This window comes from Pelophylax lessonae (genome assembly GCF_965119305.1).
Source record: "Pelophylax lessonae genome assembly, chromosome: 2".
Lineage (NCBI taxonomy): Eukaryota > Metazoa > Chordata > Amphibia > Anura > Ranidae > Pelophylax > Pelophylax lessonae.
Window position 1 is genome coordinate 666,694,834 of NC_138769.1, and position 144,179 is coordinate 666,839,012.

The 144,179-nt window shown below is 44.0% G+C and overlaps 1 protein-coding gene across 2 annotated transcripts; it reads left to right on the forward strand.

Moving 5' to 3' along the window:
• The first annotated feature begins 37,661 nt into the window (after window positions 1-37,661).
• Window positions 37,662-79,220, forward strand: MSANTD4 (Myb/SANT DNA binding domain containing 4 with coiled-coils). Of its 2 annotated transcripts, XM_082244292.1 has the most exons (4): window positions 37,666-37,955; window positions 67,761-68,345; window positions 68,594-68,695; window positions 77,807-79,220. In XM_082244292.1, exons 2-4 carry the CDS (start codon window positions 67,878-67,880, stop codon window positions 78,380-78,382), a joined length of 1,146 nt encoding a protein of 381 aa, XP_082100418.1. In that variant the 5' UTR covers window positions 37,666-37,955; window positions 67,761-67,877; the 3' UTR covers window positions 78,383-79,220. The 2 variants fall into 2 exon arrangements, with proteins under 2 accessions (XP_082100419.1, XP_082100418.1); XM_082244293.1 differs by lacking the exon at window positions 68,594-68,695 and having other exon boundaries at window positions 37,662-37,955.
• The last annotated feature ends 64,959 nt before the right edge of the window (window positions 79,221-144,179 follow it).

A 144,179-nucleotide genomic window follows, 5' to 3' on the forward strand; every position in this document is an offset into this window, starting at 1 on the left:
TGTGGTCAGTCTTTTGCTTCGACTTCACGGGGCTGTTAGATTGCGATGCCGGGGAAGACTGTGGAGGGGTCCCCATACCTCCTTTTAGTGTGCCCGAGGTACTCCCTCTCTCCTCCGAGCTTGGGGATTGTACGGGCATGGGATGTGTGGAGCGCGGCGGGCCGGCGCCATCTTGGCTGCGCGGCCTGGTGTTGTGCGGGGTGAAGAAATTCAGCATCTTACCCGGCTTTCCACGATCCTTCCTCTTCCGATGCATGACCGGAGTGTGCCCACGGGTGTCCGGATCGTAGCTGGGTATGTGTGGAGTGACCCTCTCCGTTCTAATCAGCTCCGGACTGTCTGTGTAGCGAGGAGCTGTGAGCTCACGCTGCCATTCACCTCGCTCGCCGGCTCCGCCCCCAAAATCTGTTCTTTTTTATATAAACTCAAAAGTCCAGGCTTGACTTGAATGCCCCTTGTATAAATACTCTTCCTCCAAAATATAGTATTTATAAGAGTAAAGTGGAATTTAAGGCAAAAGCAAACATTTATTATATTGGGACTTACTAATTAGAATATTCATGCATTATACATACTAGGAGGAGAACAGCTGGGGGAGTCAATGGTGGAGAAGGATCTGGGTGTTCTGGTAGATCATAAGCTTAATAACGGCATGCGATGCCACAGTTGTGGTTTCCAAAGCGAACAAAATGCTTTCTTGTATTAGGAGAGGCATTGATTGCAGAGCAGTGCTGGGACAAGGTCAGCTAGAAACTGGGGCAAACATGCCAAATTGTGCTCCCCCCCCCCCATGATGTATGAGCATTATGTGTCCACGAGCCCCTTCCCCCACAAAAAAATGAAGCACTATTCACCCAGACCAAATCCCCCAATCCTAGCACAAATCCCTACCCCAAAAAAACGGCCCCCCTCACTCCAAACCTCCCCTTTCAGCACAAATTCCCCTCCCCCAATCCCCCATTCTGGCACAAATCCAAGCCACAAATTTCCCTTCCTAGAACAAATATCCTCCAATCATCCCTACTAGCACAAATCACCCCATCCCCCCTCCAGAAAAAAAAAATAATTCCCCTCTACCACATTACTTTTATAGCACAAATCCCCACTCCTAGCACTAATCCTCTTCCCTCATTCCCCTTCCGAACACAAATCTCCCCAAATCATCACTCCTAGCACATCTCCCCAAATTTGCCCTCCTAGAACAATTCTTACCCCTGCTGCCCCACTAAGTCCCTCTTCTCAACACAAATACCCTCCCCCCAAAAAGCATTGTGGTGCCCCCCCACCTCACATGATACCCCAGTGCCCAGGGCAGCCACCCCTCCTGTCCAACCCTTGTCCCGGCCCTGCTGAAGAGAGAGATATGATTTTCCCCCTGTACAAGACATTAGTATGACTAATTATTGGGAATATTGGGGAACTGGAGAAAGTGCAGAGAAGGGCAACCAAACTGACAAGAGGCATGGAGGAGCTCAGCTATGAGAAACGATTAGAGGAACTGAATTTATTCTCTCTTGAGAAGAGGAGATTAAGGGTGGATCAACATGTATAAATACATAAGGGATCCATATAGTGATCTTGGTATTGAGTTATTCACTTTATTGTCATCACAGAGGACAAGGGGACACTCTTTACGTCCGGGAGGAAAGAGATTTAATCTCCAAATACGGAAAGGCTTCTTCACAAGAGCTAGTTCTGTCCAGCTCAGTAGATTGTTTTAAGAAAGGCCTGGATTCTTTCCTAGATAAACATAATATAACTGGGTACTAATATTTATAGGGAAAGTTGCTCCAGGGAATATCCGAATTGCCTCTTGGGGGATCAGGAAGGAATTTTTTTCCACTGCTGAAGCAAATTGGATTATACTTCATTGGGTTTTTTTTTTGCCTTCCTCTGGATCAACTGTGGTTATAGGATTGTGTATATATAGGAGTGTGTGTATGTATGTATGTATGTATGTATATATAACTTTTTTTTTTCCCTCTATTGGTTGAACTAGATGGATTTGTGTCTTTTTTCAGCCAGACTAACTATGTAATTCTTAGATGTGATGGCTGCATTCATTTTCTTTTTCTTTCAGAAATCAGCACTTTAGTACAATCTATATGTGTAAGTGTTGATATTTATTTATGCACTGGATATATATTGTGGTTGATTGATAAGAGCAGCGCTGACATCTACTACCACACATTTATTTTATTATTTTTTTTTTTTTAACAGTTTTAAAAAAAAAAATCTTATTACTTTTATTGCTGTCACAAGAAATGTAAACATCCCACTGTGACAGTATAAGGCAGTGACAGGTACTCTTTATGGAAGGGATCTGGGGTCTAAAAGATCCCAGATCCCTCCACTGCACTTCAAAGTATTCAAAACCCCGAAATCTACATTTTTGAATACTGACAGTTTTTGAAATTAGCGCCATTGGCAGCTAAGTAAACCAGAAGTGACGTTGTGACTGGGATAATGGGCGAGCGGCTACTGAGCCGCATTGGCTGTTATCCCCTGAAAGCCGACCGCCGCCTCTAAAAAATGCTACCGGGTTGATGCCTGCAGCTGCAGTCATCATCTCGGTACAACAACTGCAAGCCGACATACAGGTACGTTGTTTTGTAGGAAGTGGTAATAAATACCACCAAAAGCAATATCTAACTGTCCCTCAAAAATTATATAAAAATGTATATGATAACAGTGTTGCGTGACAGAGTAATTGTCAGTCAAATTATCACAGCACTGGAAACTAAAAAATGGCCCGGTAATGAAGATGTTTTACAGGCTGGTACCCAAGTTGTTAAAAGTAGTGACTGGTGTACTTCAGGGGTCTTCTTTGGGTAAATGTTGTATATATAAATTGGCTCATTTTCAGTTTCAAAATAGTTATATTATCATTTGTGATAATGGTTCTAATTGGATAAGGTCATAACGCTTTTTTTTTTCCATCAAGTAACTTAGGTGAGGAAGAAGAGTAATGCAAAGGGCCTTTCAGTAATATTCTAAAATCAATGTTATGTAACTTGTAGAACTACGTACACAGCACTGTGCTTTACAATGTACATGGCACTCCAAAGCAAGTGAAATGCTTTTCAAAAGAATGAGTAAAAAAAAAAAAAAGATGGCAGAGCCGAGTCACGTGTCCTGTTAAAGTTCATGTGTCTGACCTCTACTTCGATTTGGAAGTTCTCTCGGCAACGTTCAGCATACCAAACCCCGTGACACACTGAAGGCTTCACACCATGAATAGGACATACAATATAGGCCATGGTGTGGAGTAACATTGAAGAGTCCAGTGGAAAGTGATTTCTACTCTGTGCTGTAAACAACCCCTTTTCATTTTTGTTTGTCCCGGACTCCTCATCATTTAACATATATATACCCTATATTGTCAAAAGTATTGGGATGCCTGCCTTTACACACACATGCATTTTAATGTCATCCCAGTCTTAGTCTGTAGGGTTCAATATTGAGTTGGCCCACCCTTTGCATCTATAACAACTTCAACACTTCTGGGAAGGCTGTCCATAAGATTTAGGAATGTATCTATGGGAATGTTTGGCCATTCTTCCAGAAGCGCATTTATAAGGTCAGGTACTGATGTTGGATGAGAAGGTCTGGCTCCCACTCTAATTCATCCCAAAAGGTGTTCTATCAGGTTGAGGTCAGGACTCTGTGCATTCCAGTCATGTTCCTCCACCCCAAACTCGCTCATCCATGTCTTTATGGACTTTGCTTTGTGCACTGGTCCAAATCATTTGGTGGAAGGGGGATTATGGTCTGGGGTTTTTTTTTAGGGGTTGGGCCTGGCACCTTAGTTCCAGTGAAGGGAACTCTTAAGGCATCAGCATTCCAAGACATTTTGAAAAATTTCATGCTCCCAACTTTGTGGGAACAGTTTGGGGATGGCCCTTCCTGTTCCAACATGACTACCCACCAGTGCACAAAGCAAGACGAGCTGAAGGCCGCTATAAATAGAACCTGGGCTTCCATAACACCTCAGTAGTGCCACAGGCTGATCGCCTCCATGCCATGCCTCATTGATGCAGTAATTAATGCAAAAGGATCAAGTATTGAGGCTGACTCCAGATTGCACTGCCCACTATTAACTCAAAAGTTCAGGGAAGCAGCACTACTTGGGAATGTTTATTTTATTGTTCTAAATGTGTTAGATCTCTGTGAGTTCTGGGTCAGCACACCTGCTGTGGTCATTATGAGAGGTCTGCACTCTAACTGTTGGATTCTGTATATTACATAGTATAATACACAGTGAGTTAGTCCATCTAGTTCAACCAATAGAAGGGAACCCCCCCCCCCCCAAAAAAAAATAATCATACGATCCTATATGTATATACAGGCGGTCCCCGGGTTACAAACTTACAAATGACTCCTGCTTACAAACGGAAGGAGACAACAGGAAGTTTGAGGAAATCTATTCCTAGAAAGGGAAATTCACTCCTGTAAGAGTTATCATGGGAAAAAGGTGTCTCCATTGAAGCTTTATCACCAATCTTTGTTTCCACAACAACCCAAAATTTTCAAAATCCAATTGTCTTAGGGACAGAAAGTGATGTGAAATCTTCTGAGCAGGGGTACAGACAGAAAAAATGGTATGCTATCCAAAAACTTAAAAATTCTTATTTTGGCTGGAGCTACACTTAAAAAATGTACTTGTTCCAACTTACAAACAAATTAGACTCAAGAACAAACCTATAGACCCTATCTTGTTTGTGAACCGGGGACTGCCTGTACACAATCCTGTACCCACTGTCGATCCAGAGGAAGGCAAAAAAAAAAAAACATTAAAGCGTGATTGAATTTGCTCCAATTCCTTCCTGATCCCTGAAGAGGCAAACGGATATTTTCTGGATCAACTTTACCTATAAATGTGAGTACCCAGTTATATTATGTACTTTCAGGAAAGAATCCAGGCTTTTTTAAAGCAATCTACTGAGCTGGCCAGAACCAGTGCTTGAGGGAGTATATTCCACATTTTCACAGCTCTTACTGTAAAGAAACATTTTTGTATTTGGAGATGAAATCTCTTTTCCTCTAGACGTAAAGAGTGCCCCCTTGTCCTCTGTGATGGCCTTAAAGTGAACAACTCAACACCAAGTTCACTATACGGCCCACGTATATATTTTCAAATGTTGATCATATCCCCCCTTAATCTCCTCTTCTTAAGAGAGAATAAATTCAGTACCTCTAATCTTTTCTCATAGCTGAGCTCCTCCATGCCTCTTATCAGTTTGGTTGCCCTTCTCTGCACTTTCCCAGATGGATTTGACCCCCATTACAGGCAGTCAATCAGGCACCAATTAAACAGAGATCGATTTCCCTTGGGATTCCCCTCAGCAGGTCCATATAAATATACCAGCAGTCAGACAATCATTATTATTATTATCAATTAGTATATCAAAGTGGCAATTTTATTATAACATATGTAGACTAAGAGCCGGTTCACACTGCCACGACTTGTCAGGCAACTTGGTCGCCTGACAAGTAGCGCTCCATTCTGTGCAATGGAACCGTTCTAATCAGAGTGACTCAAGTCGCTCCGGCTTAGAAAAAGGTTCCTGCACTACTTCGGGGCGACATCGGAGCGGCTTGCATTGACTTCCATTAGAGAAGTCATTTGCAAGCCGCGATGAAGTCGTGCTGCACTCACGGCTTCAAAGTCGGGGCGAATTTGAGTCGCCCCAGTGTGAATCGGCTCTTACAGTTTCAATTGTCCTCATTCAGCCGGCTAGCAAAACTGGAACAATATATCATTCCAGGTTTGCTAGCTGGCTGAATGTGGACAATTGAAACTGTAAGTCTACATATTGTATAATAAAATTGCCACTTTGATACTACACCATGAGAAGCTCTTTTGTCTCTCCCATCTGCAAATGATTGTCTGACTGCTGGTATATTTACAGTGCCTTCCGAAAGTATTCGGCTCCCTTAAACTTTGCAGTCTTTTGCCACATTTCAGGCTTCAAACATAAAGATATAAAACTGTAATTTTTTGTGAAGAATCAACAACAAGTGGGACACAATCATGAAGTGGAACGAAATTTATTGGATATTTCAAACTTTTTTAACAAAGAAAAAACTGAAAAATTGGGCGTGCAAAATTAATCAGCCCCTTAACTTTCAGTGCAGCAAACTCTCTCCAGAAGTTCAGTGAGGATCTCTGAATGATCCAATGTTGACCTAAATGACTAATGATGATAAATAGAATCCACCTGTGTGTAATCAAGTCTCCGTATAAATGCACCTGCACTGTGATAGTCTCAGAGGTCCGTTTAAAGCGCAGAGAGCATCATGAAGAACAAGGAACACACCAGGCAGGTCCGAGATACTGTTGTGGAGAAGTTTAAAGCCGGATTTGGATACAAAAAGATTTCCCAAGCTTTAAACATCCCAAGGAGCACTGTGCAAGCGATAATATTGAAATGGAAGGAGTATCAGACCACTGCAAATCTACGAAGACCTGGCCGTCCCTCTAAACTTTCAGCTCATACAAGAAGAAGACTGATCAGAGATGCAGCCAAGAGGCCCATGATCACTCTGGATGAACTGCAGAGATCTACAGCTGAGGTGGGAGACTCTGTCCATAGGACAACAATCAGTCGTATACTGCACAAATCTGTCCTTTATGGAAGAGTGGCAAGAAGAAAGCCATTTCTTAAAGATATCCATAAAAAGTGTCGTTTAAAGTTTGCCACAAGCCACCTGGGAGACACACCAAACATGTGGAAGAAGGTGCTCTGGTCAGATAAAACCAAAATCAAACTTTTTGGTAACAATGCAATACGTAATTAATAATAGTGATATAATCAGCGCAAACCATAAACCAATTTAAAATAAAAAAAACAATATAAATGCACGCACAAGTAGGGTGACCACGTGTCCCGGATCGCCCGGGACAGTCCCGCATTTGGAAAGTCTGTCCCGGGTCCCGGTCACCCTCATTCCGGGACAATGCAGTGTCCCGGAATGATCTGAGCCCGTGAGCCGCCGTCCGCCGACCGCTGCTGTGCTGTGACAGATAGTCACTTCCTTATACTATGCGATCGCCGAATCAGATCGGCATCGCATAGTACTGTCCAGTGTGTGTGACTCCTCCCCTGCCTTGCTGCACGCAGTGCGCGGCCGAGTCACGTGACGACGGGGACATCAGCCGGAGCCGGGATCTCTACTGTGCGGTGCCTCAGCCTGCTGTAACTGACTGTCTGTAATCCAACGGCCGTTATTATCAGCATTTACGAGGACAAAGTGTAAGTTTAACTTTTTAATGGATGTCTGCCTATTCTTTCCTTTGTGTTCAGGGCAGCAAATATTTATTGCTTAGAAACTTAGAAAGTTGGACTTGTAAAACGTGTAGTAAGTTAGTTACTACATGGAATTAGAGGCAGGAAATGGAAATGTAAGATAAAAAAAAAAAGATATATGGAGAGAGGCTCAGGCAACATATAAGCAATGTATATGTAGATGTTAGGGCAAGTCTGGAATATTGTTTTTGGCATTATGAAAAAATAAATAAAGGTGCTTTGAACTGGACTTCTCCAGTGAAAATTTGTTTATCTAATTCATATTTTGTAAAAGTTCCTGCTCATTAAGAAAAAAAAAAAAAATTTTAAAACTGTTCTTTAATGCAACTTGTTTTGTTTTCTATTTCTTCAGAGATATCTAAGTAGCCAGTTAAAGTGTGCAGAAATACTGAAAAATGCACAGACAGATATGTTTTTGCCAGTCTCACGTATAAGTTTGACGAAATGCACTTGGGAAAGTAAGTGTCCCGGAATGGCAGTTAGGAAATGTGGTCACCCTACGCACAAGGCTGCCAACAATCAGTGCCAAACACAAAACACCAGTGACTAGATAAAGTGAATAATTCAAAATAATAAATCAGTGTGCATATAAAACTCGTAATCAGAAAGCAACCTAATGCTTATGTACATAAATCATATATCAATCCAAGTGTTGAAAAATCAGTAATAAATAAAGTCCCAATGGTGAAGAACTATAAGTGAACAATGAAATCAAATAAAGAAATCAATCTTCATCTATAATCAAAACAGTGTAAAGTGCTCCATGCTTCACTCCAGTGCTCCCGGTGGTTAGTGCAAGATTAGCAGCTCACCTTAGGGATAGACTCATAAGAGTCATACACGCTTTGGGATGTATATGGATAACAGCCTGGGATGTATATGGATAACAGCCTGGTCTCCCCCCCTCCTCTGCTCCGGCTGACACTCCACGTTGGCCAGGAACTCAGTGTGAAAAAAATGGAAGAAGGGATCTAGTGCTCTCTGCTTTTTAATGCTTTACTAAATTCAATGAGTAGAAATCCACTTACATTTTCATGCACTTAAGCAGTGCAGGCTTACAGCGTCAGACAGTCAGACTGTGTAGGGTCTGTGTACCTCCAAGGACCGGCGTACTACGAGTAGGCTCCTCCCCCGTACGCGTTACGTCAGAGACTTTGTGGAGCCTACTCGTAGTACTCCGGTCCTTGGAGGTATTCTTTAACCAAGAATTACTGCCCTCAACCTGACGTTCGCGGTGATACCTCACATGCATGCTGAAATTGCTGTTTACATATGACACCAGACCGATGCTTGCGTTCGCCTTTGCACGCAAACACAGGGGGGACAGGGGTGCATGAATTTTTTATTTTCTTTTATTATTATTTATTTTGCTTTTTTATTTTATTTTGACACCTTCCCTTTAATTTTTTTTTTTTTTCATCATTCTTATTGTTATCACAGGGAATTTACATATCCCCTATGATAGCAATAAGTAGTGACAGGTACTCTTTTTTTCTCCTCTTCCCTTAACCTCCTTAGCGGTATTCCCGAGTGTGGCTCGGGGTTAAATTTCAGAGCCAAAAGCGGCAACCCCGAGCCACACTCGGGGTACTGCCAGAAGCATCGCTGGATCCTGTAAGCAGGGTTACTTAACTTGTCACCAGGATCCAGCGATGTGTCCCGGTGGTGTCTCGCGGCGGTTCTTCCTCCCGATCCTCTCCGTGCCCCGGCTTCCGTCTCCTGCGACGTGACGTTCACAGGGGGGTGGAACCGGCGGCAAATTCAAGTGTAAAAACAAACCAAACACACTGATACAATTCAAAATAAAAAAAAAATCACATTCGTTTGCCCCCCAGTGCCCTTTCCTGCAGTTTTACTGTACTTTTTATGTATATATATATATATTGTGGGGTTGATTAGCTCGGTGGCGGGTATGGATGACCCCTTGGGGGGGTGCGTTTACACAGGGAGATAGCCGAGAAGTGGTTGCAAACAACAGTTTGGTTTATTCTTGCAATTTACTTCACACAAGTGCAAGCCTCAAAAACATCAAAATAAAAATAAAACACAAAATAAATCCTTGCCACTGTGGGCGGCTACCTTCTCACATACAGGAACCTACCTACGGAGTCTGTCTCCAACCTACTGTTGGGCAAACTTTGCTGATTCTACAGCAGACACTCAATAGTCCATGTTTTTTCTTCACACAACAAATGTCCATTGATCATGTCCCTTTTCCTCTTCACATATATATAATACATGTATACAGTTGGTTTGGGCTGCTCATTCACAAGAATTACATGCAAAATAATGGTACCGCTTTCAACACCTAAAATACGAAACAATCATACCGCCAGGGAGGTTAAAGCATCTGACCACACCAAAATTGGTGTGATAAGATGCTTTCCAAATTTCCCAATGGTGCTGTTTATATCTGGCGAAACCAAAGTCATGAAATGCTCATAGCTTCCAGTATCTTAGGCCAAAAAGGTGACTGGAGCTATTCTGGTCTCCAAGCAGATCTATGGTCAGCTGACGGAACCGCTGGCTGCAGTCGAGGGTTACCCGGTGGTACAGGAGAGCCCGGAAAAACCATAGAATGTGGCAGGAGGGAGGGAAGTCCCCTCCCACTGCTTGTAAAAGCAGTCTAGCAGCTAATTATCTGCTAGGATTGCTTTTACATGAAAGCCGACCACTGGCTGTAAAAAACAATACCAGAAAGTGTGTGGTATGCCCACCATTAGACCTCCCAGCATCCACCCACTTCTAATGATGAGCATACATGCAATGTTCTTTTTTTTCCTTCAGCCCATGGGCTGAACGAAAAAAAGAACATAGCAGATTCCTCCATTCACATCAATCGATGTGGATGAAGAAATCTCTGCCAAGAAAAGTGTTTAAAAAATATATAGCAAAGCATAGGGGAGATCCACCCTCTGTACTCACTTTTGTTGCCAGTGGTTTAGACATTAATGGCTGTGTGTTGAGTTATTTTGAGGGGACAGCAAATTTACACTATTATACAAACTGTACACTAACTACTTTACATTGTAGCAAAATGTAATTTCTTCAGTGTTGTCACATGAAAAGATATCATAAAATATTTACAAAAATATGAGGGGTGTACTCACTTTTGTGAGATACTGTATGCTCTTTTTTTTTTTAACTATAGTCACCTCCTACAGTGCTGAAATCATTGATTTACGTATATGCTAAGGGCAAACACTGTTGCTGTCAGAATAAACAAATCAGTGCTGCAGCTGATGGGTGTACCTGAAAAGCAAACAATGGTTAAAAATAAAAAAATGGTAACAATAAAACATTACAATATAATAGTATACATTGCAGTAAAACAGTAGAATGGTGGTATCTGCAAAGAAAACTATGGTTAACAACGAAAAACAGTAACAATAACAATAAAACATTAAAGTATAACAGTATATTATAAAGTACAGTAAAAGTAGAAAGAGTAGAAAAGTAGAGTAAGAACAGAAAATGCACTCAATAAAACGACAACTATTTTTGGCTTTTTTATTTATTTATTATTATTATTTATTATTATTATTATTATTATTATTATTATTTATTTATTTAATTTTTGTAACTTTTTTGTAACTTTTTTGTGACTATAAAAAACTGTTCCAGGGTAGGGCCTCTCAAAATGCAATAGCCATCTAACATCTTTTAAGACCCTGTGTGAAAGTGTGCCCTAGACTGTGTCGTGCTGTACCCTATACTAATACTCTACAAGTGTGTGGTAGCGATGGAAACAGTCCCCGATGCACAGACCAGGTTGGCTAGGACAGGAGGGACAAAAAAAGTGGGTGTCACGCCTATATCTGCATTTTATACAGACACAACATCTTCTTTTGTGTGCTCTTTGGGTAGGATACCAGGGAGGACATCCGGAAAATGCCTCTCATGCAGCCGGCTCACTGAATCTGGATTGTGAATTTGGGATACAGCACCTTCTGGATACAGAAAGGCCGTGATGATCTCTTTCTGGAATTTTAGGAAGGATGCACTTCTTCCTGGCGCTTTGTATAGCACATAAGCTTTCAGCAGAGCCAATTGAAATAAGTATACTGACACTTTTTTGTACCAGTGTCTGGCCTCACATGGAATTAAGTACGGCGCCATCATCTGGTCATTGAAGTCCACCTGTCCCATGTTAAGGTTGTATTCGTGGACACAGAGGGGCTTCTCAACAACAGCAGTCGCCATTGCAATTTGGACTGTCGTATCTGGGTGAATGGAGGACAGAACGAAAACATTCCGTGTGTCCCTCCACTTCACTTCAAGCAGATTATTACACTTCAAGCAGGCTCTCTCCCCCCGTCTAATTCGGGAATGTACAAGCCGTTGAAGGACGCCCGGCAATTAGGTCGCACGGTGCCACGTGCACCAATACCAAAATCAAAAAGGTGACCAAAAAGTGGCACGCTTGTGTAATAATTGTCCACGTATAAATGGTACCCCTTTCCAAATAAGGGTGACACCAAGTCCCAAACAATCTTGCCACTGCTCCCTATGTATTCTGGGCAGTGGGGGGGCTCCACATTGCTATCTTTTTCCTCGTTAATCCGAAAACTACATGTAAAACCTGTTGCCCTGTCACAGAGCTTATTCATCTTGACCACATATCAGGCACGCTTGCTGGGGAGAAACTGTTTGAAAGCAAGGCTGCCAGAAAATTTATTCAGGGACTCATCAACTCAGACAGCTTGTTGAGGCATATACAAGGCTGCAAACTTCTGTTTGAAGTGATTTACATGAGGCCAAATTTTGTTGAGTTGGTCATATCCAGGGTCACCCTGAGGACGACATTGTCACTGAAGTGCATGAACCGAAAGAATTGCTTGTATGTAGTCCTGGTCATGGCAGCAGAGAACATGGGCATATGATGAATTGGGTCAGTGGACCAATAGGACCCCAACTCACTCTTTTTAGTAATGCCCATGAGGAGGGATAGGCCCAAAAAGGTTTTAAATTCAGAAACAGTGATACATTTCCATGCATATTCTCCGGGGTCAAAGAGTCAAATTTGGTTTTGTGGTGATTAATTAATCGACATGTAAATTGCTTTGGTCCACAATAGATCTGTACAGATCTTCTGTGAAAAACAACTCATAAAAACCAAAGCGAGTAATATTTGGCTGTTTCCACCTAAATTCCGGGTTGGCCAGTGAATGGGGGAAGTACGGGCACTGCAGAAGTGGTGGGCTCCCAATCAGGATTTGCAAGCACATCAGGAAGGACACTATGATCTCTACGGGCCTGTCTTCAAATTCTTGGTGGCTGCGGGACACTACACCTGACTTTAGCAGGGACCACTACTCCGTAGTCAGAGCTATCTGTCAGGGTGCCACTGCTCTCTACAGGTTCAAATACTAAACCTCATTCTGACAGTGAGGCTTCCCCTTCGCTCTCATCCGTCATGCTCAGCATCATGTAGGCCTCTTCACTAGTGTACCTCTGTTTAGACATTTTGACCAATACATTTATAGGTACCTAGTGTGACTCACAGGTAAAAAAACACCTGGTTGTCAAGGACTGTTTGAACCGCTACACACATTGTGCGAGTTGCTATCTTGTAAGAGAAAGGTAGTGGCTCATTGTCTCTTCAAAGAGAGGTATGCCAGAGTGAAGGATCTCTTGAAGAGTTCTGATAGACACTCACAAGTAGGCAAGCTTTGCTCAGGCTCCAGCAATAATAACCTGCCGCCAGGAGAACATGTGTTGCCTCAGTGTTACAGAGAGGACACTGTGTGAACACCAGTCTGGTGGACTTCGCACTTCTTCATCCTAACCTGTGGGTCAGACTAGGATAGGAAAGAGTCAGTGCCCTGGTGATTGAGAGGGACTCTGCCTATTTCTAGTCACATGGTTCCCAGATGGAACAAGTACAGAAATGTTTAGTTAGTTAGATTGACAGGTTGTTCTTTTTGTCTATTACAGGAACACAACAGGACAACGAGTCAAGCATGCCCTTAGGGGGCTGAAGTCGGGAACGTTAGTGCTAGAGATTCTGCATGTGAGAGGGTCACCTCTGCAGAGAGGGCAGTCTCACTGTGAATATATAGGATGTAGAGTTACTACATGCTCACTCTCTTCCTTTACAGCAGGCATGTCCAAAGTCTGACCCGTGGGCCAATTGCGGCCTGTGGCCCGCTTAAATAGGGCCCCTCAAGTAATTTAGAAAAAACTATTGTTGTGGCCCCTGTGAATCCCCGAGCGCTGCTCAGGACCCCTGGGATCTCTGGATCCTTCAACGCCCCTGTTACTTGTGAATACACTATTGTTAACACCTACTGCCCCCTGCCAGCTTTACTGTATATCCCTTGCTCAACATGGCCTCAGACTTTGCCTGATTAGGGAGCACTAAAAAACACAAATAAATCCAGCGCTATTATGACAGGACCAGCTGGGGGTCAAGTAGCAGCTGTGTGGGAACAAAACACACCAGGAGCAATGTTCAAAAGTATCAGTCACACAAGAGTTAACCACATATAAGTGTTATAGGAACCCACCGATGATAATTAATGATGGCAGCAATAATAGTCATGAATGATGCCAACATAGTAAATAAAACATTGAAAACTTGTCAGGACAACCATTAGAGAAGCAGGCACTCCTCACGCTCCCCTTGCTCCCCTGCATTGGGTCACCGCACATGCCGCTCACCACCTGCGGCTCTATAGCGGTTCAAGCCTCGTTTTGGTCCTCCTTCCCCCAGAGTCTGACGTCACGTCCAGGTTCCCTTCCCAGTCGGCACTCATCGTGGGTGATCGGAGCGGCCACAGATGGCGATCCTCCTTGCCTCCTACACTGGGCATTGTACAAGGTGTACTGCTGTTTAATAAATACATGGAACTGATTTTGAATAAACTTTTAAATGTTCTATTTACTACGTTGGCGTCATTCATGACTATTATTGCTGCCGTCATTAATCATCATTGGTGGGTTCATATAGCGCTTATATGTGGTTAACGCTTGTGTGACTGATTAGGGAGCACGCATGCTCCAAATCGAGATGAATACATTGGAAAATCTCAGTTTAATGTCAGTGTCACGATTCGGCCACGCCCACGGCGACTAGCTAACCGAGACGTGGTAAACCGTGACTGGGGAGTATAAGGGGATAAGGCAAAATTCCTACTAAGTAATAGGATTGACTGTGATACTTTTACAGCCCGCACTGCCTTTAGCCACCACTAGAGGGAGACTCCACTCCAATCCAGCTGGCTGACCACACACAGGCAGATACAAATCTTACATACAATCTGGTGCTCTCTAAGGGTTAGGGAGCAGTCTAGCAATTATCACACAGCACTAGGATTCCTCCAGCTATCCTACAAGCTAGAACCCCTGTGTTAATCACTCTTCCCACTGTCCCTACACCCACACACCACAAACGATAGCCTGCCACCACCCAACAGTTTGTCCGCAGACTGGTCTGCTGGGACACCACACACACGCAGATCTCCGTCTGGTTTACAATCTGCATGCAATCTGTCAACACACAGTGCAATTGCATACAGATTGGCATGTAGCATAGACAAAGCAAATAGGCACTAAAATGCAACAATCTCTCTAGAGATATGAGTCCTAGCTTAGTACACAGAAGTCACTTATTAATTTTATATTTTAATATCCCGAAAGTGGGGAGTGCATAAAAAATATATACAAAGCAAAAGCAGTTACAAAAATACAAAAAAGATAAAGAGACACACAATTGGCAATTTGCTATGAAAATAAAAAGGAATAAAACAGAAATAAACTTTACCGAAGCTTATCCCGTTGGCAGCAGTATACCGGAAATCGTGCGGGAACTCACCAGTTCAGAACTGGCTTCAAGGAAGAACAATGAACCAATCTCAGGTTTCCCAATTTATTGGAATATGAATGTGGGCTGGACTTTAGCCCTTGACCAATCAACCCCAGGGGGTTGTCCCCATCTCAGCCCACAGGAAGTTTTGTGTTCTGGACTGACCAGAGTTGAATTGGCCCAGAACGGCGGTGCCCGCTAGGTCAGGGATAGGAGTTCTGACACCAGCGCATCGGTCTGATCGCGACAGTACCAAACACTGCCTGCCTGCCGCAATCAGGTGCCATATAACGGTTTTGTGCAATTCTCTAGGATTCGATACACGCTACAGACACAGACTCATATGTACTTGTAGCCCAACACGTAAGCTATAAGAAGGAATTATTTTCATCTCTCTGCCACTAATATTTTAACTTTTATGAGAGATAAAATACATTCCTTTGATCTGATGATAGCAATAAACGTTTGTAAACTGTTTGGAGCCTATGGCCGCCCCCTGCTGATTTCCGCAGCCAAGGTGACCAGCAGTCTTCTCTTGAAGCTTCCCGGAAGGTGACAGATTTTGTCCATTTGTCTGGGAGGCTTCATTGGCATGTAGGTGTCAACTCTATCTTAGAGAATGGCCCCTGTCTTTTCAGATGCTAAAACCAGATGCTAAAACCAGGACATATGTCTGTGTGACTGATACTAAATTAATTAACTCAAAATGACACTACATCTACAATTCACTATTTCTACAGATCACTTCATATTTCATATTTCACTAACTCAAAGCTACCCTATATCTGACATTTATGTTACAGTCAGTTGGTGTAAATCAGTTATAAATATATTTGGACACAACATGTATACTTGGTGCTATGTTCCTGTTCATATTTTTTTAACTTAAAAGTTAACAGACAACCTTTATTACCAATACAGTAATATGTAATGTACTTTACAATGTTCCTGACATATTTCAGCTTCCTGGATTTTTTTTTCATCTGGCCTTCAGATATGAAAGGCAGAGTGATTTAACACCTGTTTAGATTTGTCATCCATGTGATGAAATGAAAAGTATGCTGTTTGCAAAAAACTTTGCATAAAATAGTTAATTTGCATTTAATTTTAATGGCCTGAAGAATGTCAAGCAAAATGGTCGGCCTTCACGCATGTTCACTTCATCAGATCTGGCCCTCTTTGAAAAAAGTTTGGACACCCCTGCTTTATAGGCTTGTAGGGGAATCTTCATGCCTTTTAAAGGTTACCTATTTTCTATTTTATGTATACAGTATATGCACTGTTATTTGTAGAAGTTAGTCAGGATGTCTAACCTCTTCCTGCCAGACAGATTTTTGTTTGTCGGGGAGTGCATTAATATAATGCATTTTGTGAAACTTTTTTTCACATAAGTTATTGTATCTACTGGCCACATATGGGGTATGCCCCATGGCCCTGTACATATGTTATTTCCCTTTTCCCCCTTTCCAAGTTTGTGGGATACTCCATGTAAATTTTGTACAGGTATTTTTGTAGAGGTGGATGCCCAGAACCAGTGGAGGACATGGCTCAGTTTGACAGGGAAGGATGTAGCACCCTCCTAGGTGGGTGATAGAAGAGAGAGTATAATTTTTGGGTCTTTCTGCTTACCAGGGAGATTGCCAGGTAAATTTATATCGCTCTCTGCCTACCAGAGAGCAGAATCTGCTAGTGAGGTTTGCTCATGGTACTCAGGTGCAGCTCAGCTTGTCTGAAGTGCTTCACACTGGTCCAATAGAGAGGTATATTGGACAGTCAGAGGAAACCCAACCAATACTGTTTTTGTTGGTTGTTCCTTAGATATGTTAATTATATTTCTGTACACAATTGAATCTGCATAGGATAATGTAATCAGGCACTTGTTGGTTGTTCCTTCGATATGTTAATTATATTTCTGTACACAATTTAATCTGCATAGGATAATGTAATCAGGTACCTGACCTGGCGGGGTATATATTAGTTGTGAGTTTTTTCAATAAATATATACAAGCTATGCTCGGCTAGTTTTGTATGGGGACAGCTAGAATATCTGATATCTATGTTCAAGACTGAAGGAAGTGGTATTCTGATGATAGCACACAAGCGCATTGTGGGTTGGGGTTACGTTACGTTGGTGGCAGCGGTGGGATGCTTCCTGCAGTCTGGGACATCCAAACCTCCACTGAGATCCAAGGTCCAGATAGCAGAAGAGGAGAGGTACAGATACCAGCCTCCATGGAAGAGGAATTTGGAAGGAGGTTGCGAGAGATGTGGATACAGCACAGGGGGCCAGTGTCAGAGCAGGTCCTTCTGGGATGGTATGATTCTATCCATTTGGAACTCAGGAAGGAAACACTAGCCAATGAGCAGGGACACCAGGGAAAAATCCTCCCCCTCCATCCAGGAGAGGTGCTGGTCGCAGTATGGATTGCGGATGCTGTTTTTTTTTCAGCCACGGATCACCCCACAAGTGGTAGACAGCTACGTTTGGCAGGCTAGTCTGGGCAGAGATGCATTTGGAAGAGAGCTATAGAGCCCTCCGGTGGCATGTATCCCAAGCATGCCCTTGGATAGCGGATGACAGCCGCCCACCGTAAAGCTTTGGCTACAGCGGGAAGCTGTCAGGGGACCCTAAATTTGGGAGTAATCTAGAGTGATGGTTAGAGGAAATTATGGACTACAGAGAAGAGATCCTGAAAATCTTGGAAGTGTGCTGGGCACTGGAAGATATGGAGTTTCTGGCCGTTCAGGAATGGGAGCTGGAGATCGCCTACAGACGGCTGCTAGACTCTGCTCAGCACCAGGGCTGGGCTCCCCTTTTCTGAGAATATCCAGAAGTACCCACTGACAGTCCAGAAATACTGGATGATGAGTCGACAATGTGGCACAGTAACAGTGTGCGTTGCTCACCTGCAACCGCAGCTTTGGAAGCGGAGCTCTTATGACGGATGCAAGTGTTGACTCACCTTGATGAGCCTGGTTCTGTACAGGACGAGCTTGGATGGAGGAATGCGTCTGTCCAGCAACTGAATAAAGGTATGAGAGTAGAGGAAGCCAATCTCATTCCCCAGCCACGGATCACAGATTTATTTGACTTTTCATCGGAGGATGATAAATCACCCGACAAAGTGTTAGCACTGGGCCCAAGTGCCACCAGCCCCTGCCCTGGACTTTCAGCATTTCCACAGACTGGGGATTTAATAGACTTTACTGCTGAGGAACAGCAACCCAGTGAGCCTAAAGCAGAAGAGCGGGCATCCATGCATAGCGCTGCTGACCTCTGCCTGCAACAATTGGTGACCCAGGAAGATGTGTACAAGGCCACTGACTTTTCAGTTTACTTCCCTGCGGAACAGCTGGCATCAGGGCCTAACATCACTGAGCTCTGCCCAACACCAACAGCAGCTTCAGCATCCCTGGGAGAAGAGGCAGCTGGCCTTTCTGCTACACCACTGACAGGGACATGGGATTTCCTGAGGGCAGCATCTGTGGAGTTACAAGAAAATTCTACAGCAAAAGCGCTGACAACTGGACAGAGGGTCCAAGACCTCTGCCCCACACCTGCGGCAGTTCCAGTGGCCCAGGGTGAGAAGGTGGTGGTCATGTCCCAGCAGCAGATCAGGATCCAGGGGGAGAAGGGAGAGGAGGTTGTCGTCCTCCTTCCCCAACAGTCAGAGCAGAGGAAACTGCCTTCCTTCCCCAGCCAGGATCTGTGCACCTGGGTGATGGTACCAGAGAAAGGTTGTCCCAACAGCCAGATGAGGGTAAGGAAGATGGAGCAGCTGTCTCCCCTTCCCAGCAGCAGACAGTGCTCCAGAATGATGACACCAACCCAACAGAAGAGCTGGCAACAGAGCAGAGTGCTGCTAGCCTCTCCCACCAACTAACAAAGGATGGGTTTGCTGAGATGGTGGATGAGACTACAGGCTCTACTTGTATACTGAAGGGATGCTGGGCAGTTGGCCCAGATCTCCAACAGCCTGATGACTTAAGCCCCGTCACCGTCTTCTTGTAACGCTCCTGCGTTTTTAATGTAAGCTGGATTTGCAGCTGCAGAATCTCCACTCAGTAGTCATGTAGAGATGTGTTGGAATACCAGATCCAACTCTCCAGACTCATCACTGTGGGCCTGTCTGCTTCAGCATACAGATATACACACACTCAATAAGATGTTCCTGGAGTGATAGGATGTATATGATAGTATGGAGGTGATGTGCTGAAGGGACAGGTGTGAGCAGTGACAGTAATGGTAAGCACTTGATAGTAATGTTCAGGAGAGTAGTAGATGGTAATAGGTAGAATGCAGATAGGTTAGTAATCATGTATGGTAACAGGTGGTAAGGACAGCAGATGACATAGACAGGATAGACTAACCCAGTGCAAGGATAGATGGTAGTAGACTCAAGAGCTATCAATCTATGTAACAGTGCAGATGGTAGAATTAGTATGCATAGATAGTAACAGTCCTTAATGTGCAGAAGATGATAGTGTAAGTTAGTTATGGAGGATTCCCCTGTGGGGTACTTATCACTAGTAAGGTTTAGTAAGTAGAGGGGTCCAGTAGTAAGGGAGTGATCCGGTAGCGAGATACAGGATCAGTTGCGAGGTTCCGGTCTGTTCCAGGTAAAGGCAAATAGCTGGAGGTTGCGACAGCAAGACAAGGCTTGTAAGCCTTGTCTTGGTATAAGGTGTTCAGATTGGGGAGATTCTGTGCCTAAACGATCGTGGAGTGGTCTGCATTTGGTGTGATCGGTGGATATTCAAAGGCTCTATTACAATGATTTCTGGTGAGTGAGCAATACCTAGGGGGGTCACGTGGTGTGGTGGAAGTTATCCTTTGATCTTCATCCGTGGATTCACTCTCCTGAGGACTTTTTTGACTCATTCACATATGTGGACTCTTAAACAGGGTCTTTAGCGCTGCTTATGTGTTGAACCTTTCTTATTCACTGACTTCTGAGAGAATTAACACATGTTTTTTTGATTAAGGCTTGTAAGCATGTAGACACACATTGAACGAACAACGTGAGAGAGAACGCTGGCGATTGAAATAGCCGCTCAGCGGTGCTCAGCGATGACGTCATCCGTCTTAAAGGTGTATGCGTTCCACCTAACTAGAAAGGTGGGACGCAATGTTTTGAAAGGAAAATTGTAAATAAGGGTACCAAAGGTACCAGAATCTTACAGTACCCCCCCCTTAAGGCCGGCTCCGGAAGGCCTATAGCACTGGTTTCTCCGGGTATTTCAAGTGAAACCTTCGTATAAGCCTAGGTGCGTGAACATCAGAGGTATCCAACCAGGTGTCGTCTTGGGGTCCATAGTTCTTCCATCTTATGAGATATTGGAGTCTTCCTCTGTGGATACGAGAATCCAAAATTTCCTTAATCTCATATTCTTCTCCGCCTTCAACTTGTACTGGAGGTGGAGGCAAGATGGTAGGCCTTATTCCTTGGTTAGGAACATGTGGCTTCAGTAGCGACACATGAAAGATGGGATGTATTTTGAGATCTGCCGGTAAGGTGAGTTGCACTGCAGCTTTTCCAATGAGTTTCTTAATTGGGAAGGGTCCCAGAAATAAAGGTCCAAGCTTTTTGCTAGGGATCTTTAATCTTAAATTTTTTGTCGATAGCCAAAGGAGGTCCCCAATAGCATATTGCGGAGAAGGTCTTCTACGAAGGTCGTAGTACATTTTTTGTTGACTATGAGCGTGTGTGATGGTGGTATTAAGTAAACCCAGAGAGTCTTTTATTTGGGTAGGATAATCCAAGGCTACTGGGTTACTTGATGGTAGAATGCGTGGTGGAAGAAGTGTGGGATGAAACCCATAGTTCAAGTAGAACGGACTTTGCTTAGTAGTACTGTGGGTTGCGTTGTTATAAGCAAATTCCGCCAGAGGGAGGAGGTCCACCCAATCATCCTGTAGGTATGATGTGTAGCAACGCAGATATTGTTCTATACACTGGTTGACTCTTTCAGTCTGTCCGTTGGTCTGAGGGTGGTAGGGAGAAGTGAGCTTTCGCTCAATCCGTAGTATTTGACATAGAGCTTGCCAAAATTTGGAGATGAACTGTGAACCACGGTCGGATAAAAGAGTCTTTGGAATTCCATGTAACTTAAACACATGTTTCATTAGTAGTTCCGCTGTTTGTTTAGATGAAGGTAGTCTGCGAATAGCAATGAAATGTGCCATCTTTGTCAGATGGTCCACTGACACTAGAATGGTATTAAATCCTTTGGAAGGTGGTAGTTCTACTATAAAGTCTAAGGACACAACTTCTCATGGGACCTGGGGTATTGGTAGACTGCAGAGTAGACCAGATGGTTTTGTAGTGTCAATTTTGGACCTTGCACAGATGTCACATGAAGAAACAAATTTTTGTACAGACGTCTTCATATCAGGCCACCAAAACTGCCTGGTAAGCAAATTAAGGGTTTTCGTCATACCCATATGTCCTGCCATGGGCACATCATGTGATAATTCCAAGATCTTGGTGCGCATAGTAGGGGGTATGTAGAGTTTGTCCTGGTAATAGAGGAAGCCTTCTGCATCAGTACTTAGTTGTGGTGGAGGTGAATCCAATCTTATACTGTGCAAAATCTCTTCCTTCAGGGAACGAAAAACACCAATAATACGTTCATAGGGTATTATAGGGATAGAAGGGATTTCGGCGCAGTTATCTTCGGTTAATCGTGATAGCGCATCCGCTTTTTTATTTTTGTCTGCAGGCGTGTAGGTCACTAGGAAGTTGAATCTTAGGAAGAATATTGACCATCGTACCTGCCGGTGGGAAAGAGTTTTGTTAGTCTGGAGGTATTGAAGGTTTTTATGATCTGTATATATGAGTATTGGTAATTGGGTACCTTCAAGTAGATGTCGCCAATTCTCCAGTGCCAGTTTTATGGCAAGCAACTCCTTTTCACCCACTGGGTAATTCACCTCTAAGCTGCTTAGTGATTTTGAGAAGAAAGCAACTGGGTGGAGTGGTGAAGTATTTGTTGGTCGTTGGGAGAGAACTGCTCCTACTGCCATATTTGACGCATCTACCTCCAGAATATATTGGAGGGATGGGTCTGGATGGCGTAGTATGGGAGCAGAAGTAAAGCTTGATTTTAACAAGCGGAAAGCTCCATTTGCTTCTTCTGACCATTTGAATGGTTTCTTTATACTTGTAAGTTGTGTGAGAGGTCTCACAATAGCAGAGAAGTTCTTGATGAACTTCCTATAGAAGTTTGAAAATCCAAGGAATCGCTGTAATGCCTTACGAGTTGTTGGTATAGGCCAATCCAGAATACAGGATATCTTGCTCATATCCATCTTGATTCCGGTTTTGGATATGATGTATCCTAAGAATAATATTTCTTCTTTATGGAATAGGCATTTTTTTAATTTCACGTATAGATTGTGTGCGAGTAATCTGGATAACACAAGTCTTACATGTTTTATATGTTCAGACAGAGATCGAGAATAGATAAGTATATCGTCCAGATATACCACAACACAGACATCAAGTAAGTCTCTAAAGATGTCGTTTATGAACCTTTGAAAAGCTGCGGGAGCATTACACATCCCGAATGGCATCACAAGATATTCGAATAATCTGTATCTGGTTCTGAATGCTGTTTTCCACTCATCTCCGTCACGGATTCGGATTAGGTTGTATGCCCCTTTTAGGTCCAATTTAGAGAAGTAAGTAGCCCCACGCACTTGTTCAATGAGTTCAGGGATGAGCGGTAAAGAATAGCGATCCTTTATTGTAATGGTATTTAATTGCCTATAATCGATAATAGGCCTAAGACTTAAATCCTTATTGCGGACAAAGAAAAGTCCTGCAGCTGTGGAAGAAGTAGAGGGTCTGATGAACCCTTTTGTCAAATTCTCATCCAAGTATTCCTTGAGATGAGAGAGTTCATCCTGTGAAAGAGGATAAACATGACCGAAAGGCAATTTGCTGTTAGGGAGTAGATCGATAGTGCAATCATAATCCCTATGGGGAGGCAACACTTGAGCATTTTTCTCAAGGAATACTTCGGACAGATCCTGATAGCATAGTGGTGCAATCTCGTCTGACACCACAGACAGGATCTTTCCATAAGATGGGAGGTTACACGTAATCTCACAATAGTGAGAAGGGAAAGTTAAAGTCCGTCTTTTCCAATCTATGATTGGTTGATGTGTGTGTAACCAGGGGAGTCCCAAAATAATGGGAAAATGGGGTGAAGATAGTATATCAAAGGAGGTGGTCTCCATATGAGACTCGTTAGCAGTGACAAGGAGTGCTTGTGTCTGATTGGTGATTGGACCAGAAGATAGCGGGATACCGTTAATGAAACTAACAGAAACAGGTTTAGGTTTTGAAATAATAGGTATTTTATTTAAAGTAACAAAATGTGTATCGATATAGTTCCCACAAGATCCTGTGTCGATCATAGCCTTGGTAGTAATCCTAGTCTGGTCCCACTGTAATGTTAAATGAACAAAGAGATAAGGTTTAGAAAAGGAAGTCGTTAATCCCCCTAGCAAGACATGTGAACACTCACCCTCTTTTTTGCGGACAAGGGGACAGACGCTTATCGAATGATCCGGGGATGCGCAGTACATGCAGAGATTACTGGATCTTCTCCTGGCTCGTTCAGTAGTTGATAAAGGTGGGCGTATGGTTCCTACCTCCATAGGAGTAGGGACAATGGCCGAAATCCGAGAAGGACTAGACAATGGCATTCCCATTTTCTCAGCCTTTCTTTCTCGCAGTCGCCTGTCAATGTTGATACTGAGTTGTATTAAGGCATCCAAAGTGCCAGGTAAATCCGCTCGGGCGAGCTCGTCTTTAACGGCTTCTGACAACCCGAGTCTGAACTGAGTTCGCAGAGATGTCTCATTCCACCCTGAATCAAGGGTCCATCTTTTGAACTCTGCTACAAAGTCTTCTACAGGTCTCCTTCCTTGTTTTAAAGCCCTCAATTGAATATCAGCAGTACTCTGCCTATTGGGGTCATCATATAAACTAGCGAGTTCCGCTAGGAATAAAGGATAGGAGTTGAGAAGCTGATCATTTCTCTCAAAGAGAGAGTCTGCCCAGGCCCGTGGATCACCCGTTAAGTATGAAATGACGGTACAGACTTTAATTTGATCAGTAGGGTAAGTACGAGGTTTTAGCAAAAAAAGCAATTGACATGCGTTTTTGAATTCACTAAATTTTTTCCGATCACCTGTAAACACTAGAGGAGGGTTTATTTTGGGTTCAGGGGGCTGAGCAGCAGTAAGCTGGGAAAGACGGGTTACCTGCTGTCTCAGAGTCTGATTGTCTTCTTTTACTTCAGTAAGAGCAAGTATTAATGCATTTACTTGTTGTGTTAATTGTGTCACTTGAGTGGGTAATTCTGCTGAATCCATTTTTTTATGGTTCGTTCAATCTGTAACGCTCCTGCGTTTTTAATGTAAGCTGGATTTGCAGCTGCAGAATCTCCACTCAGTAGTCATGTAGAGATGTGTTGGAATACCAGATCCAACTCTCCAGACTCATCACTGTGGGCCTGTCTGCTTCAGCATACAGATATACACACACTCAATAAGATGTTCCTGGAGTGATAGGATGTATATGATAGTATGGAGGTGATGTGCTGAAGGGACAGGTGTGAGCAGTGACAGTAATGGTAAGCACTTGATAGTAATGTTCAGGAGAGTAGTAGATGGTAATAGGTAGAATGCAGATAGGTTAGTAATCATGTATGGTAACAGGTGGTAAGGACAGCAGATGACATAGACAGGATAGACTAACCCAGTGCAAGGATAGATGGTAGTAGACTCAAGAGCTAGCAATCTATGTAACAGTGCAGATGGTAGAATTAGTATGCATAGATAGTAACAGTCCTTAATGTGCAGAAGATGATAGTGTAAGTTAGTTATGGAGGATTCCCCTGTGGGGTACTTATCACTAGTAAGGTTTAGTAAGTAGAGGGGTCCAGTAGTAAGGGAGTGATCCGGTAGCGAGATACGGGATCAGTTGCGAGGTTCCGGTCTGTTCCAGGTAAAGGCAAATAGCTGGGGGTTACGACAGCAAGACAAGGCTTGTAAGCATGTAGACACACATTGAACGAACAACGTGAGAGAGAACGCTGGCGATTGAAATAGCCGCTCAGCGGCGCTCAGCGGCGCTCAGCGATGACGTCATCCGTCTTAAAGGTGTATGCGTTCCACCTAACTAGAAAGGTGGGACGCAATGTTTTGAAAGGAAAATGGTAAATAAGGGTACCAAAGGTACCAGAATCTTACACTTCTCTCCAGCGGCTGAAAGGATTCCTGGGAGAAGGGTACAGTCCATGCTTCTCCTCCACAGTGGGTATGTTCTATGAGAGAGGCAGAGGTTGGCTGGGTGAGTAATACTCTGTTTGGGACAAGTTGTTTGGGGTACTGTGTGGGTACGGGCTTTGGGGGACTGGAACTACAGACTAACTTCGAAGTCAACCCGTGTGGGGTCTCCTCCTGTGTTAGTCTCCTTCCGAAAGGGGAGAGATTTGATGGGAGTCACTTTGGTTGGGGGGCCCGTGGAACCCAGCTTACCTTAGAGAGGATGAGAAATCCCTTTCTCAGCTCCCTAGGCCACTCTTATGTGTAAGTCAACCTGTGTCTATTAGGGGCACAGGGTGACCAAGAAAATGGTGGACAGCTACTTAATGGACACTGAGAATATGGTTTGCATTACTTCAAATGGGACAGTAATATTTATCCACAATATCTCTCAAGAAATACAGTATATGAAGACTGTTCCTGGTTTGTTTGATTCTGAACATGTTCATTGAAAGAGCTGGTCACATTGGCTTCTGTTCCATGTTCTTCAATGTAGGGGACGGACAGTCTGTTACTGGTGGTCTTCTGATATTGTCTGTGTATTAAGGTGTGATGTGTTTACACTTATAATAATGTGTATTGTACTTCATGAGCTCAATGACGGCAAGTCTGCTAGTTAATTCACTCACATTAATTAAATCACTGCCATCTATTAGTTGCTAGTGGGAAAGTAGAATACTGTTTGCGTTGGTTGTTCCTAAGATATGTTAAATATATTTCTGTACACAATTTCATCTGCATAAGATAATGTAATCAGGCACCTGACTTGGTTGGGTATATATTTGGTGTGAGTTTGTTCAATAAATGTTCAAGATCTTATACAAGCTATTCTCTGCTAGTTTTGTATGGGGACAGTTAGAATATCTGATGCCGAAGTTCAAGACTGAAGGAAGCGGTATTCTGACAGAAGCATCTGTGGAGTTACAAGAAACTTCTACAGCAAAAGCGCTGACAACTGGACAGAGGGTCCAAGACTAGAGTTGAGCGGACACCTAGATGTCCGTGTTCGGTGGGTTCGGCCGAACTTGAAAAAAAAGTCTGGGTCCGTGACCCGTACTTTTTCCGAACTTGACCCGGACACCGAACCCCATTGAAGTCAATGGGGACCCGAACTTTCAGGCACTAAAATGGCTCTAAAAATACAATGGAAAGGGCTAGAGTGCTGCAAATGGCAGCAAAATGTAGTTAAGAGCATGGCAAGTGCTCTGCAAACAAATGTGGATAGGGAAATTACTTAAAACAACAAAAAAAACAGAAAAATAAAAAAATTTCCTTATCTGTGAAGGACGAGGCCCATATGGAGTAGGAGGGAGGTTGAGGTGGCGGTGGATGTGGCGGTGTAGGTGGAAGCGGCGGTGGAGGGGGACGAGGTAGCCAACACTGCTTTTTTTTAGTCATTTTAAATTAGGGTACACCCCAAAAGAGTGAGAAAGATCAAAAATATAACAATGGCTGGGTAAGGCTGGTATCCATCTCTATTCTGCACAAGGTACGGACAAGTCCTGTGGGATCCATGCCTGGTTCATTTTAATGAATGTGAGCTTGTCCACATTGTCTCTGGACAGGCGGCTGCGCTTGTCTGTGATAACGCCCCCAGCTGTGCTAAATACACGTTCAGATAATACACTGGCTGCAGGGCATGCCAGCACCTCCAAGGCGTAAAGGGCAAGCTCAGGCCATGTGCCCAATTTGGAGACCCAGAAGTTGAAGGGGGCAGACCGTCATTCACTACATGTAGGCGTGTGCACACATACTGCTCCACTATGTTAGTGAAATGCTGCCTCCTGCTAAGACGTTCCATATGAGCTGCTGGTGCTGCTGTTTGTTGTGGCGTGCTGACAAAGCTTTTCCACATTTCGGCCATGCTAACCCTGCCTTCTGAGGTGCTGGCGGTGCCCTGGTTGCGTTAGCGACCTCTTCCTCCTCCTCCTCTGCCTTGGCCTTGTGCTTCCACTGTGGCCCCGCTGTCAGGTGGGAATGCCAGCAGCATCGCGTCTACCAGCGTGCGCTGGTACTCGCGCATCTTGCGATCACGCTCCAGTGAGTGAATTAAGGACGGTACGTTGTCCTTGTAACGGGGATCCAGCAGCGTGGCCACCCAGTAATCAGCACAAGTTAGAATGTGGGCAACTCGGTGGTCGTTGTGGAGACACTGCAGCATGTAATCGCTCATGTGTGCCAGGCTACCCAGAGGCAACGAAAGGCTGTCCTCTGTGGGAGGTGTATCGTCTGTGTCCTCTGTATCTCCCCAGCCACGCACCAGTGATGGCCATGAGCTGGCCTGGGTGCCACCCTGCTGTGAACATGGTTCCATCTACTCCTCCTCCAGAACTGTGCCCCTGCTGGACAATTGTGTACCTGGCGTTTGTGGGTGCAGGAACCCACCCTCGGAGCCACTTGTGAATGACTAATCTGAAAGCCTTGGAAATTATCCCTCTTCCTCCTCCTCCTCCTGTGCCACATCCTCTTCCATCATCGCCCAAATCGTTTTTTGAAGGAGGCATAGAAGTGGGATAGTTAAGCTGACAACGGCGTCATCGGCACTGGCCATGTTGGTGGAGTACTCAAAACAGCGCAACAAGGCACACAGGTCTCGCATGGAGGTCCAGTTATTGGTTGTGAAGTGGTGCTGTTCCGCAGAACGACTCACGCGTGCATGCTGCAGCTGAAACTCCACTATGGCCTGCTGCTACTCGCACAGTCTTTCCAGCATGTGCAAGGTGGAGTTCCACCTTGTGGGCACGTCACATATGAGGCGGTGAGCGGGAAGGCCGAAGTTACGCTGCAGCGCTGACAGGCGAGCAGCAGCAGGGTGAGAACGCCGAAAGTGCGCACAGACGGCCCGCACTTTCTGCAGCAGCTCTGACATATCGGGGTAATTTTTAAGGAACCTCTGCACCACCAAATTCAGCACATGCACCAGGCAAGGGATGTGCGTCAAACCGGCTAGGCCCAGAGCTGCTATGAGATTTTGCCCGTTATCGCACACCACCAGGCCGGGCTTGAGCCTCGCTGGCAGCAACCACTCATCGGTCTGCTGTTTCATGCTCCTCCACAACTCCTGCGCGGTGTGTGGTTTTTCCCCCAAACAGGCAAGTTTTAAAACTGCCTGCTGTCGTTTACCCCTGGCTGTGCTGAAGTTGGTGGTGAAGGTGTTATGCTGACCGGATGAGGATGCGGTAGAGGATGAGGAAGCGGAGTAGGAGGAGTTAGGAACAGGAGGCAAACTGAAGCGCCCTGCAATCCTCGGTGGTGGAAGGACATGCGCCAAATTGCTATCCTCCTCAGGCCCATCCACCACTGCATTTACCCAGTGTGCCGTTAGAAAGATATAACGCCCCTGACCGTGCTTACTGGTCCACGTATCGGTAGTTAGGTGGACCTTGCCACAGATGGCGTTGCGCAGTGCACACCTGATTTTTTCCCCCACTTGGTTGTGCAGGGAAGGGATGGCTTGCCTGGAAAAATAGTGGCGGCTGGGCACGACGTACTGTGGGGCAGCCACCGACATAAGGCTTTTAAAACTGTGCGTCTCCACCAGACGGAATGACAGCATTTCAAAGGCCAAGAATTTTGAAATGCTGGCATTCAGGGCCAGGGATCGCGGGTGGGTAGGGGGGTACTTCCTCTTCCTCTGAAGTGTTTGGGAGATGGAAAGCTGAACGCTTCCACGGGACATTGTGGAGATGGTTGGTGACCCAGGTGGAGGTGTTGCTGACAGATCCTCTGTTTGCGGGGTGGCAGGTGCCGGTATCACTACAGAGGTGGATGAAGAGGCAGAGACTGCAGCAGAAGAGGATGCAGGAGGAGCCAGAGACCTTTCTTGGTTTTGAAGGTGTCTACTCCACTGCAGCTCATGCTTTGCACTTAGATGCCTGATCATGCAGGTTGTGCTCAGGGTGAGAAGGTTTATGCCTCGCTTCAGGCTCTGATTGCACACCGCGCAAACCACTCGTGTCCTGTCATCAGCACATTGTCTGAAGAACGTCCACACTAGAGAACTCCTTTGACCTGGCTTTGGTGCGCTCGGTCCCTTGCTGCGTTGGGCAGTAGCAGGCGTAGTGTCTAGGGCACGGCCGCTCCGCTTCTGCACCCTGCTCCCTCTTCTGCTGTGCTGGAGGCTCTGTGCGACCACCGCCTCTTCCTCCAAACTACTCAGGTCACCTGCATGACCTTCATTCCATGTGGGGTTGAGGACCTCATCGTCCTCCACATCATCTTCCACCCCTGCCCTCCTTGTCGGTCTCCACAATTCTGAGTGCCGCAGCAGTTGGCACCTGCGTTTCGTCATCATCGGAGACGTGCTGCGATGGTCCTTCCATGTACTCATCTTGAGAAATAAGTGGTTGGGCATCGCTGCACTCAATCTCTTCCACTTCTGGGGCAGGGCTAGGTGGATGGCCTTGGGAAACTCTGCTGACAGAGTAATCAAAAAGAAGAAGAGACTGCTGCATGACTTGGGGCTCAGACTGCTTGCCTGATTTGCAAGGGGGTGAGGTGAAAGACGGTTGGACATCGGCTGCAGGTGCCAACTCTGACCTTTCTGCAGTAGACTGGGTGGGAGACAATGTGAAGGAACTGGAGGCACTGTCAGCAACCCAATCTACTATCGCCTGTACTTGTTCTTGCCTCAACACTTGTAGAGGCGCATGATGCCCTACCAAATACTGCTGCAGGTTCTGTCGCCTACTCACACTTGAGGAAGGTGTTTCACTTGTGCGTGTAGCTGGCACAGATCGACCACGTCCTCTCCTTGCAACAGGAGCTCTACCAGCAGCACCACGACCCAGGCCATGGCCCCTATTTGACGTTCTCCTCATATTTCTGTAATTTATGATCTTGCCCTAGAAAGGTGTTTATTGAATAGCTAAACAAAACAACAACAGTATCCCACGGGTGTATCTCACAGTCAAATATGCAAAGTATGCCGCAATTTAATTTTTTTTACCCCAAAAGGGTGTTTATTAAATAGTGGAATAGAAAAACAGTATAGAAATACAACGGGTGTATCTCACAGTCAAATATGCAAAGTATGCCGCAATTTAATTTTTTTACCCCAAAAGGTTGTTTATTAAATAGCAGAATAGAAAAACAGTATAGAAATACAACGGGTGTATCTCACAGTCAAATATGCAAAGTATGCCGCAATTTAATTTTTTTTACCCCAAAAGGGTGTTTATTAAATAGCGGAATAGAAAAACAGTATAGAAATACAACGGGTGTATCTCACAGTCAAATATGCAAAGTATGCCGCAATTTAATTTTTTTCACCCCAAAAGGGTGTATATTGAATAGCGGAATAGAAAAAAGTATATAAAACGGTGTATCTCAAACGTACAAACACAGACTAGGCCCCAATTACAATTTTTTTGTACCCTAAAGGGAGGATGAGGAAGAGGAGTAGGAGGAGTTCGGAACAGGAGGCAAACTGAAACGCCCTGCAATCCTCGGCGGTGGAAGGAGATGCGCCAAACAAATTTAAAAGGTGTATCTCACACGTACCGATACAGACTATGCCGCAATTTAATTTTTTTCACCCCAAAAGTGTGTATATTGAATAGCGGAATAGAAAAAAGTATATAAAACGGTGTACCTCACACGTACAAACACAGACTAGGCCCCGATTACAATTTTTTGTACCCTAAAGGGAGGATGAGGATAAGGAAGAGGAGTAGGAGGAGTTTGGAACAGGAGGCAAACTGAAGCGCCCTGCAATCCTCGGCGGTGGAAGGAGATGCGCCAAACAAATTTAAAAGGTGTATCTCACACGTACCGATACAGACTATGCCGCAATTTAATTTTTTTCACCCCAAAAGTGTGTATATTGAATAGCGGGATAGAAAAAAGTATATAAAACGGTGTACCTCACACGTAAAACACAGACTCCCCTTTAAATTTGTAATTTTTAAATAGCAGATTATTAGAACAGCACTGTGTGTAAAGGCTGTATGTCACAGTAACGTATGAATGAAAAAATGAATAATTATTTTTCACTTTAATTGGTGATTTTTCAATCAATAGCAGATGTGAACACAGCAGTGTATTATGTTTTATGTCACGGTCAGCAGCAGGCTATGAAGGGAAAAAAAAAAAATTCCCCTTTAAATTTGTAATTTTTAAATAGCAGATTAGAACAGCACTGTGTAGTAAAATTTAGCTGAACGCTGCACACAACAGACTGATAAAAATATTTTTTTTTTCTCTCTCCTCCTCCTCAGTGGGCTCAAGTGAGGGCAAAAAGATCATTCACTGCACCACCCCCCACACAGCAAAATCGATGTAGATCGCTAACGGACGATTGTTCTGTCCTGTGTCTCCTAATCTCTCCCTGCCTACTCTCTCCAGCCTGTCCCTAAAATGCTTTTCTATCTTTCCCTGCCTACACTCCGACCTGTCCCTACATTCTTTTCAGCCACAATGTTTTTTTTCCCTGTCTGTCCCTAATCAGCAGCAGCCAGCACCGTTGTGTGTGCTCTCTCCCTACACTAGAACAGACTGACGCACACCACGCTCTGTCTCTAGCTTATAAAGACCTGGGTCACATGCTTCAGCTGGCCAATCACAGCCATGCCATTAGTAGGCATGGCTGTGATGGCTTCTATGGCACACCAGTTAAACGCTTGTTGATTGGCTGTTGAAACCGCGCCATTAAAAGCCCGCCATTACATACAAAACAGGAAATAAAATTACCGAACACGGATTTTAAACCCGAATATACAGTAAAGTTTTCGGGTCCGGGTAACAAAAATCCAATTATCCGGTACGGAACCGAATAATACAGTCAGTGTTCGCTCAACACTATCCAAGACCTCTGCCCCACACCTGCGGCAGTCTCAGGTGGCCCAGGTTGAGAAGGTGGTGGTCACTTCCTAGCAGCAGATCAGGATCCAGGAGGAGAAGGGAGAGGAGGTTGTCGTCCTCCTTCCCCAACAGTCAGTCAGAGCAGAGGAAACTCCAAACAAAAACAAGGTGGATAAACCACCTATCTCCTGCGCTCAGAAAAGCTGACTCCTTGACTGCTCTGTCCACGGGACTTTCAAAATGGCGTCTTGGATGGCTAGGATCCTGCTGCCTAAAAGGACTGGGGCAGTCCAACAATACTGCAAACAAGAAACACAAAGAAAGGTGCATCGACCTAGCGCATTATCCTCAATATGGGCTTTATTGTTAAAACATAAAAATGGCTACTCACAAGCAAAGGTATAAATCAATCACATCGGACTCAAAATCTTGAGTATCGAGAGTAGTCCATACGAATGTCCCTTGTCCTATTAGGATGAGCTCTGAGGAAGAAGCGTATGCCTTGAAACGCGTCAGCCGTCATCCTAATAGGACAAGGGACATTCGTATGGACTACTCTCGATACTCAAGATTTTGAGTCCGATGTGATTGATTTATACCTTTGCTTGTGAGTAGCCATTTTTATGTTTTAACAATAAAGCCCATATTGAGGATAATGCGCTATGTAGAGCAGAGGAAACTGCCTTCCTTCCCCAGCCAGGATCTGTGCACCTGGGTGATGGTACCAGAGAAAGGTTGTCCCAACAGCCAGAAGGAAGATGGAGCAGCTGACTCTCCTTCCCAGCAGCAGACGGTGCTCCAGAATGATGACACCAACCCAACAGAAGAGCTGTCAACAGAGCAGAGTGCTGCTAGCCTCTCCCACCAACTAACAAAGGATGGGTTTGCTGAGATGCTGGATGGGACTATAGGCTCTACTTGTATACCACAGGGATTCTGGGCAGTTGGCCCAGATCTCCAACAGCCTGACGACGTAAGCCCCGTCACCGTCTTCTCTCCAGCGGCTTAAAGGATTCCTGGGAGGGTACAGTCCACACTTCTCCCCCACAGTGGGTATGTTCTACGAGAGAGGCAGAGGTTGGCTGGGTGAGTAATAATCTGTTTGGGACAATTTGTTTGGGGTACTGTGTGGGTACGGGCTTTGGGGGACTGGAACTACAGACTAACTCCTCCTGTGTTAGTCTCCTTCCGAAAGGGGAGAGATTTGACTGGAGTCACTTTGGTTGGGGGGCGCGTTGAACCCAGCTTACCTTAAAGAGGTTGAGAAATCCCTTTCTCAGCTCCCTAGGCCACTCTTATGTGTAAGTCAACCTGTGTCTATTAGGGGCACAGGGTGACCAAGAAAATGGTGGGCAGCTACTTAATGGACACTGAGAATTTGGTTTGGATTACTTCAAATGGGACAGTAATATTTATCCACAATATCTCTCAAGAAATATATGAAGACTGTTCCTGGTTTGTTTGATTCTGAACATGTTCATTGAAAGAGCTGGTCACGTTGGCTTCTGTTCCATGTTCTTCAATGTAGGGGACGGACAGTCTGTTACTGGTGGTCTCCTGCTATTGTCTGTGTATCAAGGTGTGAGGTGTTTACACTTATAATAATGTGTATTGTACTTCATGAGCTCAATGACGGCAAGTCTGCTAGTTAATTCACTCACATTAATTAAATCACTGTCATCTATTAGTTGCTAATGGGAAAGTAGAATACTGTTTGCGTTGGTTGTTCCTTAGATATGTTAAATATATTTCTGTACACAATTTCATCTGCATAAGATAATGAAATCAGGCACCTGACTTGGTGGGGTATATATTCGGTGTGAGTTTGTTCAATAAATGTTCCAGATCTTATACAAGCTATTCTCTGCTAGTTTTGTATGGGGACAGCTAGAATATCTGATACCTAAGTTCAAGACTGAAGGAAGCGGTATTCTGACAGAAGCACAAAAGCATATTGTGGGTCGCGGTTCTGTTACACCCCTCATGAAGGAGGACCCTGGTCCTGTGTGACATGGAAAGTGTACAATGAGGTAGTATTATCCCCCCTCATGAAGGGGGACCCTGGTTCGGTGTAATGTGGAGGGTGCACAATGAGGTAGTATTATCCCCCCTCATGAAGGAGGACCCTGGTCCTGTGTGATGTGGAGGGTGTACAATGAGGTAGTAGTATCCCCCCTCATGAAGGAGGACCCTGGTCCTGTGTAATATGGAGGGTGTACAGTGAGGTAGTATTATTCCCCTCATGAAGAAGGACCCTGGTTCTGTGTGATGTGGAGGGTGTACAATCAGGTATTATTATTCCCCCATCACAAAGGATGACCCTGGTCCTGTGTGATGTGGAGGGTGTACATGGAGGTAATATTATTCCCCCTCATGAGGGTGGACCCTGGTCCTGTGTGACGTGGAGGGTGTACAATGAAGTAGTTTTATCCCCCCTCATGAAGGAGGACCCTGGTCCGGTGTAGTGTGGAGGGTGTACAATGAGGTATTATTATCCCCCCTCATGAAGGAGGACCCTGGTTCTGTGTGATGCGGAGGCTGTACAGTGAGGTAGTATTATTCCCCTCATGAAGAAGGACCCTGGTTCTGTGTGATGTGGAGGGTGTACAATGAGGTAGTATTATCCCCCCTCATGAAGGAGGACCCTGGTCTGGTGTGGTGTAAAGTGTGCACAATGAGGTAGTATTATCCCCCCTCATGAAGGAGTAGCCTGGTCCTGTGTGATGTGGAGGGTGTACAATGAGGTAGTATTATCCCCCCTCATGAAGGAGTAGCCTGGTCCTGTGTGATGTGGAGGGTGTACAATGAGGTAGTATTATTCCCCTCATGAAGGAGGACCCTGGTCCTGTGTGACGTGGAGGGTGTACAATGAGGTAGTATTATTCCCCTCATGAAGGAGGACCCTGGTTCTGTGTGACGTGGAGGGTGTACAATGAGGTAGTATTATTCCCCTCATGAAGGAGGACCCTGGTCCTGTGTAATGTGGAGGGTGTACAGTGAGGTAGTATTATTCCCCTCATGAAGGAGGACCCTGGTTCTGTGTGACGTGGAGGGTGTACAATGAGGTAGTATTATTCCCCTCATGAAGGAGGACCCTGGTCCTGTGTAATGTGGAGGGTGTACAGTGAGGTAGTATTATTCCCCTCATGAAGGAGGACCCTGGTTCTGTGTGATGTGGAGGGTGTACAATGAGGTAGTATTATTCCCCTCATGAAGGAGGACCCTGGTCCTGTGTAATGTGGAGGGTGTACAGTGAGGTAGTATTATTCCCCTCATGAAGGAGGACCCTGGTTCTGTGTGACGTGGAGGGTGTACAATGAGGTAGTATTATTCCCCTCATGAAGGAGGACCCTGGTCCTGTGTAATGTGGAGGGTGTACAGTGAGGTAGTATTATTCCCCTCATGAAGGAGGACCCTGGTTCTGTGTGACGTGGAGGGTGTACAATGAGGTAGTATTATTCCCCCCTCATGAAGGAGGACCCTGGTCCTGTGTGATGTGGAGGGTGTATATGGAGGTAATATTATTCTCCCTCATGAAGGAGGACCCTGGTCCTGTGTGACGTGGAGGGTGTACAATGAGGTAGTATTATTATTCCCCCATCACAAAGGAGGACCCTGGTCCTGTGTGATGTGGAGGGTGTACATGGAGGTATTATTATTGCCCCTCATGAGGGAGGACCCTGGTCCTGTGTGACATGGAGGGTGTACAATGAAGTAGTATTATCCCCCCTCATGAAGGAGGACCCTGGTCTGGTGTGGTGTGGATGGTGTACAATGAAGTAGTATTATCCCCGCTCATGAAGGAGGACCCTGGTCCTGTGTAATGTGGAGGGTGAACAGTGAGGTAGTATTATTCCCCTCATGAAGAAGGACCCTGGTCTTGTGTGGTGTGGAGGGTATACAATGAGGTAGTATTATCCTCTCTCATGAAGGAGGACCCTGGTCTGGTGTGTTCTAAAGGGTGCACAATTAGGTAGTATTATCCCCCCTCATGGAGGAGGACCCTGGTCCTGTGTTATGTGGAGGGTTTAAAGTGAGGTAGTATTATTCCCCCTCATGAAGGAGGACCCTGGTCCAGTGTGGTGTGAAGGGTGTACAATGAGGTAGTAGGGCTCCATGCTGTGCACTGTGTAGGAATGGAGTGTGTACTGGGCAGGCTGGCACAGATGGTGAATACAATGAGGTAGTAGAGGTGTGGAAGGTGTACAATGAGGTAGTAGGGCTCCCTGCTGCGCACTGTGTAGGAGTGAGGTGTGTACTGGGCAGGCTGGCACAGAGGGTGTATAATGAGGTAGTAGAGGTGTGGAAGGTGTACAATGTGGAGGGTTGCACTGTGTAGGAATGGAGTGTGTACTGGGCAGGCTGGCACAGCGGGTGTACAATGAGGTAGTAGAGGTGTGGAATGAATTAGTAGGGCTCCATGCTGTGCACTGTGTAGGAATGGAGTGTGTACCGGGCAGGCTGGCACAGAGGGGTGTACAATGAGGTAGGAGGTCTCCATGCTGTGCACTGTGTAGGAGTGAGGTGTGTACTGGGCAGGCTGGCACAGAGGGTGTACAATGAGGTAGTGGAGGAATGGAAGGTGTACAATGAGGTAGTAGGGCTCCATGCTGTGCACTGTGTAGGAGTGAGGTGTGTACTGGGCAGGCTGGCACAGAGGGTGTACAATGAGGTAGTAGAGGAATGGAAGGTATACAATGAGGTAGTAGGGCTCCATGCGGTGCACTGGGCAGGCTGGCACAGAGGGTGTACAATGAGGTAGTAGGGCTTCATGCTGTGCACTGTGTAGGTGTGAGGTGTGTACTGGGCAGGCTGGCACAGAGGGTGTACAATGAGGTAGTAGAGATGTGGAAGGTGTACAATGAGGTAGTAGGGCTCCATGCTGTGCACTGTGTAGAAGTGAGGTGTGTACTGGGCAGGCTGGCACAGAGGGTGTATACATACAATGAGGTAGTAGAGGTGTGGAAGGTGTACAATGAGGTAGTAGGGCTTCATGCTGTGCACTGTGTAGGTGTGAGGTGTGTACTGGGCAGGCTGGCACAGAGGGTGTACAATGAGGTAGTAGAGGTGTGGAAGGTGTACAATGAGGTAGTAGGGCTCCATGCTGTGCACTGTGTGGGAGTGAGGTGTGTACTGGGCAGGCTGGCACAGAGGGTGTATACAATGAGGTAGTAGGGGAATGGAAGGTATACAATGAGGTAGTAGGGCTCCATTCTGTGCACTGTGTGGGAGTGAGGTGTGTACTGGGCAGGCTGGCACAGAGGGAGTACAATGAGGTAGTAGGGCTCCATGCTGTGCACTGTGTGGGAGTGAGGTGTGTACTGGGCAGGCTGGCACAGAGTAGCAGTATTCCTGTCAGAGCCATCATCATCCTGAGTGCACACATTGCCGCCTCCTTTGTGTCTCCTCTACACACAGGCTGCTTCTCCTGTCTCCCTCCTTGTAGTAGAGGTCTGCCCTTCCTCCTCCTCCTTCTCCTGTATGTCAGTGCAGCCAGTCTCCCTCCCTCCCTCTCCCCAGTGCTGTTGCTGCAGCCTCCTCCTTCTTGTGTCTGCCAGCTCCGGTGCCTAGCTAGCAGTGTGCCCCCCCTTGCCTCTGTGCCATTCTCTGGGGTTGGGCATCCCTGGATGCCCGAGGGACTGTCTGTACTCAGCACACTGCGGTCTCCAGGGGGGCCGTGCAGCCACTGCAGCAGGTAAGAGCCTCTCTCCTCTACTGCACGCTGCAAGCTGCAGGGAGCTCCTCTGCCCGGGCTCCTCTCACACAGCCCGGCCTGGCTCTCCCTCAGCTCCATACCGCCATCTTGCCTGCCCTGCAAAGTGATCATGTCTGGGCTACAAGTGCGTGTAGGGAGGGCTGAGCACAGCACAACATGCTACACTGCACACTGCATGGACCTTCCATCTCATTCTCCCATACACCTACTACCTTTACACACTGGGGCAGACATATGTACACTATTGCTTTACACTCTGCAGCCTCTATTATTGCCTTTTATTATTTGCACCTGGATGTAGTGCCCATAAGGCAGAGAGCAGTAACCCATAGCAACACATAGTAAGCCCTAGTTGCCTATAATAATCCATTGCTGCACATATTAACTCATAGGGACAATTAGTAACCCATAGCAACACACTGTAACCCAGCAGAACATGCACAACTATACCTGACATAGCTGTACTACACCCTCATGTAGAAGGCAATCATCAGAGGGCTACACACTGCTTTACATTGCATGCACAACTCAGTCTGCACCCTGTAGCCTTACATTGCATTGTCCCATGTATGTTGCTTTACACAATGGTGCAGATTACATGCAGTCTGCAGGTTGTATCGGCTCCTCACTGGATTTATTGGCCATAAAGCAAAGAGCATTGCAGCACATAGTAAGCTGTAGTAACACTTAGTAACCCATTGCTACACATATTAACCCATAGCAACACTTAGTAACCCATTGCTACACATATTAACCCATAGCAACACTTAGTAACCCATTACTACACATATTAACCCATAGCAACACTTAGTAACCCATTACTACACATATTAACCCATAGCAACACTTAGTAACCCATTACTACACATATTAACCCATAGCAACACTTAGTAACCCATTGCTACACCTATTAACCCATAGCAACACTTTAAAACGTAACCCATTGCTACACATAATAACCCATAGCAACACTTAGTAACCCATAACAACACACACTGTAACCCAGCAAAACATACATAGCTATGTCTGACATAGCTGTGCTACACCCGCATGTACAGGGCAAACATTAGAGGATTGAACACTGCTTTATATTGTATGCACAACTCAGTCAGCACCCTGTAGCTTTACATTGCATTTTCTCATTCATGTTGCTTTACACAATGTTGCAGATCACATGCAGGTTGTATTGGCTCTTGGCTGGATGTATTGCCCATAAAGCAAAGAGCAGTAGCCCATAGCAACACATAGTAACCTGTAGCAAATGAATTACCTTTAGCAAAACTTAGTAACCCATAGCAACATACAGAACCCAGCAGAACATGCACAGATGTGCAGAACATGCCTCACTACATCCCTATGTAGAAGGCTTTTAGAGGGCTGCACACTGAGTTACATTTTTGCATGCACAGTTCAGTTTGCGCCCTGTAGTTTTACATTGCATAAACCCACACATATTGCTTTACACAATGTCGCAGATCCCATGCAATGATTTGTAGTCTGTAGGTTGCATTGGCTCCTGATTGTGCATTTTACAATTTGCCCATTGCCCATAAAGCAAAGAGCAGTAACCCATAGCAACACTTGGGGGATATTTACTAAAACTGGAGCGTGCAAAATCTGGTGCAGTTCTGCATAGAAACCAATCAGCTTCCAGATTTTTTTTTGTCAAGGCTTAATTGAGCAAGCTGAAGTTAGAAGCTGATTGACTACCATGCACAGCTGCATCAGATTCTGAGTGCTCCAGTTTTAGTAAATCTCACCCTTACTGCCGGTTCACACTGTTCCGACTTGGTCGCCTGACAAGTAGCGGAGCATGCTGTGCAATGGGAACCGTTCTAATAGGAGCGACTCAAGTCGATCCGACTTAGAAAAAGGTTCCTGCACCTTTTTTTTGCAAAGTCGGAGCGACTTGCATTGACTTCCATTATGTGAAGTCGTGGTGCACGGGCGACTGCATTAGTCGCCCGAAGTCGTGTCGGATAAGTGTGAACCAACTCTTAGTAACCCATAGCAACAGATGGTAGCCCATAACAAAGCTTAGTAAACCATAGCAACACATGGTAGCCCACAGCAACACATAGTAACACATAGCAATACATAGTAGTCCATAGTAACACCTAGTAACCCATAGCAACACATGGTAGCCCACAGCAACACACAGTAACCCAAAGGTATACATAGTACCCCATAGCAATACATAGTAGTCCTTAGTAACCCATAGAAACACAGAGCAACACACAGGTGCCCATAGCAGCACTGAAGGCCCGTACACACGATCAGAAAATCGGACGGAAAATACCGCTTTCAAAGCGATCGTACGATAATCTGGTGGTTAGTACACAGCTTTCAAGAGCCGGTCAGGACAGTTCATCCGATAATTTTAGAAGGGACAAACATGAAAAATTTTCTCGTTAAATACGAGATTGTACGATTTACGTTTAATCAGTACCATCTTCGTCCCTACAATACAATAGAATACATGACATCTCTTCTGAATTTTTATTCTGTCGTATGAGAATTTTGGTAACGTTAGTAAACTCTTCATTTTCTAATTGGAGACTAGCATGCATAAAAAACCGGATGGTCATTCGTCTGATAATCTCATCGTATGTACCAGGCCATTCGTCTGATAATCTCATCGTATGTACCAGGCCATTCGTCTGATAATCTCATCGTGTGTACCAGGCCATTCGTCTGATAATCTCATCGTGTGTACCAGGCATTAGTAACCCATAGACAACATCTCCACCATTGCTGTGAACCCATATCAGGTGTCATCTGATTGCTGTGAGCTATTGCATTGCCCCTTGGACTATTAAAAAAAGAATGTTTTTCTATTTATACAAATGTCTATATTTAGATTTCGTCTTGTAAATTGAGTAAGATGTATGCAATCATTTTTCCAAGCAGTATTTATAAGAACTGCGTAGTAGTTTAGCTGTCATTTTGCCCAAGCCGGTTCATTTCCAAGCAGAGCGTGTTCTTCATCCAGATTAGACAATTCTACACAATACAGATTTTTACTACTCCTCCTAACAACATGCCGGTGACATATAGGTGGTCAGCAGGTGGATATTCTCATCACATGTATAGTTTTCTTTACGCAGTGTTGCAGATCACATATGACTGCAGTGCCTTCAGATACAGGCGTTGCTCACTGCTTTCATTTAATAATATTTAATAATAACACCAAGAAAAACTATGTCCAACTATCAGGTGTAACCTTCCAACAGTAAGGGAAGTTAGGGAAGTTCTAGCAATGGGAGCTGATTTCTGATTTAGTGCCTTAGGTCATTGCATCTAACACATTGCTCTGTGCTGTGCTAAAAATGGTTATTTACACCACAGACATGTCTGATGCGTCAGGATGACAGGAACATCTATGCATCGAGGTTTATAGTCTGAATAGAATTAGTTTTTTTAGATGCTAGCCTTCATTAATCATTTTGTATAATTAAATGTGTGTTTACAAGTACGTTACACTGTATACAACGCTGCTTGTTGGGCATGCAGGGCTAGTGCTGGATCTCTAAGAGGCAGTAATGTGACACAGTGCGGCTATTTTACTATCCCTAATGAATGAGGACCTTTGTCATGTCTGATGCCGATCCAGAGGGTCATTACCATTATTTTGCATGTAATTCTTGTGAATGAGCAGCCCAAACCAACTGTATACATTTATTATATATGTGCAGTGCATACTAGCACATTATGGCTTAAACCTGCTAAGGGAATCCTTTTTTTTTCCCATGTAAACTTTACTGGCGATTTAATGCGGAACTAAAGTCCTGATACGTATCTTTCTTTTAATGGTCCGGCTTCCCTCGTCAGCATAGCATATTTTACCTGGCTTCCTCCGGTTGCCGGGCTGTGGTCATCTTCTTTGGTGGGATGATATCACTCCTGCGCATGTATAGAATGGGATTGGTGCAGCGCTAACACAATTGAATCCACAGTCCATACAAATGTTCAAATGGATCAAATACAAAAGTGCAGTAAACAAAAGTTCATCAGAGAGTGCTCCAATAAAGAAGGGAAACTGTCCACCACTTCAAACTTGGAAAAAGCCCCGAGTGCAGGAACCGCCACCAAGATAATAAATGGCCTCTTACCAAATTGCAATGACCCCCATTACAAGGATCAAAGACAGCCTGTGTGATCAAATCAGTGCCCAGATCGACATGTATCGATTCCCAGTGTTCCCTCAGCAGCTCCGACCGGAACAAGTGAACATAAGGAAAAGAGGGACAACTCCAATAGTGAAGTACGTTCACAGGTTTATTCAGTAAAAGCAGAGTGGCAACTCACGTTTGCATGAAGAAATCACAGCATGTCTCGGAGCTATACTCTCAGAACCTTTGTTTCCAACCAATAAAATGGCCGCCGTGTCTCCTTGCTGGCCTCAGCACGACGAACCGCAGGCTCCTCCTCCAATGGAGGATCGATACATACATGTCGATCTGGGCACTGATTTGATCACACAGGCTGTCTTTGATCCTTGTAATGGGGGTCATTGCAATTTGGTAAGAGGCCATTTATTATCTTGGTGGCGGTTCCTGCACTCGGGGCTTTTTCCAAGTTTGAAGTGGTGGACAGTTTCCCTTCTTTATTGGAGCACTCTCTGATGAACTTTTGTTTACTGCACTTTTGTATTTGATCCATTTGAACATTTGTATGGACTGTGGATTCAATTGTGTTAGCGCTGCACCAATCCCATTCTATATTGCTATTTAGATCTGGTATTTCTGATTCTAGATCAGGTGCTGGCTGCTTTCATTTGGTCTGTTGACTTTTTATTCATGTATGTTTTTATCTTTACATTTTAGCGCAGCAATATCCCCATTTTTATACTCCTGCGCATGTGCAGGAGTTCAGTTATCCCGACACGCAGGCGCTATGCCAGAATGTAAATTGATCTGTGCATGCACAGCTCACGGTACATCCCAAAGAAGACTGTGAGCAGGCAGGTAGGTTGATTTTATTGCAAAAGAGACATTGGGGTGGATTTTCTAGCTGCAAATAGGCTGTGCATTTGCAGTTGCTCCAGAGCTTAGTAAATTAAGTGAAGCTTCACTTTTCAAAAAGTTGCATGCAAAGAAAATAAAAAATGGATGATGGAAGTCCGCAGAGCTTCCCCTCATTTACCAAACTGGAGAAATCACATTAACCACTTTACCACCGGAGGATTTTGCTGTCTTATGTCTGGGCCACTTTTTGCGATTCGGCACTGTGCGACTTTAACTGACAATTGCGCGGTCGTCCGACGCTGTACCCAAACGAAATTTACGTCCTTTTTTCCCACAAACAGAGCTTTCTTTTGGTGGTATTTGATCACCTGTGCTATAAACAAAAAAAGAGCGTAAATTTTGAAAAAATAACAATATTTTTCACATTTTTTTATATGAAATTCCCCCCCAAAAAAATGTAAAAATCTAAATTTTTTTACATTTTTGGCCAATTTGTTTTCTGCTACCTATGTTTGGTAAAAAAAATCACAATAAGCGTATTTTGATTGGTTTGCGCAAAAGTTATTGCGTTTACTAACAAAGGGAAAGATTTCTGTCATTTTTGGTGTTTTTTTTTTAACGAGTAATGGCGGCGATCTGCGTTTTTTTTTTTTTTTGCGGGACTGCGACATTGCGGCGGACAGATCGGACCCTTGACTGACATTTTTGACACTTTTGGGGGTACCAGTGACATTACTACAGTAATCGGTGCTATAAATATGCACTGTTACTGTAAAATTACACTGGCAGGGAAGGGGTTAATTTTATTGGAGAGGGAGGGGTTAATGTATGTCTGGTGCTTACTAACGTGTGTGGGGGGAGGGGACTATGTGACACAAGGACAGATCGCATGTTCAGCTATGCTGAACCCTGCAATCTGTCACTGTCTGTCACTTAGGAGATCCGCCCGCTTTGTTTACACTAGCGGGCTGATCTCCAGACTCGATTCCCCGACGATCGGGGAAGAGCAGCGGCGATCGCCGATGCTCCTCCCCTGGCCCGACTCCCGTTGTGACTGAAAACAGCGGGAGCGAGCCTCCGGCGGCGCGCGAGCGCCGCCCACAAGGGGAGGAGTCCAGCGACGTAGGTCTACGTCGCTGGACGGATTCGAGCCACTTTGCCGCAGTACAGTCCCAGTGACTGGTCGGCAAGTGGTTAAATTGCACTTCCAAAGTGCAGTTGTCTATTTGCCTTTAGTAAATTAACCCCATTGCATGTCCCTTCCGCAATAAAAATCTGCCTGTCTCAGTCTTTAAAATTGACACTTTAGCTTCACTTTAAGACTGTTAAAGTGGATTTCTGCTTTGTGCAAAACAGTTGCACTTATTAGGGTTGATTTACTAAAGGCACGTAGGCTGTTCACTTTGCAAGGGAATATTCCCTTTGTTTAGTAAATTGAGTGAAATTTCACTTTGCAAAGAATTCCCAATAGCTTGGGTATTTTTGTTTGCACATGATTGGATGATAGCCGTCAGCAGAATTTCGCCTCATTCACCAGCCTAAGGGAAAATGCCCTCTCAAGCCTTTTCGCATTTAGTAAATTCAGTCAGGAAAAAATAGACTGTGTGGTACCCCGTAGCAAATCAGAATAAAACTTCCACTGATCTGTCTACAGTGAACCAAAATCTGATTCCCGCTCTGGGTTTTATTTCCAAAACTCAACTTTGATAATTCTATGGCAGAATGGAAAATTCCCAGCTGCCAAGTCACTAGGAAAAAAAAGCCCCCTGGCAATCAGGATTTTTTGTAGAGGTGCAGCTAATGAATGGGTAGATGGGGGCACAGCAGCAGTAGAGAGGGTAAGGGAATGCGCAACTTGGCCTCACTGGACAAGCAATGTCTCTTCTTGCTGGTGACTACATTTCTACAGGATCTGTATGCAGTGATAGAGCATCTTGCATTAGTGATAATGGAAAAAAGATTACAGTAATTCTGCCAAGTGGTGAAGTGTCAACTGGCGACGCTTATCTGACACTTGCCTAAAGTTGAGCTTACCAGTCAAAAGCAGACACTGAGCTCATCAGTAATCTAGGGGGCTTGATTTACAAATGTTAGCTTCCAGCTCTGAAATTAGAGCTTTGCCATGCAATCCTCCTCCCACATCCATCTTCAATAGAGCAATATAGAGGCTAGCATGGCAAAGGCCATGTGCCAGAATTCAGCTGATTTCTAATCTAACATATGCGTATTAGGCACTTTGTGGTTCAGCACTTGCAGGAACTATGGAACAAACAAATATACGCAACGCTACCTTTCAGTAGGGATGTAACGATATCGAAGATATCGCGATATCGTATCGTCGTGGTCGTCTCGATATCGTCGTGGTCGTGTCTCGATATCGTCGTGGTTGGGTTACAATATTAAAAGGACAGGTGTCCGTCAAAAAGCAAGAGGAATAAACACAGTCCCGCGGAACAAATCATTGTTAACTACATAGACCAGAGTTTAAGGATTTTTTTTACTGTTTTTTTTTTTTCTTGCAATGTAGATATTTTGAGCTTTCTGATGAAAAACGTGAACATAAGCTAAATGATAGGTCAGTGTTTTTTTTTTAAAGGCTTTTTGACTGACTATTTTATTTAAGTTTAAGTTATGTTCCTAAATACCAGTTTTAAAAGGCTGCCTTTATTTGCCTTGCACATTTAAATCTGACTTAACTTGATCTTTGTTTGCACTTAAAGGGAATTGCCTATTGTTTGTTTACAATTGTTCTAGCTGCTTCTTAACTTGAACATTGCACAGAAGAATCAGTTATGCAACCAAATATTACTATACAGAATATTGATGTTCCTGACTACAACTTGCACTTTAAAAGCACTATGTGATCAGTGTTTTATGTTGTCATGGATCCATAAATACAACAATAAATTGCCTGTTGACTGGCAAAAGCAGAATAAATGTCGGTATTTTTTCGCTATTATTATCACAAACACTATCATGAGCTATTTAACAATACCATGAGCTTTTCCACAATATCGCAATAAATATCGTACCGTGAGGTCAATATCGAAATTGTATCGTACCGTGAGATTTTGATATCGTTACATCCCTACCTTTCAGTCTCTGCTTTTACAAGTTAGCTACAATTTAAAGCTTTAGGACAGGGGTGTCAAACTCTACAGTATCTCACAAAAGTTAGTACACCCCTCACATTTTTGTAAATATTTTATTATATCTTTTCATGTGACAACACTGAAGAAATTACATTTTGTTACAATGTAAAGTAGTGAGTGTACAGCTTGTATAACAGTGTAACTTTGCTGTCCCCTCAAAATAACTCAACACACAGCCATTCATGTCTAAACCACTGGCAACAAAAGTGAGTACACCCCTAAGTGAAAATGTCCATATTGGGTCCAATTTGCCATTTTCCCTCCCCGGTGTCATGTGACTCGTTAGTGTTACAAAGTCTCAGGTGTGAATGGGGAGCAGGTGTGTTAAATTTGGTGTTATCCCTCTCACTCTCTCATACTGGCCACTGGAAGTTCAACATGGCACCTCATGGCAAAGAACTCTCTGAAGATCTGGAAAAAAGAATTGTTGCTCTACATAAAGATGGCCTAGGCCAGTGATGGCGAACCTTGGCACTCCAGATGTTTTAGAACTACATTTCCCATGATGCTCAACTACACTTTAAAGTGCATGAGCATCATGGGAAATGTAGTTCCAAAACATCTGGGGTGCCAAAGTTCGCCATCACTGGCCTAGGCTATAAGAAGATTACCAAGACCCTGAAATTGAGCTGCAGCATGGTGGCCAAGACCATACAGCAGCCTAACAGGACAGGTTCCACTCAGAACAGGCTTCGCCATGGTCCAACAAAGAAGTTGAGTGCACATGCTCAGCGTCATATCCAGATGTTGTCTTTGGGAAATACTGTAGACATATGAGTGCTGCCAGCATTGCTGCAGAAGTTGAAGGGGTGGGGGGGGGGGGGGGTCAGCCTGTCAGTGCTCAGGCCATATGCCGCACACTACATCAAATTGGTCTGCATGGCTGTCATCTCAGAAGGAAGCCTCTTCTAAAGATGACGCACAAGAAAGCCTGCAAACAGCTTGCTGAAGACAAGCAGACTAAGGACATGGATTACTGGAACCATGTCCTGTGGTCTCATGACCAAGATAAACTTATTTGGTTCAGATGGTGTCAAGTGTGTGTGGCGGCAACCAGGTAAGGAGTACAAAGACAAGTTTGTCTTGCCTACAGTCAAGCATGGGGTGGGAGTGTCATGGTCTGGGGCTGCATGAGTGCTGCCAGCACTGGGGAGCTACAGTTCATTGAGGGAACCATGAATGCCAACATGTACTTAGACATACTGAAGCAGAGCATGATCCCCTCCCTTCAGAGACTGGGCCGCAGGGCAGTATTCCAACATGATAACGACCCCAAACACACCTCCAAGAAGCTGAGGGTAAAGGTGATGGACTGGCTAAGCATATCCCCAGACCTAAACCCTATTGAGCATCTGTGGGGGATCCTTAAACGGAAGGTGGAGGAGCGCAAGGTCTCTAACATCTCACAGCTCCAGTATGGCATCATGGAGGAGTGAAAGAGGACTCCAGTGGCAACCTGTGAAGCTCTGTTGAACTCCATGCCTAGGAGGGTTAAGGCAGTGCTGGATACTAATGGTGGTCACACAAAATATTGACACTTTGGGCCCAATTTGGACATTTCCACTTAGGGGTGTACCCACTTTTGTTGCCAGTGGTTAGACATTAATGGCTGTGTGTTGAGATATTTTGAGGGGACAGCAAATTTACACTGTTATTCAAGCTGTACACTCACTACTTTACATTGTAGCAAAGTGTCATTTCTTCAGTGTTGTCACATGAAAAGATATAATAAAATATTTACAAAAATGTGAAGGGTGTACTCACTTTTGTGAGATACTGTATTTCATTGTTGGCCGCATCAGCAGTATGGTTGCCCTGAAAGGGCCAGTTGTATCTGGAGTGCGCTGCGTGCAGAGTGCAGAGATCAGGAGTATATTACGTACAGAGTGCAGAATTCAGGGGTGTCTAGAGTGTAGTTCAGGTATATGCTATGTACAGATTGCAGGGTTTAGGGGTGCGCTACATACAAAGTGCAGGGTTCAGGAGTGCTTTACGTACAGAGTGCAAAGTCCAGGAGTAAGCTAAGTACAGAGTGCAGGGTTTAGGGTTGCGCTGTTATAGAGTGCAGGGTTTAGGGGTGCGCTATGCATAGTGTGCAACCCCAACTCCAATCCTCCCCCTCCAAAGCTTCCTTGCATCTGTACAGTCTCTTACCTGGTCCAGCTCTAGTACCTCCTGGTGTAGGCATCACCTTGCAGGGAAATATTTCTCTCTCTCTGGAGATCCTTCCCCGCCTTGCCCTGCCATAAGTGCGTGCAGGGATCTGTTACATACGGGAAGCCGATGAGAGCAAAGCTGTCCTTTGTAAAAACAGAAGACTTTTGTTTAAAAGAGACAGTGGGGAGAGGGAGTGGAGGGCGAGAGCCGTAAGTTGAGGTATGAAGTTCTGCCATGTTCTGGCTGCAAAATTGGGTGCAAGGGCCACATGACAAGATCTGGCGGGCCTTATGTTTGACTTATGTGCTTTAGGATAACAGCAGGGCTACCTTAACCACTTCAGGACCAGACCTATTTCTGGGACTTGTTGTTTGCAAGTTAAAATCAGTATTTCTCTTTCGTTCACTGACATACACAGTTCCATGTCTTCTAGACCCTTATGCTGCTCTCCTCAGAAGTAGGACAAGGCGGAAACTATTTTGGCTACGCCCCTGAGGCAGTCCCAGAGGGTATACCATCACTTCTTGCTATAGGACTTCAATTTTTTCTGCCTAGTCAGGAGGAGGGACCTGGCTCCCTGCAGTGATCTGCGGTCTTGGCATTTTTTCCTTTTTGAATTGAATTGTTTTCTTTCTCTTTGTTATTTTCTGTTCCTGTGTGAACTACAATCAACCTGTTCCTGTGTGAACTACAACCAACAGGTGGACTGGGCGATGCACTGGATATCCTAGATCCTTATGGTCTTCACAGTCTGGCCTGTGAGCGCGAACCAACTATTATCTCTGCGCTAGGTTCGCTAGGTTGGCTGCGACATAGCCCCACTGGACGGGGGCTGGCTGGCGAGTGAAACACCTCGTGAGGTTGCATAGCCCTGGTCATGCCAAGGTGTGGTGAGTAGTGTTCCCCCTCTTCTCTCTGGGAATTGCTGGGGTGGTCACGTTCCCTCCCTGGGGATGGTAGCCCCCCCCATGTCCTTCCTCCCCTCACGTTTTCCCCCCTCTCCCTAGCAGGGTTTCCCCCGCATTGGTCGTCCTCACCTGTCCACCGTCCCTTCCCCTAGTCCCCTTTGGGGTGCTCGCTGTTCTTTTGGGGTAGGGGGGCTAAATTTGTGTTGGGCCGGAGTGCGGTGGTGGTCCCCTTTTAGGGGTGCCTGCATTCTTTGCACTGCAGGGGGGTTCCTGGGGGGCTCCTCCCTGGTGGACTATTACTTCCCTGGGGTCCAGTGGCATCTCAGGGTCCGTGTGGCGCCGCCATTTTGCCGTGCATGGTTTTCTCTAACTTCGGCCATGTTTGTGTAGTGTGGCGGCCATGTTTTGGGTTTCCCTGTGTAATAGATAAAGCCGGCCATGTTCTTGTAGTTTGGTGTGGTGACGTGCAGCGGGGGCGTCAATGTCTGCGATTCCTCTTCCTCTTTGATCGCAGTGTAGCAGGCTGTTTGGCGCTCTCCGGCTCTGGGGTGGTGAGTCTCCATGGGTATATGATCCTTCCTATGCTATATACAGCGCCGCAGTTGCACTGCTACTTGTGGTGCTCCAAAGGTGTGCAGGTTTTTTTTTTTTTTAAAACAAACAACATATTTTGCTTTTGTGCACAGTGTGGCTCCAATTTAACTGTGGAACCCCTAGACTAGCGGCCATGATGGTAGCCCTGCAGTCACTTGTGTCAAAGGTTGATATGGCCTAGCGAGAAGCGCCCCCCGCCTTCACCTTTATCCTCTGCCTCCTCAGAGTTTGAGGGGGATTTGGCCACCATGAACGCGAGTCAGCCCACTGGGTCTGCGTGCTCTAACAGTGAGGATAAAACCTCCTCCTCTGCAGCCGCACATGAAAAATGGTGGAGGCATTGACTGTGTAAGTGTGGGAAACTTTAAAGTTGGAGGACTCATGCTGAGTCGGCGACGCAGGTGCAGTTTGGCACCCTCAGATCTTCCAAGGTGACTAAGGCATTCCCCTTTCCTGTCTATTTTGACGAGATTGTTGCTAGTCAGTGGGGTTCCCTGAAACACATTATTGAAATACCTAAGTGTTTCGCTAGGAGACATCCCTTTGAGGAGTCTGTCCTGAAGAAACTGATGGTTCCACCATCGGTGGACTCTCAGGTTTCCAGGCTGAATAAGGCCACACTTTTACCAGTTGAGGATTCTCCATCCTTTAAGGATCCTGTGGACAAGAGAGCTGAGGCTCTGGTCCATTACCTTTTCACCATGGCAGGTTCAATGTTGAGGCCGGTGTTTGCTATCACCTTGGTATCTCAGACCGTAACGAAATGGGCAAAAATGTTACGCCAGGATCTGGAAGAAGGGCAACACCCTCCTGAGCTGGCAGATCAGTTGATCCAGGGGCTACAGTTTAGACTTTTCCTCCAATACAACTTCTGTCGAGGCTGCGACGCAGAATCGAGGTAGAAGGGATTCCAGTCATTCTGGTGGCACCAGACTGGCCTCGCCGGTTTTGGTAAGCAGGCCTAGTAAGGCTGGTAGCAGACGTCCCTTAGAAACTTCCTCTCGGGGAAGATCTTCCTTCCTGCTTTACAGTCGCTGGCTTTAATGGCTTGGCTATTGAAAGCCAGGTGCTGAAGGACAGAGGGCTGTTGGAGTCTGTGATTTCTACTCCGTTAAAAGCTAGGAAATCTACTTTGTGAAAGGTTTATCATCGAGTTTGGAAGACGTACATTACTTGGTGTAAGTCTCGGGGGGCGTTTTTCCCCATTCCTTCTCTGTGTCTCGCCTGTTGGAGTTTCTACAACTAGGTGTACTGTAGATCAACGTTTGGCTCTGGTCACCATCAAGGGCCAGATTTCGGCTTTGACCATATTTTTCCAAAGGCCGTTGGTGGCGAAGTCCTTTGTTCACACTTTTTTGCATGGAGTTCGCCATCTGGCTCCTCCAGTGCGATCCTTGGTACCTCCATGGGATCTCAGTTTGTTACTGTCGGTACTTCAAAAGCCTCCTTTTGAAAACATGTGTAAACTTTCTTTGCTCACTGTCACAGAAGGTGGCCTTTTTGGTTGCTATAACTTCTGCGCCTAGGGTGTCGGAGTTGGCTACGCTGTCCTGTCGATCACCTTACCTAGTGATTCACAGGGACAAAGTGGTGCTACGACCCTGTCAGGCATTCTTTCCTAAGGTTGTCTAGGGGTTTTATTTGAATGAAGATATTGTGTTGCCGTCCTTATGTCCTAAACTGAAACATCCTAAAGAAATTGCACTACATTCCTTGGATGTGGTCAGGGCTATTCGGGTGTACCTGGCGGTGACTGAGTCAATTCGGAAATCTGATTATTTGTTTGTTCTTACGGATAGATCTCGTAAGGGGCAGGCTGCATCTGCTGCGACCATTTCCAGATGGATCAAGCAGAGGGTGGTGCAGGCCTATTCCATTAAGGGTCAGGTTCACTCTTTCCCTGTCAAGGCGCATTCTACGAGGGCGCTTAGTGCCTCCTGGGCCTTCTGTCATCAGGTGTCAGTGGCTCAGATGTGCAAGGCTGCTACGTGGTGGTGGATATACTTGCATCTTCGAATGCTGCTTTTGGTCGCAAAGTTTTGCAGGCTTCGATTGCAGAGGCTCCCGCCTCTTGAGGGTGTATTTTGTTTTTTGGTGGTGAACTCCAGTTGTTCCTGGTTGAGCTCCTGTTTTTACCTGTTTGGCTATGTTTAGCCTTTTGAGGGAATATATATGTATTGCTGTGTATTTTCCCACCCCTCATGTTTATACTGCTTTGGGACATCGCAAGGGTCTAGAAGACATGGAGCTGTGTCCGTCAGTGAATGAAAGAGAAAACTGGATTTTTGTCTTACCGTAAAATCCTTTTCTCTGAGGTTCACTGATGGACACAGCACCCGCCCCTCTGTTGGGATGAGTTATGTATTCTGGCACTGCTTGTTACAAACTGAAGTCCTTTAGCAGGAAGTGATGGTATACCCCCTTGGACTGCCTCAGGGGCATAGCCAAAATTGTTTCCACCTAGTCCTACTCCTGAAGAGAGAGCAGCAAGGGTCTAGAAGACATAGAGCTGTGTCCGTCAGTGAACCTCAGAGAAAAGGATTTTACGGAAAGACAAAAATAAATTTTTTTGCTAGAAAATTACCTAGAACCCCCAAACATTATACATTTTTTTTTTTTAGCAGAGACCCTACAGAATAAAATGGAGATCATTGCAATACTTTATGTCACACCGTATTTGCACAGCGGTCCTACAAACAAATTTTTTGGAGAAAAAATACACTTTTTTGAATTAAAAAATAAAAAAAACAGAAAAGTTAGCCCAATTTTTTTTATAATGTGAAAGATAATGTTATGCGGAGTAAAGAGATACCCAATGTGTCATGCTTAAAAATTGTGCATGCTCTTGGAATGGCGACAAACATTGCTACTTAAAAATCTCCATAGGCGACGCTTTAAAAATTTCTACAGGTTACCAGTTTAGAGTTACAGATGAGGTCTAGGGCTAGAATTATTGCTCTTGCTCTAACGGTCGCGGCTTTACCTCACATGTGTGGTTTGAACACTGTTTACATATGTGGGCGCAACTTGCATATGCTTTCGCTTCTGCACGTGAACTCGGAGTGATGGGGTGCTTTAAATTTTTTTTTTCTTTTTACACTGTCCCTTTAAAAAAAAAAATGTTTTTGATCCTTTTTATTCCTGAAACAAGGAATGTAAACATTGTATTAAAAATAAGCAGGACAGGTCCTCTTTAATGTGAGATCTGGGATCAAAAAGACCTCAGATCTCACATCTCCCCTAAAAGCAAAAACAAAAGAAAAAAAATATTTTTTTTTCCAGCAAGAAAACAAATGGGCCCTTTAAGGCCGTTGGGCAGAAGCGACATATGACGGCGGTCTGGTCCTTCAAGGCCAAAGAGTCAAGTGGGGGCCCTCTTGTCCTCAGTCAACTTCATGCACAGCACCTCAGAGGAACGGATTGTTTCCCCTGCTACCGACGGCTCCAGTTAGTGGGGAAAACGGACGGGGGGGGGGGTCACCTCTCCTACCACCCAGAAAAGTGATCCCGCGGCAAATCCGCCACTGGGACTACATTTATGTGAAAGAGGACCGCCGGCCAAGTAAGAAAATACCAGGGTTATGGCAGCTATCTGCTGCCATAACACCAGTATTTATTGTCAAAGTACCGACGTAAAACTGCTGCGATTCGTCCGAAAGTGGTTAAAGCGGATGTAAAGGCAGAAGGTTTTTTATCCTAATGGATTCTATGAATGGACACATGGAGCTGCAGCCTCGGCACGGGTGCCCCCATAGCAAGCTGCTTTCTGTGGGGGCACTCAATAGGAGGAAGGAGACAGGAGCACCAAAGATGGACCCGAGAAGAGGGGGATCTGACTGACAAGAATCGACTTGTAGGCAGGTGCAGGCGTTCCTCCAACCTGTAGGGGGCACTGTGCCACAGTTACTGGTGGAGAGGAGTTTGTTATAGGAATTGACCACTTATGGAATCCACCAGTATTTTCTAGGAAGACAGCCGTCCGGACACTAAATCTCTTGAGATCTCAATTGGCCATCTTGACGAGAGACCTGATAAGTAGGGTGTTCTGCGTTACTTAAGTTTTCCTGAAACGAGTGGTAGGAAGGAGAGTAGCACAAAGAAAGGTTTCTGATGAGCAGGGTCAGAATAGGGGCAATTCCTGCAGTGAATACAGTACCGCCTTGGTACATCACAAACCAACACCCCCTCCAGCAAAAGCCATCTTATAGTATTACAAACCAGAGCCTGATAACAATGTGCGAACAGAATTATTGGATTGCCTTAGATCAGTGCTTACCAAACTGTATTTGCTTATTACTATTAACCTGTATAGATTAATAAAAGATAATTTAGAACAGATTGGTACCTTGGCTGAGGTCCCATCTACACATGGCATAGTCAGAAAAGCTGTCCTCTTCACAGGGCCAGGGCCATGTTACTACCCTGGTACCCTTGGGAGTTACTTTGGCATCAAGCCCCAAATGCAATGGGACAAATAGTCCATTGGCTGTAGGGACTAGAGAGTATGGCTACATACTTTTGTCCTGAAAACCTTTGGCCACATTAGTTGTCTACTTCCCATTGATATGCTGATCAGCACTTGATTTGGTGAAATCATCTTTTGTCTACAAGTTATTATTGAAAAACCCAACAGATTTTGTAGACTTCAACAGCATTTTTTTTTTATAGTCAAGCTTTAAAGAATGGTAGATGACCCCCACTTGTTGTCACTGATTAGTTGTGAGTTGGTTATATGCCTTAAAGGAGATGTATAGCCAAAGCTTGTTTGGCTGTACATCTCCCATGGATCACAGGAGTGCTGATCGTTCTGCACTCCTGTGACCCGTTTTGACGTCACAGATGTTGGTCCAGGCACTGCGTCATTACGACCACAAAGTAGGGATCCGCCAGGTGCCTGGACCGACACCTAGCCTCTGAGAGCATGAGACCACTCCCTGTTCCGTTACAGCCCAGTGCTCCAATGAGCGAGGAAGGGGCAGAGAGCTGCTGACTGACAGTCAGCAGCTCCCTACTCGGGGAGCTGTCAGAACCGAGTGATCAGCGGTGTTTGATCGCTCGGTTCTCAGTTTAGAGGCACCAGGGGACAGATGCAGCATCAGACCGACCTAGGTAGAGCATATAATGCAATAACCCCATCCTTCTCTTTCAAGCCATGGGGAGTTAAAGGCCAAGGAACTGCCAGTGATCTGAAAACAAGTAATGAGGGCTAAAAGATAGACAGGTGGTAGCTTACAGTACTTAAAGGGACTTCTTTATGGCAGTCTGAAATCCAGCTACTACGTGTGAAGAACAACCTTTAGAAAGTCCAAAAAAAATTCTTTTACCTTCTCTGAATGAGCCAAATCCTTATTTGTGTCTCACGCACTCCTCAGTTTATTTAATCTTCAGATCGAAGTTTCTCAAGCTGGGTGGTGCCATCACCTAGTCACCCATGGATTGAATTTCAGCAGGAGACAGGCATAATTTATTTAAGGCCAGCTTAAAGGACTTACTGTGCTGTAGTAGCGGATTCTATAGGAGTCACTTTACCGCTTTTACTTTCATGTGAATATTTTTGGTTATAACATCTCATTAAAGCTGAACTCCAGGCAAGTGGCAGACAGGAAACCGTGTACCTGCCAAAGGATGGGAAATTACTGTCTTTTGTCACAGTCACCTCACCGAGTTCCTTGGTCTCTACTACAGCAGTAGCACACCTTTGTCAAAAACACAGCCCAGCCTGCTGATTGGACCTTGAAGGAACAGCAGTACATATAAATTTTAGCAAACTCTGATTATGTCTGGCCCTACCCTTCTACCAGTTTGAGTGCTGATTACAGAATACAGTACTTATATGCAACTGATTTCAGGTGCTTAGACTAGTTGCATTTGAAATAAATATATTAGGCCAAATAAAATCACATGACATTGCAGCCTTGTGCCGACAGTGGCACCGTCCCAAATCAATGCAACGCCAACTGTGCGGTGCTTCACCAATTTCCAAAAGTAGTTCCTACACTACTTTTGGCAACTTCGGCAGCTACTTCAATAGACATCTGTGCATGAATCTGCATAGATGTCTTTCAAGTCACCCCCAAAGTCGGACTGAAATGCGGCTTTGAAATCATGCGCGTTCAGATGAAGTTGCACGATTTCAAAGCTGCGTTCAATGTTATTGCGGGCTAAAGCTTGTTTACACTTGCGATGCCCTCTAAAGAGCCTTCTGCAGTAGATTACTCTTCAGAGAGTGTTTGACAGGCAGTGAGGAGGCATTGTGTTGCCTTCGCTTTGTCTGTTTTAACACCCCCCAAAACCCCATACCGCAATTACTTCGCAGCCCCATTTAGTTTAGGTCGCATTTGCCCCCCCCCCCCAACCGCAAGTGTAAATGAGGCCTTAATGAACACATACCTGCATTATTTTTTTCTGTTATGTGTTCAACTTTAAAGAGTAACTCCACTTTTGTTGAGAAAAATAACAGTCCTCCCAGGGTCATCAATCTACAGTGCAAGGATTTTAACCATTTGCCGCCTGCCCACAGTAGGTTTACTGCGGATGGGCGGAACACAATCCCATGACCGCTGAGTCCAGTGGACACAGTGGTTCATGGCGGCTGGGGTATAATGTTATATTTATGATTGGTCATTATGATTACAATCTAAAGAGTCGTGAATGGTTTCTATTCATGACTGCTTCCTTTCTGTTGTGAAGCTGTGATTTGCCCACAGCTATCACATGGTACCCGACACCAAGTTCCATGTGATTAGCTGTAGCCAATCATAGCATGTCAACAAGAAACCAAGCTGTCATGAATGGAAAGACATTCATGACAGTTAACTATTGTCACTATTGTTACACTGAACTACTCTGATGAAAGTTAAAAAAAAAAGAGAAAAAATGTTAAAAAAAAAAGAAGAAATTGTTTGAAAAATTGATGAAAAAATTATTTATTTATTTTTACATACTGTCACCAGTCAGTATCCCTGATCACTGCCACGCCAGCCATATGATGAAAGTATGTAAAAAACAAAAATGTGAGAAAAAAAAACAAATTTGATTTAATCTTTTCATTTTCCAAAAAAATTGTGACAAAAAAATACAACTTCAAAAAACATGCCATACCTCTTGCTATAAATACTTTGGACTGTCTACTTTCCAAAAAGGGGTCATTTGCTGGGTATTTGTACTGTCCTGGCATTTTAAGGGCCTCAAGAAATTAGATTGGCTGACAGTATCAATTTGTAAATATATGCAATAGTTTGTAGGCTCTCTCACTTTTATACAAACTAAATAATATCCCTTGGTTTGGGTTCTTTTTTCAAAGAAATGTAAAACATTTTGGCCTAAATTTATGAATAAAGGTTATTTATTTACAAGATTTTAAAAAAGAAAAATGTTTTTTTTTTCTGTATAATTCCTTTGCATTGCGAAAAAAATAAAAAAACTCAGTGATGATTAAATACCACCTAAAAAAAAAACCTCTAGTTGTATGAAAAAAATTATATAAATGTCATATGGGTACAGTGTTACATGACCGCGCAGATGCCAGTTAAAGTAGCGCCATGCTTAATAGCAAAAAATGCTCTGGTCATGAAGGGGGTAAATCCTTCTGGAGGTCCAGTGCTGAACAAACTGTGTTACAGATTCGTATCTGTTATCTTCTCAGGAAAATTAGCTGTGTAATGCTAAGTTCACATATGTGCGGGTGTGTGTGTGTAAATCGCACGCGGTCCCACAGCCACACACAAAACACTCTGCTTTTAAGAAAACACAGGCGACAGTTTCTGTGCGGCTGCCTTTTGAAAAAAGTGCGGAGACCTTTTTCCTGCAGGAAACACAGGTACACGGCATGCCAAAACGCATAGTTGTGAGCCTAGCCTTAGATCTTTTCAGGACACTTTCATGATTCTGCTGAGAAAAGTTGCAGTGTCAGCATTCCTTTAGTGGTAATTTACCCTTAAGGAGTATCTTAACAAAAATTACATTTTTTTTGCAGTGAATGCCTTACTCTAGGTTCACACCTATGCATTTTTTTAATTAGTTTTGCAGAAACGCACTACAGTCCATTTAACATGGTTTTCTGTGGTACACGTTGACATCTATGCGTTTTTTAGCCAGTGGGTTTTTGTAAAGGGTCAGGGACTTTTTTCCCGCAGCAGATACATTTTGCATGTAATATACAAATGTTGCAGATACATTTTGTGTAAAAAATACAATGTTACATTTTTTACATGTGTTTTGCATTTTTTTTCTCCATAACAAACTGTAAATAGCTGGTTGTTAGGAGCGGGGTGGGACCCCAGTCCCCTCAAAATTCAACCAGACCCTCATCCGAGCATGCAGGTCAGGAAGGGTGAGGGTCAAGGGGGCGAGCAAGCACCCCCCCCCACTTCCTGAACCATACTAGGCCATATGCCTTTAACATGGGGCACCTAATCCCCATGTTGATGGGGACAAGGGCCTCTCCCCCACAACCCTGGTTGGTGGTTGTGGGGGTCTGCGTGCGAGAGGCTTACTGGAACCTGAAAGCCCCCTTAAACAAGGGGGCCCCCCAGATCTGGCCCTCCCTGTGAATGAATAGGGGTACCCCTACTCATTCACAAAAAAAGTGTAGTGAAAAAAATCACAGTAGAGAGTTTTTGACAAGTACTTTATTTAAAAAATAAAAATATATGTCCCTTGATGTAGAACTATCATCAATCATGATGCCCGCCACCACCGCCAACCTGAAAAAAGAAAAAAAAACCTCTGACTCCAACGAAGGCTCTTTTCTACAGAAGCGAATTCAAATCATTCTGAAAATTTGGAATTTGTTAGAAAATAAAGAAATCAAACAAAACTAAACACATTTTTCGGTACTGCACATATCTAACGACTTTTAGAGCACAAACAAAACAATCACATTGGTCAAGGGTTAAGTCTCAGGGTAAAGTCGCATTGGAAATTGCACGATTTTTAAGTCTCACAAGTGTGAATGAAGCCTCAAGGAGTAGCTCACCAAAAATTAAATTTTTGTTGCAGAGAATGCCCAAAACCTGACTTGTATCTTAGTGCAGAGTTTTTCCAAAAAGTAGGAAATAACAATTCTGGGGAAGGTCTGTACACCATCTGTGTACAAAACACCTCCAGGTAGCCATAATGCATTGTATTTTACAGACAATCACGGAAGCTGCAGATTGAAATGGAAAGGTAATTTTTAATAAAAAATAAATTATAATATGGCTTCTGTAGCAAAGGTTTATGCTGTGTTATATAATATTTTTTTATTGCCTATAATTTTTCTATGAAAGTGGAATTACCCTTTAAAGACGAGAAAATGTAGTTCTTGCAAAGTTCTTTATTTCAGTCATTATATCTGTAAAAGTTGATATATATGTCATGGTTTACCTAACTATTCCTATAAAATATAAATATAAAATATTTGAAGTTGTAAACTATTTTTTATTAGCTATAAAAATTCAAGATAGTAAAGAAGAACTATAGACGACTATCAAAATACCTATAAATAAGCTGTTTTGCCAGGTAAAGGATCTGCAATTGTGCCAAGCAAATCTTGTGATCCACACACCAGTGCCATTCAGTAAGGTCACTTTGTTACTTCTTGGTTTAGCATTACTGTTTCCTATGGCAGTTTTACTGCTTCTTGGATCAGCTCCCTGCTCACCGGATTGAGTTGAGAGTGAAGGCTGGAGTCAGAGTGGTGACATAGGCAGCAGATTCATGAAGCAATAAGCCTAATTAACACTATGGGGTTAATTTACTGAAGGAAAATAGACTGTGCACTTTTGCAAGTTCAGCTGAACTCTGCAAATGCAGGTTCTCCAGAGCTTAGTAAATAGAGGCAAGCTTTGCTGACATCATTCATGAACGATAGACAGACGCAGCTCCATCTCTTCAGAAACTATAGGGTTATGCTTCTCCAAGGCAGGCAGGAAAAAAGCTTAACCAAACTGTCCCTGCAGGCATAACCCCACACACTCTGCTATCAGCATCAGTTTGTTTCTACCTAGTTTTAGGAATAGGACCTAGCTCTCTGCTGGGACTTCAGTCTTAGCTTTTAACAGGGAAATTTGTGTTAGTTGTTAGTTGGTATTTTTTATTTTTTTGTTAGTTCTTGATGGACCAAGATCCAGAGGATCTACAAGCAACAGCCGGCTGTGGTTTAGCTCTGGATAATCGAGATCCTTAAGGTCTCCCAGCCTGGCCAGCGAGTGTGAGCAGGTTATAGTCCAGAACTAGGCCTCACCACGACTGTGTCCCAACAGATGGGGACGAGCCTGCGAGTAGACCATCTCACTGGGACGTGACGACCTGGATTGCCCTGAGTCGCAGCTTCCCCCTGGCTGACAGCACCTCCATCCCGAGTGGGAGGTGTTCTGGTTTGGTGTGGCACCCACCTAGTATCGTGCTATGGTGAGTAGTTTGTCCCCCCAAAACCTCTGATGGTCTCAGGGGGGACGTGGGCCCCCCCTAGAATAGTCAGACCCAAGGGGCTCCCTCCACTCCGCTGGCCTCTCGGAGGACTGGACCTGTATTCCCCTCAGCACTCCTTTACCCCTAGCGGTTTACCTTGGGGGGCTGTAATATTGTGGCCATTGTGGCGCTTCTGTGGTGGGGGTGGCTTGTCCTGTAGAGGTCCTTGTTTGGGGCCCTTCCCATGCCTACTGTTCTGGGACCCGCAAATCCCGTAAATCAGGCAAGGTGTTCTCTTGTCCAGAATTGTTTCATAATATTGTGGATGAACAGTGGCGGCGCATTAAGCATATGCTAGTGGTGCCTTACCCCTTTGCGGAGGCAGTGTCCACTAGGTGGACTGTACCGTCGAAGGTGGATCACCGTGTTTCCAAGTTAAATAAAGCGACTCTGGTACCGGTGGAAGAGTCACTGACTTTTGAGGACCCAGTGGATAGACGGGTGGAGTCCTTGTCCCGCCATCTCCATGTGATAACGGGGTCCATTTTAAAAACTACCTTTGTGAACATTCTGGTGGCACAGGCAGCTACTGAATGGGTGAAGTTACTTAAAAGTAACTTCGAAGCTGAACGGATCTTCACTGCGGTGCTGGAACTACTGAACCAGTTGGCTCAAGCTTTGTTGTTCATGTGTGATACGTCCCTGGATTCAGCTCCATTTGTGGCCAGGGCTTCGGCAGTGGGGAATTGCTATTAGGCGCATTGTGTGGCTAAAAAGCTGGTCTGCTGACCAGGCCTCCAAAAAGGCCTTGACTGATCTTCCCTTCACAGGGGAGAGGCTGTTTGTATCCTCTCTGGATGAGTTGATCAAAAGTATCACAGGGGGTAAGAGTACTCTCCTCCCTAATCCTCTAAGGGTAAGGTGCTGCGTTCTAGGCTGGAGCCTTCTTTTGTTGCTCATAAGCGGCTTTTTCATACCTCCGGGTCGCAAGACAAAGGAAAGCCATTCATGTCTGGGAGTTCCAAAAAGCCTTGGTCAGGTAAATCAAAGACTGGCCAGTCCAGATCTGCAGACAAATCTTCGTCATCTTGCATGAATGGGGTGCCCTCACCCACTTTTGGGGTTGGGGGAAGTCTTCGCTTCTTTCTAGAACCTTGGATTTCCTTGATTCAGGACAAATGGGTTCAAGAACTGATCCGATCAGGGTACAAGATCGAATTCCGGTCTCATCCATTGCACAGGGTCTTCCCGTCCAATCTGCGCCTATCTCCAGGATCTACGGAAGGCAGTACAAGATCTGTTGTCGCAAGGGGTGATTGTGCCAGTTCCCTCTGAGGAACGCTTTCAAGGTTTTTATTCAAACCCAGAGGTTTCGTATGGAATCCATTCACACGGTGGTGGCGTCACTACACCAGGGAGACTTCTCGGCCTCCATAGATATCAAGGACGCATATCTACACATCCCTATCTACGCTGGACACAGGACACAGGTTTCTTTGTTTTGCCATAGCAGAAGAGCATTATCAATTTGTGGCATTACCCTTTGGTCTAGCCTCCGCTCCCAGAGTATTTACCAAAGTACTGTCCCCGGTGTTGGCATTGTTGCGACAACAGGGGATTGCGATACTGGGGTATCTGGACGATCTCCTGTTGAGAGCAGACTCACATTCAGCCCTGATGAGTGACCTCTGATGATCATTGGCAGCTCCCTACAGAATAAAGTGACCAAAAAATATAGCGGCGCAAGCATAAATAGGTAAAATCAAACCTGCTGAACACCTTGGTACAATAAACAACACCAAAGTGGAAACAATAGAGAATATGGTGCAGCGCTAGATATGCAATAAGGATCAACAATAAATAAATTAAAATTGAATACAATCCATAGAACTATTAAAAAAATCCATGGAAATGGGATAAAATATGCACAGAAAGTCCCAATATGTAAGAGTTGATAAGTTCATTCATGTAAAAACAGCCCAGAGAAAGTGCACGGTGCAATGTCCTAATCCAAAGAGTGCTCACACACTGTGAAAATCCTCCACCGGTATTGCTAGCCTCTCACCTGAAAGCTGCATTACAAACAGCGTAGGTTGTAACCACGGTTGTAACCACACACTGGCATCTGAAGACATGCACTCGGACCAGGTACAGCCACCAAGACTCCACTAAGCAATGGATGGATTCCTTATCCTCTCGATACTCAGCAGTATATGATCCACCATATAAAGTAAAAAGAAAGCAGCACCATAGCGTAATAAAGTCTCAAAACTTTATTTATAACAGGTAAAAAGCCTCTTACTTGATGTCAGCAGACCAGGAGCATAAAACAATCGGTAATCTTTCTGGATAATGAGTGCAGGTGATTGCAGCACGGCTGGAAGCGAGCACGGCTCCGTCCTCCGACTGGACTGCGGGTGACGTCACAAACTCCTCCTTCCCTCCGTGCTGCAATCACCTGCACTCATTATCCAGAAAGATTACCGATTGTTTTATGCTCCTGGTCTGCTGACATCAAGTAAGAGGCTTTTTACCTGTTATAAATAATGTTTTGAGACTTTATTACGCTATGGTGCTGCCTTCTTTTTACTTTATATGGTGGATCATATACTGCTGAGTATCGAGAGGATAAGGAATCCATCCATTGCTTAGTGAACTCTTGGTGGCTGTACCTGGTCCGAGTGCATGTCTTCAGATGCCAGTGTGTGGTTGCAACCTATGCTGTTTGTATTGCAGCTTTCAGGTGAGAGGCTAGCAATACCGGTGGAGGATTTTCACAGTGTTTGAGCACTCTTTGGATTAGGACATTGCACCGTGCACTTTCTCTGGGCTGTTTTTACATGAATGAACTTATCAACTCTTACATATTGTGACTTTCTGTGCATATTTTATCCCATTTCCATGGATTTTTTTAATAGTTCTATGGATTGTATTCAATTTTAATTTATTTATTGTTGATCCTTATTGCATATCTAGCGCTGCACCATATTCTCTATAGCTCCCTACAGAAGTTCGGATGGAACATCAATTTAAAAAAATCAGCCCTGATACCTTCCTTGAGACTAGATTATCTAAGCCTGACTCTGGATTCAGCTTTGGCGAGGGTCTTTCTTCCCCCAGACAAGCTGCAGAAGTTGCAGAGGGCGATCTGGATGTTGTTAACAATCTGTTCTCACTGCAGACTTGCATGCGGGCCTTGGGTCTGATGGTATCAACCTTCAAGGTGGTTCCGTTTGCTCAGTTCCATACCAGACCATTGCAAAGAGAGATTCTTGTCAAAAGGAACAAGGATCCGAAGTCCTTGGACACTTTGATCCCGTTGAGTCACAACACAAGATCTGCTCTGTTATCTCCAGCGCAGTTCCAGGGCAAGTCCTTCCTCCCGTTGTTTTGGACGGTGGTGACCACGGACGCCAGCCTGTCGGGCTGGGGCAGGGTACTGGGGAAGTTCTGTGCCCAGGGAACCTGGACAGTGGAAGAGTCCAAACTGCTGATAAATGTTTTTGAGCTCAGAGAAATAAAGCTTTGTCTGAGCCACTGGATGACTTGTCTGCAAGATTGTCCGGTTCGGATTCAATTGGACAATGCCAAGGCTGTGGCTTACATCAATCACCAGGGGGGCACCAAGAGTGTCTTGGTGGCCAGGGAGGTGGCTGAGATTTTGGCCTGGGCAGAAAAGTTTGTTAGAGCCCTCTGTGCTGAGCACATCCCAGGTGTAGACAACTGGCAAGGGGAATGGTCCCTACATCCGGAGGTGTTTCATCACCTGTGTGTCCGGTGGGGGGGACTCCCAAGGTCGATCTGTTTGCTTCTCGTCTCAATAAGAAGGTGCAGAGGTTCGTAGCCAGGTCTCGAGATCCTCTAGCCGATGCCACAGATGCACTGGTGGCTTCTTGGGGTTAGTATCGGCTGATCTATGCATTCCCTCTGCTGAAACTCCTGCTTAGACTTCTCCACAGGATAGAGGTGGAACACATTCTGGTCATTCTGGTGGCTCCAGATTGGCCTCGCTGGTCTTGGTACGCGCACCTGGTAAGGTTGGTCGCCGACGCTCCTTGGAGACTTCCTCTCAGACGAAGTCTCTGCTGTCATAAGGGCTGATCTTCCATCCTGCTTTACAGTCGCTGGCTTTAACGGCATGGCTCTTGGAAGCCAGGTTTTGAGAGATAGAGGTCTTTCTGATTCTGTGATTCCTACGCTTTTGAAGGCTAGGAAGTTGACTTCCAGGAAGATCTATCATTGTACGTGGATATCGTACATTTCATGGAGTCGCTTGTTTTCGATCGCTAGGGTTTTGGACTTCCTGCAGAAAGGGGTTGAACAGCCGTTGGCTTTGGGCACTTTCAAAGGCCAAGTGTCGGCTTTGGCTATATATTTCCAACGCCCGTTAGCTATGCATGCCTTGATTCGGACCTTCATAAAGGAGTGCGCCATATGGCACCTCCGAGACGGTCCGTGCTACCGTCGTGGGATCTCCATTTGGTGTTGTCTGTTCTGCAAAAGCCTCCCTATGAGAACATTTTGGAGATTTCCCAGAAGGTTGCCTTTTTTGTGGCTATCACTTCTGCTCGCAGAGTGTCTGAATTGGCGGCGTTATCATGCCGCTCGCCTTATCTGGTGGTCCACAGAGATAAAGTGGTACTGTGACCTAATCAGTAATTTCTTCCTAAAGTGGTTTCTGATTTCCATTTGAATGAAGACATTGTGCTGCCTTCACTCCCTCCTAAGCCCAAGCATCCTAAGGACATTGCCTTGCATTTTTTGGATGTGGTTCGGGCCATTAGAGTTTACCTGTCGGTTACTGAATCTTTCAGGAAATCGGACTCTCTCTTTGTCCTTACTGAAGGACCTCGTAAAGGATTGGCTACGTCTGCTGCGACCATATCCAGAGGGATCAGGCAGACGGTAGTTCAGGCTTATTAACTGAAGGGTCGGGTTCCTCCTTTCCCTGTGAAGGTGCATTCTACTAGGGTGCCGAGTGCCTCTTAGGCTTTTCGCCATCAGGCATCAGTGCTGCAAGTGTGCAGGGTGCAACTTGGTCATCTCTGCATACTTTCAGTAAATTCTACAAAGTTGATGTGTTGGCATCGTCAGATGCTTCCTTTGGCAGCAAGGTTTTGCAGGCTACTGTTTGAAGAGAATCTTTTTTTTATTTGAGGGTGTATGTTTTTTCTGGGTGAGCTCCTGTTTTTCCTTGTTGAGCTCCATATTACCTGGTCGGCTAAGTTTAGCCTTAAGGGAATTATGGCTTCTTTGCGTTGTCTTCCCACCCCTCATGAATATACTGCTTTGGGACACCCCTATAGTCTCTGAAGAGATGGAGCTGCGTCTGTCGATGAACGATAGAGAAAACTGGATTTTTGTAAGAACTTAAAATCCTTTTCTCTGAAGTTCAAGACAAACGCAGCACCCGCCGCTCTACTTCTGAGTGAATGGGGTTTTTTTTTTGTATTCTAAACACTGCTTGCTACTAATCTGATGCTGATAGCAGAGTGTGTGAGGTTATGCATGCAGGGACAGCCCCATGGGCATGGTTAAGCTTTTTTCCTGCCTAGTGCCTATTCCTGATTGGAGGAGCATAACCCTATAGTCTCTAAAGAGATGGAGCTGTGTCTGTCGATGAACTTCAGAGAAAAGGATTTTACGGTAAGTTCTTACAAAAATCCATTTTTTTTATTTTTATTTTTATTTTTTCCTTGCATGTGATTGGGTATTTGTAAAGTCTTTGTAAAGTGAAGCTTTAGCTCATTTACAAAGCTCTGGTGCAACTGCAAAAGTGCACAGTATTTTTTCCTTTACTAAATCAACCCCAAAGTTGACCTCCAAAAGATTTACCTCCCTTCATGACCAGGCCATCTTTTGCAATACGGCACTGCGTTACTTTAACTGACAGATGTGTGGCCATGCAACACTTTACCAAAATAAAATGTATGTCTTTTTTTTCCCACAAATAGATCTTTCGTTTGGTGGTATTTGATTACCTCTGCAGTATTTATTTTTTGCACTATAAACAATAAAAGACTGATAATTTAGAAAAAATATATATATATTTTTACTTTCTGCTATAAAACATATCCAATAAAAAAATAAAAAAAAAATCACATTTCTTCAAATTTAAGCCATTATGTATTCTGCTTCATATTTTTGGTAAAAAAAAATCCAATAAGTGTATATTGATTGGTTTGTGCAAAAGTTATAGCGTCTACAAACTATGGTATATATACTTGAATTAATTATTTTTTACTTATTTTTTTTCATACCAGTAATGGTGGTGATCAGCGACTTATAGCGGGACTGCGATATTGCTGCAGATAATCAGGCACTAACTCACACTTTTGACACTTTGTGGGAACAGTGATCAGTGCTAAAAATATAAAAATATGCACTGTCACTGTACTAATGACACTGGGAAGGGGTTAAACATCTAGGGTGATCAAAGGGTTAAATGTGTGTCTAGGAAGTGTTTATGTGTACTGTGTTAGGTGCTTTTACTAAGGAAAGTGATGGATTTTTTCTCTGCTTTGCAGGGAAACAAAATCAATCACTTCCCCCCATGTCAGAATGAAGCTCTGCCTGTGTTTACACAGGCAGAGCTTTGTTCTATGTCTCTGTCTGACAATCTGTGGGTGCTGGCAGACATCCAGTGCTCGGAACCCGCAGATCGGCTTATGCTGTGAGTAAGTACAGCAGATGCAGCCGGCCGGTGGTGCACGCACGCCCCCTAGGCAAAAGTGCAGAATCACGTATATATACGTGATTCTGCGCAGAGGGCTGCCCTGTAGTAGAATATCTGCTCTGGAATTAGTTAATGTAGCTATGCAATGTGCAAAATGTCTGTAAATCACAACATTACAAACGAACTTTGAACAGATTACAAAACTTTAGCATATACAAAGGTAAACCCATATGTTTTCAACTGTATTTTGTTGTTGAGTTCCACTGTAAAGAAGACTCATACATAACATTATATCCTTTTAAACAGTGTGTTATAGAGGCAAACGTGTAAATTCTTTGGTTATTGTAATGGCCCTAAATTTGTAATGTTGATGAAATGCAAGCATCTAGAGGTCAGGGTTTTCTAGAGTGCTTATAGAGTCACAAAACCAGTGGCATTGCTTTGTCCAAATAGCTTGTAGAGGTTTGGTGCTTCACCTTACCTCTAAAGCCTGCCTCGTGGTTTCTCATTATATTATCATTACGGGAAGGAGAGAGAAGTTAAGGCCAAGTAACCCCTTTCTAGATGAGAGTTAAAGAGTTGATGATCTACATTTGAGACTTCTGGGGTGCTCTAGATCTTTGCATGCTTGAACTTCATCGATATTGGCTGCCACAGGTTTATTTTAAATGATATCCCTGCTTAGAAAATGAAGCTTTTAAAGGTCTCTTCAGCAGGCTATTCTCTTGTTGCTACCACTTTTTAACTTTCCAAAACCATGTGTCATCTTTATTGACTTCAGGGGGAAATCCCTCAACACAGACAGAAGTCAACAATTTGTGGCACCTCTAAATACACTGCCTGCTTTAGGTAACTGGCCATAATAACTTGCATGATGTATAATTAAATAAAGGCCTGTGAACTTCTTTTCAGCAAAATGTTCCTCTCTCTATCCTTAGAATTCTCCTAGAGAGGCAAATACATAATCATTAAACCTGGCAAAATTCAGCAGGAAGAAGCAGTTGCCACAGATTTTTCCATCTAGGACTCCTGATATTCCTACTGATGAGAAAAAAATGACGCTACAGCCTTCTATGATGAAGCAACTTAAAAGAAAGAGGAAAAGTAACTTTAGCGTGCAGGAAACGCAGACCTTACTAACGGAGATCAAAAAAAGGAGGGAGGTCATATTCTCAAAACAGTTGAACACCACCATCAATGAGATGAAGCGCAAGGCCTGGGAAGAAATTGCTGAATGTGTAAATGCACTGGGTGAGGGGGAGCAAAGAACTGGAACGGAGGTCAAAAGAAGATATCTAGATTGGAGATCCCTCATAAAAAGAAAGACCCTAAATTCAGAAGTGAAACTTGGAGGCTCTGGAATGCACCTTCCGTTATCCGACCTAGATTCCATCATTGATGATACCGATGACAAACCAAGTGTGTTAACCAATGATTCCAGTTTGGATTGGAAAAATGTCCAAGATGCAAGCGATTCAACGGCTGAAATCAAGGTCGAAGAGGAAGAACATCAAAATTTTGAAGTAAGAATATCTACTTTCAGTTTTTTTCTTCTGTCTCTATACCTTTTATATCTTTCCTAATTTCTTTGTGTTGTGTCTACCACTAACTCTGATAGACCCCTTTTTGCTAACAGCCAGATCTTTGTGTAACGTAATTATCCCTGATTGACCTGGAATCACCAGTGAAATATCCAAGCTGTAGTCCTAACACTTCTGTAGACCTTCTGTGTACGACCGGAAAACTACATTGACCTCTTCTGGCATTACAGGGTACTAGCTGGAAAAAGAGAATATCACATCCTTGCTTGGGAATCCAGTTCAACTCTCGTCAAAATAGAATTGTGTATAATCAGACGCCTAGTGATGAGCAGGTATGTGACCCTTAATGTTAGAGAGATCAATGAGCTCTGCTGCAACTTAGCTAAGCACGTTCGGCCGAGGCCAAGGTGCATTTTTATTAACTTTTGGTTTGTAAGTACTACAACTGTTATCCATTTGTCTGTCAAGAAGTATACAATAGCTTGAGGTTGCATGGTAATTTAGATCCTTAGCATCAACGACCAGCACTACCTCAGAGCTTTATACAAACATATATATTATATTGTGCAGAGTTTGTATTTTCCTAGTGTCTCTCGCAAAAAATATAGCTAGGATCAAATATAGTCTAAACTTTTATGGATGATTTTCTCTCCTTCCTTATTCTTAATGGTTTACAATTATATGAAAACCGGTCATTGATCTTTATGCAGTAACAGAATGTGGGCCTGCTCCTGGTAGCAAAAAATTTTCAAGCAAAAGACAGCATAAAAGTAAATTCTATTCTGTCATTCTTGCCTTGAGTTCCTTCTTCAGCAGTGGCCATGGCTACAGAGGGTCTCTTATTGCTTACACACAAATGGTCTCTCTGTACCTCCATCAGTATTAGACTTTTGCAACATAACAGCCAAAAGAGAATTAGGGAAAAAAAAAAACAGCTGTGCGCAAAAGAAAGATTTATTATTTCCGTCTTTATTAAAACATTGGGGTTGATTTACTAAAACAGAAGAGTGCAAAATGTGGTGCAGTTGTACATGGTAGTCAGTCAGCTTCTAACTTCAGCTTGTTCAATTATGCTTTGACATAAAATTATGAAAGCTGATTGGTTTCTTTGCAGAGCTGCACCAGATTTTGCACTTTCCGGTTTTAGAAAAATCAACCCCATTGTGTTATTAATTTCTGAATTGTTTTTACTGACAAAACAGGAACATCACTTTTCTTTTCAGGTAAATCAATAGGTGTTTTTAATGTGGAGAATAATTTTCTCCTCCTCCACTATTCTATGGTATAAATATGGTAATGTTTTGAGCTTTGCATACCAACCTAATAGTCTATTTCACGGATCATACAAAATTACCCTGGATTGCTACTGTGAATTTGTCAAGTAATTTGTCAGTAATTCTATACAAGGACAACATATCCTTGTTTTTGGTGCACAGACTTTATGAACATTCCTCTCATGGAGGTGAGTGTAGAAATATGTATTGTGGCACTTAAAGCAAAACTGCTCAGACTTTAAGTGGTAGAATTAACAGTGCTCTGTTGTTTTACACAGTGCTATCAGCCTAACACTGTGAAGATGCTTGTAGGAGGGAGGGCATCGGGTTGAGACCAAAGAAGGAAAGGTGACTTAAGCTCGCCATAGATGGACTGAAATTAGTCTAGTTCAGCACAAACCGGACAAATTTTGATCAGTCTTTAATCATTTCCAAACAACAGATCATTAGATCGACTTCTGTTAAACAGGACTGTTGGAATACTTTTCTCGATCAGTGGTTGCAGCTGCAAAACAGTATATTCAGGCAGTAGAGGAGTCCTGCTGTCACAATACAAAGGCATAGCAGGGGAAGGATTCCTCCATCCACCTCGCATGTGTGGATGGGGGAATTTGTTTGTTTGGGCTGATCGAAAAATCAAGGCATTGATGGCCAGCCTAAGGGTCCTTTCACACGAACGATCCGATCAGATCCGCCTGTCCGTTTTATAGGCGAATCTGATCGGATCCTCCATGCATCCCTATGGGGCAGCAGATGTCAGCGGAGACATGTCCGCTGACACCCGCTTCCATCCGCTTCCATCCGCATCCGATCCTGTCTGTGAAATCTGGATGGATGGAAACCCTATTTTCCAATCTGTCCAGGGGATCGGATCAGATGGGATCGGATGAGAAGGGACAGGGGGTCCACTCTCATCCGATCTCCCCATAGAGAGCAGCGGGGCTCTGACACCTCCCTCTCCGCACACAGAGCAGAGAGGAAGCTGTCACCTGCCTGCTCAGCGGGGATCAGTGTATCGATCTCCCGCTAAGCAGCATGGAGTCCGCCTATGGAGGCGGACCGTGTAAAGAGGAGCCTAAAGCTTAGTACACAATAGTAGTTTTTTTTTTTTTTTTTTTTTTTTTAGTTCAACCCAGCAGGCTCTAACGAAAAAAAAAAAGACAGCTCAGGAGGAGCCGCTGTACTAACTACCAAACGTTTGTACAGCGATTTCCCCTTCTGTTCTACTGTGTTCTGACAGGGGTACAGCCCCCCGCCAGAACACTCTGGTCAGCGGTGATCAGGAGCAGATTGACAGACCCTGTTTGGTCATGACCCTTTGACAGATGCCGGCGGAATAGCCGGTTTCTGTTGGACCGACTGGAATACACACAGGCCGAATGTCGGACGGTTTCTGTTGAAAATTCTGCCTGACATTTTTCCCGTGTGTACTAGGCTTTAGGCTGATGTGGCACATTATCCGTCTTTGACTACAATATGTCAACAACAGAATTCTTAGCAATTACAGGGAAAATTGAAGGAAACCTATACTGAGAAAGTATGGAGGTTGCATCTCTTCCTGAAAATGCCAGTTGGCTGGACTTGGGCTCTATTATCCTTTAGAGCCCAACCCTGCACCCCCCCCCCCCCCCCAGTCTAGTGGTCTTGTGCAGTGGACTGTTACTGACGTCATCACGCCCATAGATCTGCTTTGGATGTGAGGATATTAGGAACACGCCACCGCTGGATCGTGGGGGAGCGCCGTTTGCGGGAGGAGCAGAGGATTAGATGAGTATACAGCTTTTTCCTCTCCCCGAGACAAAACAAACAGTTGACCCGTGCAGTGCGGACACAGCCTCACCACATGGAAAAACCCAGAGTTGGGCTTTAAGGCTAGGTTCACATCTATGCGGTTGCGGTCAATGTGGGGAACCCCGCTGACAGCTGATGACTCATTGGTTGTTAAAGGAGTTGTAAAGGCAGGAAGGTTTTTTATCTTAATGCATTCAGGGATGTTCATGAGTCCCTCAGCCATCCGGGACTCTCCCTTCTGATTGGCTGAGACACAGCCACAGTGCCATTGGCTCCCGTGGCTGTCAATCAAAGTCAGTGAGCCAATCAGGAGAGAGAGGTGGGAGGGCCGAATGGCAGCTCTGTATCTGAATAGACACAAGGAGCTGCAGCTAAGCTCAGGTTCCCCCAAAGCAAGCTGCTGGCTGTAGGGGCACTCAGCAGGAGGCAGGGGCCACGAGCAGGGAAGAGGGACCTGAGAAGAGGAGAATTTGGGCCACACGGTGCAAAACCAACTGCACAGAGAAGGTAAGTATAACATGTTTGTTATTTTTGTTTTTTTTTTTAAACAAGACTTTACAATCACTTTAGGGACGCGGCAGCCGCCTACTCCTTAACAACCAGCTGCTCACAGTCTGTTAAGGAGAAAAAAAAGATGCAAAAAGCATGTAAAAACACATCAGAAACGCAACACTTGCATTTTTGGTGCGTGTCCATTGAAGTCTATCACATGCAAAACACAATCTGCTGTGGGGAAAAAAAGTCCCTGACCCTTTCCAAAAACTCAGCGTCTGAAAAACGCATATAGAATTTGAACAAGTCCCATAGGAAACCAATGTAAAATGGACTGTAGTGCAGCTCTGCAAAATCCGTAGGCATGATAGCCTAAGACATTGTTCCAGAATAGGTTTGCAGATCGTGAGTTCTGGCTTTACTCCGTATGCAGTTTGCTGATCTGCAAACCCATTCTGGGTCTGTGACCTGAATTTATTGAAGTCAGAAATAGCCAAGTAACTATTTTTTTCAGAATTATTCTATCAGCAGAAGCCTTTGTATTGTGTGGAGTTGATATGTTTTCAGCACCTAAAGAAACACAGTAGAGAAATAACATTCCTCCGTTAATGGATCTATGTAGGGTTACCTGCATTTTCTGCTGAAATAATGACAGCTGTCTTCAGGGCTTCAGTTGATCTATAAGCTATGTCCTAGAGGTGCAGTTCACCATATACATGTTGGTGCTTGTTTCTATAGGAATGATAGACCCAGCTCAGCTCTATAGAGGAATGGAACTATTATTGATGCGCAGTATCAGAAAAAGGCACATATTGCACCTCATCATTTGTCAAAATTAGCCTTATAGGCTTGTATTGGCCCCATATACAAGAACAAAAGTGATGAAGATCCGATGTGGATTGCCAGAGATGTAAATACCAGGGTTGTTTGGTCATTGGATCTCCTTACATATTCAGTTTTCCAATTTAAACAGTGTAAATTATTTTAATTTACTTTTGACTTTTAATAATGCATGTTAGGTATCTAATAGGGAAAATATATGGTAATTTGTTATGTATGATGTTTAGTTTAACAAGAGTCCAACTGTACTCCTGAACTCCTGACTACTTTCAACAGGCATTGAACAATGTACTCCTTAGTGGTACCACAACTGGCTTTAAGTCTCCATTTACGTGTAAGGTTGGTGGAATGTGTAGAACAGAGCAGCTTTGGGATATGGAGGAGGAGCCATCAAAGCAGGTGAAGTTAATGAAGTAAAAGTTCCCAGTATAGACCGAAGCTGACAGAGGCAGGCATACATAATTCCAAATCTCTGGAAAAATGCCAATCTGGTTAACCTCTAGCATGCTGAGATAATGAGTGTGAGGCTTCAGGGTAACGGAAAACTGGTTGCTAGCAGTATAAATGAGTTGGATCCTCTCTGGATTTGCGATTGGAGACAAACCAGAAGCTGTGGGTTCTAAAGATGAGACGAGGGACAGATACTAGAGTACAAGCCGAGTTGTAAACAGAAAACCACACATAAAGTAAAAAAGTGCAATGTGGCTGGATATTATTGAAAGACCTTTGTCAATCGCTATGTGTTCTGCACTTAATTCATACCCTACTGATTAACGTCAGGTGTGCAGCTCTAGCATAACTCCAACACAGTGCTAAATGTCATCTAGTAAATAGCAAGGAAAATAATCTAGATACAGCAAGTTGTTACAGATTACATAAACTGTGGATTAACCACCTCAATACTGCTGTAAAAAAAAACAATGGAGGAGCAGACTAATGTTTTTGGAGCGCTATTTGTAAATGGCGCTGCGAAGAACACACAGGTGGCCAGTGCCAGTGTTTACATTTAAGATCCCTCCTCTTCCTCTTCTGCCACTCGTTGCTTTCCTGTGGTTTCTTAATGTACGTAACATTGCTCCTACTGACCACCAACAAAAGAGTGTGTACACTGAGCAGCAAGGGGGTACATAGAGCATACTGACCTCCAGTGTTTTGGAGGAAAAACATCACTGACCACCAACAGTTATGGGCACTCACCACTGATCATCAAACATTTAGGCCTCTTTCACACAACCATTCTGCTCAGGTCCACTTATCATTTTTTCAGGTAGACCTGATTGGACAGTCTATTCACCCCTTTAGACGAGCGGGTGTACATGAACTTGTGTCTGTTTACACCCGCCTAAACGAGAGGGGATCCATCTCCTTCTATCTAGGTGGATCAGATCGGAGGGCAGTCGGGAGTAAACGGACAGCAGATTCAGTTTACACCTGGCTGCCCATAGAGCAGAGCGGGCCCTTTCTGTGAGTGGACACTGACCTATCATCCGCCTGCAAGCTCTTGTCCTGACCCCTGAACATATCTGCTTCACTATATATGCTGTCCTACCTAAACTAGAAACACATTTTCTAGCATTTTTGGGCCTCAAGAAATGTGATAAGCTGTCAAAACATCAGGCTTTTTATCCAAAAATATTATTTTCCTTTTTTTTTACAACTGTGATCTGTGAATTTGTATTCTTTAACATAGTTGTTTATATTTTTATAATTATATTTATATATTTAATTCCTTCTTTAAATGTTAATAAAACAAATACAATAATTTTATATACATTTTATAATCAGAATATATACTAAAATATGAATGCTATTCTTGAGAGCTACTGTTATTCACAGGAAAATGCCCACAGAAATGGAACCTAAATGTGTTCCACAGTGGTGTAAACTGGTTCCACTTGTGAACATGTTTTTTTAAATGATATAATCCTGATTGTACACAAAAGGTTTAATAGTATTATTCTGGGATTTCCAGGTCACAAATATTTTTGGTATATTTTTTTTCATGAAGTAAAAATATATTTTTTTACACCTATTATTTGTGTAACTGGTTGCTTAGTCGAAGAAAACTGTAGAGCCTCTTTAAAATATTCCCTAACTTTACATCCTAACTGAAATCCTATGAGCTTCTGACTTTGACAACTTTTGGCTCTGCTGCACCAAAATATCAGGAGAGGGGTGGAAGCAGCAGTCAGCTTGTATGAAAGAGAAACTTTTTCTTTTTGGGGATAAAATTTACATTTAATGACCGGTTCAAACTGTAGCAATGCCAGACATTGCATGTGATTGGCACCACACTGCTGTGCAAATCAAATGCGATGTCTGTGCGATGCAAATTCAGCCATACAGTTTGTATGACTGAATTTACATCACATTCGGACAAAACTCGTGCAAGATCCTTTTTTTGGTCCGTATTAGAATCAGATCGCATAGATGTTCACACCCATGCAATCCGATTTCTGTCCAAATTGACAGTTCGCACTGCGATATGCGACCTGATCTGGGGGTGTCATTAACTTTGTATTGACACTCCCAGCGGTTCGCATATGGCAGTGTGAACTGCCTGCAAGTTGGGTGCAATGCGGGAACCCGTAGTGGATTCAGAGGGTTCCCCCATCGCACCAATGTGAACCGAGCCTAAATCACAACTTGCTGAAATTAATCTTTAAGCCAGTTTTCAAGTGAGTAAGTGAGAGTGAGAAAGTAAAAAAAGCCTTTGGATGACACCAAGAAGAGATTATAAATGGTAGCCTCCATACTTCTTCAGTACAGGTGTTTTCTATTACAAATGTGATGAAAGGTGTTTATTTTTTAATGAAAACATGCCATGCATTCATTTTTTTATACCACAGTGTGCTAATGACACTTTAAAAAGAAACATTTCCTTTTTCTATACAATGCCTTATGGGCTGTACACACAATCTGAAAATCTTACAAAAAATACAGCTTTCGAAGCGATCATGCGATAATCTGATCGTTAGTACAGAGTTTGAGAGATATTATCCGATCGGACAATCACAAAAAATTTTCTTGTATGATTTTCGTTTAGTCAGTACAGTTGTTGTCCAAAAAAAAAAAACACATTACATCACTTCTGAATTTTTATTTTGTCGTACAAGAATTTTCGTCACTTTAGTAAACTCTTCAGTTTCAATCTGAGATTAGCATGCAGAAAAAAAAATGGACGATCATGTGTCTGATAATTTCATTGTGTGTGTATGGGCCATTATTTTAGACCTAGTGCCATCATCACTGGGACTCTGTGCTTACAGGCAGCAAGTGGGAGGGGCTGTCAGGTTGCTATACATAGTTTTCTGAATACACCACACCCTTGGCCCTAATGCAAACAGTGGACTGACTCTTGGGAGGAGTTATGCAAATATCAAAATGGCTTGATAGGTTGATGTTGGCCTAAAAGAGTGGGCATTCCCCCGCATGCTGCATTTGCTTGTAGGCTGCCCTGGTTAATGCCCACATGTAATGCTAAGCTTTCATGATTGAAAGAAGTGAAATCCAATAAATGAAGAGGGCAGGCAAGGGACAGTAAAGCTGGCCAATATACTAGTATATTTACGAACCAACATACAAACATTCATATTATCATTACATTACATTACATTCATTACATGCGATGAATGTTTTTCGAAAGTGCTTCAAAATGTAGTTTCCCTCCAGGCTCCCCCCCAAAAAATTGCAAATACTTTAGCTGCTGACTTTATACATAAGGACACTTGCCTGTCCAGGGATCAAGCTATGTCCTCACCTGAACAGATTCTTCAAGCAGCTTTGGATGCAGGCCTCAGCATAGCAAGTAAGGGCAACAAGCTTCACAGCTGGTTTCCTACTATGCATGCCGAGTTGCGCTGCGCCTTGTAAATGGTCCCGTAGTCTTCTGGGACATGTGATGTGTCCCAGGAGACTTCGGGAAAGTAGGGGGGCCTGTCACAACCAGATACCCGCTCCTCCCCAAAAGTGGCAGCTGAGAGGTGGAGAGTGCAAACAAACGGAACTTCTCCTTTTGGGTGTAGCTCTGCTTTAACATTTGTTTTGGAATTAATGTAATTTTCAGAATGAAAACCACATTCACTTTTAGAAATTCATCCAAGAAAAATTTGCCATCCTGCTTTTTCGAATTCTGTCATCACTGCAGTTGAAAACAAATGTTCATTTGACCCCACTATGGATTCGAAAATCGAACAAACATTCCTGAAACAAGAGTCTTCTAACCAAATTCTTCTAGTTTCCTACTATGCATGCTGAGCCGAGCTGCGCCTTGTGAATGGTCCAGTAGTATTCTGGGACCTGTGATGTGTCCCAGAAAACTGCAGTAGGAAGGGGGGGAGGGTGTGTGTGTCAAAAACAGGGACCCGCTCCTCCCCAATAGTGTCAGCAGAGGGGTGGAGGGTGCAAACAAGCGGAACTTCTCCTTTTGGGTGTAGCTCCGCTTTGACATTTGTATTAGAATTAATGTAATTTTCAGAATGAAAACCACATTCACTTTTAGAAACTCATCCAAGAAAAACTTGTCATCCTACTCTTTCAAATTTTCTCATCCCTGCAGTCAAAAACAAATGTCCATTTGATCCCACTATGGATTAGAAAATCTAACAAAACTTCCTGAAACAAGAGTTTTCTAACCAAATTCTTCTAGTGTATGGCCAGCTTAAGTGTGGGAAAGAAATGGTAAGATGATGCTAAACATCCTCCAGCCAGGAAATGAGGTGGGCTATATCTAACTTGCTGAGGCTTCTAATACACACTTGGAGAAGCTCACAATGTGCAGTGAATTCTGAGTAAGCAGTTTCAGTATAGGAGAAGACCCTGTACAACTGTGCAAGACTGAAGGTAAGGCTGGAGTTCAGCTTTAACTATAACATTACATCCATATGAAAATTGCAGACCAGGCACACAAATAATAAAGGATAAGGATATTTTTCAACACATTTTATGTTGATACTGGAGGCCTATCATAGTGAAACTTGGATACTATGTTTTTTATTACATTTTGCACTTTTCTGTATAAATTATTTTTCTGTGTTTTACATACAGTTTGAGATGGAAGAGGATGAAATGTTATCTGCGGTCTTACCTGACTCTAGAGAAGAGAATGATCTTCCTGAGGAATTTCCTAGAATTGAGGAGTTTGGCACACTGAGTTCTATAGCCAGAATCCCATACAAGGATTCCCACCTCCTCATAACACTAGAGAAGCAAAAGCTAGAGCTGGAAAGACAACGATTAAGCATCGAAGCTGAAAGGCTCCAAGTGGAAAAAGAAAGACTTCAAATTGAAAGAGAGCGTTTGAGACACTTAGACATGGAGCATGAGAGACTACAGGTTGAAAAAGAGCGTCTGCAAATTGAAAGAGAAAAGCTGAGGCTCCAAGTCATGCACGCTGAAAAAGCCAACATGGAGAATGATTTTGCTTCAGCAGAAAAAACTGTTTTGCAGCCCTTGGACTTAGAAGCAGAAAAATTAAAACTGGAAAGGGAGCACCTGCAGCTAGAGAAGGAGAGGCTTCAGCTCTTAAAATTTGAATCTGAGAAGCTTCATATAGAGAAGGAACGTCTGCAGGTCGAGAAGGAGCGCCTACGAATTCAAAGAGAAGGGGGGCACCTACAATAAGAGAGTACTGTAGTACTGTGTCATGGAGTTACATTAGTTTTCTAGTGACTTTGTTTAGCATTGTCTTTGTTTGCTTAGTCTGTAGACTTTGATCTTTGTTTGTCAACCAAGAAAGCCTTATGCAGGTACGTTCCTTTTGTGTTGTTGACAGATATAGTTTACTGTGTAGCCAAACAGTGAACACGGAACACCGTAGTGTGTAGCGTTCAGCCAAATGGTGTTCCTAAATTCTATGATGTGCCTGCATATATGTGTTAAACTGCGTGCACAACTAGACTGTTTTGTTTCCCACACTGCTCTTCTAATTATACTACCAGCTAGAACCACATGTTAAAGACCAGGTCCGCCCAAAATTATGTTTCAGTTTTCTGTAAACAATGATACATTGAATTTCTCTAATACGTTTTTTTGTCCCTCAGATAGCCCCCATCAGAAAATTGTGAAAATGTGGCTCATAACAGGCCAATGGCAGGTAACGTAACTCTAAGCGGGAGATCTTGACAATAGAGCATTAAGAATCCAGTGAATTCGGGATATATAATACTGGTGCCACAAAGACAGAAGTTGGGTGGTTTGTCATCTCAATGAGGGCTGAAAGGAGCCCGAAGAAAAGACACTTCTAGTGTTCAGTTTAGTTATAGAGTTTCTTCCTAGACCAGCACCTAAAACAAAAAAGAAAATATTCTCATTCACTATAGTGTATACTACCAAGTATTCAACAGATCATGGAGTTTTATACAGCAGGCCAAATGTGCCCTCTTTGGGCTTGGGTGGCCATTTTGAGAGAACACTAATTGGATGCTGGATCTCTCACAAAGTGGTGTTAATAGTATTGAAAAAATCCAGGAGAACCAAATAAGAGAGAGACTGTGAGCTAATTCCATGAGATAATGCACATTCGCACTTTCACCCACATCTTCCCATAAAAATAAGATCTCCAGAGAATTTCCAGGTTGACAGCGGACATTAGCAAATTGTTGGCAAATTGGTGCTATGTAAAGGGACAATGAATAATAAGTAAAAATATAGCTGTACTGATATGGTTCTATTGACAAAAGTCTAGTCATTAAAATGTCTCTGTAACTTGAATCAAAGAAGTTGCTGACCGTTATAAAGAGCAGGCGCCTAAAGGTACACATATCTGTAACAGTTTTTTTAAGCTTCCTGATGTGCCAGAATGCTGGGCTGTTTTCATAAAGGAAAAGCTCTGATTTACAATGAGTTTGGATGGATGGAGAGGGCTTAAAGCTATTGCAGATGTATGCAGGCACCTCTGGTTTACACTTTATCCCTTTCAGCAGCTTTGACGGAGTCAGTTTAAGGTATACCAGGACCATAGGAAGGCATAATTGCCAATAAAATATTTGAATATTTTCAGAAATGCATTAAATGCAGATGGTTATTTTTGATAACAGCAAGCCTACTGTACAATTTTAAGTTTTTACAATTCTTTCTCATTATTAGAATGTATGCTAAAGACATGTATTTGTGTGTTATAAAATATTTTCATATCAGGTTAACTTGTTTTAAAGTACACCTTTTTTATGATTGGTATTAACCTTTTGGAACAGGCCACAAAGGTTAGTTTTAAATATGAACTTTATCATATATTAGTTTCCTGTGCAGACTGTTTAAAGGAGACCTTAAGTGCTTTCCTGTAAGGCATGTAGAGAGAGGTTGCAGGACCATGGATGGAGGCTGGATCCCCCCTCCAAAGCCAGGGATCCAACCTGACTGGAAAAGAAAGAACATTATACTATTCTGTTGAAATATTCCTGAAATTCTTGAAAAGTAGAATTTTTGCTGTAATTTAAAGATAAACCAAAAAATGCTTTGTCATCAAGAAAAAAAAATTGCAGTATATATTTATTTTGGCATAATAAATTAAACAATAGCACTTCTTGGGGTCATGGATACATAACACATTGCACCCCATTATTTATTTTGCCTTTAATAACATGGTGCAGTAGGGTCGAGCAGCTCCTAATATACTATCACAAATCAGCTTCTAACAGTTTAGCTGTCAAAGTCTAGTCCAGCACAAAGCTTCTGGCTGTCCTAGAAATAGAATCTAAGAACAGAGTCTTCTCCACAGACCTCAACAAGTGGATTTGTGTTTTTCTGCTACTACAGTTGTGCTCATAAGTTTACATACCCTGGCAGAATTTAGGATTTCTTGGCCATTTTTCAGAGAATATAAATGAAAACACAAAAACTTTTCTTTCACTCATGGTTAGTGTTTGGCTGAAGCCATTTATTATCAATCAACTGTGTTTACTCTTTTTAAATCATAATGACAACAGAAGCTACCCAAATGACCCTGATCAAAAGTTTACATACCCTAGTGATTTTGCACACAAGTTGGCACAAAGGGGTTTGAACGGCTATTCAAGGTAACCATCCTCACCTGTGATCGGTTTGCTTGTAATTAGTGTGTGTGTGTATAAAAGGTCAATGAGTTTCTGGGCTCCTGACAGACCCTTGCATCTTTCATCCAGCGCTGCACTGACGTTTCTGGATTCTGAGTCATGGGGAAAGCAAAAGAATTGTCAAAGGATCTGCGGGAAAAAGTAGTTGAACTGTATAAAACAGGAAAGGGATATAAAAACATATCCAACGAATTGAGAATGCCAATCAGCAGTGTTCAAACTCTAATCAAGTAGTGGAAAATGAGGGGTTCTGTTGAAAGCAAACCACGTCAGGTGAACCAACTAAAATTTCAGCCACAACTGCCAGGAAAATTCTTCGGGATACAAAGAAAAACCCACAAATATCTTCAAGTGAAATACAGGACTCTGAAAACGTGCTGTGGCTGTTTCAAGTTGCACAAGAAGGAGGCACTTGAAGAAAGATGGGCTGCATGGTCGAGTCACCAGAAGAAAGCCATTACTACGCAAATGCCACAAAGTGTCCCGCTTACAATACGCCGAACAGCACAGAGACAAGCCTCAAACCTTCTGGTTTGTGTTATCATTCATATTCTCTGAAAAATGGCCAAGAAATCATAAATTCTGCCAGAGTATGTAAACTTATGAGCACAACTGTATATCTAATAATGAGAGGACAAGCTACAACTTTGTAACTCTGAGGAACCACTGAACTCTGAAACAAATATTATTTTACTGTATCTTCCCTCTTCAATCCTTGTTTGCTACTTTTTGGTGGTTCCTAGCACCATCCATTGATGCAGCAGGACGCAAAAACTAACCTTTTTCAGGCAACCATTCCTAAGTGAACAGCATTCATCCTAACCGGGCGTGAGGATTTATCCAACTAAAATTGGTAATGCTCCCAGTGCTACTAGGAGGTGCAAGAGGTGTTGGCATATACTATAGGGCAGTGATAGTGAACCTTGGCACCCCAGATGTTTTGGAACTACATTTCCCATGATGCTCTACTACACTGCAGAGTGCATGAGCATCATGAGAAATATTCCAAAACATCTGGGGTGCCAAGGTTTGCCAATCACTGCTATAGGGGGTTGAAATTAGTTACAAACAAGATACCCAGACTCAAGCTAAACCAGAGAAAGCAGAGTTAGTATTACACCTCATACATACTAGTATAACACTAGTATAACAGTAAGCCAGTGTGTGTTCATAATACCTGCCAAATGCACAGAAGTGCCATAACCTTAACAGTGTTGGGAACTTAATGAACAGTTGACAAATACTTTGTAAAGATCTTTAAACTCATTGGTAGTATAGTGAACAAAGCCTGCATTGTTATTGTCATTGTTCTTGCAAACCTTGTTCTATTTTTTCAAAGTGGATCTAAAGTGTATAAAAAAGTATGCATTTCTTTAATTAGTCACCCAGCCAACTATAGAAAAAGTGCTTCCAATTAAATTTTGCCCAAAACGTACTTTTCTACAGCAAAGGAGTTTGATCACATGGGGTAACACCGGGGCTTGGAGGGACTATCTTAAGCCAGGCAAAGGACTTGGGGATTATGTTGTGTCCGTGTAGACGGAACCGCTCGGCTAGTAACTCTTTACCTCGCAAAACTGGGGTTTCAGCCCTACAGGAAGATGAATCCAGTTGAAGCACAGGGATCACAACCAACATGGTGATGTGGTTTGTGTAAATGTAAGTGTCTACATCACCCTATGTTGTAATACTTTTTGAACAATGTTACCCGTAGATTTCAAGCCTGTTTTAGAGCCTCCCCAAACTGAATTAAAGGAGAAACTTTAAAATAGGAGCCCTTTCAACCAATATCTTCTGATAACTGGAAGCGTGTTTCAAGGTTTTGCCCTCCAATTACTATGTTAAACTGATAAAAGCTGATTTCTGATTGCTAGCAGCAAAGCAATGCTTTTTTTGACTGTTATAAAAGCCCTGTATGTGTGGGAACAGGTTAATCTGGTACTGGATTTTCTTATAGAAAAGTTGTATAGTGACAGGTACCGGTAGCTGTTGGCTTCCATATTTTAAGTTATGTTTTAGTCTGGTGTAAAGTATTTTAATATTAATGCTAGACTATTGGGACATCTAGATAGATAAGCATTTGCAACAGTGAATAGCTTAACTGTCTAAACCATGAAATCTGTGTGTCATTTGTTGCTAAATGGATACATATTTTCGCCAAAACATGCCACCATAATAGGTGTTTTGCATTCTGTAATAATAAGCTGTTATGGGTGCAGTATTCCATGTAGTAAGTAATAAGATATTTATATTTGTTATCTAGAGCACTAAACCTTTGTGGTTTTGTAGTTACTACACCTTTTCAAGCTGTGAATTTATCCTCATCTGTAGATTACCACGCAGAAAGATAGATACAAGTTTACTAACATGGAATGTTCAGTAACAATGTGCACCTTTCTGTTTAGATATAAAAAATACATATATATTTAAAAAATATATACAACATGCCTGGACAATGTTGTTTGTGATTTTTGAGAAAGATGTACAATAAATGAATAATCCTAATGGTCTCTTTATGCATTTTTCCTTTGCTGACGTGTACTTTTCTGCACAGGTAGTTGCTAAAGCTAATCCTGATGCTAATGCATCACACTTGGGTGTCATGAAAAATGTAGTTACTGACCACTTCCCAAAATGCTGGTTGCCTAGCTGTGTCTGGCATCAATGCTTTTCAGTCGCAGATCTGAAACAGACATACAACAATTGGTAGCCTTAAATGTATTGGACTTCCTTCAGTCTTGTAATAAGATTAAGAAATTGACAGACAAATCTGAAACTCGTTTTTAGAAGGAAACTGGATTTTTGACTTACTGTAAAATCCTTTTCTTTTAGGCTCATTGACGGACGCAGTCCTCTGATGAATATCAGTAGGGATAATACCGCCCCCTACAGGAGTAGGACACTAGGCAGAAAGAATTTCTGGCTACGCCTATGGGCAGTCCCTGGGGGTATACCCTCTCTCTTCCTGCATAGGATGTCAGTTTTGTATCAAAGCAGTGTCAGAGAAAAGCACACCAACCCACTCAAAAAATAGAGGGGCAGATACTGTGTCTGTCAATGAATCTAAGAGAAAAGGATTTTACGGTAAGTCAAAAATCCAGTTTTCTCTATCATTCATTGACGGACGCAGTCCTCTGAAGCACATCAGTAGGGACGTCCCAAAGCAGTACCCAAATGAGGGGTGGGAACAGCAGAACAAAGAAAAAAACAGTCGCCATGGCCAACCAGGCAACACTGTACTCATCAGAACAACCAGATGTGGTCCACCTAAAAATAAACAGAAAAACACCCTCAAGGAAAAGCAAGGGGCCCTCTAAACCGCAGTCTGCAAAACCTTGTGGCCAAAGGAGGCATCTGCAGATGCCATCACATCCACCTTATAAAATTTGGTAAAAGCGTGAACAGACGACCAGGTCGCCGCCTTGCACACCTGAAGCACAGATGCCAGATGGCGAAAAGCCCAGGATCTACTAAGCACCTGAGTAGAATGCGCCTTGACAGGGAAAGGTGGAATCTGACCCTTAATTGAATAAGCCTGCACCACTGTCTGTCTGATCCATCTGGAAATAGTCGCAGCAGACGCAGGCATCCCTTTCTTTGCGTGTCAGACTTGCGAAAAGACTCAGTAGACGCCAAATACATCCTGATCGCCCGAACAACATCCAGGGTATGCAGAGCAAATTCCTTAGGATGTTTAGGCTTAGAGCACAAAGAAAGTAACACAATGTCCTCATTCAAGTTAAAACTGGAAACTTCCTTCTGCAGGCAAGATGGATCCGGCCGAAGTACAACCTTGTCCTTGTGAACCACCAGATAGGGAGAACGACAGGACAGCGCCGCCAGTTCCAACACCCTGCGCGCAGAAGTGATAGCCACCAAGAAAGCCACTTTCTGAGACAAGGTAAGCAGGGGAACCTCCTGAATATTCTCAAAGGGAGGCCTCTGGAGAACCAACAGCACCAAATGAAGGTCCCATGGTGGTAGCAGAGGTCGCACTGGAGGTACCAAGTGTCGCACCCCCCTGGATAAAGCTACGCACCAGGGAAAGGGCGGCCAATGGCCTCTGGAAGAAAATAGCCAAGGCTGAGACCTGACCCTGGATAGTACTCAAGGCCAACTTTTGATCAACTCCCCGTTGAAGTAAAGCCAAGATCCGAGCTACCGAATCGGAGCGAGGGTGGGTCCCAAGGGTCTCACACCACGCAACGTACGACTTTCACGTACGATGATAAATCTTCCTGGAAGTCACCTTCCTCGCTTTTAGCAAAGTGGGAAGCACTGAAGCAGACAAATCCCTGTCCTTCAGCACCTGGCTTTCAACAGCCAAGCCGTCAAAGCCAACGACTGTAAAGCAGGATGGAAGATTGGCCCCTGAGACAGTAGATCCTTCCTGAGAGGAAGTCTCCACGGGACATCTGCGACTAGCCTGACCAGGTCGGCATACCAGGCGCAGTGAGGCCAGTCCGGAGCCACAAGAATTACCGGAATCTCTTCCGCCTCTATCCTGCGAAGAAGTCTTGGCAGCAACTTGAGAGGAGGAAAGGCATACATCAGCCAGTACTGGCCCCAGGGGGCCACCAACGCATCCGCGGCATCTGCCAGAGGGTCCCGAGAGCGGGCCACAAACCTCTGCACCTTCCTGTTGATGCGAGACGCCAAAAGATCCAGGTCCAGAGTGCCCCAGCAAAGGCACAACTACTGAAACACCACCGGATGCAGGGACCACTCCCCTGCGTCTAAGGCCTGATGGTTGAGGTGATCCGCCTGCCAATTTTCCACTCCCGGAATGTGGAGAGAGCTGGAACATGGCGCTCCGCCCAACGTAAAATGCCTGCCACTACCAGGGCTGCAAGGACACTCTTGGGTGCCCCCTTGGTGATTGACATAGGCCACAGCTGTGGCATTGTCCTATTGGATACGCACTGGACAACCCTCCAGACGGTCGGTCCAGTGCGAAAGGCAAAGCCGAATCGTTCTAAGCTCCAGGACATTGATTGGAAATCTAGATTCCTCCAGGGACCAGACTCCCCACCCGGACAGACTTGCATCCGTGGTGACAAATGTTCAGTATATAGGGAGAAAGGACTTCCCTGACTGAAGCATCAGGGACCGAAGCCACCAGGCCAGGGACTCCTGTGGCTTAACCGAAACCCAGAATCCAGAGAATTCGGGTGTTTGTTCCACTTGAGAAGAATTTCCCTTTGAAGAACCCTCGGGTGAAACTGAGCAAATGGGACCGCCTCGAAGGAGGACACCATCAGTCCCAGTACTCTCATACAGGTCCGAAGGGACAGCCGGTCATTGGACATCAACATTTGAACCGCTGACTGGAGCTTCTGGAGTTTTTACTGAGGAAGAAACACCCTGGCTGAGGACGAGTCCAAAGTCAGGCCCAGATAGACCAGTCTCATGGAAGGAGTCAGAGACAACTTCTGAAGATTCACGATCCAACAAACTCCTCCAGAATTCTCATGGTGACCTCTAAGTTTTCCGTCAGTAACGCTGGGGACTCACTACGGGACTCAGCACGGAGAATCAGATTGCCCGGTAAACCCAGGACTGATATTCCCCGCTGCCGTAACAGCGCCAGGACCGGGGCCAACACCTTTGTGAAGACCCGAGGAGTGGGGGCGAGACCAAAGGGTAACGCTACAAACTGATAGTGATCCTCTTCCATGGCAAAACAGAGGAAACGTTGGTGAGCGGTACAGATTGGAATGTGAAGGTAGGCATCCTTGATGTCTATGGAAGCCAGGAAGTCCACCTGATGTAGGGAGGCCACCACTGTGCGAATAGTTTCAATCTTTAACTTTTGAGCACGCACAAACACATTCAGTGCCTTTAGGTCCAGGAACGGACACACCTTGCCCTCCTTCTTGGGAACTTTAAACAGGTTGGAATAAAACCCGTGAAAACGTTCCGCATACGGAACAGACACTATCACTCCTTGCTGTAGCAAGTCCTGCACTGCTTCATAGAGCACTCGCAAGCGATCCGGGGATAGGATGACATTGGAAGGGAAAAACCTGACCGGAGGAACAGATCGAAAACCCGATCTTGTAACCGGACCGCACAACCTCCCGGACCCATTTGTCTGGGATCCGGGCCAACCACAAGTCCGAGAACCAGCAAAGGCGTCCCCCACCCCAGTCACCGGTAAGTGCGCACCTTCAGGCCGAGGAGGCCTTGTCCACAGGCCTGGCGGAACCGGACTGTTTCCCAGACCAGGGACGCTTGGAACCACCCGAGGGAGCCTTGAAGGGCTTTGCCTTATCGGCTGCCCCGAGGAACGAAAATACTTTCTGTGAGCCAAAAAAGACGGACCCCACCTACCCTTGGAAGCCTGCGGGAGAAAGGTACTCTTACCCACTGTAACACCTTTAATAATGTCGTCCAGGGTAGCCCAAAACAGACGGTCTGCCTGAAAGGCGAGTTCCATCAAGGCCTTCTTAAAAGCCTGATCCGCAGACCAACACTTTAGCCAGGGTATATGCCTCATAACCACCGCCGAAAACGGCAGGCGACCCAATAGGGAATCAGTGTCCAGCGCGGCATCGCAAGCAAATTGCAACCCCTGCACCATCTGGTCCAACAGTTCCAGAAAGGCAGGAGGGACAGGCTTGCCCTCCACACCACGGTGTAGCAGCTTCGCCCATTCAGTCACCGTTTGGGTGACAAAGGCCACAGCAAAAGCAGGCCTCAGTGCAGTCCCTACATGTTGCGTGCCACAGCCTCCACCCTTCTATCCTCTGGGTCCTTAAAGGACGGGGAATCCTCTACCGGAATATTGATAGCCTTGTTAAGCCTGGAGACCGGGGGATCCACCTTAGGTGGCACCGACCACTTCTTCACCAGAGACTCCTCAAAGGGGTAGCGTCTAGTAAACCGCCGAGACACCCCAGGAGAATGTTTTAGCCGATCCCATTCTCTGGTGAGCAGGCCAGCAAAATAAGTAGGGAAAGGAAAACACTTTTCCACCCTTGAAGGCTTATGGGTGCCGAAGGCAACCTGCGCCCCAGGAGCAATGACAGCCGCATCCTCTGAAAGAACCAGTACGTCCACCAGCGACTTATCCTGCGCAGCAGTAGAGGTAGAGAGCTCATCCTCACTATCAATGCATGGCGCGGGGTACCAGACCCGCCGGGGTACCCACGTCTGCGGTGGCTGGGTCAGACTCAGAGTCTGAGACATCAGAGGAGGCAGGGGTAGGTGGGGGTAGTTTCTGCACACCCCGTCCTCTAAAGGCCACCTCCACCCAGGACACAAATGCTTCCAGAACCGCTGAAATCGCATCGGTGGACAGTTGAGATCCGGAGGGCCCTGCGGCCTCTGTGAGGGGGTCAGGTGGGGAAAGGAATGTCCCCACAGCGTTACAGTGCCCCCCGGAGGTCAGGCACGCGCTTAAGACCCCCACAGAGAGAGAGAGAGAATAAGCCCCCAGCGACTCAGTGTCCTTAGAATGCAGCAAACTGATCAGGGAGGTCTGCACGTGTCAGCGGCGGCTCAGGAAAAGGAAGTGAGCCAGGAAACTGCCCGGGATGAATAGAGGGGCTCCTCCCACCAAAAATTGCCTTCAGGTACACCCAACGGCCCTCCCAGAAAGAAATCCACCGCAAAATGGCCGAAAATGGGTGGACCAAGATGGCCGCCATCATAGGAACAGACAAGACTACAACAAAATGGCGGCCCTGCACGGCAATAGGACCCTACAGAAAGACCCCCCGCCAGCCCTCCTACACCATCCATCCAGACCGAGGCCCCCCCGCACCTTTGACCGAGCACAGCGAACGGTGCAGCCCCCAGCCCCCCATGCGGCCTGCACACTATGTCCCAGCCTCAGGTAGGCCCAAACCATGCCCCACGTGGGAGGGGGGAGGAGGGGGGTCACAGGACAGAGGGAAACCCAGGAGTATGAGGGTCCGACCATCTCAGGGAAGGGGCCCGTGTCCAACCCAAATTCCGCCGGGGGGGGGGGGGGGGGGGGGCGTTTATTCACTATACCGGGAACACAGGCGGGCGCCATCTCCTGACAGGACCCCACGCCACCAGAGTGGGGGGCTGTCGGCCAAATAGGAACGCTGCGACAAAAGCCTAGACCCTGTTGTGTGTGTCCTGGTGAGACTTTTAACTCGCATGGCCAGTCCCCGTCCAGTGGGACTATGTTGCGGCCGACCCAGCGCGGGGCAAAGGCCTGCACACGCTCGCTGGACAGACTGGGGTGACCACTGGATATAGGGATCCAGCCCGTCTTCCAGCCCAGCATAATTGCTTGAAGATCTCACAGGAAAAAACGTTCCGGAGAAAAAAAAGCCTAGCTAAAAAAAAAAATTACTTCAATGCCAGGACCAAAGATCCCAGCAAGGAACTAGGTCCTTACTCCTGACTAGGCAGATTAAAACTGACATCCTATGCAGGAAGAGAGAGGTTATACCTCCAGTAGCTGCCCATACGCGTAGCCAGAAATTCTTTCTGCCTTGTGTCCTACTCCTGTAGGGGGCGGTATTATCCCTACTGATATGCATCAAATGACTGCGCCCATCAATGAACGATAGAGAAAGTATATTTTTACACTGCAAGTGCCTTAAAGTTAAACCAAAGGCTTACGATATTGCACAGAAAGGTCACTTTCCTCCTCTTCTGGCAGTCCCCTGCCAGCCCTGTCAGCTTCTTCTTTCTCCGGGTGCCTCCTGTAGCAAGCAGGTTGCTAAGGAGGCCATCTGTGCATGTGTGCTCCCTATCCAGGACACAAACACAGCACAACTAAACCACACCGTTTCTATTGTGAAAGCAGGAAGTGAGGGGAACAGTGCTGGAGTCAGAGACACCACTGACAAAGAGTGAGGTAAATGTTTAGCGATAGGGGTAGTAGAATAGAGATGTCCCGAACTGTACGCCGGCGGACAGTTCCCGGCGAACATCGCTTGTTCGCGTCCGCCGCTGCGGGCGAACATATGCGATGTTCGGTCCGCCCCCTATACTTCATCATTGAGGAAAACTTTGACCCTGTACCTCACAGTCAGCAGACACATTCCAGCCAATCAGCATACCCTCCCTCCCACACCCTCCCACCTCCTATAAAAAAAGCAAGGGCAGCATCCATCTTAGATCATTCTGAAGCAGTGTTAGTGAGAGCAGGGAGAGTGCTAGGACCACCCTCAAAGCACAACAAATAACTCCGCAAGACTCCAATTTATTCCTAGTTTCCTTAGGTAATGGATCTTTTCCCCTCTGAAGAATAGTTTTTCTCTTTCATTCATTGACAGACACAGCTCCAAATCTTCTTTGACATTTGGGTTATGCTGCTTCCAAGGAGTAGGACAATAGGCGGAAAAGAGTTCAAAGAGTTTGACCACGCCCATGGGGAAGTCCCAGGGGGTATACTCCTACTTCCTGCTCTAGCTCTCCAGTTTTTTTCTGCCTAGTCAAGAGTAAGGACCTAGTTCCTTGCTTGGATCTCTGGTCCTGGCATTTTTTTCCTTTTTAAACAGATTTTTTTTCTTATTTTATTATTTTCTGTTCCTGTGAGAACTACAATCAATTCAGTTTCTGTGAGAACTACAATCAACTGCTGGACTGGGCGACGGACTGGATATCCTAGATTCTTACGGTCTTCCCAGTCCGGCCAGTGCGTGTGCAGGGGACTGGCCAGCGAGTTAAACACCTTGCAAGGACGCATAGCCCTTGTCACAACCTGAGTTGCAGCGTACCTCTGGCCCGCAGCACCCCCCCATTCCAAGATGGGGAGGTGGTCTGCCCGGAGTGGTGCCCACCCAGTTCCATGATGTGGTAAGTAGTGTCCCCCCTCTCCCTGTGTGGTCCCTCGCGGTGGACGTGGGCCCTTCCCTTCCATTCCTCCCAGCCCCTCTAACAGTCACGGTGTTTTTGACAAACTAGATGAGGATATCCTAGCCCCCTTAACAACAAACTGATCAAATTTATGGCCATAACCAGGGATGCTCTACCCTTAGGTAAAGATTTATGCTAGTTTATGCCTTCCCTCTGATGACAATCCTCTATCTACTTCTGTGCAAGATAGACGAAAGCGAAATTGTTCTGGTTATTTTTATCGCACGGAATTGACCCAGAAGAACATGGAACATAGTCATACACAGACTTCTGGTGGACAGGCCTTGGCCTCTTCCAAACAGACAGGACTTACTGACCCAAGGCCCCCTATTCAATCCTGCTTCCCAGTCAATAGCTTTATTAGCATGGCTGTTGAAAACCAAGTCATGAAGGATATGGGTATTTCTGACTTTGTTACTCTCGCCTTACTCAGAGCAAGAAAATCCATCTCCTGCAGGATTTACCATTGCATATGGAAGGCCTACTTTGCCTGGTGTGAGGACAGGGAGTCCAAGGTAATACACTATGATTCATATTTTGGCCTTTCTTAAGTCTGGTCTTGACCAGCGTCTGGTCCTAAGTACCCCTAAAGGACAGGTTTATGCCTTATTAACCTAATTCTAGAAACCTCAGTGCCTAATCAAGATTTTTCTTCAGGGAGTTGCTCAAATAAATCCCCCAATCCAAGCCCCTGTGTCACTTCGGGATCTTAATCTGGTGCTCTCTGTTCTTTAGTGATCCCTCTTTGAACTGATTAGAGGCTTTTCATTGGAAAACTTGTAAGGTTGCCTTCCTGGTGGTCATTAAAACTCTTAAGCATGCCTCGAAGTTGGCAGCTCTTTCTTTTAAAGAGCATCTTGTTTTACATAAGGATAAGGTGGTTGAGACCGACATCTTCCTACCTAAAGTGGTCTCTTCATTTCAACTCAATGAGGACATTATTCTTCCTTTCCTTAGTCCTGCCCCAAAACATGACAAGTCAATTCCCCTTTGTTCTGCCAACAAATCGGGCAACTTATCTCCAGGGCTTGCACCATTAGAGACAGAGTTCCTCCTTTCCAAATCAGAGCCCATTTTACTAGGGCTCTTGGTGTCTCTGAGGCTTCTGAGGCTTTTAAGCATTAAAAAGGTTGTAAACCTCCAAAAAAAAATAAAATAAAAACCTGAAAACAAAGGCATAATGAGCTAATATGCATCGCATACTAGCTCATTATGAAAAATGTACCTTAGAACGAAGCCCCCGCAGCAGCGCCCGCACATCTCTGACACGCCGACATGCTAACCCATCTTCCTTTTGGGTTTGCATCCTCCAGCCATTTGATTGGCCGGAGCCACGATGCGCACGGGAGCCACTGTTCACAGGACAGGGCTCTGAAGGAACGGCACGGGCAGCCGTTCCTTCAGAGCGCATGCACCAGTAATGTCACTGGCTGCATGCAAAGTAAATACCTCCTAAATGGTGCATATTTAGGAGATATTTACAATACCTAAAGGTAAGCCTTATCATAGGCATACCTATAAGTTCAAGTTACAGAGGAAGCTTTGCTTCCTCTTTAAGCATCTACTAGTAGATGGATGTTCAGGCCTCGGCTAATGCAAACTTCAGCTATAGGGGCTTCAAGTTGTTAACTGAGTGTTTTGTTTCAGGTTTTGTTGGCATCTTTGTTTGCTATATTGTTGTTGCTCACACCACAGTTTATTGCTTGGGTATGTCCCATGGTCTGTATGATTAGGATAAAAGGAATTTTGACTTGCTAGTAAATTCCTTATCCTGGGGTAAAGTACATAATGCAGGACTCTCCCCTCTGTGTCTTGATCATTGAATATTGCATGTTAAAAAAACTGGACCCTTATGGAGTAGCCAGGTTATAGGAATAATCTTTAGGGGTGGCCCTAGCAAGTTAATTGCTAGTGTCCAGTCACTTGAAGGTAGCCTACATAAAACTCATGGTCTATGAATACAAGTCCTGTGTCCTATACTACTGTTTTCCAGGATAAGGAATTTACATGTACAGTAAGTCAAAATCCCATATGACAAATCTGTATTTTGTGAATTTAGATCATGAAAATTAACACACAATGGCAATTTTATATGTTTGTTAAGGGCATATCACCTTTATTTGTCAGCCTGTCAAATATGTTGACAACGTCAACATTTTCCATTTATTACATAAAATACAGTGGAAAGTGACACAGCAGCAGATGGACTGGCGGACGGTTGTTAGATAGGGTGAAGTTGTTACCAACAAAATGGAAAATTGTCTATCAAATACTTACCGTCACTTTCCTTTCCTAAATGGATTTCATGGCAGCATACGTTTGGGTTTAGCCCCACCTCCACTCCAACCCTATAGGACTCCACTCCCACAAATCTTTGCTCCCATTCAGCATCCGTGTTCTGTAGCCTCCTCAGGAACTGGGAGGGGACCCCTGCTGTCATAGAGTCCATCAGGAAAGGAAAATGACGGTAAGTATTTGATAGACAATTTTCAGTTTTCCTGACAGACCCTGTGGCAGCATACATTTAGGAAATAACTCGCCGTACACACCCGGGTGGGCAGATGCTGAACAATTTAGTTTAGTGCTTCTCTTACTGCCCTGCCCAGGGGGAGAATAAGGCCGAAATGGAAATCCAGACAGGGATCTTCTGCCTCCGAATCGCTGTCTGAACGAAAGACTGAAGTATGGCTTGTGAGGATTCCAGGGTGTCCTGTCCCTGAGCATTCCCAGTGGTAGAGCCTGGAGGGTCTGAGACTGGACTTTAAACATGGCTAACTCCGAGTTCACTTAGGGAATCCTTAAGGACTTGTCTCACCATGGATTGCAGCTGTCGGTCCGTACTCCCTCTCTCACCTGCCGCCTTAGCATAACAGCGGTCAAGGAGGGATTTTCCGTCTGGGACCCGTTGATAAAAGAAAATAATTCAGTAAAAAGGATCAAGAAGTTTTTTCACCTAGGACACCAGCAAAAAACGGTGTGACTGTTATATGTGGGGTTACAGTGGATGGGCCGTCAAGTTTTTATTTTTGCGTGCCAGTGTCCACTTCCTGAGGGTAGCTGCATATAACCCACACATCTATGATTTACTATTTCCGTATGTCCCACAATAAATAATCCTTATGAAGCATTAGACAACTTGCTACAATTAAGGAAAAAATCATCCATTGACTTCCGCTTCAGGCTCCTACTATGAACGAGAACCTGTCGAACAACCACTTATCCTCTGGTGATATTGAAATCTTCTCATCTTCAGGGGACATAAGTTCTATTACATCCATTTTTTGACACTGATGCTTCTCACAGCTGAGAAAGAACAAACAATTGTCCGGCTCAATAACTGTTACAACAAACATTTCTAAGTCTCAGAGAGCTACAATTCAGTGTGCAGTACATATTAGGGGAAAGCCATAGCCTCGTCTGGTGGACATAAGCAGCAAAAGAAAAATAATGCAGGTGGGTTTCAAGGCCCTCCAGATGATGTAATGGTGCAGGATCACTAGATCAAAAGTGATACGGTACAGGCTAATTATAAAGAAAGCCATACACGGAGAAAAGAAAATGTCCCCCGATTCCTCACCTTCCACTCTAAACTCCTCCTATGTTCCTAGACTCTATTCAAATACTTATTGGCACAAAGTCTTGTGGTGGGTGTACCTTTCCTGTCTCTAACACCACCCAGGATATCTAGCTGAAAAATGCACGTTGTCCAAAACTGTTTACCAGAGTTTGTCTCTTCTATGGATTTTTGCAGAGGGGCTGAAACAAAGAAGGAAATATATGAAGGAACAGCAACATTTTCAGCATATAGGCAGCTTCACGCACAGCTAACCTGTGATTTTCATATTTGTTAGCCATGCTTTCCTATAGACTTCTATGAGGTCTTGCATTGCAGTATTATAGATTGCATCAAAACTCCTGCATGCTACCTCTTTGGTGTGCTTTCTGAAACTGAACCAAAACTGTGGGACATCATAGAAGTCTATGGCAAACCACTACTAATCCACGTGAAAACCTGCAGGTTAGCTGCTCTTTGCCCAAAGGGCAGCAGGACCGCAACGGGGCAGTGTGAAGCCGCCCTGTTTTAAAACCCTAACATTTAACTAGCTGCTTATTTCAAATTTTCCACGGTTACTTTTCAAACTCAACAATTTAAAAAAATATAGTGATAATGCTTCTTTAAATGTTATATTTTTAACCACTTCTGGACTGGAAGGATTTGCCCCATAAATGACCAGGCCACATTTTGCGAGTCGGCACTGCGTTAGGTTAACGGACAATTGCGCGGTCGTGTGACACTGTACCTTAACAAAATTGATGTCCTTTTTTCCCCACAAATAGAGCTTTCTTTTGGTGGTATCTGATCACCTGTGCGATTTTTATTTTTTGTGCTATAAACAAAAAAAGAGTGACAATTCTGAAAAAAAAAAAAACTATATTTTCACATTCTGCTATATAACATTCCCAAAAAAATGTTTAAAAATCTAATTTTTTTTAACAATTTAGGCCAATTTGTTTTCTGCTACATATTTTTGGCAAAAAAAAAAAAAAATCGCAATAAGCGTATTTTGATTGGTTTGCGCAAAAGTCTACTAACTACGGGAAAGATTTATGTATTTTTCTTTTAATTCTTTTTATAGAAAACAAAGCCTGTGGGGCATACCCCGGCTTAAATAGACACAATCACTAACCACTAACACTACCACTACAAAACAAGTTGGAGGTCATAACCTCCCAAAAGCATACTGCTCAGTGCCCAACAATCGGATAATGAAAATAAGAAAGCATACATAATATACTGTCAGGAGACCACCTTTCCTCCCCCCTCGGTTTCCCGCTGCACAATCCCACCAAGCCCAACAACCTAGATCATTGCCAGGAGAATTTCAAACCCAGGCTCCATTCATCACCGCCATGCATATACAAGAGGGCTGTCTACCATGCAGACACCTGCACTCTCTTGGTGTTCCAGCTACAGAGTTTTGGTCGTCTGCCGTTAGGGCAGACGCTACCCATACCTGCCAGACCTTTTCATATTTTTTGAGGCTACCCCTGGAAATGTATGTCACCTTGTACAATGGCACCACAGTGTTAACTAGTCCCTTCCAGAAACTAAGCGTTGGGGGAAGGTCTGACCTCCACTTCAGGACTATCGCTTTCCTCGCATAGAACAATAGGATACAAATAAGGGCAGTCGCCAACTGGTCTACCAGTCCAAGGAGACAAATTCCCACTGTTAAAGGGATCGAAATAGAGGTCAAGCTCGAGATGAACCCAGACACCTCCTGGCAGTAAGAGGCGATCAAAGGGCACTCCCAAAAAATGTGGGAGAAACCCTCTGAGTCGCAAGTGCATCTCCAGCAGGAAGCCGAGACGCTAGGATAAATACCATGCAGCCGCTGTGGAGTATAATAAATCCTATGCAATATCAAATTGAATCTAGACGTCCCTGGTCGCTATAAGTGGCTTGAACGGGAGGTCCCACATATCCTCCCAGTCCACACCATCCAGCCCCTCCTCCTCCGCACACCACACCGCCCGCAGCCCATCCAGACCAACGTGGATAGAGGGCAGCAAAGCCTTATAAATCGTGGATAAAGGTTTGTTCAAGTAAGCGTCCCACAGGAGAGACTCAAGGTCATTATGCTCCAGGCCAGTTATGGGAGTGACGAACTGTGCACATTAGGCATTGCGGAGTTGGAGGAATCTGAAAAAGAAGGAGTTGGGGAGCTGAAACTTTGCCTTAAGGTTGTCAAATGTTGTCAGGGTACTGCCATCACTGATGTCTGCCAAGTTCCTAATGACCTTATTAGCCCACAAGGCTGGATCTGGAACAGACAGGAACTCCGCCAAGTGTGGGTTGAACCATAGTGGGCTATACGGAGACTAGCGAGTTTGTCTCAGATGAGATGCAACTATCGTGAGAGTCCACACCCTCACTACCGCCTGCATAGCCGTGGTTAAGGGGGGATATGATGCCTTCAGACCCCTATATAGAGTGTTACGAAGTGTTTCGTAGGAGCCCGCATGAGCTGCCTCCAGGACCACAGAGGAGTTGGTAACATAAGAAAAAAGCCAGTTATGGGCATGTTGTCCTAGCATAGCCGCTATATAATACAAGTAAAAAGCCAGCCCCCCCTGTGGTCTGCAGAGAATTTTCTTACCAAATCTGGCAGGACGTGAGGACCATAGGAAAGTTGTGACAAGGGAGTCCAATTGGGTAAAGTAAGATTTTGGGTTCCAAACCGGGGAATGCCTCAGAATAAAAAGTAGGACCGGGAGAATTTTCATTTTCAGTAAGTTAATTTTCCCAATAAGTGATAATGGGAGATGTGACCATGCCTTCAAGCGTTGACTACACCACTGCACTTTAGGTTGTAGATTGAGTTTGATGAAATCTTTGGTATCGAAGGAGATATAAATACCGAGGTTCTTAATAGTATGGGCTAGCTTTAGCAGGGAAGAGGCGTCCCAGAGGGCGGCAGCCCCCACATCTATAGGTAATACTAGGGACTTGTCCCAGTTCATGTGCAATCCTGAGAGGGTCGCAAACTGAGCCATGATCCGCAGCGAGTCAGCTAGGGAAGGACCGGGGTCCCCCAAGAAAAGGATCAGATTGTCTGCATAAAGCGCCAATTTTTCAACAGTGAGGCCAACACAGATCCCTTCACCCCCGGCACCCTCCGTATTGCCTCTGCCAAGGGTTCCATAGCAAGCGCAAACAGGGCCGGGGACAACGGGCAGCCCTGCCTCGTCCCCTTTTTAATTGCGAAAGGAGGCGAGAGCCGTCCATTCAATCGAATACTAGGGTTCCGATATAATAAGCCAATCCATCCACGAAACACAGGACCGAACCCAAAAATCCCCAGTACCTTCATCAAATAGCTCCATCGCACAGTGTTGAAGGCCTTTTCAATGTCAAAAGACACCAAAAGCCTGGAAGCACTGTCGGGCGGTGGGAGCTGAAGATGTTTAAGGACTCTCCGGATATACACATCCGTCAATTAACCTGGCATAAACCCCGTCTGGTCCGTATGTTTAAACAACAATGGCAGCACCCCCATCAACCTAGTAGCTAGAACTTTGGTAAATATCTTGAGAAAATAATTCAATAATGATATGGGTCTGTACGAGGAGCAGCTTATTAAATCTTTGCCCGGTTTAGGCAAAAGAACTATGTGTGCCTGGTACATGCTGTCAGGGAGCCGGTCGGCCTCTAAGCACTGAGAGAATAGTTGCTGTAGCCTAGGAACCAACAATTCTGGGTAGGTTTTGTACCAATCCCCAGGCAAGCCGTCCGGCCCCAGGCATTTATTACAGGGGAAGGCGTGGATAGCAGCAGTGATCTTCTGAAGTTGTAAGGGCTGTTCCAACGCCTCACGAGCCGCCTCTGAAAGGACAGGAAGGCCCAACTCCCCCAAATCATCCAGACGGCAATTCCCCAGATCTTGGGACTGTTCATCATACAGCATACTGTAAAAGGAGTGAAAAGCATTTATTATTCCCACCAGGTTTGACCTCGGGGATCACCATCAGGTTCATTGGTTCCGCCACCAAATTTACCAGGAGTTTCCCATTCTTATCCCCGGACTCAAACACCTAGCCCGGAACTGTGTGTGGTCAAGATGCACTAGGGAGGTATAGTGGAGCCTCAATTCCCTTCTGATACTTGCCAGTGCAGAATAAGTAACCTCACTCTGATCCGAGGCGAAAGCCGCCGCAGCCTCCGTCTCGTCATGCCCCAGCTGAGCCACACGGGAGGCTGCCTCCAACCGGACTGCCTTAATGGAAGAGATACACTCACCCCTGAGGAAGGCCTTACAGGCCTCCCATACCGTATCAGCGGGGGCTGACTGCTCCCATTCATTATGGCATTGAAGTCCCTGCATATATATAGCAGGGCCACAGAACGCAGCAGGAGAGCATACAGAGTACCTGTGGGAGCGTCCGGGCACAGTCCACAGCAGTCCCCGGGAGGGAGAGGCGATCCATAGAAGACTGAGAGAAGGAGGAGGCTTGAGCAGATGCAAAAACACAGAAAACAGCATGAACCTTACATACCAAACACTAAACTCCCTACTGGCTAGCATTACCCAAACAACTAGCTAGACAGTCTATACCCAAAACTTTTGAAAAATGTGTCAACTGGACTGCAGAGTTTTGGGAATATCCCAAGGCTTGTCCGTACCAGTGCAGTGGACTAGTAGTTCAATGCATCCATATGAGTAGACAAGAAAGAGAGCCTTTGAAGGATGGACAGAATGAAACCACAGGGCGATGATAAACAAAATAAAGTATATTGTATTCTGATTGAAGATTGATCAATACAGGGGTCACAGTTGTGGTTCAGACAGGGAAGTGCAAAGGTATGTGGTGCTTACAATGAGTAATACAGTAACCCATGTGATGTGATGATGAACACAATAAAAATGATAATGGTGAAAATAATGTTCACCATTGCATTATATTGTTTGCCACACCTACTGGGTTACTTTCACCATTATCATTTGTATTGTGTTCATCACATCACGTGGGTTACTGTATTACTCATTGTAAGCACCACATACCTCTGCACTTCCCTGTCTGAACCACAACTGTAACCTGTATTGATCAATCTTCAATCAGAATAAAATACACTTTATTTTGCTTATCATTGCCCTGTGGTTTCATTCTGTTCATCCCTAAAAGGCTCTCTTTCTTGTCTACTTGTCTGTCCCAGTACACTTTGTATGCATATGGTTTCAGAGCCAAGGGAAGGACCGCCAAATTTATGGTGATCCCAGTGGCACTATGCAAAATTCTTAAGTTAGACCAACCCCCGTTTTCTTTTTTTCTCAGTGCATCTATATGAGCCTGCACTTTCCAACAGGCCCTAGGAAAGGCCGTGGGGGGGAAGCAAGGAGAGCAGCATCAAGGCAACTGTTGCTGGCAGCAAACATTAGACAGACCTATGAACAGGAGCAAGGAGGGAGTGTCAGTGCAGAGTAAGGATCCAGGCATCCGCATCTTCAGGTGAGTAAAAAAACTTCACAGAGCCCTTGTGTTGCACCTTGAGGTGGCTGGGATAAAGCATGGAATATATGATTTCACGTTCCCTGAGTCTGCGTCGGACATCTGTGAAAGTTTTCTTCTTCTTTTGCAGCTCAGCAGAGAAGTCAGGGTAGAGATGCACCAGTGTGTTGTCATATGGGAGGGTAGGGTGCTTGCGGGCCTCACTAAGGATACGGTCCCGGTCCCTGTCCCTGTAGTTTAGGAAACGCACCAAAAAGGGCCTGGGACAGGCCCCTGGCATCCGCAGCCCGTGGGGACCCTATGAGCCCTCTCCACCACATAAGTCGGGGAGACATCAGTAATGTTGAGCAGAGTCTTAAAGAAGGCCTCAGCGAACTCCGCAGGTCGATCCCCTTCAGCACCCTCAGGAAGGCCCAGCACTCTAACATTATTCCTTCTCTGGCGATTTTCTGCATCGTCCGCCTTAGCCACAAGAATTTGCACAGTCAATGACCATAGAGACCTGCGATCCTATATAGAAGGATCACAGGGGCTCTATGATCATTCCAGGGAGAAGAATGGTCGGCTGTTTTTACAGCAGCTGCCCGTCCTTCTCTCTCAGCAGCATCGGCTTCCCCGCTGATGAGCAGGAGCGTGCCGCCGGCAGTGCGCGCTCGCCCCCTAGCTCCCTGCTTGCGACTGATTTATACCTATGGCAGTTCGTACAGGAGCGGCTGCCTACAACAGTATAACTGCGGCGGGCGGTCGTAAGGTGGTTAAAGCATATTTAAGCCCTTACCAGTGTACCATCCCTTGGCAGTGAAGGTATTTCAGGCTACAGAGGATCTCAGTAGTAAAGAATCCAATGGAGAACAAATATTTATGTATTACATCACACAACATCACAGAGTTTAAAGCTAAAGATTAACAAGTGACTTGCTGCTAAATACTGAGAGTGTGTGTTGTTGCACCTAATGCCCTTAGTAGTGTCAGTGCCCAAGCTCTTCCAGCCCATTACATACTTACCACTTGTTTAGGGATAGTTAGTTTTTTCCTAACTAGACGCTCCCCATTTCTTCCATATTCCCTTAGTTGTTTACTGAGACAAGGCTCAGGAAAGTCTGTCTTCTAACTCTTCAAAAGACTGAAAACCATCCCCTGTGCTGCAATTGTCTTAAAGCAATAGTAAACCCCTAAAAAAAACCCAAAAAAAAAAAACACTCCCTTGCATGCGCACGATACGCCGAACCTTTAACCACTTTACCACCGGAGGATTTTGCTGTCTTACGTCTTGGCCACTTTTTGCGATTCGGCACTGTGCGAATTTAACTGACAATTGCGCGGTCGTGCGACGCCATACCCAAACAAAATTTACGTCCTTTTTTTCCCACAAACAGAGCTTTCTTTTGGTGGTATTTAATCACCTGTGCAATTTTTACTTTTTGCGCTATAAACAAAAAAAGAGCGTTTATTTTGAAAAAATAACAATATTTTTAACATTTTTTTATATGAAATTCCCCCCCAAAAAATGTAAAAATCTAATTTTTTTTAAATTTTTGGCCAATTTGTGTTCTGCTACCTATGTTTAGGAAAGGGGGAAAGGTCGGGACTTTAAATGAGGTTACAAATTATTGTATCTCCATCCCTAATATCAATTTGAACAAGAGGGGATTTGGTGGGACTTTAAATGAGGCGTGTGGTTAGAGATGCGGAGAAGCGTGAAGAAGAGCGCCATGACACCCCCCACTTTCGTGTGGTTAGAGATGACCATCAAAATTGTATGTAAAAAAGAGAGTATGTGTGCATACACGTCCAAGCAAAGAACATGAAAGGGTATACATGTAATCTGATTTATTTTGTATGCACAATGGTAACATAATAAATGCAATAATGACATACAATGGATCACAGTAGACATAGCATATCACAAACAGTTACATATCATAATAGGTATAAATTGGATTCTAAAACATTCCGTAACAAAGTAGTGGATACTCCATAGTAATTGCATCATGTATGCTCGACGCGTTTCGTGTATGTATAACACTTCCTCAGGAGCTGGTGCAATGGATTAACTATAAGGGGGAGAATATAATGGAAATCACAATGTGTCTAATAGTATGGACACCCAATTGAAAATATGTAGTTTTGTGTGGAAATGCTTACAATGGAGTAAGAGCTGTAGCCTCAGGGAATTTGCCATGGAAGGAACTCCATATCGTCTGCCCCGGGAGCTGAGGGAGCAGTACCAGGCACGCACGGGGGCGAACACAAACATTGCAGTAAAAGAATCTGGGTAGTAAAAGGAATGACAAACGTCTCAATAAGTCATCTCATAAGGTATCAATAGTAAAATTGGATATATATATATTGCACTGAAATGTGCATTACATTACACAAAGTAATGGAGTGATGAGAATAAAGAATATTGAGAAGATGGATAAACTCCTAGAACCAGAGATAGAGGACATGGTGAAAAGATCAATATAGGATACCCCATAGAAAAAATTGTGAGGATGGTACGAGTATCAGTGGTTGTAAGGAACCAAGTGAAAGTGAATAAGTGAAGACCGTAGAGTGAGTGTGGGGAGTGGTCAATATGACCCAAGATGGAAAACTAAACCAAAGTGAATGGGTAGTAAAATAAGTCAGAGTGATTGTAGTAATAATATAGGGGAACAAGTAGTTAGACAAGAGATGAGAAGCGTGAAAAAGTGGGAATATGAGTAGAGTGGCTGAATTCTCAAAGTATATTGCCCAGTATCCATAGTGCCTTGAGAGTAATGAACAAAAAGCTAGACCGAAGAAAATGGGTGATGAAGTAAACAAGTGTGGAATAAAGACAACATAAGAAACCAATCACAGAGTATAGTTACCAAATGTGAGTAATGCCTTGAAATAATGATCAGAGGATGTAGTGTTCAGCCCAAGCCGTACACCGGGACAGCTCCCAGCGTCACGCAGCCACTCCAAAGGAGAAGCACCGGCGGCCGCCGGTCGCAGCCCAGCGGGAGCCGGCGCCTCGTGGAGGGACATAGGTGGTAAATCAGCGTGTCGGTCAGACCGCCAACAGCGCGGCGTCTTAACCAACACGGAAGGGGCGTGGCGCCGATGCGCCGTGGCCAGACACGCCCCCACCCCCGCATCACTAGGATAGAGGAGGAGGGGGAGGGGAGCCAGGGCGCATCGCAGCTCCCGGGGCAAACAAACAAGGAGAGACCGCAAACAATGGCAAATACCAAAGGAGGGGGATTATGCTATGTGGAAAGTGGACATTGTCAAGTAAATAAAAGTATATAAACTAATATGGGTCATATAGATAATACAGTGAATGCTGGCCACTAAAAATTAGGTGCCAGTGCCCTGATTGTGACAAGTCGTTTGTACTAGTACAGGGTGAGTAGTAACCGACCCCAAAGATCCACAGGGCCGGCCCCTGAAAGTAACACAACGTTTGCACAATAACAGGGTATGGTCAGACACGTCACACGCCTCCATCCCTAATCGTGATGAGGAAAGGGGGAAAGGTCGGGACTTTAAATGAGGTTACAAATTATTGTATCTCCATCCCTAATATCAATTTGAACAAGAGGGGATTTGGTGGGACTTTAAATGAGGCGTGTGGTTAGAGATGACCATCAAAATTGTATGTAAAAAAGAGAGTATGTGTGCATACACGTCCAAGCAAAGAACATGAAAGGGTATACATGTAATCTGATTTATTTTGTATGCACAATGGTAACATAATAAATGCAATAATGACATACAATGGATCACAGTAGACATAGCATATCACAAACAGTTACATATCATAATAGGTATAAATTGGATTCTAAAACATTCCGTAACAAAGTAGTGGATACTCCATAGTAATTGCATCATGTATGCTCGACGCGTTTCGTGTATGTATAACACTTCCTCAGGAGCTACCTGAGCTACCTATGTTTGGTAAAAAAAAAAATCACAATAAGTGTTGATTGGTTTGCTCAAAAGTTATTGTGTTTACTAACTAAGGGAAAGATTTCTGTCATTTTTGGTGTTTTTTTTTAACGAGTAATGGCGGCGATCTGCGTTTTTTTTTGCGGGACTGCGACATTGCGGCGGACAGATCGGACCCTTGACTGACATTTTTGACACTTTTGGGGGTACCAGTGACATTACTGCAGTAATCAGTGCTATATACTGTATATGCACTGTTACTGTAAAAATGACACTGGCAGGGAAGGGGTTAATTTTATTGGAGAGGGAGGGGTTAATGTATGCCTAGTGCTTACTAACGTGTGTGGGGGGGAGGTGACTGAGTGAGTCATGGACAGATCGCATGTTCAGCTATGCTGTCCCTGCCTGTCACTTAGGAGATCCGCCCGCTCTGTTTACACAAGCGGGCGGATCTCCACACTCGATTCCCCGACGATCGGGGAAGAGCAGCGGCGATCGCCGCCGCTCCTCCCCTGGCCCGACTCCCGCTGTGACTGAAAACAGCGGGAGCGCGCCTCCGGGGGCGCGCGAGTGCCGCCTACAGAGGGAGTGTCATGGTCTTACCTTCTTGCTGTTCTCCTTCGTTTGACATGTGCTGGCGGCCATCTTGGTTTCTGGGTTTCTTGTAGCCTCCCACCCTGCGGCTCCTCCTTCCCACTGGGAGGAGCTGGATGCCTAGCTCATATATATAGGAGGTCTGTGGCTTCAGTTCCTTGCTTGGTCCTCCTGTGTTCACATGCTTCTAAGACTGCTGCTGCTTCTGGTCCCTGATCCTGGCTTCGTCTGACTACCCTGCTGGTTCCTGATCCTGGCTTCGTCTGACTACCCTGCTGGTTCCTGATCCTGGCTTCGTCTGACTACCCTGCTGGTTCCTGATCCTGGCTTCGTCTGACTACCCTGCTGGTTCCTGATCCCGGCTTCGTCTGACTACCCTCCTGGTTCCTGACCTCTGGCTTCGCAAGGACTCTGCCTCGGCTTCGCCTTCCGTTTGGACTTTTGCTTTACAGCTTGTTTTTCAATAAAGCCTTCTTATTTTCACTTATCTGTTGTTGTACGTCTGGTTCATGGTTCCGTGACAGGGAGGAGTCCAGCGACGTAGGTGTTCGTCGCTGGACGATAATGAGCCACATTGCTGCAGTAGCAGCAATGTGAGCAGACGTCAAGTGGTTAAAGCGCATGTCAGCGGCTGCATGCAGGGTGAATATCTCCTAAGCCGTGAAGGCTTATATAGGCTTACCTGTAGGTAAAGATCAACAAGCGGGATATACAACCGCTCTAAGTAAAATTTGATTCAATTTCTGTGTCTTACTGAAGAGCTAAACTCACATTTCTGTTCTTCAAATTAGATCCAATTCAATTTGGGGTCTGAGCTGGTCCTCGTTAGGCCTATAGCACTCATAAAGCAGTCCATGGGTGATTCCTTTTTTTGTTCAAATTCACACACTTGCTTTGGATGGGGAAATCCTCCCAATGTGCCTTTGTTTTCTGGCATTGGAGAGACTTCCCTCCCTTTAGTACACACTGTTCAGTACTGCTGGCATTAGCCAATAAAGCTTATTCAGTGGAAAAAAATCAGACGAGGTGGATCAGTAGATCAACTTCTGTACAATTACCCTGCCCATACATGGATCAAATTCGTCTGGTCCTTGCTGAACCAGCCAAATTTCGATCAATGTATGACCAGCTTTACTCTTCTACCTTTTGCTATGTTACCATCACAAGGTGATAGTTTATTAAGGCCGGCTGTTGATGTATGCACTTAATCAGATAACATCAATTTACTATTTACTGCTTATCAGCGCAGGGGAAAAACTGATTATACAGGAATTACACAGAAAAAATATGTTTGTTTATGGCAAACATTATTTTGGCTGTTAAGGGCTTATTAACACCAGGATTAGCATAACCATCATTAATCTGTTTACTGAACAACATCATTTGTCATGTTATTTGCTTTCCTGAATGGAACATTCTAATAATTTGCATCAAATTAAATGAATACTGTGATAATTAAGCTGTCAGAGATGGGTGATTTTTTTTTTTTTTTTGTAAATTGGTTTGTGTTGGGTAAATGGTTGTAGCAATTAACCAAGCAGAGGAACTAGCCTTTTCAAAGGAATTCTCAAACACACTGCTGCTTACACAAATTTACCTCCCGTTTTGTTGCAAGAGTAATTTAAAGGTTCTGTCCATCTAAAATTATTTTAATTTTTTTCGCACAAAACACCAAAGTGAACCAAAAAAATTGTATCCAAACAAGCACAAAAAAGATAAATACCCCAAATAACGTGAGTGGGGATAAAAGGGTGTAAAAACCCACAAATGGTGAAATGTGCCAAATGGTGTTATAAATGATAGTCAGAAATGCAAGTCTGGGTGTTTATTACAAATTAAATTTAAACAGTGCTATAAACAGATATCGTGAGTGTAATAAACCCACTACCATGCATTGGGTGAAAAGAACTTGGTGATAGGTAAATAAAACGTGCCACACAAAGTGTGATGATAAACTGAAAAAAACTTTGATGTGTAAAATCCGTAGTGGCCACTAGGTGGCGTTTTTTGGGAATACAACCTATATGATGATGAGGGGTTCCCCTTCGAAAAATGATGCAATCAATAGCCGCTGGCGGGAGGCTCTTAAGATGATCGAGATCAGAGTACAGTGTGCGCCGGGATGCTTCCGCGTTCCACGGCCGACAACCGGAAGTGACGTATGACGTCGGAGACTCCGCCCTACGCGTTTCGTCACAATGACGTCAACTGGAGCGGAGAATTGTAGATGCGTTTCACATGGGCTCAGCGTGCTTGTTCACTATTATTATCCAGGGCACAAGACTCCTGACAGGGGCAAGGCACACTTACAGTATGTAAACCTAGTCAAAAGGCCAAACAGACCCAGTCCTCATGGTCATCCAAATTTGAGCAACGAGTACTAGGGGAGAGGCTCTGCCAAAGGGAGGCCCCTAAGGTACAGAAGGAATGGGCCAATATCCCCCTCTAGACTTCATGGTAGGCCCAAAGATCCACAGCCTACAATCCAAGTGGAAAAAGACACATACTTATGCATAAATAAGTAACACCTAAAATGAATATTGGTGAACAGAAAGTCCCAAAGGAGTCTGTGTCCCTTAGCCAAATCAGGAAGTGAGAGTAAATCCCGCCAAAGTGAGGGAATCCCCGGTTGCCACCAGAACTAGTGTCTCCATTGGAATATTTCACCTCTATTACTGTTCTAGAGACAACCCAAATTTTTGGATTTTCTTTACATTTAATGATAACAGTGAACAGGGCAAATAGAGAGGGTGAATCTCCCTAACAGGGGTACAGACAATTATAAAATCTGAAAGACTTTCTAATCCCTTTTCACTCTATCCAAAACTAAAAAAAATCTTTGTCTATAGTTATACTATAAAGCTCAACTGACTAAGAGCCGGTTCACATTAGCGCTCCTTTGCGGTCCATTGACCGCTACAGGACCCGTTCTAATAGGAGCGGCACAAGTCGCTACGACTTAGAAAAAGGGTCCTGTACTATTTTGGGGCGACCTCGGAGCGACTTGCATAGACTTCCATTATGTGAAGTCCCTGCAAGTCGCTCCGAAGTCGTGATGCAATGTAATGCACAAGTCACCCCCGAAGTAGTAAGGAGTCGTGTCGCCTCAGTGTGAACCAACTCTTACTCAGCTAAATACATTTCAGGTGCATCAAAACAAAACATTTGGAAGTCCTTCCAGGTTGTTTTCGTAAGAATGTAGCCACGCATCAGAAGAAAAGTCTGTCCCCTGACATAATGTAACAGAGAAAGACCCTTGCCCCCTCTGTCCATCCATATCCAGGTGGGTAATGTCCTACATCATGAAGCTCTAAAAATAATTATAATGCTTTAAATTACATTCACCCCTGATGCTATCATTCAAAAATTATTATTATTTTGCTGTACAGTTTAGCTTCCCGTAGCTTTCTTACACTATTATCACCTTAGTTGCATGGTCAGAGTTGGGAAACTCTACTTTCATGTGGACAACCTCTTCTGTGGGCATTCTGTAGGGTGGCTTTCAGCCCTGATTCACACGAGGTGGAAGGCGTGATGTCACCATCCCACCTCTCCACCTCGTCCAATCAGAGAATACATTCTATAAATGGTGCCCGTTCTGAGTGGAGTAGCAGTGTCTAATACAGTAATTTCCAGCTGGCATTGGCCAGGTATGGTATACTGTATTCATTGGTCCAAGCTGGACTAATTTAACTATGTATAATATAGTCATACGTGGAATTTTCATTTAACCACTTACCGATCGGCCGCCGTCGATTTACGCCGGTCCTTTGACGCTAAATACCGGGGTTATGGCAGCAGATAGCTGCCATAACCCCAGTATTTTTTTTAAAGGTGAGCGATTGGCTGATAAGGGCGGTTTCGCCGCGGGATCACCCTTACCGTGTGGCGGAAGAGGTGCCCCCCCCCCCGCGTCCCTGTCCTTTTCCCCGCTTACCGGACCCGCCGGCAGTGGGGAAAACGATCCGGTCCCGGATCCTCTTAGACAGGAAGTCTCTATGGTCTTGGAGGACCGGAGCGACGTCAAACATCGTTGCCTAGATCTGAGGACTTTTTGACCCCTGATCTCACAATAAAAAGGTCCTGTCATGGCTATTTCTATTACAGAGAATGTTTACATTCCTTGTAATAGGAATAAAAATGATCACATTTTTTTTTTTTAAAACTGCGTAAAAATAAAAAATAATAAATAAAATAGAAAAAAATAAATGAAAGCGCCCTGTCCCTGTTAGCTCGCGCACAGAAGCGAACACATACGGAAGCCCCACCCACACATGTAAACAGTGTTCAAACCACACATGTGAGGTATCCCCGCGATCGTTAGAGCGAGAGCAATAATTTAAAGCCCTAGATCTCCTCTGTAACTCTAAGCTGGTAACCTGTAAACATTTTTATAGTATCACCTATTGGATTTTTAAGCACCAAAGTTTGTCGCCATTCCACGAGTGTGCGCAATTTTGAAGCATGACATGTTGGGTATCTATTTACTCAGCGTAACATTATCTTTCACATTATGGAAAAAAGTTCAGCTTAATTTACTGTTTTCTTATTTTTTTATTAAAATAGTGATTTTTTTTCCAAAAAAATTGCGTTTGGAAGACCGCTGCGCAAATACGGTGTGATAAAAAATATTGCAATGATCTCCATTTTATTCTCTAGGGTAAAATATATAATGTTTGGGGGTTCTAAGTAGTTTTCTAGCAAAAAAACCTGATTTTAGCTTGTAAACACCAAGTGTCAAAAATAGGCTTGGTCTTAAAGTGGTTAAGAATGGCGTTGCTTGTGAGCTGACATGATTGACAAAATAGCTAACATGACATGAAAAACAGGCAGATACTTATCCATCATGCCATACCATTGGGGAGGCGTGTGATTGGCCTCTTTTATTTTCTGCAGCAGGACAATAACCCCAAACATACAGCCAATGTCATTAAAGCGGAGTTCCACCCAAAAGTGGAACTTCAGTTTTAGGTAGTAATAACCCCCTGACATGCCACATTTGGCATGTCATTTTTTTGGGGGTGGAGCGGGCACCTAGTTTTGACAGGTACCCGCTCCCACTTCCGCTCGGAGCACCGCGGGGCCCTGAATGGAAGTTCTCCTCTCCCCCTCCCTCCCTGCAATGTTCTGGGACATGTCAGAGGTCCCAGAAGATTGCCTGCCAATCAAGATGCGCAGCGCAACTCACGCATGCGCAGTGCGTACCCGGCTGTGAAGCCACAAACTATCACACCAGGGCGCCGGCGCCGCCGAGACCAATATTTATTTGCAACCGATTCCGTTTATTGTCTATAATTGTGCACATTCATTTTTGTATGGATTTTGCTGAATGAATTCACTATATTTATTTGTGCAGATCAATATTTGTGCACATATTAGTTATTTTTGTATCATTTATGTTGAGTGATCTCACATTTAATTTGTTATCGCAGCTTTAAATTATATATTTTTGCACCAGTGTTATCTCACTTTAAGTTGCTGCTTACTATAAAAAAAATGAGGTTGAGCTACCGACCGGGTGCCATCATCAAAATTGACTCACAAGAAAAAAGGTAATGTCAGTTGGTGAACCAACTAGACATAACAAAAAGAACTGGACTTTCGGAGGCACATCATAAGATAGATACATGCAACTCGGATTCTTAAAAAAGAATACTTTTTAAACAATGTTAAAATCGGTAAGAGGTGAAAACCTCAACACTAAACAAAATTCAATACATTGAAAAATAAATAAAAGAAAGGCCACAAGTCATATCAATACACAATTGTACACTTGTATTATAAATTGGAGAATTTATCAGATTACAGGGCAAAGATTTGTACTTGACTTGAAGAGTAAATTTGATTAGAGGTCGACGCGTTTCGCGGTAAGCTTCGTCAGGACCATTATTAAACAGGACAATTCTTCTCTGATATGCGTATGGCAACAGGGGACAGGTAAGAAGTAGGATGCCTTAGATGGACATTGTGAACTCATAGAGTGAACCCAGGCTTCCTTGTGATGCAGGATTGGGGACAGGAATATGGTATTTCCAAGATTCAGCCGCAATGGCTGGTAATCGGATAGTATTGGTAAATACCAAATTAGTTCCCTAATAATCACTATTTAGGAATATACCCCAGGATATATGGTGTTGTGAATCTGGTGAGATCAAGATGCATTACTTCAGGGTAGGTATACTCAAATAGGTAGGACCACCATAACCCTGCAGGCCCCCAGACACAAAAGGAGGGAGGCACAACACTAATAAACAGCAGTAATGATGTTATTAAGTGGGGTGGCTGATAGAAGGTGGTGACATACAGAAGAATAGTCTCCTACTCAAGGGCCCATAGTCTGTCTCTAACCCAGACGAAGGCATCCAAAATCTTCTCCCCAGCTGTTTAGTGTACCTGTCCCTTCTTGTGTCGCCTCCCTGAGGTTGTTATGTCTAGTTGGTTCACCAACTGACATTTCCTTTTTCCTTGCTGCTTACTATATTTAACCCATTAGCGCAGTTATATACTGTTACATTTACATATTTCTCTCACTTTGGAAGCTAATTCTGTATACTGTATGCATAGTCACACTTCTTTCTCCTTCTCCAGTTTCTTCCTTTATGCTTTAAACAAAAGTTAATTCCTATCTTTTCCCTTTGTCCATTTATAAACCATGTTTAGCCGTCTATCCTTGTAGCCTCTACTCTGAAACCTATTCCTTAAACCCTTGGCCTCCAATTCAAAATCAGCCAAGTCCAAACAGTTTCCCTGTGCCCTAAGGTATTGACCTGTTGGAATACTTTGGACCAAAGGTTGTGGGTGAAAGCTATCCGCTTGTAGCAGACTATTAGTGGCCGTGGATTTCCTATATAGTTTAGTCTTGATTATATGTTGATTTGTGATCTCCACAACCAATTCCGGGAAGGCCAACCTCTCACCATGCCATTCACTGGTGAATTTGAGGTTGTAAGGGTTCACTGTCAACTTTTTCATGAAATTTTCAATCTCTTCAGGGGTTCCTGTCCAAAATATCAAAATGTCATCAATGTACCTGTATCCAGGAAAAAATCCTGGACTGGCACACCGACGACACTCCACCAGAGAAGAGCCACATTTCCCATTTCCCCGAATACAATATGGCAGGGCACACTTGGTACCCATGGCAGTGCCCTACGCCTGGCGATAATATTTTCCACTGAATTAGAACTTATTGTAAGTAAAAATTCCAACATTTAAATATGAAAGTATTATGTTTCCCCTTCTTAATAGCCCTACTGCTTAAGGTTCTTTTAATAACTTGTAAACCCTTCTCATGTGGAATCGAGGAAAATAACACCTCAATATCCAATGTTAATAAGATAGTACACTCCAAAAGAGTCAAACCCTCCAACATGGCTAGTAGGTGTAAAGTGTCTCCCACATATGAGAACTGGTTGGTTACAAAGGGTTGTAAGACTTTATCAATGTATTCACTGACTTTTTCAGTCAATGAACCATTGCCTGAAATTATAGGGCATCTCGGTGGATCCACCAAGGACTCGTGGACCTTCAGGAGTGAATAAAACACAGGCACTCTGGGGGACTCAATTTTCAAAAATTCAACTGTTTCCTTAACGATAGTACTATTCTCCAGTACTTCATTCAAAACGCAAAAAAGCATTCTTTGTTCTTTTTCCATATTTATAGGGGGAATAGGTGTATAGGTGTATATCACTCCATATTGTTTACTATCTTTTTCACGTTTATATATTTCTCCCTCTCCATCAGTACTATATTACCCCCTTGTCGGCAGTTTTAATGACCAAACTTGAGTTTAATCTCAATTCACAGAGAGCTGTTTTTTCACTGTTATTAAGGTTATCATGAATAATACAATTTCTTTTTAGGTGTCTGATCTCCCCAGTCACAGCTTTGACAAACAGGGAGATCGCCGGTACTGTTGCCAGGGGGGGGGGGGAGTCAGTGATCTTTTGTATAAAGCTGTCTCCTTTAAAGGAACCTGTTTATTTTCCCTTATTGGAAATTCCTCCTATTCCTCATTCGCTTCCATAGCCAATCCCAGCATTGAATTTGCAAAATCCTCATCTGATTCCTCATCAGAATCAGTGTGACCTTCTTCCCATAAGTCCGTAAGGTCTCTCAAAGTGTGATATTCCTTCCTTGTAAGGTCTGTCCAATCACCCAAAGTCCCCAACGGATGTCCATCAGATTTTTTGTGGTGTATAGTGTGCAAAATCAACTTCCGTGCAAATAAGTATATATCCTTAATTACATCAAAGATAACTCCCGTGTGGGTTTGGCAAAAGGACAGACACTTCTCTAGAAGGGCCAGTTGAGGTTCTGTTAGTTCAATGCCAGAAAGGTTAATTATTTTGATTGTTTTCCCCTCTTCCTTGCTGTACACAAACTTGTCCAGGCTGTATTTCTTGGGAATAGGGGTCAAGAGTCCCTGTTGGGTGTATGTTCCCAACATATTGGGGACCTTCTTGCTTGTTATTGGTCCTAGACCTATATCGCCGCCTCCTTCTGTGCCTCCTGGGGGTGGACCCCCATTTCTTGAGGGGGCAGACCTTTTTTCATTGACCCTCTGTTCATTTCTAGCATCTGAAATGGAAGGAGAATGAGAATTCATCCTCTAACTCATAATTTTTCCTTTTATAGGTACCTCTGCGTTTTATGATGGTTCCGTCCTCTACCTCTACCTCTAGATGTATTTGATGCTCTTCTATATGTACCAATGGATTCCGTTTCTAACTGACTGCTCTCCACATAGCTCTGATATCCTCTCCCATCAGGTCTGAACTGTCCCCTATTTTGGACAACCCCCTTTTGTATGCCTGATTCGAGGCATATGGCATCCAATCCCTTTCCATTTTTTATTCTTTCCATCTGATTAATCTCTGTTTAGTTTCTCAATCGCCTGACATATTTCTTTCTCTTTAGATATCACCTGGGGTTTCTGTCTATGTGGGTCTAGAGAGTCCAGAGCTACTTGTAAATCCTGATAAATTTGTGTCATTTGTTTCTCATAGTAGTCCATCAAAAAGGACCACCATATTCCAGATACATTGCTGTAAATTGTCCTCCCACCTTTTTTAAAATCAGGATCCACTTCCCTAATCTTCGGGAATATTTGGACTCTCAACCCTTTTGGATATATCTGTTCATTCAAATATTTAAAAAAAAAAATCTATATTCCACCATATCCTTGATTATTTCCCATATTTTTCTTTTAATTTATATAAGGAATGTAACTGTTCCCTATCTTGTATAACATTGTTTGTAACCGTAGCATCTTCCAACTGTATTTTACTGACCATTTACTCCCAAAACCGTGGACTCAACCCAAAAAAAAAAAAATTCCTTTCCCTTTTCTTTCTTTCTTTTTTTTTCCCTTCCCCCCCCACCTTTCCTTCTCTCCCATTCCTTCCTTCTATTTAATGTATTTTCCTGAAGGGCTCCCTCCCCTTTCTATCTCACTCTCCAATCCTATTGCTTATGTATATACAGTATCTCACAAAAGTGAGTACACCCCTCACATTTTTGTAAATATTTTATTATATCTTTTCATGTGAGAACACTGAAGAAATTACACTTTGCTATAATGTAAAGTAGTGAGTGTGCAGCTTTAACTCCCATTAACAGCCATTAATGTCTAAACTGTTGACAACAAAAGTGAGTACATCCCTAAGTGGAAATGTCCAAATTGGGCCTAAAGTGTGAATATTTTGTGTGGCCACCATTATTTTCCAGCACTGCCTTAACCCTCTTGGGTATGGAGTTCACCAGAGCTTCACAGGTTGCCACTGGAGTCCTCTTCCACTCCTTCATGACGACATGACAAAACTGGTGGAGGTTAGAGACATTGTGCTCCGCCTTCCGTTTGAGGAGGCCCCACAGATGCTTAATAGGGTTTAGGTCTAGAGACATGCTTGGCCAGTCCATCACCTTTACCCTTTGCTTCTTTAGCATGGCGGTGGTAGTCTTGGAGGTGTGTTTGAGGTCATTATCATGTTGGAATACTGCCCTGCGGCCCAGTTTCCTAAGGGAGGGGATCATACTTTGCTTGAGTATTTCACAGTACCTGCTGGCATTCATGGTTCTCTCAATGAACTGTAGTTACCCAAAGCCGGCAGCAGTCATGCAGCCCCAGACCATGACACTCTCTCCACTATGCTTGACTGTAGGCAAGACACACTTGTCTTTGTACTCCTCACCTAGTTGCCGCCAAATATGCTTGACACCATCTGAGCCAAATACGTTTATCTTGGTCTCATCAGAACACAGGACATGGTTCCAGTAATCCATGTTCTTAGTCTGCTTGTCTTCAGAAAACTGTTTGCAACTTTGCAAGCTTTCTTGTGCATCATCTTTAGAAGAGGCTTCCTTCTGGGACAACAGCCATGCAGGCCAATTTGATGCAGTGTGTGGTGTATGGTCTTAGCACTGGCAGGCTGACCCCCCACCCCTTCAACCTCACTCAACTCCTTTGGTCAACCTTGGCGAGGCCTGTTCTGAGTGGAACCTGTCCTGTTAAACCGCTGTATAGTCTTGGCCACCATGCTGAAGTTTCAGGGTCTTGACAATCTTCTTATAGCCTAGGCCATCTTTATGTAGAGCAACAATTCTTTTTTTCAGATCCTCAGAGAGTTCTTTGCCACAAGATGCCTTGTTGAACTTCTAGTAACCAGTATGAGAGACTTAGAGCGATAATACCAAATTTACCACACCTGCTCCGCATTTACACCTGAGACTTTGTAACACTAATGAGTCAGATGACACTGTGGAGGGAAAATTGTTAATTTGGCCCAATTTGGACATTTAAATTTAGGGGTGTACTCACTTTTGTTGCCAGCGGTTTAAACATTAATGGCTGTGTGTTGAGTTATTTTGAGGGGACAGCAAATTTACACTGTTATACAAGCTGTACACTCACTACTTTACATTATAGCAAAGTGTCATTTCTTCAGTGCTGTCACATGAAAATATATATTTTTGTGAGATACTGTAAATATATATTTTGATTATCAGTCAATCTAGGCTACTTTCTAAGAAGTACCGAGGACACCAAGGCAATATATTTTCCCATTAACACAACACAAAAACACCAGCACAGTCTAGAGTTCTACAAGGTACAGAACAAACTTCCCACAGACTGTAGGAAAGGAACTTTTTCACTATTTTTAAAGCACAACATATATGGACAAGCTTTAATGAATGCAAACTCCTCCTTCCCTTTTTTATTTAAATATATAAAGATTTCAATTGATCCGTGTGCATCATTAGTTTAACTAACCATAAGTGTGCAGGAAAATAGATGGTAAATAATGTGCGATCACTTCCATTGGCATGTAAAAACCACCATCCTTAATTGAAATAGAATAAAATCCACATAAGCATGAAAAACAAGACACATAAAAAACATGTTCTAGCTACTCTGCTCCCTGTTGGACCCGCCTCATGTGTGCACATACATCTATAATAATATATCTAGCATTCTATACTACTATTTTCTAAACATGTGATAGACAGGTAAATCTCTAATGGCCATTTATGTTGGTGAAAGTTCATCCCTTGGACGCCATGGCTCCCAAAATTCCCCTTTAGTCATATACTTTAGGGGTTTGTTGTTGGTGTTTTTTATGTTGGCTCCTTTAAAGCTGTATCCAGAGATTTATCATCTCCACAGACGTGCTGGTTGAGGATCTATTGATGCCTCTTAAGGATTAAATGTAGAAACAAAGAGCCGTGGTTCTGTCCCTTTAAATCCAAGATCAGTGAGATTGGAATATAATTTACCTACACTTGTGGTCCAGAGGAGGTATTTGGAAACAGATGTATGCTATTTGAACAATATAGAATAAGATCTTCGCCTCCCTCGCACACAGTCTGTATCAGATTCCAATAATATACGCATGAACGCACCACATTCAAAGGATATATTTCACTTATAACATCTTCCAAAGGTAAATATGTAGCGTAATATGCATTTGGGTTTTATAGTATATCAATGTCTCCGATCACACAATAGTTCTCCTTATAAAGAGCATGTTTACTATGTAACACATGCCAAGGTGCAGTCTTTTTGCCAACACTAAGACTTTCACAAATTCAGCAGAACTTCCATGAAATCAAAATATCACTCAAAGTCCTCTCTGGCAGCCATTCCTCCAAATGTGCTTCCACTCATGAGGCATGTCTTTGGTGCGCCACAGGTATAGTGCCATTCAGGGGAGCAGGTAGCAGGAAAATGCCCAAAGCCTGACCAGTTTCACTGGGCTTCCCAAGTGATGTTCAAATACGACCAAAATAATTTTTGTGGAAAAAAAATGATAAAAATTTCAGTTGGGTACAGTGTAGCATGACCGCACAATTGTCATTCAAAGTGTGACAGCGCTGAAAGCTGAAAATTGGTCTGGGCAGGAAGGGGGTGAAAGTGCCCTGTATTGAAGTGGTTAAAGGATCACCTTCTACATGTTATTGGTCGGAGAGCACTCGCTATCACAATTTAATCGGAATTCTTTGAATGGGAGAACTACAACTACCATCTTCCATTGCACCTGACAGCTTGTAGTTCTTAATGAACTACCAGGGCGCTGATGAGTGCTCTAGGTAGTTCAATGATTCTTCCTGTCAGCGTACGAGGTACAGGCAGACAGCTACACAGACAGTATGCAGGAGCCTGAGATTGCACCCGTGATCTGCTGATCGTGGGGGCAATGCTTTACAGGCTAAAAAAAAGTAATAAATGTACTTTTTATTTTCCTTCAAAAATATGTCCATTTATTTATTTATTTTTTTTAAAAAGTAAAAATCCTCCCTTGTAGTGGGGCTGCCACCACACTGCAAAGATGAAATGCTCATTTTAGTTTGGGGCAGGGGTGTCAAACCCAATTTGTTTACATCAGCATTATGGTTGCCCTGAAAGGGCCGGTTGTATCTGTAAGACAAAGTATGCAGGGTTCAGGAGTGTGCTATGTACAGAGAGCAGAGTTCAGAAGTGTGCAGTGTACAGAGGGTAGAGTTCAGGAGTACACTATGTACAGAGTGCAGGGTTAAGGGGTGCGCTAGGTACAGAGTGTAGAGTTCAGAAGTACACTACGTACAGAGTGCAGGGTTAAGGGGGTGCGCTATGTACAGAGTGCAGAGTTCAGGATTGTGCAGTGTACAGAGTGCAGGGTTAAGGGGGTGGGCTATGTACAGAGTGCAGGGTTCAGGAGTGAGCTTTGTACAGAGTACAGAGTTCAGGAGTGCGCTAAGTACATAGTGCAGAGTTCAGGAGTGTGCAGTGTACAGAGTGTAGAGTCCATGAGTACACTACGTACAGAGTGCAGGGTTAAGGGGTGCGCTACGTACAGAGTGTAGAGTTCAGGAGTGTGCTTTGTACAGAGCTCAGGAGTGCACTAAATACAGAGGGCAGAGTTACGTCTCTTTGACAGGTTGTCCACAACTCACTTCCACCCCTCCTCCTCGGCTCTGACCTCTGTGCCACTCTTTCCCATCCCCCACCTTTGCACACATCTCCCTCCACAGCCCTCATCTCTCTCCCATCCTGAAAAGTTTCCTCACATCTCACCTACCCGGCCTAGCTCTAGTACCTCCTGGCAGTGTTGGCAGCTTTGCCTCTCTTTTTCACTTGCAGGGAGATTTTAGATCAGCATCTGTCCCTGCCACGAGTTTGTCAAGGCAGGCAAGGATCTCTGAAAGCTGCGAGCCACCAAGAGGAAAGCTGTCCTTGTAAACACAGAAGGGTTTTTTGCTTACAAGTGACAGTGGTAAATGGGGAGTGGAGGGCTAGTCAGAGGTGGCGGAATGGAGTTTTGCCACGTTTCGGCTGAAAAAAAAGACCCTGGGTGCAAAGGCTACATGAAATGGGGCCAGGTTCAGGCCGTGAGCCTTGTGTTTGACACATGTGGTTTAGGGGATAGGAAAAACAGTTTTACTGATCATCTGCTTCCCTGGCAGAGGGAGCTCCCCTGTGCTCCCACGGTGGACTGGCCCTTGGCATCATCACATCCAATGCAGGGCCCTGCATCAAAGTTGATGACCTCAGGGTTATCTGACTTCCACAGCATAGGGGACTGGTCTTGCTGCGCAGTGAAGCCTGCGGGAATGGAGGATCAGGTAAACAATACTGCTTTTCCAAGTCCTCTAGATCAGTGGTCCTCAACCCTGGCCTACAGGGCCCACTAACAGGCCAGATTTTAGGTATTACCTTGGGGAGATGCAGACTAGAGTACTGCAATCACTGAGCAGCAAATTATATCACCTGGGATGTATTTCAGCAGTGGCGGCTGGTGCTCAAAATTTTTGGGGGGGCGCAAAAAGAAAAATGTAATAGGTATTGCTTCGCGTCAAAAAACGCAGTAAAAAATTGCGTGACTTTGAAGTCATGGTACAGGCATGGCACAGGTGATGGTATAGGCATGGCATAGGTGATGGTACAGGCATGGCACAGGTGATGGTACAGGCATGGCACAGGTGATGGTACAGGCATGGCACAGGTGATGGTATAGGCATGGCACAGATATGGTATAGGCATGTCACAGGTCATGGTACAGGAGATGGTATATGCCCCCTTTCAATGCAGTGACCAGCGTACATGCCCCCTTTCAATGCAGAGACCAGTGTACATGCCCCCTTCAGCGTGCGTGCCCCCTTCAATGCAATGAACATTGTGCTGTGCCCCCTTCAATGCAATAAACACTGTGCTATGCCCCCTTCAATGCAATAAACACTGTGCTGTGCCCCCACAATGCAGAGTTCAGCGTGCATGCCCCCTTCAATGCAACTGTGCTGTGCCCCCTTCAATGCAATGAACAATGTGCTGTGCCCCCTTCAATGCAATAAACACTGTGCTGTGCCCCCTTCAATGCAATAAACACTGTGCTATGCCCCCTTCAATGCAATGAACACTGTGCTGTGCCCCAACAATGCAGAGTTCAGCGTGCATGCCCCCTTCAATGCAACACTGTGCTGTGCCCCCTTCAATGCAATAAACACTGTGCTGTGCCCCCTTCAATGCAATAAACACTGTGCTGTGCCCCCTTCAATGCAATAAACACTGTGCCCCCTTCAATGCAATGAACTCTGTGCTGTGCCCCAACAATGCAGAGTTCAGCGTGCATGCCCCCTTCAATGCAACTGTGCTGTGCCCCCTTCAATGCAATGAACACTGTGCTGTGCCCCCACAATGGAGAGTTCAGCGTGCATGCCCCCTTTAATGCAACTGTGCTGTGCCCCCTTCAATGCAATAAACACTGTGCAGAGTTCAGCGTGCGTGCCCCCTTCAATGCAACTGTTCCATGCCCCCATCAATGCAGAGTTCAGCGTGCGAGCCCCTTTCAATGCAGAGCGCCACAGCATTGTCCCCAATCACTGCAGAGCGCCACAGCATTGTCCCCAATGATTGCAGAGCGCCACAGCATTGTCCCCCAATGATTGCAGAGCGCCAGCATTGTCCCCCAATGATTGCAGAGCGCCACAGCTTTGTCCCCCAATGATTGCAGAGTGTCACAGCATTGTCCCCCAATGATTGCAGAGCGCCACAGCATTGTCCCCCAATGATTGCAGAGCGCCACAGCATTGTCCCCCAATGATTGCAGAGCGCCACAGCATTGTCCCCCAATGATTGCAGAGCGCCACAGCATTGTCCCCAATGATTGCAGAGTGCGCCACAGCATTGTCCCCCAATGATTGCAGAGCGCCACAGCATTGTCCCCCAATGATTGCAGAGCGCCACAGCATTGTCCCCCAATGATTGCAGAGCGCCACAGTGTTGTCCCCCAATGATTGCAGAGCGCCACAGCATTGTCCCCCAATGATTGCAGAGCGCCACAGCTTTGTCCCCCAATGATTGCAGAGCGCCACAGCTTTGTCCCCCAATGATTGCAGAGTGCCACAGCTTTGTCCCCCAATGATTGCAGAGCGCCACAGCATTGTCCCCCAATGATTGCAGAGCGCCAGCATTGTCCCCCAATGATTGCAGAGTGCCCACAGCATTGTACCCCAATGATTGCAGAGTGCCAGCATTGTACCCCAATGATTGCAGAGCGCCAGCATTGTCCCCCAATGATTGCAGAGCGCCACAGCTTTGTCCCCCAATGATTGCAGAGCGCCACAGCATTGTCCCCCAATGATTGCAGAGCGCCAGCATTGTCCCCCAATGATTGCAGAGCGCCAGCATTGTCCCCCAATGATTGCAGAGTGCCCACAGCATTGTCCCCCAATGATTGCAGAGCGCCAGCATTGTCCCCCAATGATTGCAGAGTGCCAGCATTGTCCCCCAATGATTGCAGAGTGCCAGCATTGTCCCCCAATGATTGCAGAGTGTCAGCGTGCGTGCTCCGTTCAAACTTACCTGGCGGCGGCGCGGCTCAGCTTCTTCCTCCTCTTCTGCGGCGGGTCCTTCTCCCTCGTCGTCTCGGCGGCGGGAACCGGCGGGCGGCCTCTCCTCTTCTCTGAGCGGCGGTGTCGGTGAGTGACTGACGCACGCACCGGCACCGCCCCCATTGCGACGTCAGCGATATCCTGGATGATGATTGGTCCAGGCTGTAGACTGGACCAATCACAGCCAGGATATCAGAAAGTGGGGGTGTCCAACCGCAAAGACTTGCGCCCAGGATACCCCCCTACCCCCCCAGAAGGCAGCCAATCGGCGCCTCTTCTGGGACATAACCCCACCCCCCACCCCCCAGCCACCAGTTCCTTGGGTTCAGGCCGGCGAACCCAATTTTTTTTTTTGAACAACTTTATTTGTTTGTTTTGTTTTTTTTTTTCTTTTTTCTTTTTTTTTTAGGGGTAGGGGGGCGGCGCCCTGGCGCCCCCTATGCACGGGCCGCCACTGTATTTCAGTTATCTTGAAAATCTGGCCTGTTAGTGGGCCCTGTAGGCCAGGGTTGAGGACCACTGCTCTAGATGTAAGCAAGTACTGTATTTAACACATGCTGTGCAGGGGCAACCCAACTGCAAAGGAGGATTTTAACTTATCCAGAGTTCAGCTTTAAAGGCATCCTGTGATAAGCTAAAGGCTAATTTTACATAGTTAACATAAAGTTATTCAGTGTGTCAGTATGAATTATTTTGTTTTCTGAGATAGATAAATAGTTTCCCCAACACAGCAACAATGCTGCATTTCAGGACACATAGCTTAAGTAGCTTTCCCACAGCTTTCCTCTCCCTCAGTGCTGCAAAATGTTAATTTATGTGTGTGCTATCAGCAGGCTTCGAGATTCATGAGTAATCCAATTGGCCTAATTGGTCAAGTCAATTTTTTAAATTATAGTTGTGCGTCACAGCGAGTATGAATTGGCACATGCATAGAGCATCAATTTAGTGGAATACAAATAAATACAAAGGAAAGAAGCATTTTTCATCTAGCATGTTCTTTTTTTTTTTCATTCATCTAAATCCTCTTTTAAAATCAAGATTACATTTAACAAACAGCAGTGCGGTCATTTTTATTCCACATATCATAATGAAATACATTTTGTCCTTCTTGAAGGACCCGTCATATCCACTTGATGGCAGTATCGCTACACTGTATATCAGTTATTACACGCTACATGTCCCATCCACAAAATTACATTTTACTTCAAATCTGGCTTAATCGTTTTAATCCACTGCCCATTTGTCCACGGCAGAACTTTAACTTTTTGCACCATTGTACCCATTTTGTTTGTTATTGCCCATGGGAGCGAAATGACCTTATTTTCCCTTTAAAGACAATAAACATTTATTTTTTTTCTGGGGGCTTTGTGCGTATTACTGTAAAAGTCATAAAATCTTTGAACTTTTTTTTTTTTTTTTTGAACTCTATCTCCTTATTGTCTACAGGGATGCTATATTTATTAGCACTTGACAAGTCATTTTAATGTTTGTAAAGGCATGCAAAAACTACAGTAGATGTGAAGGATTTTATTAATAATTGACCTTCAGATGCCCTATGAGATAATAAAAATGCAGTGTTCTAATGTAACTATGATTATTATAAAATGATAATTATACCTAGTGTGTGTTTTGTACAAAAGTACTTTCTTTTTTATTTTTGCTTTTAAGCTATGCTGATATTGATATAAAAATATATAAGGCTCAATTTGCAAATCTAACATGTTAGGATAAGGATTCATTTATTTTATTTTTTTAAATTGAAAGGGTTTCTCAGCCCAATAAAGTTTGAAAATTACAGCCACATGGTTAAAGTGAAAGTCTTTTCTTTTTGTTTTCAAGTGATTCTTCAGTCTCTAGAAAGAAAAAAAAAATAATAAAAGCAGCTAAAAATACCGTAGCTGCTGAGTTTTAATATAAAGACACTTACCTGTCCAGAGATCCATGGCATCCTTACCCGAGCTGGTTCTTTGCCTGTTTTCGGGTCCCCATGCCAGCATGTCTAGTGTCTAGCCGGAATCACATTGCGCACATGATGTGAGTCACTTTGCGCTATGTAAATGGTCCCGCAGCCTCTTGGGACCTGTGACATGGTTGTGGGCGGGGAAGGGGGGTAGGGGGAACAACTTCTGGTGGAATCACCTTGCCAAAACTAGGTACCCCCCCCCCCAAAAAAAACAAAACAAAATAAGCCTCCAATATTGTTAGAGAAGTAGGGAGATTCTTAAAAGCGGAACTTCCCATATAGTTGGAAATGTGATATAAAGCACTATTAGACCCAAAAACAAAAATGTAGTATATTGCAGCTTATTTATCTTTAAAGCGGAACTAAAGACCCCAATAGCAAAATTGCAAAAAATAAACCTACATGCTTGCTTGCAGTCTTCTTTAGAACGCGCACTTTGCTCAGTTTGAATTTCAGGACAGATCCTGTGTGTGGGGACATGAACATCCCATCATCCAGAAGAAGCCAGATAGAAGATGCTGGCCCCAGCGAGGTACCTTGGACCATTGAAGGAGAGGTAAGTATTGTGGAATTAAAGTGTTACTCACAACAGTAAAATCAGTCTGTATATGCAGTTAAGCATGCTTATTATACTCACAGTGGAACATAATGGGTTAATCCTAAGGCTGTTTGATCCTATATTATATAATCCTCCCCTTCTTTTACTGTCCCCAATCCATCTGCTGACAAGAACAGAACTCAGGAGGCACTCTGCCCATGCTCAGTTTGGTGTATATTGCTAGAGAGGTATATTTTGGGGAGGGTGCATGTGATCAGCACAGGGCCAATCAGCACTATCCAGACAGAAAGTCAGAGGTTATGCAGCCCCATAGGAAAGTCAGAGGAGAATGAAAACTCCTCCTACAAGCTTTAACCAGTGCTTGGCCAAATATGAATATAACTCACAAGACTGCTATATACTGCTGATGAGAAAAGGTATTTAGCAGTTTATATTTACTAAAATAATTGCATTTCCATGTTCTGTGGGAGATATAGTGAATGCAGGTTCCTGGGTTTAGTAACACTTTACGTTCCACTTTAAATGCGGTGATTGCATTCATTTTCTGTTTTAAGGCTTCCTTTAGCAGACAGAAATGACACATAGTGCTCTGGATTGAGACAAGTACACACTAGAGGGATGTTCTTTGTTCACATTTCATGTCTGAGGTTTACAAACACCTTAGGACCACCATCAGTTTCTGAAAACTTAACATGTATTGAAACTGGCCAAGGTTGATAAGTTGAGGCTCCCTTGAGTTCTATTAATATACAGTCAACCCTCTTTGTTTTCTATGTCTCACATTGAATACCGTGGCAATATATCAAGCGATGCTGCTCTCCTCGAGCGGGAAAACTCCAAAAACACTACAAAAAAGAAAAGAAGGAGGATGCAAACGCCTAGTGCATTACCTTTAGCACCATAATCGATTTATTAAAAAGCCAAAAACATACTCACAAACACGAGAAGATAAACATGCCCATCAAATCATATATTCAGCAAAGAGGATAACCTGATGTCTGTACTTGAAAAGATGACGCGTTTCGAGAGACAAGCCCCCTTCCTCAGAGCTCTTTGCTGGAGATATGATTTGAAAGACTTGTTCATCTTCTTATGTTTGTGAGTATGTTTTTGGCTTTTTTATAAATCGATTATGGTGCTAAAGGTAATGCAGCAGGCTGTTGCCACCATGGTCACATTAAAACTGGCATAGACTGGATTAAACTATTTTTCTGAGGTCATCATCAATCCCCCGCCAAAGTTATTTGGTGCATTGGATGTTATAGCTACCATGTATGGCCATCTGCTTGTGGTAAGCCCTCTGGCCACTAGTATGGTATGGTATTGTTTCTTGTACCCCACAGTTGTTCTTCTGTGAATAGATAATTTGCTATTTTGGGTTAATTTTCTCGCTCGGAAGTTTCTAACATCTTACATGTTTATTAGATAGCAATAGTAGCTAACTGAATGCTTTAACCTTTTCTCTGCAGTTACAGTTTAATGACCACAAGGGTTAACAATCCCAATCATTGAAGGAAAATCTCTGGAATAATTACATTAAGAAGAGAGGAAAACTGGAGTCAGGTATTGTAGTCAGTTTTTCCATTCATGTATGTAAACCCTAAAATCGAACTTCTCCTATCTGGTCTGTTAAATATACCATTGAAACTATTTTGTTATATTTATTCAATTAGTGCAAAAAATAAAATTATATAAATAGTACTGCGCTCCTTTGTGAGGTCAGGCACTGATGTGGGCAAGAAGCCCTGGCTCGCAGTCTCCACTCTAATTCATCCCAAAGGTGTTCTATCGGGTTGAGATCAGGACTCTGTGTAGGCCAGTCAAGTTCCTCCACCCCAAACTCGCTCATCCATGTCTTTGTGGACCTTGCTTTATGCACTGGTCCAAATCATTTGGTGGAGGGGGATTATGGTGTGGGGTTGTTTTTCCAGGGTTGGGCTTGGCCCCTTAGTTCCAGTGAAGAGAACTCATCAATTTCATGCTTCTCAACTTTGTGGGAACAGTTTTGGGATGGCCCCTTCCTGTTCCAACTTGACTGTGCACCAGTGCACAAAGCAAGGTCCATAAAGACATGGATGAGTGGGTTTGGGGTGGAGTAACTTGACTGGCCTGCACAGTTCTGACCTCAACCTGATAGAACATCTTTGGGATGAACTAGAGCGGATACTGTGAGCCATGCCTTCTTGTCCACATCAGTGCCTGACTTCACAAATGTGCTTCTGGAAGAATGGTCAAACATTCCCATAGACACACTCCTAAACCTTGTGGACAGCCTTCCCAGAAGAGTTGAAGCTGGGATAGCTACAAAGGGTGGGCCAACTCAATATTGAACCCTATGGACTAAGTGTATTATCAAATAGAACAGATTTAAAATCGACAGAATTAGATATTTTCAGATGCTAGTCCAGCCTGTCAAGGGAAAGGGCATGTGCTGATTGGACAATAGCAACTGGCGTCATGTGCATCCAAATTATTGAATGGAATAAAATTTGGATCAATTTGTTATCTGAATCTGAATTATCAAACAAATTTGACAATTGATTTTATTTCCCCATGGGCCCAAACTACTATTGCATGATGTAACATCATCCAAATGAAAAAAACTAAGGAAGGTGTAAAATCATAAATAAAATGTTATCTTAATGCATTCTATGCATTAGCCTTCTGTGTGTAGCAGCCTCCCCAGCAGTCCCTAATACTTACCTGAACCACAGCTGTTTACTGTGGGGGCCCTCGACTGAAGGGAGAGGCTAGGAGCAGCAAAGAGGGACCCGAGAACAGGAGGATCCGGGCTGCCCTGTGCAAAACCAACTGCACAGAAGAGGTAAGTATAACATGAGACTTTACAATCACGTTAATGCATTTGTTCATTTCGATATAGATTTTTTTTCGGATTTGTTGTCATTCGTTACGAATCTCCCAAAATGAAATTTCCATCCGAAAAATGAATTAAAACCAAAGGAAACGCACAAAGTGTGAAACATGGTAATATGACTGTAACGATGTGGGTCTGTGTGTCTGCATCTGAGTCTGGACAGCTAGCAGTTACTGAAGGGCCAATTCAAAGTTATCAGGAAGTTTTATAGCAAACTGTCAGTTCACCTGTTATCAGAGAAGATAAAGCATTGTGAGTGTTTAATGTGGCAGCACAAAATCTGTACTTTAGACAAGCTAAGTTAGAGTCTAGACCTCAGTCTCATTAAAATGCTGTGCCATGATCTGAAGACATCCCAAAAATAAATATGAACGCAGACAACTTGGTTCACAGGAATGGGTCAAGATTCTTCAAAACTGCTGCATAGGTCTGATTAGAAACTACAGAAAGCATTTGGTTGCAGCCATTATAATAATGTACAGTAGGTACTATGGTTCTCATACTTTTTTGGCAACGACCTTGAGAGTTCAATAAGCATATGGCAATGTGGTCATTTTTTGTGAAATAATGCTGTCTTTATTGCTAATTAGTTAAGGCTCCATTCACACCTGAGCGTATCATTTTCAGGCATTTCTTTGGGCTTTTTTCCTGCGTTTTTTGGGCTTTTTTTCAGGCATTTTTTTTGCAGGTGTTTGGAGGCAGGCATTGAAATCTAACAAAAACACTTATAATCGGCCAAAAAAGAAGCTCATGTACTTTTTTGAGCTTCAGGCGTTTTGCCTCAGGGGCCAAAGGCTCAGATGTGAACAGGGGCCCTTGAAATGAATAGGATTTTGCTTGTTGGGCATTTTAAAACTTCAGAGATGAGTCTCAAAACTCCGAACAAAATCCAAGAAACTCTTAGTTTCAGAAACTTTTCCTTGCAATTAGATGGAAATAGAATAGTGGTGGTCATCTTACAAGTTATAGAGGGCCTCATTTGGTGTCCTTGGCATGACCATGGGACAGCAGATAATAAGACTGTCACAGATTGGGTAGACCTTTCAGGAGACAGTCAAACACTATGAATATGCTGCAGGAGTGATTGGAAACCGGGAACATGTTACTTCTGCTAAAGACTGCTTCTATTACAACCTCTTAAAAAAAAATATATTAGCATTCCAACTCTGAGTACTAAGTGCTGGGGTCCAAGGGGCACACAACAAGTACCAAAGGGCCACAGGTTTGAAACAGGGTTTTAGAAATTGAGGGTCTACCTGAATAAATGGTGTGATTCATAGGCGATCATGCAATAAACTCTCTGCCCTCACCATTAACAACTATGATGTTCTGAGAAGGAAGAGTGACCTTAAAGTGGTTCTAAAGGCTCAAGGTTTTTTACCTTCATGCATTCTATACATTTTATGCATGAAGGTAAAAAAAACCTCCTCTGTGCAGCAGCCCCCCCCCCCCCACCCAATACTTACCTGAGCCCCATTCTGATATGCATGAGGGCCTCGGCTCTCCGGGGACTCTCCCTCCCCATTGGCTGAGACAGCAACGGCTCCCTGAGGTCAATCATAGCCAGTGAGCCAATGAGGAGAGAGAAGGGGTGGGGCCGAACCAAGGCTTTGTGTGTGCATGGTCACACAAAGCAGCGGCTCGGGAATGAGCCTGCTTGGGTGCCCCCTTTGCAAGCTGCTTGCTCTGGGAGCACTCAGAAGAAGGGAGGAGACCAAAGAAGAGAAGGATCGGTGCTGCTCTGTGCAAAACCACTGCACAGAGCAGGTAATGATGACAGTGTTTGTTATAAAAAAAAAAAAAAAAAAAAGACAAGCCTTTATTATCACTGCATATCAAAATCCAATAAGCAAAAATACATTGCTGCCTTCCAATTCCTAAATGTGGTGGCTGCTATTTTTTTTTAGGTTATGTTATTTTATTTTCATCTGGTGATCTGGGTAGTTAGTCTGTTATTTTCAACTTCTTCTAACAGACCAAAACTGGCAGTTAGAGGGTTTATACAAACGATTTAATGTGTGCTTACAATGGTCATCTTTTATTCATTTATGTAAAACCTTTATCCAAAAAAGAAAAAAAATTGTTGCTGTAACATCTTAAAAAAAACGTGTTAGCTGGAGTTTGGCTTTTACTTTGTTAGTCAAGTCCATATAAATTTGCCGATGTATCTAATACTACCCTCTCCCCAGATTGAATACGCTGCTGTCCAAAGGTGGCCCCATCACTCCTCCATCCAGAGTGATCATAAAAGGAAAAAAAGACTAAAGAAAGAAAATGAGTGCTGCCTTGACATCTAAGGATTGGTAAGCTGTAATATATTTCATGTTTGGGTTTAGATATGACTTTAGGAGCTGCAATTCTTTTTAATTTTGTGTGTGGCTGTTATGAAATGTAGAAAACAAAAAACCCCATTGGGTTTTTTTTTCTGCCTGAAAGCTCAAATGCCTGTAAACTCCTGAAAATGCCTATAGTGTGCATAAGCTAACATGGAGGGGAGTTAACAGGCAGAGAAAACTAAAAACTCAAAACAGCCTAAATGCCTGTAGGAGCAGCTTTTTTGAGCTGCCTTGTGCATGAGGCTTTACGTCACATGACAAGTCGCACTCCATGTTTTTTTAATGACAACTGTTCAACTATTTGTCACTTAAAGTTGCAGTGACTTTAAAAAGGTTCCAACTTTCATGCAACATGACTGCCATAGACTGTAATGTAAACCCTCAAAAGTTGCATGGTATACATGAGACAGTTGTGCAACAGTTGTCCATTATCATTGGTGAAAGCCAAAGTCCCATCCAAGTTGCACCCATCCAATGTTGTGTGAAAGTTGCACTCCAAAGTCACTTCCTTTGGAGTTGTACAAGTGCGAATGGAGCCTTAACATGGAGGAACCCTCAAAATGGTACATGGTACATTATTTAGATGTTCACTCGGAAGAACACTCCTTACATTTATGGTCACTGGGAAGAACCCCCCCCCCCCCTTAGATAGCTAATAAATAGTTGGTATTAGTAGTTACTTATCCTGGGTGGCAAAAAAATTATCTTTGGCCAATAAGCCTCCAACAACCTCTGGAGGAACTCTAAACAATAAAATGTGGCCTGGTGCACCCTGTGGCGCACCTGCATCCACATTAAAAATAAAATACAACAGTTTGCCCGTGGAACTTTAAATGAGGTGCAACGCTCCTATTGATGAAATATAAAATACAAATTTATTGAGACATACAAGATCAACCGTAGTCACAGACAGATGTCATATTGTCAAACAGATTTGTGATGTTGTACCTAGTATATTGCAGTCAGGTACAATTTTCTATAGAATAATTCATAGTAGGTACAAGAATGCATTCTAGTGACTCGACGCGTTTCATGAACAACTGTTCATGTTCATCCTCAGGGGTTGATGCAAACTTGATATCTATAAAATAAAACAGTGTAAAGCATATAATAAAGAAGGTAAAAATATTGTACTGGTGCACAGCATTAAATGGCCACCATATTGTTACCATACTTACAAAACTGTTGAAAGGGAAATCACATGCTCATGTTCACTTAGCTACCTCTAGGAATGTTTGTCCTGGGATCTGTGGGTATGGGATCCAACAAAGGCCCGGGAAGACAAACAGAGAGGCGCGAGCCAAAAAAGGGAGGAACCCTAGTGTTCCATTGAACCCTGGTTGAAGAGGGCTGCTCTAACATCTACCAAAAAATGACGTTTTGGCAGGCTTGACTAGACGCAAGTTTCGATGGTGTCGATAACGTTTAAATAACTAAAACAAAAGTAAAAATGTTATTTTCTCTTATAATAGATTTACAAATGTTGGAAAACAGTGGAAACACAGTAACACCAAGCGTATTAATATTCCGCTGTGACCCGTTCTGCGGGAAATTATGCTTACTCTCCCTAGAGGAGGACTGTGTAGACCGTAAAGACATACTGTATTGTACATTCATTTTTATTTTATTGATCTATTATTTTAGGATCGTTTAACATGATAGCAAATAACTCGGCAGCATGATGGTGATAAAACTAAATATTATCTTCTTAAAATTAGGTTCTGGAAATATTTAATGAGACTCATGAATCAAAAGGTATTGATTAAAACCGACTGTCATACAGTTGGGCATCTGTGTATTATAATGATGTATTGGAGATGCCCTACGTGCTTTGGTGAATTCCTTGTAATAGTTTAAAACACGAGAAGAACTTTGAAAAAATAAGCTAATACCATAAAGGAGTTATTGTTCAACTCTTATTGTTCAAGCTAATTGTGACTTCCCAACAAATGTGATTAAAGGCAGGGAGGGAAATAAGGCTGTAGAGGCTCTTGAAAAATGAACTGTTTACAATGGAAAATGTTCCTGCTTTTTGCCATAGGGAATTGAAGACACAGCTATTCCTTTAGGATTCTGTGCCTATGCACCAAGATCCCCCCAAGTACGGTATAGCGATAGTGGTCGCTTTTTATTTAATGAGGTTAGTGCCTAATTTACATACAAGTTCATACTGCAAATTACAACATACATATTCCCAGCCATTTCATACCTTCAAACAGCTTGTAGGGCCTGGCAGAGCTGGAGGGGCATGACTGTTCTCTGGGTACAATCACAGAAAATTATAAAATTAGGGTCCTATAAGAATTATTTTCCTACAACTTTGTTGGTTAAGGCCTGGTTCACACCTATGCATTTTTTGGTGCATTTTGCAGAAACACACTGCAGTCCATTTACCATGGTTTCCTATGGATCACGTTTACATCTGTGCATTTTATGGAAAGGGCCAGGGACCAGCAGGTTGTGTATGGAAAAACGCAAAATGCACCTGGAATAGGCAACCTGCATAGGTGTGAACCAGGCCTAAGGCTCACCTATGCATGTTGCTTTTGAGCGTTTCTATAGTGTTTTTTTGCTTTGTTTTCCATGTGTTTTTTACCATGATTTTGCCCTGATTTTACCATGACTTGCATCTTTTATGCTTTTTTTTTTTTTTTTTGGGGGGGGGGTGGGGGACTTATTGTTGGGCAGATTTAAAAATCCAAATCATGGCAAAACTGAAGTAAAAATGCACTACATGCTTTTCTGCAGCTTCTTTGTTGAAGTCTATTGACCCAAAAAAGCAAAAAGAGCACCGTTTAGCATTTAAAAAAGTCCCTGACCCTTTCTAAAAATGCAGAGGCACAAAAATGTATTGATGTGAACGTGTTCCATAGGAATCCATGTTAAAAAAATGTTGTGCATTTCTGCAAACAGAAAAAAATGCATTGGTGTATATGGAGCCTAAAGCAGTATTGAAAGTGAGAAAAAATCCACGCTGTGGATAATGGGTATGGCTGCTGCCTACCTCTAAAATATAACCCCCCAAGGGGTATATTTAATAATAATGGGGGAATGTGAGGTGAGTGGCGCTGCCTTTATCAATGTGTATGCAAGGTAATATAAATAGTCAATTTGATTAAAGGTGTCACAAATATCAAAAAATGAATAAATAGCAGCTCAGATCACATTAATGAAAATAGCGGTAAAAATCACAGCTCACATAAATGCAGTAATGCACATCAATATAAATCTGGTGCAAAGAGTCACAAAAAGTGCTGAAGTGCAATATATGAAATAAAATAGATTCAAGAAAATGGTGAGCAGTGCAAATTGCATAAATACAATAAATAAACAAAAAACTGGTAAATAGGACCAATAATAAAAGATAATCTGCCGTGAAATAAAGTGTTATAGTGTGAGGTAGTGAAAATAAATAAATAGATATTTGAAGTGACTAGTGTAACCAGAATATATACACTGTATGATTCAAATCAGCAAATGTAGAACATCCAAATCTTAGTAGAATAAAGCTGAATCATGAATAAATTAAAGTGACTAGTGCAAAAGTGAACGGATAAACAAATAATAGTAGTCCATCAAGTGAGTAATTCAATGCAATTCCAAAGAGTGGTATATCTTGGGGTGATCCAATAACTGGCCGTGCAGGCAGTGGTGTATTTAGGTTTTGTGCTGCCCTAGGTCTGAGTAAACTTGTGCACCCCCTAATTTAAATATGACCCACCCCTTCCGGTAAAGCCACACCCCTTCCTGTTTATGACTCACCCTGTCCTCTGTAAACCACAGACCACAACCACAGTCTATCAGTGCAGCCTCATCAGTTCCCATAAGTTCAGCCTCATCAGTTCCCATAAGTTCAGCCTCATCAGTGCCCATCAGTGCAGCCTCATCAGTGCAGCATATCAGTGCTGCCTTATCAGTGCAGCCTCATTAGTGCCCATCAGTGCAGTTTATCAGTACCCACCATTGCTGCCTCATCAGTGGCCATCAGAGCAGCATATTAGTGCCCATCAGTGCAGCATATGAGTGCCCATCAGTGCCTGGGGGTAGAGGAGAGTAGGCGGAGCATTTGGCTGCAGTGCCACACTTATTAGCATTGGCGGCCGTCGGGCCAGTTTTATTAAGTGTGGTCGGCGGCCTGCGGTCTGTCTGAATGTCCTCCCCGACCGGTATTATAATACTGGTAGGTAGCAGTGTGACCGCTTTATGGGGGTACCAGACTGATTTGCCTCTTGGACCCTGCCCTCAGGCCCAATTCACCACATAAGACTGGCACTGTACAAAACGTGTAGTGCAAGCTGACCGGGAAGAGGCTGTTTTATTTTTCATGCAGGGTGCAGCTTTTTGCTGCCCCCCTGCAAAGTGCTGCCCTAGGCCTGGGCCTTGTTGGCCTAGGCCAAGATACAGCACTGCGTGCAGGTGAGGTAAAGTGCTCCCCTCTCAATACTGCCCACACTCACTGGAGCTAGGTACCCCTACAGGGGTAATGAGCGTAGTATAAATCGGGGGTATTATCCCATCAGATAAGGGGCACCAATCCCAACGGCTCAGGTCATCCAGTTGGTTCCGTAAGTATGCAGGATAATACTCAATGCGTTCAGTATGTCCTCAGATAATACATATTGCGGAGTTCCAGACCATGTATAGGAACAAGAGTACTCACATAGTAATCTATTGCGTTAAAGTATAATTTATAAAATTCCAAACAAAGGTACTCCCATTGCAAAGATAAAAACGAGCATGTAAGCAAAATAATGCAGCCGCAACTTCCTGGTAGGCGGTGGACTTTCCTGAACGCGATGCGTTCCACCCGCCAGATGTGTGTATCAGCAAAGAACGGAAATGATGCGATGACGCTCTTCGGGGTTTCGGCAGATTGATGTCATCAGGAGCAGCATTAAAGCAGTATTAACCACTTGCCGACCGCCGCAAGTAGATATACTGCGGCGGTCAGCCCCGGCCAGGCAAAGTGAGGTATATATACGTCACTAGCCTGTGACCGGCTTGTGAGCCACTAGCGGGCGAAGCGCGCGCCCGCTGAGGCGCCCGCCCCAGCTCGTTCACTGAGGAGTCCGTGTGTGTGACCGGCGGACCCGATGTCCGCCGGTCACACTGCGATCGTCGGTAGAGAGGGAGAAAGGCAGGCGGCTTATGTAAACAAGCCGCCTGTCATTCTCCCCTGTGTAAAAATGGAGATCAGACGGTTCTACTATGTAGGACCGTTGATCTCTGTTTTTACAGTTGTAGCCATGTCCCATCACAGTTAGAAGCACGCCCCTAGGACACACTTAACCCCTCCCTCTCCAATACAGTTAACCCCTTCACTGCCAGTGTCATTTTTACAGTAACAGTGCATATGTATAGCACTGATTACTGCAGTAATGTCACTGGTAACCCCAAAAGTGTCAAAAATGTCAGTCAAGGGTCCGATCCTTGTCGCAGTCCCGCAAAAAAGAAAAAAAAAAAAATCGCAGATCGCCGCCATTACTCGTTAAAAAAAAAAAAAACACCAAAAATGACAAAAATCTTTCCCTTTGTTAGTAAAGGCGATAACTTTTGCGCAAACCAATCAAAATACGCTTTTTGTGATTTTTTTTACCAAACATATGTAGCATAAAACAAATTGGCCGAAAATGTTAAAAAAATTTGATTTTTACATTTATTTTGGGAATTTCATATAAAAAAATGTGAAAAATATTGTTATTTTTGCAAAATTTACGCTCTTTTTTTGTTTATAGCGCATGATCAAAAAATCGCACAGGTGATCAAATACAACCAAAAGAAAGCTCTGTTTGTGAGAAAAAAAGGATGTGAAATTAGTTTAGGTACAGCGTCGCACGACCGCGCAATTGTCCGTTAAATTCACGCAGTAAAAAAAAAATCGCAAAAAAACCCCTGGTCAGGAAGGGGGTAAAATCTTCCGGGGCTTAAGTGGTTAAACCCAAAACCAAAAATGGAATATATTGCAGCTTACCATTCATTGGATGTGGTGGCTGCATCAGTTCTTTGGCTTTTTTCCCCTCTGTTTCACCTGGTTATCTGGCCAGTAACACACCTCCTGCATTAGTGAGACACCACTCTTGATGAACAAGCAGAGGAGGCACAGCAGACAGCACCATTTTCAGTCTGGGGGGGTGTTAAATATATTAGCATATTTAAGAACACTACCAAACTCCAGCTTACACTTTATAATCAGTTACAGCAAACAGTTTTTTTTTCCTTTTGGGATAAAGATTTTTCTTAAATAAAAGCTGATCATTTTAATCACTCCTGCCAATGTTGGGTGTTGCCACTCTGATGGAGAGCTGGTGTTTTTGAAACACCACAGATTTGCTGGCTAGATCACCAGATGAAAATAGAAGAAAGAAAAAACGAATGCGGCCATCACATCTAAGAATTGGAAAGCTGCAATATTATAAATGTGGGCTTTTTGGTCTAGCAACCTAAGGACCGCCCCATGTACATTTACTGCAGCAGGGCAGCCCTTAAGTGCAAAATCGTGTACCTGTTTTTGACTCTCGTCATCAGCTCTGGGGTGCGTGCGTGCCGCTGGAACAATGCTGTGATTGGACACTGGGACCCACTGTGATTGGCCAATGGGACCTGCTGATCGTTCGTAGGAAAGACAGAACTGTGGTCTGCCTATGTAAAAAAGGCAGATTGTCGTTCTGTCAGAGAGGGAGAGAAAGATCTGTGTTCCTGCTAATCATCCCCCACACAGTTAATAAGCACACCCAGGGAACACAGTTAACCCTTTGATTGTGCCAATGTTAACCCCTTCCCTGCCAGTGTCATTTATACAGTGACAGTGCAATTTTTTTAGCGCTGATCACTGTATTGGTGTCACTGGTCTTCAAAAAGTGTCACTTAGTGTCAGATTTGTCCACCGCAATGTCGCAGTCCCACTAAAAATCGCTGATTGCCGCCATTACTAGTAAAAACAATATTAAAAATAAAAAGTCCGTAAATCTATCCCATAGTTTGTAGTCGCTATAACTTTTGCGCAAACCAATCAGTATACACTTTTTTGGGATTTATTTTACCAAAAATATGTATCAGAATAAAAATTGGCCTAAATTGATGAAGAAATTCAATTTTTTACATTTTTTAATTGGATGTGTTTTATAGCAGAAAGTATTTTTTTTCAAAATTGTAGCAAAAGCGCAAAAAAAAAATAAAAACCACAAAACCACAGGGGTGATAAAATAACACCAAAAGAAAGCTCTATTTGTGGGAAAAAAAGGACATTGGGGTACAGCGTTGCACAACCGAGCAATAGTCAGTTTTAAGCAACGCAGTGCCGTATTGCAAAAAATGGCCTGGTCATTAACCACTTACCGCAAATTGCCGTAGCTGTACGTCGGCTGCAATAAGTGGTTATATCGGGGTGATGCCTCCAGCTAGAGGCATCATCTCAGTACCATTTTTTAGAGCCGGCGATCGGCTTTCAGACGGTAATGACCGATGCGGCTCGGGAGCCGCTCGATCGTTACCCCAGGGAGACCCGTGCAACCAGCCGGCTTCGATCGGGCCTCCGATGACGTAACCTGGAAGCGGCGTCCATGATGTCACCTCCGGGTTACTCGGCTGCCAAAGGCCCCGAATGTAAAAAGTGACTGTATTCAAAAATGAAGTTTTTGCCATTTTTAATACATTCATTAGACCCCCGATCCCTCCATAAAGAGCACCTATCACTGCCTATTGCTGTCACAAGGGACGTTTACATTGCTTGTGACAGCAATAAAAATGATCAGATTTTTTTTTTTTTTTAAAACCTGTGCTAAAATTAAAAAAATAAATAAAACAAATAGGAAAACATTTTTTTTAACTGCCCCGTCGCCGTGAGCTTGCGCATGAAAGGAAACTTATACGTAAGTCACGCTCTCAAATGAAATCGCTGTTTAAACCACACATGTGAGGTATCGCCGCGATCGCCAGAACAAGAGCAATAATTAAAAAAAAAAGAGCTACTCTGTAACTCGAAACTGGTGACCGTTAAAAATCTTTAAAATGTCGCCTATGGAGATTTTTATTGACCATATTTGTCTCCATTCCGTGGGTGTGCCCAATTTAAAACCATAACATGTTGGGTATCTATTTTCTCGGCGTGACACAAAAAAAATGGGCTAACTTTACTGTTTTTTTTTTTTTAAATGCAGTGAAATGTAATTTTTCAAAGAAAATGGGGTTTGAAAGACCGCTGCGCAAATACCACGAGACAAAAAATATTGCAATGACTGCCATTTTATTCTCCAGAGTCTTTGCTAATATATATATATATATATATATATATATATATATATATATATATATATATATATAATGTTTGGGGGTTCTAATTTCTAGCAAAAAAATACTGATTTTAACTTGTAAACAACATGTGTCAGAAATGGGCTCGGTCCTTAAGTGGTTAAGGGGGTAAAACCTTCCAGGGCTTAAGTGGTTAATATCGCTTAAATGATGGAAGGTTTGCTTACCTAGCAATATCCCCTGAAAAAAATGCCCCAAAGCTAGCCATACAGGGATCAAAACGTTGATGGCTCAGCAGGGAGTGGCTGAATTTTGATCCATGTATGAGCAGGGAGGTTGTACAGAAGTCAATCTATACAACTGCCCTTTCAGGTTTTCCACGCTCGATCAGCGCTGCAGTGCTATACCCTGCAACACTGATCAGTGTATTCTGACGAAGGGAAAGTTTTAAGAATACAATAGCTCAGCAGTAGGATTTCCTCATCTACCTTGAGTGTGTGGATGGAACAATCAAGTTTTTTTTTTTTTTTCGTTCAACCAACTGACTCATCTGTGGACTGCTTTGCTGAAGACAATTAGGCAGTAGATTGTAAAGCTGAACTCCAGGCAGATACAGTATAAAGAACATAGATTGATGCAGCTCTGTAATCATTAAATTATCCTTAAAAGAGAAGTATGGTCAAAGCTTGTTTGCCCATATGTCTCCTGTGGGTCACAGGAAAGCACTTACTTTTGCTCTTCCGTGATCCAGAGTCATTTGATAGTGGGCTATTGCCCACTATCAGCAGACACGGAAGGCAGCTCCAGGCTCTGACAACATTGTCAGGATCCACCCATATGTTTGATTGACAGCTGACTCCACCTTTCAGCAAGTGGCTGAGAGCTGGAGCCAGCTGTTTCCACCCCATCTCCTGCCCTGCGCTCCAGTAAGGGTTGGAGGAGCAAAGCAGAGAGAGTTGACTGACAGTCCAGCAGACTGAGGAAACCAATAGCTGAATGATATGCAGTCATCTGATCATTTTGTTTTCGGGCTTAGAGTCGACATGGGACAGCTGCAGCAGAGGAGAGTATAGCTGTTTATTGTTTCACAAACCCATACTGATCCTTTAAATTTATTTTTCGTAATGCAGATAATTTAAGTACCTTCATTTGACTTGGTTTTCTCTCCCCTGGCTTTGTCAATCAAAACCAGTGATGAGGGAGCGGAGAGCAGGGTGGAGTTCTGCTGTTTGTGTCAATGGGTGTAGCAGCAGGGCTTAGGAGTGAGCACACACATATGCCCCCTGTGGAAAGCGGCTTCCCGTAAGGGCACTGGACAAAGAGGAGGGGCCAGGAGCACCAGTTGAGGACTTGAGAAAAGGAGGTTCGCGGCCACTCTGTGCAATTTTATTGCCCAGAGCAGGCAAGGAAAGACATGTTTGTTTGTTTGTTTTTTTTTTAAATTACCTTTACAATCGCTTTAATACAGCAGTGTGGCGTCAACATGTTTTTGCAAATGTATGCAATAGAAAACAGTTTTTTTTAACTTGAGTATTGGGGAAAAAAACAACTATTATGGTTGCAGTTAGGTGGTACAAAAGGAACTGAAAACCCCACCTCAAAAGTACTGGGAGATAGCATTATCTTCATGCAACAGAAGGTATTTACACATCCTCTCTTTCAGCACAGAAACCCAAAAACTACAAGCTCAGTCTTTGCTTATGAGTAAGTGGGTGGTGACAAGCAAGTACCTAGTGTTGTACCAAAGCAAATTTGTATCCCACAGTACTTTAAAGGTGAGCTTCTCAGTTCTTTTTTGTACTGCCTCACTGCACCCTTAATGGTTGTGCTGTGCTCCTGAACTCACAAGCCCTAGACCATAGAGCCAGAAAAACCATATCTTGAACTGTTGAGGGCTAAGAAGCCTGAAATTGCTGTATACAAATTGGTGATACTGTCTCTATCTATATCTGCACTTTAGACCAGCCATTCTGGGTGCATTGATGGCTAAACGGGACAAGAAAGGACTGATTTGCATGACTACCCTCTTACCCATGAGAAGAGACTGATTTCCTTGTTTCTAGGTATTGTCTTGGAAGTGAGGACGTGTAAAAACCTTCTGTTATAAGTAGGCAATGTATCTCAGAATTAGTCCCATCCCTGAAGTTAGCTGCCATTGCTGGACCAATGAGATCCCCCACTCCGCAGCTGGACGTATACAAAGGGGCAGGGATGCGCATGACATCATTGAGCTGATATGGCCACATAGTTCAATGATGTCACGCGCATCCTTGCCTCTTTGTGTACATTGGTCTAACTTGAAAGTGTGCTAGGGACCTTTATATATATATATATATATATACAGAGTTGTATAAAGTACTCAAAACCCATACTTGAGTAAAAGTACAAGTGCTCGATCAAAAAGTGACTTGAGTAGAAGTGGAAGTGCTCGATCAAAAAGTGACTTGAGTAGAAGTACTAAAGTATTCAACATTTTTTGTACTTAAGTATTGCAAGTAGTTTTTTAAAAAATTTTGCTACTCAAGTACTGAAAGTAAAAGTACCAGTAGTTTTGAAAAAAAAATTGCTACTCAAGTACTGAAAGTAAAAGTACAAGTACTGTGTTGTGTAGTTATTAAAGAAAGAAGTCAAAAGTTTGAACATCATATTGTTTTTTTATTATTTCAAATGCAGCTTTTATTTATACATACAGTAGCATTTATTTTCGTATGCGCTGATAATACACATGTTTTGAACTTCATGAAACCTGCCATCTACTGTTCTGGCAGTGGTCATTTTTATAATTGTAATGAGTAACTATGCAGCACAAAAAAAAAAATCAGAGTAGAAGTATTGAAATCATCGAAAAAATGTAGTGAAGTAAAAGTGGAAGTAGGAGAAAAGAATTCTACTCTAGGAAAGTACAGATACCGCTTTTCGGTACTTAAGTACAGTAGTGAAGTAGCTCTACTTTTACATCTCTGTATATATATATATATATACATATATATATATATATATATATATATATATACATACATACACACACTGTATACACACACACACACACAAAGGAATCCCTGCAAATAATCAGCACATTCAAAAAGGATTTACATTTAAATAGTGTGAAATTCCACCCTTTTACTGTTTTTCTTTATGCACCTAAGCTGCAGTCTGCCATATTTTTCATTTAGATTAATATGCCCTCTAGCACTGAACCATCCAAATAATAATTTCATGCATTCTTCAAATAGCATCATTTTCTGATCTCTGCTAATTAATGTTAACATGGGTAATTTCACAAAAGAATTGCTTATATGCAAGCACATAAAAGAGCTCCTTTCTTGGTCCAATACTCCCAAGCTGTGTATCCGCCTTGTTAGGAATTCAGTAGAGCAGTGTGTCCCAAGTATGCTCCTATACCTACTAATTGGTGAGTTTCCCAGAGTTCCATGTAACAGCACAGGTAAGTTAGTTTATTATAACAACAATAATAAAAATACCTGTTCAATAGAATAATGTAATATTGTTGCTTTGTAGCAGGGCAGTTACTGAGAGTACAAAATTTCAGTACAGTACAAAAATAGTACAAAAATCACAATGCTCTGTTAATTTAAAGGTCAACTATACTTTTGTATAGGGATGGGCTGAACGACCCCCTCAGTTTGCACCAGAACTTTCGAACATTGTGAAAGTTTAGATCCGAATAACGAACCCCATTGAAGTCTTTGGAACCTGAACCTGAACTGGAAAAATCAAGAGTGCCCATTTTGAAGACTTATATGCAAGTAATTGGGCATATAATGGTTATGGTGGTCCAGGCACTGCCCTTGGGGAAATGTATCAATGACATTTTTTTTATAAAAAAACCCAATTTTTAAATGAGCAGTGATTTACTGATGCTTAAAGTGAAAGCATCAAAATGAGAAGTGCCAGGGGGGGTCCTTTTAGTCTACCTGTAAAGTGGAACATCTGTACTGTGTAAAGAAGCTTCTGCAGAAATAATTGCATTTATAAAGCCAAAAAAATGACATTTTCCATGCAAGCTTTCTTTATTTTGTAAACCATGGCTTGGGGAGCCAGTCTGTATGAAGAGATCACAATGTAGTATACTGCAAACAAGATTAGAGATTTTTTGAATACATTCTGGTGTCTCTTCCACAGACTTTGAATCAAAGTAACAGGTGTGGGAAAATTGGTCTTTGGGTGTCTGTGGCGCCTTCACATAGTAACCCTATAGAAGTACTCTTGATGAAAGCAAGAATTGGCTTTACTGTCAAAAATTTAAGTGATATCCAGGTGCGGAACAATTGGTGTTAATTGTGCCCATGAAACCTACACCAAAAAAATTCTGCCAGATGAAATCAACGCTCAGAACACTAGGCAGCCTAGAAGTCATGCAGAGAGTCTACATCCCAAAAACACTTAATCAGTGACTTTGGCATCGGGGGCTTCATAGCTGCTAGTAATCCAGGACTGATTAATTTTGATAAATGTCAGACGTCCCACGGAGTCTGTGGACAAACGCATTCTATTATCAGTAGCAAAACCTCCAGCAGCACTGAATGCCTGTTTGGAAAGCACACTGGATGCAGGGCAGCCCAGCTGCTCAATTGCATACTGGGCAAGTTCTGGCCAGTGGTCTATTTTCATGACCCAGTAACCCAGTGGATCGTCAACTGGAAAGCTCTCCATTTCTGTTTTTGCCCCTAGATAATTGTCCACCATATGATGCAGACGCTGTCTATAGGATGTGGAAGCTGAATGCCCTGGGCGGCAAGGACTAAAAAAAATGTTTCAAAAAATCACTTAGGCAGCCCTTTTCTCCACCACTCCTCTCTTGACCAGCAGAAGCCTCAAAACTACATTTTCCATGACACTGTAACCTACCAGAGTTGTGAAAAGCATTAGATAAACTCCTCTTTAAAGTGTCCCCAAGAGATTTCATCTTCTGCACCCTCTGTGGGGACAGGATGAGTTCTGAGACTTTCCCCTTGTAACGGTGGTCAAGGAGGGTTGCCAACTAATAGTGATTCTTCTCCTTGATGCCACATATTCTTGGGTCCTGTCCAGAGATGTTTAGTAACGAAGTAGAACTACTTCACTACTGTACTTAAGTAATAAAAGGCGGTATCTGTACTTTACTAGAGTATAATTTGTTTCTCCTACTTCCACTTTTACTTCCGTACATATTTTCGATGAGTTTAATACTTTTACTCTGATATTTTTTTATGTGCTGCATCGTTACTCGTTACAACTATAAAAATGTTACGAATCATTCCATTCCAAACCCGCACCGCCGCTGACTTTTTTTACTCGAGTCTCACTGTCTCTGAGACTCACAAGTCACGACCAATCCCCGACCCGATGCGATGGCTTAGGGGCAGAGCCTCACCGCCTCTGCCCTCTCTCGGCTCTGCCCGAGTCCTGCCTCCCGCTCGGCTCTCAAGTGAAGTGGTGGTGTCGAGAGAGGAGAGACACCTGCCTGCAGAGTGATCTCTCTGGGCCCTGGCTGGGGGAAGGACTGTGAGTTACTAGAGTCTAGACTACTAGACTGTCTCTGGGCACTGTGCAGCGCGGCCGCCCAGCACGAGAGAACTGGATGGAGGTAGGAATATATTCTTTCAGCAGAGGGGACTGAACTGGGGACTGTGGAGAGAGAGGCTGGAGGACGTAGGAGAAGTAAGAACTGTCTTGAAGTTAAGTCACTCACTAAGGGGATCGGATCTATTCAATGGGGGGAGGGACCTGCCCTGGCCTGCCCTACTCTAAGGGGGCTCTATAATGGGGGGGACCCTGGCCTGCTCTAAGGAGAATTTATAATGGGAGGGGGACACTGGCCTGCTCTAAGGGGAATCTATAATGGAAGGGGGACCCTGGCCTGCTCTAAGGGGGATCTATAATGGGAGGGGGACCCTGGCCTGCTCTAAGGGGGAATCTATAATGGGAGGGGGACCCTGGCCTGCTCTAAGTGGGATCTATAATGGGAGGGGGACCCTGGCCTGCTCTAAGTGGGATCAATAATGGGAGGGAGCCCTGGTCTGCTCTAAGGGGGATCTATAATGGGAGGGGGACCCTGGCCTGCTCTAAGGGGGATCTATAATGGGAGGGGGACCCTGGCCTACTCTAAGGGGAATCTGTAATGGGAGGGGGACCCTGGCCTGCTCTAAGGGATCTATAATGGGAAGGGGACCCTGGCCTGCTCTAAGGGGGATCTAAAATGGGAGGGAGGCCCTGGCCTTTTGACTACTTTCTTTAATAACTACATAACACAATACTTTTACTTTCAGTACTTTTAAAATAAACTACTTGCAATACTTAAGTACAAAAAATGTTAAATACTTCAGTACTTCTACTTAATTGTGGTGCTTAAAGAGCACTTCAACTTCTACTCAAGTCACTTTTTTGATAGAGCACTTGTACTTTTACTCAAGTCTGGGTCTCTAGTACTTTATACATCTCTGGTCCTGTCGCAGGCTTTGAAGCATGAGCAAGCCCATGCACCCCAAGTTTGCGGAGGCATGAGAAGCAGACTCCTCGGGGTCACTGAGGATTACAGTATCTGGAACTGCCTCCTCCCAGCCATGTACTACTCACAAGGGTTCTGGGGATGGAAAACCATCCTTCCTCTGCTTCAATGCCTTCAAAACTGCCAGAATCCTCCCTCTCCTCTTGTTCTGTGGCAACACAAGAATGGTGTCTGCATAAAACAGGCCTTGAGAGGAAAGGAAGTCTTCCTCTTCCTCCTGCTGCTCTGCCTCGAATGCCCTGTCCATAATGCCATGCAGAGTGTGCTCCAGCAAGAAAACAACAGAGATTGTGTCACTGATGCATGCATTGTCATGGCTCACCATCCTTGCAGCCTCCTCAAATGGTGACAGTACAGTGCATGCATCCTTTATCAGCAGCCATTGGCATGGGGAAAAAAGCAGAGCCAGCCTGAGACTGTGGTTGTGCCATACTCAAACAGGTACTTGTTGACGGCCCTCTGTTGCATGTGCAGCCACTGCAGCATTGCCAAAGTCGAGTACCACCTGGTGAGCATGTCACAAATCAGGCGGTATATGGGCAGGTACAATTCCCGCTGAATTTCAGCCAACTGAGCTCTGGCTGTGTATGACCGCCTGAAATTGCTACAGACTCTTCTGGCCTGCTTTAGCAGATCTTCCACCCCTGAGTACGTATTTAGGAAATGCTGTACCAACAAATTGAGGACATGTGCCAGGCATGGCACATGTGTCAACTTTCCCTGTTTAAGGGCGGTTTGTGACATTATTGCACACCATCATTTCCGGCTCTAGCTGGCGTGGTGTGAAACTACTCTGGGCATGCCCCTGCAGAGCTGCAAGAATCTCTGCTCCGGTTTGGTTCCTGTCCCCTAGACACACCAACTGAAGCACTGCATGGCACCTTTTAGTCTGACTTGTTGAATAGCCCCTTGAACGCTTAGGGGGTACTTGTGTTTAATTGGACAATTAAGCAGAGGAGGGCATGGAGGAGGAGGTAAAGCTGAAAAATCTCACCTCATCACCACTAGCTATATGGAGACGTGGTGGCACAACAAGCTGCAGTACTGAGCCCTGTCCTGCATCCTTCTGAATTGCAAGCAGAGTTACCCAGTGTGCTGTGAACTAATTATAGCTTCCCTGACCATGCTTGCTGGACCACATGTCG

What these genes read in the sequence shown, in the direction of transcription:
- MSANTD4 (XM_082244292.1), top strand. Translation starts at nt 67,878, where the DNA reads ATGACGCTACAGCCTTCTATGATGAAGCAACTTAAAAGAAAGAGGAAA. An exon ending in AAGAACATCAAAATTTTGAA is followed by an intron (nt 68,346 to 68,593) that starts GTAAGAATATCT and finishes CTGGCATTACAG; the next exon opens with GGTACTAGCTGGAAAAAGAG. An exon ending in AGACGCCTAGTGATGAGCAG is followed by an intron (nt 68,696 to 77,806) that starts GTATGTGACCCT and finishes TTTTACATACAG; the next exon opens with TTTGAGATGGAAGAGGATGA.